The sequence below is a fragment of the Vidua chalybeata genome, chromosome 11 (assembly GCF_026979565.1).
Source record: "Vidua chalybeata isolate OUT-0048 chromosome 11, bVidCha1 merged haplotype, whole genome shotgun sequence".
Taxonomy (NCBI): domain Eukaryota; kingdom Metazoa; phylum Chordata; class Aves; order Passeriformes; family Viduidae; genus Vidua; species Vidua chalybeata.
This window is the reverse complement of record NC_071540.1, coordinates 10,100,200-10,244,378: the sequence shown is the minus strand read 5'-3', so window position 1 is coordinate 10,244,378 and position 144,179 is coordinate 10,100,200. Positions and strand designations below refer to the sequence as shown.

Genomic DNA, 144,179 nt, shown 5'->3' with positions numbered 1-144,179 from the left:
TAGAACAGCTTTATGGAATGTGTGGTGAAAATCTTTATTTGCAGGAAATGCACCTGTCCAGTAAGTGGGGAAGTACTCTGCTGATAATTAAAGATTGTATTTGGGGGTATCATGTTTAAACTCGTGAAAGAAAGAAAAATGTGTAGTTTTTAAGGGAAAAAAAAAGCTTTCTTCAAGCAGTAGTGTATCCATTCATTTTTCTAGTAGTTCAGCTACATCATTGTAAAGAATTTTTCTATTAGATTGAAAAACCTGAAGGATGCAGAGAAAACTATTAGCTGAAAAACTGTCAAATGTGCATATTTTTCCCTGCTGAATTTTTTATCTCTATAAAGACTTTTCCCTGCTATAATTGGGAAAATTCCTTTAGTTCTTACAGTTTGTAGCATGAGTAATGACTGCATAAGGTTTATTAGCCTGATGAATGTGAGTATTAGGTTACTTATTTCTGATAAATGAAAATCAATCCAATAGATGAAAGAAAAAAATACAACACCAAGAATTAATACTACAGCTTGCTTTATACTTCTTCCAAAAAAATCTAGTTAGGAATTCTGCCTATGTCTGCATATAAAAAAATGACAAATTTGATAAATAGTATATTTCACATTATAGTTAGTTAATTTTTTTCCCTACTTGCTGCAAGGTATGCTGGCAGGAAAAAAAGTTGGAATTGAAAATCTCAGTCTGCAAATACTTCCAATTTTCAGTTATTAAAGATCTTTTTACTTAAATTCTTACTTCAGAATTTTGTTAAATTTATCCTCTTTTGATAAAGCCTTTGCACCTCTGTATCTTACACCTACTTAACAGGTTGATCTAAAATCATACAGCTCTTTCTTCTACTCTGCTTCCCCTCTCTTTGACACAGTTTAATGAATGCAGTTGTTCTGCTCTAGACATTTTGGTGCATTTCATCTACAGAATAATTTGCAGTATTATTTTATAATTTAAATAATGTTCCCTTGTTCAGAAACCCACTACTCTAATCATTTATTGATTGACTAGTATTGAAATACTATAGATCTCTGGCACAATGTAAATTAGTATTTTATATCTGATGCCACATTGCAAAATATTAGCATTCAGATTAAAAACAACTGCACTCTGCCAAGAAAAGATAGATTTAGGGCCAAAGCAATTGGATTTTGAAATACATTTATGCTTATTTTTTAAAGCATTTCAATTTTTGGAAAATGAAATTGAGGGTAAGCTTTTTGCCTGGTACAGTGTGCGTTAGGGGTTTACCCAAGGGGATAAATCCAAGCCATGAAGTTAATTTAGCTCCAGTACTAGACAAAAATCTCTTGGCTCACACAGGCAATGCTAAAGGTTGAGAACAGCTGCAGATCTCTTAAAATCATGCTTTTTCTGCAAAATCAGTTTTTGTATTTCTATGTGCACCATCTATAAATATTTCTATGGCTATGTAGCTTCCTCTTTATAAATGGGTTATTTTAATACACGCTTGATCCACATCAAATTTATTCAGATTATTTCAAGGTCAGGATGAAATTTAAAAAGAAAAATGTCTACAGAGAGCTTTTTTTTCTTAGATGTTATTTCAAAAGGTGATCTTTCATAGGAAATGTTTTAAAATATTATCTGTACATAAAATGTTGAAAATACTTTTTTATTAAGCTGTTTAGGTTTTGCTTTGAAAGGAAAGTTGTATTAATTTCTTATTTACTTTTTTCTTTACTAGTTTTTTATATGAAAAAAGCAAAGAGTAGATAAAAGCAAAACTATTTCTTCAGTGTGCAGTTTTGCGAACACTGCTAAGGAAAACTATCTTTTGTTTTATAGAATTAAAATAATGTTGTTAAAGGCAGAAAAATAAGTATAGGGAACAAAAATGTTGCAATCTGTTTAGCCTGGTATTTTTCCTTTACTCAAAATGAACAAAATAGATGTTAGTTGTATAGAAAGAAACTTTCAAACAGAGATAATTGTCCTTGCTGAGTCGAAGTTTGAAACACGTATAGGAAGCTTCTGCCAGTATTTGAAAATTCTGTTGTGTATGAATTTTCCAGAAACTATATTTTTGTCTAAGGCTTGTAATTTAACACTACACATGGTATTTGCTTATACATGCTATACTGATTTAATTATCACCAGAAGCTTTTGTAGTAACTAAGAAATGCCTATTTCTCAAAAATGTCTTATCTAGACATAATTTGGTGCATGAGCTCATGCTGGTTTTTCTTTTCAATACAAAGCTCCTTTATACATTCTGGCCTATACCTCAAATATGTTTTGGGCTAACAAAATTTGAATATAAAATTCCGTATACCACCTTGATGTCACATTGCAGGAGGAAATTGGTCTTCTGAAATTTTCCAAGTGTTATTTATGCGGAATCCTGGCAGCTTCATGCAAGCTGTGATTGCTGTGAAAATGAAAGAGCAATATGTTCTGATCTGTTGACCCTCATAGAGTTTTTTTTGGGGTAGACTTTTACTTTTGCTATCCTAAATGGCTTTTTTTTTTTTCTTTTTTTGTCAGTTGAGTTAGCTCAGACAGAGCCTGCTAGTTTGGGGTTCAAGTTTACATTCACCCTGGTGGTTGATACCAGTAGTTACCCTGCAGGATTGAGGAGTGTGTGGTAGCAGCCCAGCACAAATGTTTCCAAGCACTCAGTCCTACAAACAAATACTATTAATACAGAAATGTTAATAGCTACAGCTTCCCTGGTGTGGTTGGAGAAATAAATGGCTTATTCTCTGTAAAAACATCAGATGATCAGTTGCTCCTAGATTTAGCTGAACAATTGTAACAGAACTTGTGTTCTTCATGCCTGTGGTATATTTTTAGCCCTTCCTGTCCTTGGGCATAGTGTCAGTGTGAATGACACCAAGGCTCTTCCTCGTCAATTTCTATTAGAATGCTATTAGTATTAATAAATTAGTAAATCAGATATAGTGCCAACTATAGTGGAGGCTTGAAACTCCAATTCTAAGACATCATTCCTGAGAGAAAGTGTCACACAGCTCCAGATATCACAGTATTCCACACTACAGGCTGGGTGATAGTAAGGCTTGGCATTATCACCTGCTTGGCTTCTTTTATGTGTAGAGATATCCTGGCACCTATCTTTTCACAGCTGCATGATTTGCTTCCCATCAATGTCACGATAATACATTTCCCCTGCTCGTGCATATAATTATCTTTCCTAGTATTTGAAGTTGTCTAGTGTAAAACATCAAGTAGAAACACTCATATTGTGTTATCAACAATCTAGAAAAAATGTTTCTGGCAACTCTTGTTTAATTTTTAAGATGATTTTTGCTGATCATTTACAGCCATCGACATGATTCTTTGATCCCTCCCCTTTACACAGACACACAATGCATACACCCACACGTTTTTCCCTCTTAGTTGATGGAGGGCATAATTTTGACTCTGAAAATCCATTTAGATATAAACTACAGAGCTCTGTTCTATTAAGAGCCGTGCTGGTAACAGTGAGTGAATTAAAAATTCATTCAAACATTCATTTTAAAAGGGTGCTTAATTAGCTGATCTTACATTATTATTTATCAAAACAGATAGAGTATGAGTATTCATTCATAGCTACAGAATTATTGTATTTTGCCTTCTCTTTGGCAGTTAATTTTGAGATAACAGGTCAATGTAGGGATAAACAAGGGAACATATTATTTAAGGGATTGGTTTTTAGAATTGTAAACATTTATTTTTCTGAAAATGTTACATGATACTTAGTTCAAAATCACAGATGTTTTTTGTCCTCAGACACTCTAGTTTTCTACCCCAGCATTTCAATTGTCTCAGTTTAACTGCCTGGGTAATTCTTAATCTTGCTGTGTTACATTCAAAATCCACAGTGCCCTTGAGAGTCTGTCCAAGTACGTGTTTTTTTTCTAATAATATTGTAGTTTTTTTATTTAATTGGTCTTTCAAGTGACAGATTTTAAATCCAGAACTTCAGGTTTGGCCAGAAAGCCCCTTCTCCCTGCATTCTGTATGATAATCCCAAAGGAAAACTGGCTGGCAGAGTTAATGTCAGCCTGGGCATACCAGTCTGTGAACATGCACCCATGTCATGACTGTCAACAACTCAAGCTTCAACTTTGCTTTATTTATCAATTTATCAGGAGACAAATTCATTCCAGCACAAAGGGCACAGTTACACTGACATGTTTCCTGAATCGTTGGGGAGGTTAAGTGACTCATGGACAATAGGTCAATATTTGTATTGAAAAATACTATTCTTTTTATCCTGATGAGTGATCCTATAATCATCTACAGAATTTTGAAGCCAGAGAAGCAGACAAAAATAGTAGCAGTAAATATAAAGTAAGAACTTTCTTTTAGAAAGTTAATTCTCCTTCATAATTCCACTTCTACAGTGGATGCAGTGAGACAGTTTTAAAATTTTGTGGGAAGGGTTAAGTATTTAAAATATCCTATTAGTACAATGAATGATCCCCAAGAAAAAAAAAAAAATGTAGGGAAGATGTTTTCCAGACCCGGTCCCTTTCTCTTAAATTCCACAAAGAGCACCACTGTTAGATTGGAAAATGAGTATTTACTTTGGAAAATTGCTTGCTTTTTGAATAAGTCATGTTGTTCAGGGTAGAATGGAATAACCTACATCATAAATTAATGCTGTTAAAATGAATACTTGATATGAATCCTGGGAAATGTTCTTTGCCATCAGTGTTTAGAAAAAGTAGGAGCTGTGCAGAAGCCAAAGCAATTTGCATTGCTTGAAAACACATAGGTTTCCCACTACTGATGAATTAACAAACACTTTGGATCAGCTCCATCGTGTAGTGTTGTTAATGTTTACCTAAAAAGCAATAGTGTGAGAAGGTACAGTATGTGATTTGGAAGTAAATCAATACTGAAGTTCAGTGAAGAATTGTAAGTTAGAAGGGCAAAAAGAAATGAAATTCTGTGGACCTAAACACCTGATGTATATCACTGAGCACAGGCCAACAAAGGTTGCCTAATATACAATTTCTGTATAATTGTGAGGAGATGTTTATTTTAGTTTGGAAAGTTCTATATTCCTGCTAGGCCAAACTGTCAGTTATAGCATCTCTCCAGTTTTGGATGTCCTTGCAATTTTTAGCCTATTTTTTTCCTTCTGATTCCATTCCATTTAATTTATTTCCCATACTCTTCTCTTGCCATTGTCCCCATAAGTGGTCACTTCTTCCCAGTAACTGAAATGCTCTGATTCAAACACTTTTGTGTTTTGTGATAAATCATTCCAGCAGCTACTTACTGACTTTCCTGTAATAATTAGTGTTTTCAGAAAAAATTAGTCTTTAAGTTAACCACTGTAAATTGTGTATACAATTTAGTTCTAGATGTTCTAGAATTGGCCAAACAGCATTCCTTAGCACCACTACTGCTGAAAAGAGACATGTCCAGTGACTTTTCTGGGCACTGTGACAGCTTTTAGGAAGGAAATGTAACAGACCTTTGCTCTCTCTGTGCAGGATCACATTTTTCCAGTTTTTAAATAAAGCAATCACTGTATCACTTTCTAGTATGAAAAATACCATATTGGATTGTTCCACAATCAGCATTTAATAATCTGATGACAGGAAAAGTAGCTAATAAAGATGGAGGAGGCAAAAACAATCTCTGCAAGCTCCTTCCATATGGAATCTCTCCTCAGCTGTGGCTGTAAATCTCAAGCAGGTGTAACTGGGAAGCCCCTGAGTTTGCTCCCTGAGTTATCCCCTTCCCTTCAGCTCCCTGACCCCAGACTTGTCTTTATTCCCTGGGCAGTGTAAACTCATACTTTCAGCTTTATAGCCATGAAGAGTAATGTTTGAAACACAAGTACATAGCAATTACTGTACTGAAGGAGAGCTCTAGATTTGCTGTCCAGCATTCTGACTAATAGGGGTCATCTGTGAAGTGCTCATTATGTTTGTCTTAATATCTAAAACCCAGAGTTTTAAACCACTTCAAATAATTCTTTGTCAGCATTAAGTAAAATTCTTTGTTCAACCCCAGTGTATCTCAAGAATTTATCTACGTGAAATCTATTCCTTCTGTGGATCTTGTTTAATTTATGGCCTTAGCAAAATGCCATGGTAAGGAGTCCCAAAATCTAATTATGTGTTGTGTGAGAAAAATTATTTTCCTTTTATCAGTTCCTAATTTGCCCCACTTCAATTTAATAACTAACTCATTTTGTTGTATTATAGAAGAGAAGAAGAAGAGCTCCCAGTTGACCTTCTTTATAGCTTTCATTACTTCTTAATACACTTTTTGTCATGCCTATCCCTATTTGTCTTCTTTTCAAGAAAATAAACAAAATAAGTTTAAAAGGTAATTTATCCTTATCTAAGAGGTTTTTTTTTTTCTTCCATCATACATGTCCACTTCTGTGAACCCCATTTCTCCAATATCCCTCATGAGATGCAGAAAATCTCCAGGTGTTTTAGTTCACATTATTTAATTCTTTTCCTCATATAATAAAACTTTCTTTTCTTTGTATGAGTTTCCATTCCTGCTGCAGGCATGCTTCAGGTCGTCACAATATTGGTTAGATGCCTTTCCTGGCTTATATCAGCTCAGAACTTGCTAAGATGAATGATTAATTCCCATGGCTTTCCCAATGTACATTAATTTTCATTTATCAATATTGAATTTTTTTGCAGAGGCTTTGACCTACATTATTAAGCCATTTAAAAGACACCAATAGCTCTACCAAACACCAGATTTTGTCATCCTTTAGCAATAGTAATATTTTGACAAAATAAAAAGAAACAGATTTGAAGCCTGAGACAATGATGAAAAATTCCTAATTCTTTTGTAACTTTTTAACTGAGACACAGAATGAATATCTTTTGTGGGATTTGGACACCTGCATTCTGGGACTAAGAAAAAGGGTTCGCTCTGGCCTTATAGTGATGAGATCCAATGTGGACTTTCCAGTCCAGTTTGGTTCGCTTAGAGGGGACCCCAGGTTTCTAAACCATCTACTGCCATGATCTCAGGTTTTCACTGGAATGGCCAGACTGGACTTTATCTCTGAACTGTATGTCATGTAAATGAGCCATTGGAAGGTAGTGATTTACTGCATATTCCACCACATTTCTGTATTTCTTACCCCCAGCGCAGTGGCTGACAAATTTTATTCAAAAGCCCTGGGAAGCAGAACTGGGAATTTAGTGTTGAGCTTTGAGTGTGTCCTGATTAAAGGCCCTTCCAGAGTTTGACATCCTCTGCCATTGTTCCTGTGTTCTGCAGTTGGAGTGCCAGGGAAAGGGTGCCTGGGTATCTTCAGCACTATGGTAGAAATTTGCTACAGCTCAGCAAGAAGGTGCTGAACTGCTCACAAGTAGTCCAAGAGCCCCTTCCTTGTTCATATTTTATGTGACACATAGATTACCTTCTTGACTACTTATATTTCCTAGCTCTAAATGCAGTGCTATTTGATGTGCATCTTAGTCAGGATTCAGCATAATTCTTATGAATTGATTTAACAATCTTTGTCATGTGGTTATTGAACTTAAGAGGTTTAAATCTATCTGTCACTGAGCTGCACTGTTCCTTATCACTTAGCACTCTTTTTCTTCACCTTCCTCGACTCTCTAGTGTCACTGGTGCATTTTTGGCACTAAATCTGGCCCTGCTGCTCTCTCGACAGCCTCATTAACTTTACCCTGAGGTGTGGATTTTTGTTAGTAGCCTTTTCTGATCTCATCAGTAGATCAATTGTGCTCTGAAATGGTGCTTGTTGTGATTATTAAAGATGGAGTATTTATCCATTTGGTTTTAGGGACTTGGGTGCAAGTAGAACTTGTTCCTCCTGCTTTACAACCTCCTGACATAAGCAGTTATTTTTAGGTGTGTAACTTAGGTTGTGAGCATCTGATGTATAAGAACTGCTTACAGAGCAGGAGTGTGTCGTTACAGAGTGTGTACCTGCAGTATATGAGTGCTCCCATGAATTCCTCATTTTATTCTTCACTGACACTGTATCTGCTTAGTTTCAAGGGCATTGCAGAGTGGCAGTGGGGGTGGGATGTAGAAGGCAGCTTGCTGCTGACAATTCTGGCATAAACATTCTTTGTAACAGACATAATTTGGATACCAGGCTGAATTTTCAGCGGTAATTAACAGGTTGAGTAACCTCAGCAGTTGTTTATAAAGTACCTGCAGAAGTTGCTCTCTAGAGGGTGGGCATTTTAGTATTGAGCAATTTATACTCTGGCAGATACACTCTGTGAACAGCACTTTACCTGATCCAAATTCACATTGAATTAAAATTGGGTTAGGTACAAACAAGTTCCCCATAAAAGCATTAGAATTATTATGAAAGAACGCTCTGCGATAAATTTGGAACAAAATGAGAATGCTAAAAATAACAGGTTTTATATTTCATATATGCATTTTTCTATGGCAGAAATATTGGTAAAAAATGTTTTTAATACATACACCTTTTCTCCAGAAGTGAACATACTGCAAAAGAGAAAAGCACAGGAAGCATGTTTTGAATGTATATAAATAGATACTATGAGCTTCAAAATATGCCAAAATTTGGCATGTTGCTAAGGGCATTATGTGAACATTTGTATATCCAAATAATGTAAATCACTACCACAATAATTGTTCACCTTGTTTTTCTGAAACTCTTGAAGCTAGTTTGGTAGAACTAGGGGAAAATAATGTTCTAGTACACAAAATGGTAAAAAAGTTCTTGGTATCTTTAGGCGAGATAGTGAAAGACTGTCCTAGTCAGTTTGTGAAATGTAACATAATTTTAATTTACTTCTCTGACTTCTTTCTGTTTGGACTCTGTTTGTGCAGGTGGAGGGAAAGTCTCCCTGCACTGAAAACCCAGAACCAGAACATAGCAGTGGCTGCACGTGTGCTGTTGACACCTACACCTGGCCTGTCCTGTGGGTTGTTCCAATTTGAAGCTAAAAGAGCTAAAGCAGCTGGGTAATTTTAATGTAAGAGAAGTCAGCGAGGTGCAACTGCATTTTTAAATGCCAATAATTACATTTCATAGATTTCAACTACCAACTGGTATAAGTTAGGTACAGTGCTGCTGCTGCAAAGGAAAGAAGAGCTGGCCAAGTTGCAGCAAATCAGGCACTATGATGTGTTTCAAAAGTTTTTCCATCAAACCATCCAGATGCAAGCAAATTTCACTATTGATTATCACTTACTCTACCGTGAGTACTAAGGAAGATAGCCAAATGCTCCAAGATGTACCAAAAAAGATCATGGATTTTCTCTTTCAAGTTTTTTTGACTGGGAATAAAATGTGCTTTGGTGTGCTTGTATGGAAATGTGTATAAAGGAAAGGAAATGGAGCAGGCTGGATTTGTTCTCAGGAAATAAGGTTGCATGTGAAACCTAATAATGTTTGTTAAAATATATAAAAGTGTAATAAAGAAGGTTTGAAAGCAATCAGAGGTGTTAAAATAAAGAGCTTTCCTATGCATGTATTCAGCAGTACAGAGGTAATAATGTGAGCATAAGTCCTTAAACCCAGTGGTGTTACTAGAGAAAACACTACAGTGTTTTCAAACCCTATAGTTTAGTTGTTTGGTTTGATCTGTTGTGTTGCAATATCCTACAAAGGTGCTACACTGATAAAGAGATGCCCTATATGTACAGGTAACCCAGTATTACTTACATGCTATCTGTATTAAAAGAAAATTATGCTGTGTGAGGTTGCTGGAGTTGTATTGGTATAAAATACTAAGCATTTCGACTTAGAGCAGTTATTCAATTTTTGTTTTTCTTGGGAATCAAAGGGAACATTGCTGTGTCCTACCTTAGGTGTGTCTAGAGGTATAACTGTTAGAAGTATCAAAAATCCCCATGCTGGTATGGAAACAGATTATAGTCACCTCCTTGTTTACCCTTTGGTTCCTAATAGAGAGGGATAAAAAAGGCTACAGTTAAGAGAATATTTAGCAATTAGTTGAGAATATGAATGGATGTTTTAATTTGATGTTATTGGTATGCAGTGGGCTGACAGGAAAGGATGCTGAGAAATACCCATTGTCACATCTTGGGATAACTCATCTCAGTCTATTAGTTTTATATTCTACTACTGTGCTTTAGTCTTTGATGAAGTGCTTGTGCTATGGGGGTCCAAAAAATGTGGTTTCATACTGAAGTGCAACATGGCATTGTTTGATATGATCTGTTTCTTCTTGTCATGCAAGCCCGTTTAAAGAAGATGTGTAATTCTGCCAAGCCTGAATTGACTGGTAACATTCATGAATATTTATCATGTCTCTGATTTGTTTTTTACAATTTTATTCCATAATATTGCTGCTTACCAGATTAGTGGTGGTAATGGTATTGTTGGCAGGAAAAAAAGTAAAATAGAATATGGAATAAAATGGAATAAAATGGAATAAAAGACCAAATTATAGACAAAACCAGATTTTTGACTAGACCTTAGGAACTGTCTGTGTCCATTTTGGGCAATCTGGGAGGCCTGAAATACAAACTGTGAAATACAAACATAACTTAGTACAGGAGGGGCCTATTGTAGAAGTCCATATATTCACAAGCAATCTAGAAGAGAGGAACTAAGAATCAGTTCTTTCTGGCAACATAAGGACTATGTTGCTACCCTGTAACTCTGGTCAAGGGATAAGTTTAGCAGAAGTTAAAGGAAGTGCTCACTAATTTTATGAATAATCCACATGTAGCATTCATTAAGGTGTTGTGGAAACTAAAACCATAAATGGATTCACAATGATGTAACACAAGTTCATGGCATTAAGTCCAGCTGTTATTAAATGTGAGGGTCCACATGAAGTCTTCATCTGAGAAAGCTTTGCTTGGGAGGAATATTTTGGAGAGGATGCTTCCATACAGCCCCTGCTTCCTGGTCTGCAGTCATCTCCTCCTGGTTAATGTCAAGTCCAGAAATAGTATCCTAGTTTGCACCTGTAAAGATACCACTTTGGGGTTTTACATGGCTTCTTTACTTCAGGAGGTTGAAAATTTGATAATCCTTCAGCAGCCACTGAATTCCAGATTCTTGGGTCCCAATCTATTGTTCTGGAGTGCTTTAGCCATGCATGTATTGTAAAGATTCAATGTGTGTGTTATCTCCCTCAAACATAGGTGCAGAAGCTTATAAACTGCCATTCTGATGTTCCTTGCCTGGGAAACTTGCCCTCCACTACACACATTTGGTACTTGTACATTATCTTTTGGCTTCCCATGCACATGCCCATCTGTTCCCATGGCATTGTGCCTGCTCACAAGATGGTGTGCCAGCTTCACTAGACAATGATGCCAATCAAATAAGAGTTGCTGCAAGTGCTTTCTTTTCTAAAAGTAGCCCCTTTCAAGTGAAAGCAGTGCTATAATGGTGCCACTTGTCTCCTTTTTCCTGTTTACACCTGCTGACACTTATCCTCTAAGATAGTGCTGGAATAGTAAAAGAGAGGAAGAGATGCAACATGGGGCAGCTCAGGATTGTCAGGAAATACAGAATCACCAGAGCAAATTCAAAAAGGCATATTAAAAATAGAGCATGCTGATCATGTTGATCAGGGGGCAGATCCAAAAGAAGGCAGAAAACTGTAAAGAAGGGCTTGAGAATAAGTGTACTGCTGGCAAAGAAAACCCCAACCAAGCAAGCTTTTTATATGTGTTACTTGTGTGTCTGTGTACACAGCTTTTCAATGATAACCTGTAAAGCTCAAAGGTGTAAGTACAGGTAGACCTCTTTATTCTGTTGTCTGTTAGTGACAGGTACCTGTTCAACTCACAAGAAACTGGGAACTTGACCTAGGAAAAACTCTGACATAAAATTCAGATTGTTTGACAGCTTGTTATAAGATGTATAACCAGCTAGGACTGGAAAGAACCTTCGTTCTCCCCTTCCATTTGTTATTTAAGTCAAAATTAATTCAGTATTCCACATCTGAACATATAATGCCACTTTCCATGTTTTCTGCTTTCATTTGAAATATCAGCCCTGAGAGAACCAGTTTAGGCACAATGTAGAATATTTTGATATAGTCTGCAATGCTCTGAGAGGTGTCAGTATCCAGAAATTAATCTGAGAACAAAGCAATGATAAAGATTGATCTGAGGTAACAAATATTTTCTTAAATTTTGCCATTTAAAATGTTTATGGACTATAAGTGGGTGTGTGTTAATGTAGTTCTAAAAACTCTGATCAATTCATGACCCTTTTTTAGTATATCATCTAATTTTTTCTTTCAGAATGCTTGCTCAGCTTGGTATTTTCCCCATGCCTAAATAGAGGTAGTAGCACCTTACTTTTAAATCGTGAAGTCAAGAGTTAATTATTGAATTTGCATAGCATATGGTAAGAAACTGTGAAGCAGTTCCTGAGGTGCACAAACCTTGCATTATTAATCCACGGAATTACTTGGGAAAAATTAATTTTAACAGAAATAAAGAATGACTCTCAGTTCTTACTTATGATGATCATCTTGATGCTTGAAAGCCACTTAATAGCCCATTAGCAACCCATTATAGTGATCTTTCTGCTAAGGTGACCATCTCCTGTCATGACAGATGTGATTACACACAATACATCTCCAGGCTTTGGGATTGGTTACCACTGATCCAGGATGCTCACATCCCAATGGCAGACAGACAAGAAACTTGGGTTATTGTTTCCAAGAACAAGCTGGCCAGAAACAAAATAAAAGTTGACTAAAGGACAGCTAACTTTCCCTTACTGATGTAAAGTACAGCCTAGAGAAAAATATATTTTCACATTCTCAAACGTATGAATAAAACACTGAAACAGAAGAGTAGTGATTATTACCAATAAGCAGCAACTGAAGATACCAGTCTGTGCATGGGATTCTTGAAACTTTTGAAATTATTTTCATACATTCTTTTGTTCTGTTTTGTTTCCTAGTGGAATACTGATGCTGCCAAACAAAATAGGAGAGGTATCCATATGGAAAAAGAGAGTGTTTTAGGGTTGACACAGACAGTAATAAAGGTCAAAGATTAAACAGTCACAGAAGATGCAGTGAGCTGCCTAAAGTGTCCAGAAAATTAAATATCAGATCTAGGAAAATAATCTGGTTTCTGAGATACAAACATGTGTCCTATCTGGGTCAAACCATTACCTTTTGAGGCCAATAGCTTGGACAATGTCTAATTAGCTAATATTTTGAAGGGATTGGACATGAATAAGCAGTTATAAGACCTAACACCTGTACAGACATAAAAAGGTAATAGTCCATGATCTTTTACCAGCTCTGCAAAGAGAATTACTAAATTGTACATTCCTAGGGAGAATTTATTTAGAGGGTTCCTGATATTATATAAACACACTGTTCATGGCTAAAGGTATTTCACGATGTGAGAGTCCTCTTTAGTCATAGAAAATGCATATATCTCTATTATACGGAAAAACCTCAAAGCCAGCTTTCAAATTTCCCTCTTTAGAGAACAATAAAAGTCAATCATTGACCCAGAAAAGCTCAAATAAAGCTTTACTTATAATTTACAACCAAAAACTTACATCAAACATTTTCTCAGGGAGAGAGATGTGAGTGACTCATTGGAGAATGTAATCTAGACTAACCCTTGGCCTTTGCTCTCTCACTCAGGCTGCTGCTACCTGCAGCTGTTCATTTAATGCAGCAGCATCTCCATTCTGCAGAAGAGTTGAATCCATTGCATACCAGCATTACTGGGACATGGGATTAACACACTGTAAACAAGATTTGTCTTATCACAATTCATAGCAAGAGACTGCTATGTAGAACTGTAAATTGTCATGAAGCTGTCTCCTTAATCCTTTCTGCATTCATTTTTATTAGATTTCTTACTGCTTCCTTCAATCATGTTTGCAGATTATTAAAAGTAGGAGTTTGGGGAAAAAGCAGTCTTTTGAGCTGTCAACTCTGACACTGCTGCACAGACAGAATGCATATAAATAAAACCCCTCCTAATGTTTGCTTTAGTATATTCTGATGTAGTATCATGTGTAATTGTGCTGTTAGCTGCAAGTTCCCAGGTGAGACTGGAAGTGATTTTGTCTCCTTTATCACGGCTTGATGACTTTTTTAATACTAAAGGAACACTCGTGTATTAGCATGTCAGGCTGGTAAAACTATCAGGTTGATACTGAAATCACTTTGGTTTGTTAAATTCTTGTCTTCATTTCCATTTTAACACTTCAAATTTTCGATGTTTGTCAGCAATAAAGCATCTTCAGCAATGAAAGTAATGGAAAGAACAAGGGAATTGTGTTCAAGGCAGGGGAGGAAGGGGAGGCTGGTTCACACGGAGATAAGGGAGAGATCCCTGGGGTACCACGCTATAGTCAGGGTTCTTCTGTGTGGAGCTTTGGGAAGCCCTGATTTGAGTCAAGAGAGGAAACAGCACACCTGTGTCTCTGGTCAGCAGAGCACAGACACCTCAGGGTGCTGCTGTCTGTTTGCCAGAGCTGTTCATGACCTTGTAGGAACTCTCCAGGCGTTGCCCAGGAAGAACACCCTCCCTCATGCACCACGTGCATTCCTCCTGCCCAGTGTTGCTAGTTTAGCCTTTCCATTAGTTTTTCAGGACAACATGATAGTGCTCTCATTTCAATTTCTCTGCCGCTTTAGAATATTTGCTTTTTTGATCAGATGGCCCAAGTGCCTTCATAGTGCTCATTTCCCACAGCAGCTAGCTAACAAAACTCCTCCTATTCATTATAGTTCTTTTTCTTTCTAGCTCCTGCATAGCTTCTTTAGCAAGTAACAGCATCTGCAGCCCTCCTGAAACCTGAAAAAAGAAGTATTTCTTCTTATTTGCTGGTTTTTTTATGGGTTTCCCATTCCTGATTCACAGCTGTCCTTCCTCTAGGGTAGAAGACCACCACTGTAAGCACCTTTTCCTGCTGTGATTCCTCAGGCTGCATTTCTTCTAAGCCCTATCAAGGGACTTATATAAACCTCCTTATGCTGCAAGTAGTTAGTATATCTTTTATTGTTAGCTGTTAGGAGTACTGTTTCAAAACAAAACCTAATTAATCACAGAAGTGAGTAAAAGTGAATAATTAAATGGAGATGAAAAGTATAATTCACACAAATGCCCAATTATTGTCAGTTTATTACAATTTTCAAAATCTCGTATGCATCTTAATTTACTTGTGAAAGTTGGGAATGCAGCTCCTCCATCACTTAAATAGTTTGGGAAATGTGTACCAGTCCTTATTTCTTCCATTGAATTTATTTTATGCTGAATACTTTATACACAGATGTCTGTCATAGAGCAGACTACCACAGTGTTGGATTATTAAATATCAGCCCAATGTTATTCTGGACTGATTGAAATACTTGTCATTGCCTGAGAAGGGGGAAAAGAGGGTTTCACTGTGCTTTGCAGGTGTATGTTTTATGGTAAATTATATTCACATGATTTACATTAATTTATGGGTGACTGAGTGTGTCTAATGGTGTCAGGATAATTATAGGAAAATGTTTTATGGTTTGCAAGGAGCAGAGCTCTGTTTTCCTTCATGACTGAGGCCTGGGTATGAGAAGATAAATGACTCTGGTACCAGAACACATCTGATTAGAGTCATTATACATGGCTTTACACATCTTTGAATTCTGGCTGACTCTGCAAAATGGAAAGAGCAGCATCATGTCTTGGGGTGCCCTCAAATAAGGAAACCTTTTGAAAGAGGCATCTTTACCTGCCCTGGGGAGATTGAGCAACAAGAGAACCAGAGCTTGCTAGTTTCACTCAAAAGGACATTTCTCCAGTGGTGTGATACCTTCACTTTTCCTTGGGGCTTGAGATAAAAAATTGCCTTACTGCCTGGCTAATTCCAAAGAGGTTAGTACAGACTAAAACAGGCCTGTTCTCCCAGGAAATAGCAAACCTCAGGCAGAATTTTCCCCCAGGATTTGAGGCTGGTGCCATACTGGATGGAAGAGGCCAAGAGATGGGGCAGGAGCTGGAGCAGGGTGTTCTCATGAGCCAGTTATCCCACAGATTTGTGCAACCTCGCAGGGATCTAGGACATAGATCCTGGAGAAAATGAAGAAGAGAACAAGCACAGATTTTTGTCATCCTCTTTCTGCCTGCCCTAGTGCGCTGCCCAGGCTTCAGCCCCAATCACTCTGTGGTCAGATTTAGACAATGTACCACAATGCCTTCTTAGTGAAACCACATGGAACACATTTGAGAAGCTAATCTTATCAGAAGCTGCTTTTTGAAATTCATGTAATAATTGAACCATTTGCAAACTTCCCCACTGGTTTCTGTTTGCTGTTCCACTCAGGCGCACTGGGATGGATGCCCTGTGGGCAGGTTCATCTAGCATTAATTCTGCAGTTGAGCAAAGGGGAATTCAAGTAGTAAGGCAAGGAGACAAGGGACTTAGGCTAAATCAAAAGTAGAAGTGCTGTGTATAGATGTTAGAAAGGGAAAAGCCGTGGTCTTCAGGGTGGAAGTGAAAGGAATGAAAGGACTCAGTGGCAAAAAAAATATCAGTGGGAAAGTCTGACTTCATCTGATAGCCGTAGTGTTAATGCCAGATGTTCCCAAGTCTCAATGCCAGTTAACAAAAAATAAAAATAATAATAATAATAATAAAATCACACTCACTAAATGAAATAATAAGTTCTTGTTTTCCCTCTATTTTCTTTTCATGAGTACAGTACAGGGAATAGTCCTGTCACATTTTTGTCTTTTTTCCCCACAGCAAATGAAGTCTAGAAGTATATTTTCTCATTAAAGTAAGATCAGTATGTGCATCAGGTTCTCATTGTGTTTCTGAATCTGCCATGGCCCTGCAGGGTGATTCAGATTAGCAGTTTTCCTGCACTTACATGCTTTGCAAAGCAGGTTGAGAGCTGAGGGTGTGAGGTACTAGAGACCAATCATGTAATGTGGTGAGCCATATCCAGAGGGCTTTCTTCTGAGCCAAGTCCCTGGTAGGTCCTGTTCTCTCATGTACACCAAGGAACCACAAGAAAAACTGGGTAGTTTTTACTCTCATCTCTCCTAATCCTTGGTGTCATTCCTCAAGCAGTCTGCACAATGCATTGTTTAACATTTACCTCTTTTCTGTTTATATAATCATTATCTTGGCTTTCAGTAGAAGTTTATGCCAGTGCTCAGCTTATTTGGAAACTTTTTTTTTTTCATTTCATTTTTCTTCTAAAATAATTTATTTTGAAAATGAAATCCATATTTTGTATTTCCTGGCTGGTTCTTTTTACTCTGCCCTGGAATATACATGCTCCTTCCCAGTATATTTGTGTTTTACTTTCTGTAATCTGGGAAGAAATTTGGAATAGTATGCATTCCTCCAAGTATTTTCTTTTAAGTTTTTGCTTGGATTTGTTCTTTTCTTATCATGTCTTAAATGTGACAGTAAGCACTTCTCATAAGAATTTCAAAGAACACCACCTATGACTCAATAATATTATTTTCTATTCCTCAGCCTTTTGAAACAGTAGAGCTTAAGTTTCCATGCTGTAACTTAAACTTTTTTAGATTACAATTAAGATATAAAATGTTTTTGAACCTGCTTCTTTAGTTCACTGATACTATTGGTGAGGGAAGGGCTTTGCTTCCAAAAAAGCCCTTGTCTCACTCTAAGTGAAATTGCTCATAGCAAGCTTAAATGTGAACTACAAACTAATAGAGTTTCTCTGTAGCAACTGCTGTCTTTCCAGTGTATGAGCTGCATTCTGAGGTTTGAATATGTAAAATGACTAGGTCAGGCTGTCTTGAGGATATAAAAATTATTGGATGAAGTAAAATTTTGCCTGAAATTAAATTTGCAGAAAATCAAATATCTGTTGTTTAGTTCTAAGCAGATGTTGAAAAGGTTTTCCTGGATGCCATCCTTCTTGATAGTATGTATTTTGATCTGAAGCCAAGTAAAAAATCTGGATGCTAGTCTGGATCTGGAAATTTTCTTTAAATAAGCATATTAGTTAAGTATGTAAATCTGCTTATCATCACTTAAGGAACGTTGCCAGAGTAAGAAACATCTGGAGCTCAATATCAGCTAACTTATTAATTCACATTTTTAGTATGTTGCATCCAGAGTATTGTAGGATTCTGTTATCTCAATTGCTTAAGTCAGCTTTATCTTAAAGGCAATTAGCTGTAAGTTCTGTTGTTTACATTTAGACTCGTACGAAATCCACGGAGTGTAGTTTTATAGACCTACTCACTCAGCTTCCCAGAGCTGCTCAGAAATAGAACAATACACACTGTGGTACAAGTAACTCAGAGCTAAAGTAATCATGGCTTTAAACACCAGTGCTTGCTTCCATGGGAAACAGATTCTGGAAATAATTGTTACTGGTTAGTATTTTGAGCTACATGATCTGCTTTCTTTATCTGAACTCACCACAGTCTAATTCCAAGAAATGATTATTTGACCTGTTCTTGGTAAGAACATAAGTACAGATGTCAATAAAACCATGAACCTTACTCAGTTTTATGACTACATTTCCCCCTAAGCTTAAAAAAGATTCTCAGCTTTTAAATTTACAGCAAACCATTTGTATAATTTTTAGCATTTTCAAAACTGATGGATGCTGAGTGTTTTATAGAGTATTTCTGCTAGCTTAGGTGATAGGTTGTATTAACCCATGAGAGGTACCTTGCAGTTATTGAAGTGGGAATGGCTAATGGCTGTCCCTTTGTATGTGAAAAGTCTAGAAAATAAAGGAAGCATGTTTATTAAAGGAAATATTGTTTATTGGTGGTGAGAAAGTAGTATAAATCTCTACACAAAAAAAACCTAAACAACATTTTGAAACTGAGTCAAAGCCTTAGAACTGCACAAGCAAGATGGAATGTGCAATTCTACATAATTATAGTGGAGTCTGCCTAGTTCACATACTTTGGCTATGCAGTTAAGGTGACTCAAAAAAAGTGCACATAATTGTGAAACTTAGCTAGCAACACTTACTTTAAGGATATAAATGGATATAAATACCCCTTTGTTTCTTTTTTTTTAGTGAAATTTAATGATAATGGTACTATTAAAATAAAACTCTGCAGACCTGATGGAATTCAGAAAATGCACAAGCTCCAATTAATATTCTAAACAGATCCAGCCCTTTCTAGGAACTTGGTAGCAGTCTAAGGTAGTTCAGGTTTGTGTATCTTAAAATTAAAGACTGTCTTAGCTACGTCCTCCTGCAAGAGGATATTTATATTTTGCATTTACTCCACAGGAGTCAGGCCCAAACCAAAGCATTCTGTGAATTAATTTTTCTCAAGTACTGTTCATTGCAGTCACAGTCCCTTAGCTGTGGATCAAAAGTGTTGGTCTTGTGTCCTTGAGCAGATTAGGTAACAATTTATGACTGCATACTGCTTGATGTGGCATCTGCTGATGAATTTAAATGCAGCCTTACAGACAGACTATAATGATCAGTATTACTACTTTTAATAATTTGATTAGATGTAATGGCTTTGGAGCAAGGATTGCTTCTCTGTTGTTTGTACTTGTCATTGTGGAAGGGAATACTGATTCAGAGCTTGATTTCCTTGGTGCTGCCATAAAATGAAAGCTACATAACAATATTCATAGTCATTTGGAAATAAAAGGCAGATGGGACCTTCAGCTTATAAAGATGATTTTCTCTCTTGTTCTTGCTGTTGCTCTCACTACACAAAGTTACATTAGGGGGTAAAGAGTTCACCAGTTTTTGATATATAAAAGGAAAACTAAAGTATCTTACTGTGATTCCGTGAAAGAATTTTAATATTAACTAAGCAAACAAAGCTCGTGTGTATGATCTTCTGTTACTGTTTAAATTCTCATTATGTTTCAGGGTTTTAATAACCACAATGTACCTACTGTGTGAGCTAAGCTGTTCCAAATATTTTTCCTGACTCAAATCAATTAAGAATATTGTGTTTCATTGTGTACTTATAAATACAGCTAGAGTCTCCCTCTAGAGAGTGTATACATTAGAAGAGACAATTTTTGGAGGGCAAGAAATTACTAGCATAGTGTTGAAAAAGTGTTTCCTCCATGAAACATAGAAAATGTATTCATTTTTATTATATACAGTAATTATACATTGCATTACTCAACTTGTTGTGTACCTACTTATTTTATGTCCCTATACTAAGTTATGTTTCTATATAATAGATTCTAATTTTCTACTGGTCAAGATAAGAAAACAACAGGGAGTATAATAATAATATATATAAACTAAAAAGAATATTTTATCATACAACAATGTTTCCATTCACTTATTTTTTAAAGGAATCTCAGTTTTGGGGTGAGAGAAACCTATCTTGTGTCATTTTAAAATCTTTTTCACATGCATTTCAGCACTGGAAAGAGCAGTGGAGTCAAAGTAATCTTCATAGCGACTTGAATATATCCAGGCAGAAGATATTTAACAGGAGCATTACTACTATTTTCTGTTGTGATTTTATTTAATTAATATCAGTTCATCTGTGCACAGATGACATACTGGGTTGGGTTCATAAGAGTCTGTGAATCCATTAACTTCAGGTGAGACACAGCAATAATCACAAGCTGAAACTTGTTCTTTGAATTGGATTACACCCATGTGTAGGCTTATTTCTACCTATGTTACTTTAGGCCCTTTCCTCTGTCTTTTTTGTTCTCTTTCTTAAAAAAAAAAGTGAAAAATCTTACCCAGATTGTAGGGGTAAATAAATAGGGGTAAATGGGCTTCTAAATACAATGTAAATAAACATCTGAAAAGAAAGAAATCTGTGATACAGTTCACAGCTGCTTATCTTTGAGTGAAAGACAAGAATTAAATGGTGCTGTCCTTGCTTTTTTATTCTTCTGGAAGAAGCATAATAGGAGAAGGTGAGTCATGAGTATGTTACAGGAAACATGCAGCTCAGTAGTGCATTCTGTTTGGCTTACTGAAATTATACTGTTAGGAAAATCCCTTTGCATTGGCAGTGAAAGGTCTAACAATACTTTTCCAGCCCCTAAATGATCAACTGTGTGTGTGTAAATGATCACCAGTGTAGCTTTTAGGCTGAAAAGTTGTGACATAGGTGTTCAAATGACTTCCATGAGGCGCTCAAAAGACAAATAATCCTTCTAATGTCATTAGGGGTTACAGATTATTTGCTGAATGAAAATGAAAACACTTTCACTCACAAAGAACACAGAATTTCATCACATTCATATATCTTGAATGAACCATTGAAAAGAAAGATATTTACTGGAATTCAGAAAGAATTTTCTTGAGTTCTTGTGGTGATAATAGGTCCTCTTTCTCTGATGCATCACTCGGCAGGTGTCAGCACTGAAAACATGGGCCTAAAATTTTTCACATGGAGTTTTCTCCATTATATTATTATTTTTTAAGAACAATAAATAATGTTTTTTGTTGAATCCAAAGAAGAAATTTGTTTTGACTGTAGAATGTGATTCTGGGGAGGAACAGCATGTATTATCCAGTGAATCATACTTTTCAAACAAAAAGCAGCATACAAGAAAAGATCAAGGTTTATTATGCCTCACTTACTATCAAAGAAAAATGTAATGGCAGATGCAATGTTAGCAAATTCATGGTGCTCTGTTCACTTTTCCACAGCAGATGAATGACTGTAATTGATGGACTGGTCAGACAGACTAAAACAAAATAACATTTGTCTTTGACAGATCAAGGATTCACCTGCTTTCTTTTTAGAGAAAAACATGAAAGCTGGAATGAAGTTTTATTGGAAGTGATGCACTTTCATTGTCAGTAACAGGCAAATGAGTAGTGGAGTGACAGCAGGTAAGCTCAATGTTCGTATTTAATATTTTATTGCTAAAAGGCATGGATTTTTTCTGAGTAATTCATAATTCTGAGAGCAAGATTGAGCAGGACCCAGAGTTTAGCAACAAGTGAGGAGGCCAAATGGTTTTTTCAAAACTTACTGTGTGGAGCAAAGTCACTTAGCTGCTCAGTATACCTCAGAGTGTGCACTGTGGACTCAGCAATATGGAAAATAATGAGAAAGTCCTCCTTCTACCATATTTTCTCCTTCTTACTGGTTTGTATTTTTCTTTATGATATACCTAATGACTCCTTCTGGTTTTTTGAGGGGTGTTCATCAATATGGTTAAAATATTCTGGAAAGCCAAAGGTTATCTTTGTACCTTAGGGGAGAAGAGCCCATTGACATTGGTAGATAAGATCTTTTGTCCATATGCCTCCTTCCCACCCCCATTTTTTGTCCCTTAAAACTATGTGAAACAAGCAGAATATATGGCTAGTGGTTTTATAAATATAATTTTATACAAAACTTTCAAGTTCAAAGAAGGACTTGTGGAAAAAAACCCCACTATTTAAGTCAATACCTATTATTCTCCCCTCCAAAAAATCAGGCATTTCAAAAAAAAAGAAAGGACAAGGTTTTGTTTGCTGCCATGCTATCTAAAGTGCATGGCCTTTGCAATAAAGAAATCCAGTATATAAAACAAATTTTCCAGTGAAAGCTGAATAAACAGTATTGTGTTTAATTTGCAAACTATTAAATTTGTGATAATGCTATTTAAACACTATGGTTCTGTACTGTACTTATCTGACATAATTCTTTCTTTGCATATGACCATGTCCTTTCAATATGCGTTGTCACATCTCTGATAAAATGGAGTTGAGAGTCATGACAAAACCAGGAACATCTGGGAAATGAGAGCAGAAAAGCTGAGTGTCAGATAGCAATCAATGGATCACTTAGGGCAATTATGCTTAGGAAATGAAGGTAGTGCAGATGATGTAATTTGCACATGATCAGGCTGGTGAAGGGAGTCAACACTGCTCCCCTTAGGCTGTTATGGAGATGCCTGTGCAGATGTCTGTCCTGGAAATGCCGCACGGTCAGGAGGAGCTGTCAGCTCCCTGAGGAACCGCCCACTTCAGATGAGGCAGAACAGGGCAAATGCCCCCTGGCAGTGCCATCCATTAGGACAATCTGTGTAAGCCACACTCTAAAGAAATGAGCGAACTGGAACAGGAACAAAGCATGAATTGTAAAGCACAGAGAAGTTCTCCTTCCAGTCAGTTTAAGCTTCCTGGCTCAGTCCAATCTTGACGCCTCTCCAGTGACATGTCACTTACTCTCTTTTGCCAGGTCTGTCCTTTCCTATTTGTCCAAGTGTTTTGGCTTTTTTTGTCATTTCAACTTAGCCCATTTTCCTTCTCTAAATTTTCTAGTGCAATTAGTTGGGTGATTTTGTTGCCTTCCTTTCCACATCATGGCAACTAATCACTTGTCTATATTTCTCTTGCTTCAGCTGGGCACATTTCTCTTATGCAACATTCAGCTTTAAGCTTCCCCTCCTCTTAGTGCTGCCCCCATTATTATTTATTAATGTTTCGCACAAGTCTTCACCACGAACTTTGACTTATCTTAAAGACTTTCAATAATTAAGCCCCACAATAAGCCTATAAAGGATGCAATTATATTATCTATTTACCAGATGGCTAACCAGGAACAGACAGAAGTTAGCTAAATTGCCCTGGGTTAAAAGTTGGGGAAAGACAGCACTGGGAATAGAATCCAGTGTTAGTTGAGTTTCTCTGCCAAAAGCTTGTAGTACTACAAAGTGTGTATACCAGCTGTTGGGGAATCACTGTGCTGGCCCAGAACTGTCCTGCTCTAACTAAGAGCTTAAGATCTATTATTGAATAGGTTTTCAAACTCAGTCTTTGCCCTTTTCTTTCCTAAGGGGACAACAGAAACATCTGAACTTGTAAACTTAAAATGAAACTCTGCTGATGTTTTCCGGTCTGTTCTGTAGTAGTTCTGTAACTGAGTGAGGTCTATGCATAGCTGGATTTTTTTTTAAAGTATGTGTATTATCAAGAAAACACTCTGAAAAAGAGAAAGTCATTGTTTGTCTGTCTATCAATCTATCTGGCTGTCACAGTGTGAGCCAGTCAGACAGGCTGCCCATAGCACCAAAAAGCCATGCTGGATTTGTTATCTGTGTGACCAACCATCTGGACTACATACTGAATTCTCTGTCACCATTAAACAGAGGAATCACACTTTGTAAATAGTGACTTTAGGAATTTTTTTCCAGAGCTACTTATTTGGTGAGGCTGGCAAATTCTAACCAGTCCTTGTAAGTTTTAGGTCTTGATGTCCATGTTCATCCTACTGTCGTGTGTATGATCTTTGATATGTAGATTATTGAACAGAATAAAACTTACGGACTATGCCAGCTGCAGGGTTTGCAGTGTATTTATGAAAGCATTGACATGGTGCTCTAACTATTTTTGTGGAGTATTTTAGGATCATTTTAAGTCTTTGGGATCATTTTAAGTGTTACAGCGGAAACTTATAGTCCTTTCGCAATCCTTTCACTGATCTTGAAATCTCATTTTAAACTAGACATGCCTAATTTTCATGCTGGGAATTAATCTCTGAAGAATAATTCTTATGATGGACAGAAGTGCTGATTCTCTGCTGCAAGAGCTGCAGCCAAAGTGTGATCACTTCTAAAAGGTTGGTCCCGTCCCGCATGGAGGGAGAGCTGTTGTGCAAAATATTGTCATTAAGTTGAAAACATGAAGAAATACCTTTTGGTCATTTTGCCTTGAACTACCTATGGATTCCTGGAAGCTTTCCAGTGTGAATGGTAAGGGCAGCAATCTCCAGTTACTCTCAGTACATTTCCAGATCTTCAGGCACGTATGCATTCCAGTGCCCAAGGTGATGCCTTCCAGCTGGACTAGTTACAGTGTCTTGCATAAACTCACTGGAGTTGCAGATCTTTAAGGGCCATTTGAGATTTTGTCATGAGGAAGATTAAATGCTGAAATCTAGATGGCCTTTCTACTTTGGGGAGGAAAAAAAGCCCATCCATACAAAATTGTGCTCATTACTGAGGAAAATAAATTCTTGTCTGTCAAGTAAATGGCCAGGCTTTAGAAATGGTTAGACTTGCACATCAATTACTAGGGAAAAACAACACCTGTGTACACTAATTACTTTTTTAATGGAAGGATTTCAGATATAGGGTCAAATTTTCCACTTGCATCAGTTGTATGCCACAGAAATGTCATTTTTGTCAATGGAAAAACCCACTGATTTACACTGGTAGGTGTTAGAGTAAATCAGGTGAATGGGGTGTTATGGTACACAATAGGAATGTCATTTTAATAAGCAACATCTTTAACTTTTAAATGTATGCTTTATATATCCTTATATGATCAATGTCCCTTTAAGTACTGTTTGAGTTAATTTGAGTGCAGATTTGTTTAGTCTTTGTCTCATGTTTGTTGACTTTTTACTCTCCTTGTTATGTCAAAAACATTTTGATGCTATAAATAAGAGCATGGATTAAATACATTCTTTGTGACAAGCAATGTGCAGTGCATTCACTTCTTTCTTCTAGAAGATAGATTATCTTTTTCATTATTTTGAATCTGCACTCTTCCAGTATTCTGAAGATCAGTAGAAGTACATTTATACTCAGTTATGGAAAAACTATGGTATATATATATATATATATATATATATATATATAATTTTCTGCTTGTGAGAGATGTATGCTTGCACCTGAAAATATCCACACTCATACAAACTACAATTTTAAGAAGTTGCAGAATCCATGGCTGTGGTTTTAATTACTACAGGAGTTGTGTATGATGCTGTGGTACAAGAGCTTATGTTATAATGAGATTGCATATGATTCATATGTTAAATCAATTAGATTTAAAGTATTCCCTCTGGCTAAAGAGGTGGGTGTACAAAGGATCAGACTGGGGAGGTCATCATGCATCAGTTGTAGCTCCCTATGTCCTGGCACTTGAGGAGTTGTGTCCTAATTCCCACCCCCACCAAGCATTCTGAAACATGCCTGATGTCCTGGCAGGTATCTTTATGGTTATATAGATATGGCCAAACCTCTTACAGGTGTAAGTTGGCTTGATTGAAACTGTGTGTTTGCATTAAGGGAAAATTTCATGGATGGTGTGCACTGCACCCACAGCAAAGGGGGACTGATGGAGTACAGTACCAGTTCACTTAAATAAAAGCAAGAATCAGACAGGAGGAAACATCAAGGGCAATTGGCCATACAGTCTAGGTGCACACAGAAGACATCATTGTATATTTTCAAGTGGTATTTTTTCACCAAATATCACATTTTGCCAGTGATCTGCAGGAAGGAGTAAGACAGGGAAGAGTCTTTCCTTGTGTAACTGTCCTAGGGCTCAAAAAGTCCAGTGACTGAAGTCTAGTCTCATCTCAGGCAATTCTATTTTATATTTGTCTTCATTATTGAGCACGCTTCATATTCTCTTCCTCGGCTCACTGCATCTTCATTGCTTCATTTTATGTATCAGGAAGCCGGACAAAGCTCAACTGGCAGCAGGATTTAGACTTTTATTAAGTCAGATAGAAATCATCTCACTCAGTAATCTGGAAAGATGGTGAGAAGTCGTGAGTTTGGCAGGATGGTCTTTTTTAATTACTGCAGATTTCTGATCTACATTTCCCTGCAGTTTAGCATATTGTTGTGAACTTGCAATGTGAGTGTCAAACTCCCCTCTAGTGGTTGGTACACAGAGAATAAACATTGATTTAGCTTGATGACACGTATTTAACTCTGGACAGAAAAAGATGACAATTCATATGAGATTCTGATGGTTGTACATAGTGAAATTTATTTATTTGTCTTTCTTCCTATTTTAATGATTTAGTTACTTCACATGTTGCAATACTGTAATTAAAACATGATTCATTGTCAAAGCAAACAAACAAACAAAAACAAACAAAAAAAATGATGGCATTGTACTCTGCAAAATGCGAATGTGCCACCTATTGGTGATGCCTCTGCACTTCTTGATTGCTCTCCAGCAGGTCAGTGGCAATGTCACCACGAACAATGCCAGTTGTCCCATACCACACAAGAGGGCTACACACAGCTCTGTGCCTGCTTGTATTAATGCAGTACTAGTGCTGCAATAATATAAAAGCAAGAATTGAGCAGTAAGTGTGAAATAAAGAACTGAGTGTTAAAAATGTGCAAAGAATAGAGTGACTCATTAAGTGTCATTATGATTAAAGAGTTCCATTTCTTGCTAACAGAGTTCTCAGCAGCAGATTGTGAAACCAGAAATACACTCTGCAAGGCAGAAGTTTTTTGCTATGTGTGAAGAGGAAAGATATGGTGAACTTGTATGTTTCTCAGCCATCTGAGCTGTAAATTTGCACCTCTACAATCCTCTCAGAGAATCTGTTAATAACTTTTTGGAAGCTATTCTGCTTGAATCCTATAAGGCAGTAAGATTGGATCCTGCCTGCACAGGGTCCGTGCATGGAAAGGAAGAAGCCTTGGGACATCTGACACTGAAAACTCTGTTGTGAAAGTTTTGTTTCCCAGTTTTCAAAAGCAGCCTTCATTCATCCTTTATGCATATTCAGAATTGTATTTCTGTTAAATAAATATTTCCTACAGGTACCTCTGTTCTTCAGTAAGAGCCAGTGATTAAACCCATCTATGCAGAAGTGGAAACTGTATTTTAAATATGTGGTCCTTCTAATTTGATTTTTCTTATAGTTTATATAGCAGTTACCAATTGTCCCACTCTCCAAGATAGTATTCAATCACTGCTTATGTTACAGTAGCACCTCTGCTTCATTTCATTTAGTAGAAAAAAAAAATCAATGTTATTAGTTTCCTCAGTCTAAAACTAGCAAAACTGCTAATTAGTAAAAATTTTTGAAATGTATTTTTGCTCATAATTTTGCTACTTCTTTATGGCATAGTTTTGGTGATGGTTTCGTGTAGTTTTTGTGCTTTGTTTTTTTTTTTCCTCCTTTTTTTTTTGTTAGTGGCACAGCTTAGTGAAAGGACTGGCTGCAATAAGCTAAGCACTGGTGTGTGACATTAAATGTACACACTAGAATGTAAGACGTCATTGAAAACAAAACCAGTTCTGGAGAGATAAGGTAATAGTGAGAGCTACCATACAGCAAGCACAATTAAAGTACACCACAGTGTAATAGTTGACAAATCATCTAAAAATATTGGTTTTCTTTAAACTTGAGATTTGTCAGAATCACAAAACAATCCAGCAGCCTAGATAAAAGTCAGAATGAAGAATCAAAAAAATACATTTGAAAATATGGGGTATGTTGTTATACCCATAAAGATTGTAAAGCAATAGCTGTGTCAGGTCCTCTAAAAAATAATATGCTTTCATCTTATGTCTTAATGTAAGAGCTTCTTTTGGAGCAGATGTTCTGGGAGTGCTCCCTCCCTCCTGCAATGACAGAAGCATAGCAGTGCTCCTAGAGAGGTTTACCTTTCAGAGCTGACAAGTGTTAAAAGAAAATGGGGGGTGCGAACAGGTTTATAATCTACATCACAGATATGTGGGAAAGGGTTTTAAAATACACTGTGTAAGAAAGAGGAGAAAAATCAGACACATTAAATAAAATCTATATAAATAGTAACAGTGAAGTCATACAATGATCTTTAGCAAAATAAGCCCCACTAAAGCAGGCCATGAGCAGTGAGAGCTGCTATTTCTTATGGGATGCAGTGATAAAGAAATTACATACTTATTTGAGAGGAACATAAATAAAGATTAATAGGTTAATGAGTTATTTTCCTTTCATTACTATACTATTGTACTTTATTATAATTGCTTTGCACTCATTTAATTAAATTTGAACTAGGGCCAACACAAGATAATTTGTTTTCCCTGTACTAAACAATGAGTATGCAGATTGGAAGTACTGAAGCAGTAATCAGCCCTCTGTTTGCAACACTTTTCTACTCTGAGTAGACATTATAATTGATAATTTGATTGTTGCAGCACTCTGTGCAATATATTTTAAAGCAACATTAACATAATGGAAATTATGTTGTGTGCCTAATCCAAGCTTTTCACTGTGTAAGTATATGAAACCCATTCTGTAATGAATTAGGGCACTATCCACCAAACATGCATACAACCTTTGCACGCCGCATTTTCGAACAGAGCTATCTCCTTCTAGTCTCCAGTCAATGTCTTTCCTATCAAGATATATCACTGAAGTAGTACACAAAAAGAACTAAAATAGCTAAGCTAAGCATTTCAATAAAGCTTGATTTGTTCTGAAGTAAATCTTTCATTAAAACTAAGTAGGTTTTTTATAGTCCCTATATAATTTTTGCATTATTTCCAAGGAAGGTGTTTATCCTGTCCGTTAGATTTTATCTTTCCCTTGTCTCTTTCCACCTTCTGAGAACCCCACTAGCAAAACAATGATGTGACTGAGAAGCTGAGGTCGGACTTTTCAATGTCTGTAATATAAACAAAAGCTACCTCATTACATTTTTATATATATTGAACTTAGGAAACAAAGCTTTTATTTTTTTTTTCATGTTCTGCAAGAATGAGAGGAAAGGCTGAGGTTCTGTTTGATCTTTTCTTTATCCCAGTCACATGCCCACCATGCAGTTTTAATGCATTGCTTCCTGTTGCCCACAGTCCCTGCAGAGGAGTTGGTGTCTGCATGTCCTGACCTGATGAAGTCCTGAGGGTGGTGGACAGTCCTGAGTACTTGTGTGCCACCTCAGCAGTCACCAAGGTTACCTTGCCTTTCAAGTTTGGGCCATGAAAAAGAAGTAGAAAAACAAAGTGAGGTGTGATGGCTTATAAAACTCTGCCAACTTTAACTTTATTTGTTTTCTGACAAAATAAGAGTGGTTTTGCTTGCGTAAATATTTGAGTCACCTCATTTAATATTTGCCTGAAGTGTCCCTATACTAGAAAGGTGAGTTGTGGGTTTGTAAAATAAGTTCAACTTGTTTGAGAAAAATGTAGAGGAGAGTATTTCACTTACTGTCTTTTAGATCTGAGCTTGCAAAGTCTCCTATGGTCTTCCTTATGCAGGGAATCCTACTGGAAATAATCTTGATTAGTATTTTAGAGAAGTCATGATAAGCTTAACTGTGCTGCTCACTGGAGAGCAGTGCTAATGAGTGTGGAGTGGCCCAGGTTGCCTGCACGGACTTCTTTTGTTCTTCACCATGTTTCCAAAGGTAGTTTTTGAAGGAGATAGGAAGCCTGACTGGCAGGATTGACTTCCCTTTTTTCTCTTCTGGTGTGTAATTTCATTTCCTTTTGCTGACAATTCTTTAACATCATTATAAAGCCTAATATATTAGGAGAGATGCCACTATAATACTTTTGGAGCTGAGAGAAAATTAGAAGTACAGGAGAAATTAATGGTCTTACAGATATTTAAAAAGGTGTCAGAGACTGCTCCCTGCATCACCACCCAGCTCTAAAACCACTGATCCTCTGAGAGGTTCTCTCTGTCTGTCACTATGGTCTGACACTACTTGCTTCCACTTTCATTGTTTTGGGATTTCTGCGGCTTTCCAGCCATGTAACAGCACCTTGGGGAATCTGGCCCCAAATAGTTTCTCTCTTACATCTGAGTTTTCACTAAATAGGTCCCCAAGATCTGTTTGGGGTCCAGAACTAATGAGGTGGACTTTGTGTGCATGGAAGGAGATGGAGCTGGCTGCCCATGGTGAGGCACCTCGTGTTGGGAAGGAGCTGGGACTGCAGATCCCTGCTGGAAAAAGGGTGTAGGGCAGTTCCTCTCAGCTTCATTCAGAGCCTGTAGGAGGTTTCTTTCCTGCACTTAGTAGCACAAAGACAGAAGCCTTTTGTAACTTGTCTACTGTGAGGCCTAACCAAAGTCCCCTGAGTCTTAATAAAGGTTGCAGTCATCCTCAGTGTGTTCAGTTTTGCAATAAAGGTTGGTGCATTTCAATAACTTTTGAGTTTTCCAGAGACAGGCTTTGCCTGAGCAAAGAGACACGGGATCCATGACAGACAGGGCATCATTTAGTGTTCATATCAAGGAGTGGTGGGATTTTTCCACACCACCTTAGAATCTGTTACGGTGGATTATGCCTTCAGAAAAACTAATTTATAATGTCTCAAGTAGAAAGTGGATCATAAGTGCTCTGTCTTTTTATACAAAGCCACTGCTGTCAGCCCATAAGGCAAATCCAGGGAGGCTTCTGTTTTCCATTTACTGTACTTTTCAATTGATTGGTCAGTGGTGTGTATCCTTTTTCAGTTTCTTTATTCCCTCTCTTTCAGACTTGGGATATCATTGCCTGAAATCCTGAGGGTAACATTATAGATTTCTTTTTATTTCACACAGAGACCTTTAAACATACAACATGCCTGAATTGCCCCTCCATCTAGCTTTAAATCAGTCTGGGTGTGTAACTCAAATCACAGATTGAATTCTATAATATTGCTTCTTTGCACAATTTAAAAGCTTGGACTAAAAAAGGGAACAACCCTTTTCATAGGTGTGCATAATAAATTTAGCATGACTAGAGATGTAAGAATGGGAGAATATTTTGATATGAGGTGTTTTAACTGAGCTAGGTTTATAGTGAAATAGAAAAGTGCAAGAAGAAAGAAAAGCTCTGAAAAGCATGAGGGGATCATGGAAGGGTATGGATGGAAAATAAAATAGGAGATTTTCAAAGCTGAAGTTTTGTAACTAGAGAATTCTACCTGCCATCCAGTGTGGATATTTATTTGGGATAAATAAAATAGCAGTTGAGACTGTTGAAATGCATATATCAATCATCTGTAAGATAAAGCAGGTGGGGAAGATTGAAAGATTACAGAACAAAGGGGAAAGTGTAAGTAAAAGGTAGAAAATAAAAGAAGTCTGTGTGAAGGCTAAGATAAATAAGGGATTTTCTGAATACAGAAGAAATGAGGTCACTGGAGAATGCAGCTGAGTTTGAGACATTGCAAAGGTAACCTACCTTTGGCTGAGAAAAATATATTTTTCAGATGTTAAAGTCTTTGAGTCAGTTTTCTCAATGAAGATAAAGATAATACGAATGAGAGACACTGAAACAGAAAAAGGAGTTAATATGGACTCTGAATATTGACAAAAATTAGCACTTTAAAAATCAACCCAGAATTCTGGGAGAAACTGAAACATTCAGGAGAAGACATGAACATGCTGACCATATTATCAGAAATAGTGCCTGGCTGGAAATGCCTGAAGACTTGAAGTATAGTCCTGGATGGTGAGTTCTTAGTCATGATGTACAGTTTGGATAGTCTGTGGTTACAAGAAAATAGTTCTGTACACAGCAGTTTCTATTATCCTTGTGTTTTGTGGACTTTTTTCAAGTTTGCAGTATGGAGAAGGGCACTAAAATGAGACCAAGGTGAGGCTGATGTGGAGGAGCAGTGGTGAGAGGCCACATCCTCACTCTATTTGAGAAAGGCTATTTAAACACAGTGAACTATACTTAGGACAGTAGGAAAGACCATGAAGTAGATAGGAGAATGGGAGAATAGGAAAAACTTGCAATCAGATAAAGAATGTATAACATGCTTTCAAAGATAGCCCAGACCAATGGAGAACAGTAAGACTAAAGAATTCTCAGCAGCAAAACAAAACAAAACAAAAAAAAACAAAAAAAAAAAAAAAAAAAAAAAAAAAAAAACAAACAAAAAAAAAACCAGCAAAAAGAATCAGTTCATCAAGGTATGAAATACAAATACAGAGGCTTCATGTAGCCTGATACTGGTGAGGCATGACGGTAACATCATAATGCTCAAAAGACCAGTTTTAATTATCTTTTAAAGACGCTTTTGTACAATTAGAAAAGGTTCAAAACCAATGCTAGTATGGTACAAGGGCAGAGAGACCTTAGTTATTTGTTAAAGTTAGAGAAAGCAGGTCTATAGAACAGAGGAAATTAGGAGGTCATCTCATTGAGTCAGAGATAATTCTGAAGGGAATAGGCAGGATAAATGCTACCAGGTTAGTTGAACTCTTTTGAGATGCAAGAACAAAGGAGATGAACTAAGAGAAATCAATGGCCACTGTATTTATTTGGAATTCCTTACACAAATTGAGAGCAATTGCATATATAGACTATTTCACTAATGGCAGCAAGAGGAAGAAAGAATTGAAACAATAATTTAAAGGGTTAGTGTATCTAAGGTTTTAAAAACATAGACATTTAACATTAGCATTTACAATGAGCTCTTTTCTTTGCAAATAATTATACATAATCTTTTTGCAAGGCAGCTCTATTGCAATAAATAATAAAAGAAAGCCTAAAACCTTCAAAATAGAAATTTTAATTTAGAGATGGTTATAACTCTGGTTATTGGAAATTTTCCTGCAGTGATTCCCCAACAGCACAAGTAAATTGTGTGTTAAAAGAGGGAGTAAACACTACTTTACTGTATATACTTCTGTGTCTACCATTTATCCTGTTTGAAAACAAATAGGGATTATGTCATCAGAGGAGTTACTTGAGTTTTGGGTTTGGTTGTGTTAGTATTTGTGTTTTTTTTTTTAATTAATTTAAATTTACATCTGTGCAGAAGAGTACACAAATGCACACACCACACACAAACACACATATATTTTTGCATATATATATATATCATAACCCAGAAATTTTCATTCTGTTGTTCTGAAGTAAAATTGTGAGGGCCCTTCAGGGATTGATGCTTCCCAAGAGCCTCCCTGTTTAACCAGGAGCTCCCCTCTTCTGTGACACAACACTTCATGGAAAAGTGCTAACTGAAATGCGAGGTAGAAAGGACACAGGATTTTTTTTTTATTTTTTTTTTTTTTTTTGCCAGAGACAGATAAACTCCTGTTCAAATGTAAAAATGCAGAATTCTGTCTGTACATGGACTAACAAGTGCTATATTTTGTTATATTAGGAGTCTATCAAAGGCTGAGATGAAGCTGTAACATCCTGCCTGGAAATGAGAGCCTTTCCACCAGAGTGATGATGGATCATCAGACTCACTCTATCAAATGGAAAACTTAATCTGAGATAACTGAGGCTCAGGTACGAAGCAGACCACGTCTATTCACCAGCGATGACCGCCTCTATAGAAGCTGTCAGCAGAGGTCCCTATGGTCTGCTGAAACCTGGAGCTTCCCTTTTTTTCGAGGATATGAACATGGACATAAATATAAGTTAAAAGATGAAGCACATTGAAAGGTGGAGAGCGGTGTATGGCTGTGAAGGTGAATGAATATTGAATTGCTGTACATTGAAGCAGTTAGGAACATTAATTACTCTGGATTTTAAGTATTAGAAGGGGAACATGCGCTATATATGTACTTCCAGGATGTGTGCCTGAGAAATTAACATACATCTGCATAACCCTAAAAAGCCCCTATAGATTCAGAACCATTCCTGCAACTTGCCTAGTTTGTGTTTTGCTTCGCTAGGCACATAGAAAAGATGGGATTTTCCCTTCTCCTTCTCAGGCAGAGTGGGTTCCAAAGTGGTTCAAATCCTGGTAATCCAGCCTGAAGAATGAAATATTCCTGAAAAGAGAGGGTATGCTGTCTGAAGAACAGATCTCTGCCAGGGCTGCTGCTCTTACAGGCACATCCAGGCTGGCTGTAAATGAGGTTGTTCAGGCAGTAATGTAGCCACAGCAGCTCAGAGCTGCACAGGGCACACTGTTTACCCAGTTTTTCAGCCGTAGAACAACATTCACATCAGTGAATGCAGTGGAGACATACCCAGAATAAGAATGTGATTTATTCTTTCAATGTGAGAAGCAGCTATATGTTCAACAAAGGCTTTCCTTAGACTAATGGCCAAAGTAGGCCTCAGTGCAGCTCCTCTATAGACTGAGAAGAAAGGATTGTTTGTTGAGGCCCAACTGTCCCCAAAAAACCAGTCTGCTGAGTGGATTCCGTCATGTATGAGTTCTCTGCACGCTTCATTGTCACGGGTGTTTCCTCAAGCCTGCCATGCACAGCATAACTGGGGAATTTACTGCAGCAGTTGCTGATAGTGCAAATAATTCAAAGTCCTGTCACAGCTTGGAAAGAACAGATGACTACTAGACAACAGTTTAATATATATAAGATATTGTTTACCAGTGGAATACAGGATAATGTGATTTTTCTATAGACCCTCTCATTCTCAAGGAATGGCAAAGCATTTAATGAAAGAATGAGAGTTGTGGTTGCTCAGTCCAGAGCAATGGCTGGTTTAGCCTTTCAGTGCAAAATCATTATGTGCTCAGCAGTAGCTCACAGAGCCATGGCCACGAAGGGCTCTTGTACTGAGACAGGGACACTGCCCCTGACAGTCTCTTTGTCCCCTCAAGCTGTCTGTGGTAGTGCTTGCTCTCTCCTCAGATGCGTACCAGAGGAAGAAAGAAGGAAACTTTTGTTAATTCTGAGGTTTTCTCCAGTGCCAGTGCCAATAATTTTGACCATGTGGCGCCTTTAATTGTGAATTGCAAGAGCTGCAGTTCGGTGAGCCCTGGTTTTTGTGTAGCAACTCTTTTCTTCACAACTATTTTCTTGGTCAGCATGTATCTCCTGTGTTCTTGGGAAAAAATATATGCTCTCCTGCTCTAGTGTGGGTAGCTACCCTTCCTGAATTGGTGAAACAGCCAAGGAGTACAACTACACCATTTTCTTTCCAGGGAGACTTGACTTCAGCTGAATTTCAAAGCCAGTTACGCATGTGGTTCATGTAAACTAATGCTCCTGAAAATTGCTGCTTTTTAAACCCAATTTACAATATCACTCATTTTGGATGCTGCTCATTTCAAGCCTTTTGAAGTGCTGTTTTTATTTGCATATCTCTAGCATTGATTTTTGGATGTAACACTGCTGTGTTCTTTGTCTTTCTTAGTATTTGGTTGAGGTTGTCACTGCAGAAAAGACCACTCCTCCCAGCAGTGAGGTCTGTCTCACCCAGGTATTGCAAGGACGTTCAAGGACATGGTGCAGAGGAAATGGTTGTGCTTGCACAACCAGCTTGCATGCTAGAACTGCACATTAGCATGGTTTTGGTGCTTGCACAGTTTGCAGTAAAAATAAAGGTGATCAGCTGAAGAAGGCAGTGTAAGTCTGTGCGTAAGTCATGCTCAAAGCATGAGCCCTGTTAATGGATCCCCAGCTCTGCTCTCCCTTTTCCAAGCCTTGCACACCATACAGAGGTGGATCAGCACAGATCCACAGCCCCTCTCCAGCCTGGGTATCTGTTGGACCATGTGGAACCCCAGAGCAGGACAGAGGTTGTGACTTCATGCTCCACAAATGCAGAATTTCTGCTGGTCGGGCTCAGCTCTCAGAACCTGTTTCTCATGCAGGTTTTCTCAGATGGGGCCTGTCATACAGGGCCTCACAGCTCAGTGTTTAGACACGTGAGTGCTCTGGTTTAATCTATGTGGACAAATGCAGATTGATTGAGAAGACAGTACCCCAAAGGTCTCTGATTCACTCAAACACTTCCACACATCCCTATCTTCAGCCATGTGGAGTATTCAGTTTTTAATGATGCACACATTTGGACTAAAGAACAAGCTGCTCATGAGACTATATGAGTAGAAGGAGAGGCTGTGTTGATCAGCTCTTTTTCTGCTGGAAATGATTCATTCAGGTCACCCTTTTACTGTAAAAGTTTGGGAGCAGGAGTGAGGCATGCCAAGAGCTTAAAGGGCTGGAGTGGCTCCATTGGATGCAGAATTATGGAAGAAGGGTGAGAGGGTGGGGAGGAGAAGGGTCACTGCCCCCTCATGCTCCTGATCCTGGTCGTGGTCCTGCATGAGGTGACTTTTGCTGCTCTGGCTGCTGCTCTCCTGTGTGTGAGACTGATTGCTCAGTGCCTCTCTGTGACTGCCATGCCTCCTGTGGCCCTGCACTGCTGGCTGTCTGTGTCCCTGGGCTGTGGCTGTGGCTGGCTGAGTCCCTGGGCTGTGCCCATCACCCTGGGCACTGCAGGGAGAGCTGCCCCATCCCCACTGCCCTCAATGCACTCTGGGCAAAAGAGGAACTTGGAGAGTTGAGGCTGTGATTGCTGGGAAGGGTGTTGCTGTACCTCAGCAGCTGGATGGATGTCACTGAAAGTGAGAGAAGGGGAAGAAAACCCACAAAACAAGTTTTGGAAAAATCTTTATCAAACAATACCTGTTATGGGAACTGCTTTCAGTGAGATGCAAACACATTTTCCTTTCATTTCTGCAACTGTTCTGAGCTGCTTCATTAATAACAGACTTGTTTGGGAGACTGACAAGATGGGAACCAGCACTGTAATTACGCACTGCTCTTTTTGTGAGGACTGCCATGAAAACAATGCTGTGTTCTCATTTTCTCCAAAGACAGGCAAGGAAACAAATTTCTAGCACCTTGCCTTCTGTTGCAGCTGGACACAGTTCCAGACTGACATGAATCAATTAAAAGTGAAAATGTAACCCATAGAAACATTATTCAGTGAGCTTCATATAAAAGAAAGCATTTCTACTTGCCTAATTAAGGGATGAGAAAAAAAAGTATATATTTTTGGCAGTAGTTGTGGAAGTACTTCGCTTTTTTTCAAAAGTCAGACCATCATAGCACAAACAATTAACAAAAGAAAAATGTTTCCTTTTCCTGGAGTTGGCTAATTAAAAACTTTCTCCCTCATCAATTCACTGAACACCGAAGGAGACATTTTGTGGCTTTTTAGCACCTGGAATGCCATATTTATTTTTCAACTGAAAAACTGTATTATAGTGAACTGCCATACACACAGCTTACCTGGATTCGCTAAATAAAGGAGTGATCATCTTTATCATTGCTCTCTTGACTTTGTTTCGACATTCTTTTTAATGCAAATTTCCTAATCTAACTTGTAAAACATTTAATATTTAGAATATACTTCTTTAAGATCCATCAAAAGAGGCAAAGCTGCACAACAATGCCTGGTGCTGGAGCATTGTGAGCCTGCTACAAAGGAATGAGGTGATTCTTTCTTTCAGGTCAGAAGGTCAGGCTTCACTGCATTAATTTTGCTGAGTCTCTTTGTTATTTATAACAAACAAGGTCATTTATTTTCATTTCCTTGTTTCTAATTGCATGCATCTCCTCTGGAGTATGAACTCGGTAAACAGGTGGCTGAAATGCTGGGGAAAATACTTGAAGCTGTTCCAGAAAAAGGGCATGTCCCACACTGGTAAAGCAATTTGATGAGTTAGAGATTTAGTCATAGCAGGATGTGCACCTGCTTGAAAGCAAACACACTTCTCTTTGGCACACACAGATACATGCAAATTAAAAGAGATTATTTCACTCTGAATGGTGGGTTGATATTTGATCAAATTTAACACTGTATATTTTAAATAAAGCCTTGGTGTATATTAGTGAAATACAATCTCTTTTCAGCTGCTTTTGATTTTTTTTTTCAACTTCTCTTTGAGTATTACAAATGAATGATATTTCTTCACTAGCTGAGCCTACAAAAAGAGTATGTCTCTGGAGGAGAACTTTATCAGGGGATCTTTATGATGAGAACTACCTACATGCACTGAAAAAAAAATGGGATAATGAAAAGCTAGGATGTTTGACTGACAAGGAATAAACCAGATCTTAAATTTTTTATTCTAAAATGAATTCTCACAAATTAAAGGACATTCATTGGAGTGATAGTAGTGTGTCTTTTTAATCCTGTAAACCCCACGTTTCCAGGCAGCCCAAATGGAACTCCTAAATATATTCATGGGCAGCTTTTGCATAGGTAGTTATTGAATTTGCATTTCAAAATACTGGCACTGCAGGGCTAAATCTGTGGCTGCTTTGTCCTGAAAGATGAGATACACTGTGGACTACCTTGATTTTAGGGGTATTTGAGAATATAGCAGGAAGCAGTAATTGTCTGGCATGACTGAGCTTCTGTTGGTGGTTGAGAACAGGTCCAGGGCTGAATCCATAAGGGAAACAGAAGGAGATTTCTCAGCAAGGTCTTCCAGTTCCAGTTCCCCAGAGAATGGGAGGCACCATGCCCCATGTCCACAGGCTCTGCACTGAGCTCTGGAGCTTAAGAAATGTCTCTGAGCAAGGGGAAAGCGTGGGAGGAAAGCTGGAGAGATGGATGTATTGTGCCAAGAGCCAACCGTTTTGTCTCTTTTCAAAGATTGGGCATGGAGGGGTTGTTTGGAGGAGGCTCTGCAAGGGGCATGTATCCTCCTGCTTAAATTGCCCTTTTCTGCAGATTATTTCCGAAGATTGGGGCAGGGAGGGCAATTTGGTTGTAAGGACTGTGCTAGAGCTTTCATTGTTTAGGATCCATACTGTAGCTTTTCTATGAGAAGATTACTGTCCTGGGCTTTTCTTTCCATGCATATAAAAACATACTTTGTAATTTCAGGGAGACAATGTCATTAAATGGTATGTTGGAAGAAAGAAAATATTTTTTATCTCTAAAATCAATAAAAATCCAAATCCTTTCTTTAGCAAAATATTTGTTTCTTGAATGTAATTATAAATGTCATTGTACATTCTTCCTGACTTCAGTGCTTATCTTGAGGAGTTCAGTGAAAATAAATTGTTTTCATGAAAGCAGAGAAGCCATTTGATAAACACACTGTCTCAGAAAATTGTTCCTGAAGCAGAGGTCGTTCTCTCACTTTAAAAGAAAGAAAATATGTTTTAGAAAACAAGCAAGGCAGCAGAAAAAAAGCATTTTTTGTTTCAGACAATTCATTTTAAAAAGCAATGTGTAAATCACATGGAAAATTCTGCATTGATTATTTTGACTGCTGTAGAACCCTGGAATAAATGAAGTTGAAATAGACTTATATCAAAGAACATTGCATTTAGTAGCAAGTCGGAGTGTTATTTTACTACTGATTTTTTTTTTTAGATTTGGTTTTGTGATCAGATGTTTTATTAAATATTAGCTATTCATGGTAATGTGGACTGATTCTTTAAGACCAGCTTGGCACATACTGTTCATGAACTTCAGGAAATGGTCCTGAGAACTGGAATCTGTCCTTTCAACACTGAAAACGTGGCCACTGAGGCATACAAAAAAAAACCCAAACAAAACCCCATAAACAACAACAAAAAAAACCAAAAAAAAAACCCTTCAACTCAATAACTGAACATAAATCCCAAATGAAAGTATAGCAGTTCATTTAGAGATGTTATTGCAGTCCCTAATTACACCTTCAGAAATCTGTTCCCTAATTTTCAGTCTGATGAATTTATGTATGTGTCTATTACTAAGTCCCAAGCTCTATTGTACAAGTACTTATAAAATAATGCTTCATTTTTTTAATTCTCAGCTAGAATTATGCTGCTATTAATATCAGAGTTATTAATGTGCTCTCAGAAGACTACATCATTAATTAGAAGACCTAAAGGATAACTAATGGGTCCTTTGGAAGACTACTCCCAGTTATTGTATGGATCTGATCTATCCAAATAAAGCAGTATGTCTACAGCCCTATTAATTTTATTTTTAATATATCTTCACATTCCCTAGCATTGGTCACTAATTATTTAATGTTATAACCTGTGCTGGTAGATGGTGTGACACTAATATCATGGTAAGTCACTGTAACATTTGAAAGGGACATGATGACAGCAGCATTTTAAAATAATTACTTTTGTTTTTAAGGCATGACTATGAAACTACACTGCTTTTACCTTATACCTTGGCTGTGTCTCATCAAGTCCTTCATTGGCTTCCAAGAGATGACCAAAAGCCCATCCCTTCTACAGCCACCAACAAAGGATGTGCATTGTGGTCATTGAGGGTGGACAGAGCCACCTCCCCAGCTCTGGGGACAGCCACTGCTGCTTACCTTCCCCACAGGGTACCACACAGCTCTCAAGGGTGAGTATGCCCTTGAGTTGGGGATTGTTGAATTAAGCTCACAAAATCTCAGAAAGACATGTCATTGATTGTTCCAGAAACATCCCCACATCCTTCTTTAGGTGCTTTATATTGCATGTATATAATATATAAAGTATGCACCTGAAATATATCAGAGGTCATTTGTGTGTATTTCGAACCATTGCCTAAAAGAACATTGGATGAAATTAAAACTGAGAAACATGCATGAGTGAATTTGTTGCGGATACAAGGATTAAATGTAATCTTTCTCACCTGGAAAAACTCTTCAGTATATCTCACTAAGACTTTTCATTAATTCTTTCAGTAGATTTGGTTCTACTGTAAAATGAAAGTTTCTGCCTATCACATTCCTCTAGACTAACAGAGAAATTTAGAGAAGAATTTGGATTGCTCATAGTGAGCATATTTTTCTTTCTGTAGACATTGTCCTTGTAAATTCCCTGTAAAATGTAGATGCCAGTGGCTTTTTCCCCCCCCCTCATAATAGTTCCAGAAGTTTATATTCAACAAATGTATGAATGTGGAGAGAGCTGGAGGAGAAAACCAGAAACATACCACACAGCTTTATATCAACAGATGATCTAAATTATATATATATCTATGTATATATATATAAAACCATATACAGCACCATCTCTAACCAAGTTTTCATGTCTTGCTTTAAAATGGCATCCCTGAAAGAAAGGAATACACTGCATTAATTTCTTCTTTTCAGTTAAAACTTTTATTCTTTCATGCTAATCTAGACGTGACACTGTTCCAGTCATTGTTCTCCTAAAGAAGTGAATTTTCATATTACTGGACAGTTCCTTTACTGTTTTCAGTGCTGCAATCAGTTTGTTTTTCAACGTGGTCTTTATCCCACAATAACTGTGTACTAGTATGTGAGGATACTGTGACACTGCAGTCAATAGCAACAGGATATTCCCGCTGCCAAAAAGTAATCCTATATTGTCCATTACACACAGGTTTATTTTGGAAGGTTATGGAATACTTTCTTTAAAGCAGCAGAAACCTTTTTGCTGTAACATAGTTCAACAGTAGTGATGATTGTCTCTGCTCTCTAAACAACTCAAATATCTGCTTTTCTGGCAGAATATTATTTGAAATATTGTATGTGATTTGAGGTGGTAAAATACTTCAGGTAAACTAACAGACTTCAGAAACATCAAAGAGGCACATGTAAATCTTTGAAAAGTTTAATAATTTTATTTTAGTCCCAGTTTCACAAAGTAATGTATTTCCTAATTTGGGCCTGAAAGAATTTTCACAAACCAAAATCTTGCAGTTATGATTTTTTCCCCTTTGCAGCAATCCATACTTGTATTTTGAAATAATGATTTGTATTTTAAATGAATGATTATAGTTTTTAAATAATTATTTGATCTGCAGTTCTCTAGATGTGGCAACTGAGACAATGAGAAGGTAAATGATCATCTGGCAGGCAAGCACTAAACTCCAGCTCCCCCAGTTTGGCTTCTCCGATCTGTTGGCTGAAATTCCTTCCTTTACTGCAGGAAACATAGTCAGTGACTAATAAGTGTTTATTGATCTCTGCTTGAGATACTTGCTAAGAGATGTAGATATCAATGAATATTTGATCTGACTTAATGTTAAGAACAAAAGTCTTTTCTTTATTGCCTCACTTATATGGGATATTCATGCATGTGTGATCACTTCTAAACACCATCTGACTCTACCACCTGATGAGAAGGGGACTTCAGTGAGATAAATTCTAATGAATGAATATGCTATTAATTGTACTTTTTCTTAGCCAGAAGTTAGTAGTGTAGTTGTTTTGAAGGGTTAGTCAAAATATTATTGATTCTCAGCAGCTGTACTTGGTAAGTAGAATATGGGTCTAATTCAGAACTCATTGCAGCCAATTAAAGGGACTTTCTATTGATTTCAGGAGGATTTAGACTCTTTTCTAAGCCAGACCTGCTTGGTGCTCTTTCTTTTCTCCTTCTGTATTCCATCCTTTTTATTTTGTGCCCTTCCATCCTCCACATGTGCTCTGGGGGGAAGGGGCTAAGACAGTCTTAACAGGTGGCAGTAGAGATGTCCTATTCCTCCCTTTCCTCTTGTTCCTCCCAGTACTTACAGAAGCCAAAAGACAATGTAGGAGACTGAAGGAATAGTGGATCCTAGGATGCTGAATATTTACCTTTCTCTCTCCCTTTTCTTTCTCTTTCTCCCTCTTTCTTCTACCTTCCTCTTCTTAAAGCTGAACCAAAATTTTCCAGTAAGTACCTTGTGGTGTCTGGATAGTTTGCAAAGTGCTGTACTTCACCTGGATATTTTAAAATTTGCCAAGCACCTTTTTCTACTTAAGAGTTCTAAAGTTTGTGGGTAAAAGTTATTGAACCTCCTGAGAATTTGTGTGTTTCTTCCATGCACTGCCCAGAGTAAATCTAACTACCTTCCCCTAGGCCTGTGGAGAGGGCTGGGGCAATAGATGTGCACCCTGCGCTGTGCAAGCAAATGCCAGCTCTTTGTAGTGTTGGCTCTGCACTGTAAAACTGGAGCAGAGGGTTTCAGTCCATCCTTGGCTCGTTCCATCCCTTCTCCTTCATTTTCCTGCCCCTCCCATGCTTGCTGTCTTTGCCAGTGGGTGGGAACTGTGTGGTCAGAGACAGGGTGGGTTGCTGAGGTGTAATGCTTGTGGAGGACTTGGCTGCCTACCTGAGAATTTGGGTATTAAGAGATCTGGTCTGTTTGCTCTTACCTCTGAGGTTCCTTCCTGACCCTGTGGTTTGCTGGAGTAAATCTTCCAGTGCCTTTGTTGTTACTGAGCCTCAGATACTATTTCCATGTTACTGAACTGACACAGGGTTTGCAAATGCTCTAAGGATACAAAATTTGGCCTGGTATGGGGGAGAAAAAAAAAGAAAAAAGGTTGTAAGGCTTGTGTGGGAATCAGCCAGGCTTGGAACATTCATATTTACCTGTGCAAGTTGAAATGTTTCTGGGCAGCAGTGAGAATTTGTGCAGGCATACTTTCAAGTCTGTATGTGACTGATTCACTCAATACAATTTCTGTTCTTACATCAGAAAAGCAGTTTGAGTGTTCTTAATGGCTTTTAAAATTGAATTGTGATGATGAGTCAGAAGAAAGTATAGCTGAAGATGGAACAGAGTCACCATTTGTGTGTTGCTTCCTGAATCATAATTGTTGGCATCAGTAGGCATACATTCAAACCTTTATGAAACAAGGCGTTTTGAAGAGTTTCTTTGAAACTCAGGCTACCCAGGACCAGGGAAATTACTGGAGTACTCCACTTACTATAGATAGATACTTGCTTTTATTAAAAATACTTACTCAAAATTGCAAATACTTTATACTTCCGTCTACTCTGAAAGAAAAAAAAAATATGTTAGTAAATTTCAAAACCATAGTTTTACCGAAAGACCTTTAAGAGAATGGCTTGAGAGAAGAATTTGTTGGACTCTTTTCAAGCATCATGTATAAGAGGTTATAAATACTTTGGCTCATTTTCCACCTTTAAGGTACTCCTGAGATAAATGCACTTAAATGAATTGTAATAAGAAACACATAATGACATCATGTATATGGATTTAAAGTGTAGCAGAGATTGCTCAAGTTTACTTATTTAATATACTACATTGAAGAGGTGTTGAGAAAGAAAAACACATACCTATTTCTTTAGTTTGTACAATTCTCTCTGGTACAGTATCACATAAACAATAATATTTTATTTAAAAAGAAAAATAAATTAGCATATATATGCCAGCTTCTCTTCTCTTTTCTTTAGATAATTTTAGATCACTTATTTATTTCACTGCAGTCATACTAGTTCTTCTAAAGACTTTGGGCACTAGGTAGAGGTGACAAAGGTAGATTGTAGCCAGGAATTGTAATTCTTTTATTGTTGAAAATATTGAAGTTCTGCTTTAGTTTCATGATAGTATAAACAAAGAGTATTTCAAAGCTTTTCACCGAATCATATTTTGGGGGTATTTTGCCTAACCTGAATGTAATTCCTTTTTTTTTTTTTTAATGCTGACTGAGTCTGTTCCAATTTACATTAACTTTCTGAGCCAGTGATGTCAAAACGGAGTATTTTGGGGTATTACTGTTGTGGGTATTACTTTCAGAATGAACTCTGTTGGAAACAGCAGAATACTTAAAATCATCACTATTTACACCACCATTATTTGCTCATCTCCTGACCCCAAGTCTTCTAACCAGTGGCAGTAGGTGCCAGTCCCCCGGAGCACCCGCTGTGCCTCCTGCTGCAGGTGCTCCCATTGCTGGCCCCGCAGCAGAGGCTGCTGCTCGAGCAGGGGACAGGAGAGGTGAGCTGCCCTTGCACTGCCCATGGATCACACAGGTCTGCAGCCTTGCAGTGCCTGCTTGCAGTGCAGCAACAGGACCAAAGCCAGACTTGGAATAATTTGCTGTTCATTCCTCACTCATGTAGTCTTCCTCTGAATTCAGTGGAAGTATGCTTTCAGATTTCATTAGAAGAGTTGTGACCCAGAGCTAGGCAGTGGGAAATAGCTGTGTTCATAGAGCAGAGCAGCCCAGAACTTGAGGGCAACGATCTGTTCCTATACCTGAGAATCTGCTTAATGTAACGTGTGCACTTGGGTAGAATTCTACTTTTACTTTCAGCCTCAGTTGAAAGATGTTTGCTGTGCCTGTACACTACCACTTTTCCATCACTGTGTTGGAGAAATGCTCTAATGCGATGTTGCATTTTGAAACAGTTTCATTTCTTTTTCTGAAAAATTTGTTTCTCTCAGGAGCATAAGTAATTTTTTGCCACAGATATGGGGTGTGCCTGTGCGAATATTCTGCGCTATATGTGCCTTAACCACTCCTCTCCTAGTAACAGAGTACATTTTGCAGTCTTTTCCCTTTGGTTAAAAACAGTTGCCATAATGAATATGAAATTGGATTAGGTATTTGATAGTGTATGCCTGTTATCTTTGCTATCGAGGCATTTACCCATTCATACACAGTTTTCCAGAGAGTTCAATTCTGAATACTCTATGGAAATACAAAAATGTATCTGTACTATGTTTAATTCTGCTCTTAGTGCAAAATACCATACTAGAGATGTTTGCTTCAAAGTGTGATACATCAGAATCAATAACCTGAGTAAGGGTGATCTGGCATGTCCTATGCAACCAGGAGCTACCTGTACCACTTGTGCCACAAATATTGAACATAAGATTTCTAGGAATAGAATTGGGAAGATGTTCCTTTTTACATGATGTAGCTATGGACTGTTTTACAGTTTGCTCCCGTTTGCACTGTTTTTAAACAGTGAAGAATCATGCCTAGAGATGAAGTAAGGGGCACTAAGCTCCTGAGGCAGGCATCGGAAGTGGGACTGAGCATGGGCCCAAGGATGTCGGTCCTTCAGAGAAGGTCTTGCTGCTGTTGTGCAGTTAGGCCTTGTATACTTATATATACCTTGTATACCATTGCTATTTTGCAGCCAAATGGAGGAAACTCCATCTGGGGTGTACTTTCAGCTGCATGAGAACTGCCCAGGAATCCAGCCTAGACCCAAAAGGCAATCCTCTCCCTGTCACAGAAACCTTGACTCCGGGGCGTGTTTCCATCCTTCTTCCTTGCACCTTGCCTGCAGGGCTCAAGTTGTAAGGTTAAATGGCCTTGTGCTGCTTTAGTGTTTTCTCCAAAAGTTCTGGAGCAGGTTTTCAGGTCAGCAAAGCAACATGCAAGGGACCAGATACGGCTGGGCTGGGCTGGGCTGTGCCTACGACTGACAAAACAAATTTGGGTTATTAGCAGGTTGCTTTGACTCATCACCCGGAGACTTTGAGAGTGTGAGGAGGTTTCTGTGAGGCAGGCTACTGTGCTTTAAAGTTTTGCTCTTGACAGCAGGTTAAAAAAACTTGTTTCTTCTGCTACCTACCTGACGCAGCAAGGCAGCGGTGTGAATCGATAAAGTGCATTATCCAAAAAAAAAAAAAAAAAAAGCGGAAAACTGGTGGAAGCTGTGAAAGTTACTCACCTGGAACCTTCCGGGAGCGACGACAGCCATGGGCAGGGCCGCTGCCGGCCCCGCTCCGGCCCGGGCGGGCGAGCGGCGGCGCGGGCGCGCACCGGGCGGGGGGGGCTGCGGGCGGCGGGAGGGGCGCGGCGGGGCGGGGAGGGGCGCGGGCCCGGCCGCTCCGCCCGGGAGCGCTGCCAGCGCGGCGCCGCTCGCTCGGCACTTCGCCCCGCAGCGCGCAGCCCTGTTGCACCGAGTCCGGGGTAGCCGCCCCCTCCCCGGCAGCGCGGGGCGGCCGCGGCCCCGCCGTGCCCCGCTCCTCCGGCGGTGACGGTCCCCCCGCCTTTGTCGGGCGGACAGCAGCGGCCGGTCCGTCCGTCAGTCCGTCCGCGCCGGGCGCGTGGCTCCTTTGTGTACAGCAGCTGCTCCTGAATGCGGAGGCAAAGCCTGTGGCTTGGCACTGAGCTTTTAAAAAACAACAGCCCTCCCTCCCTCCTTCCCTCTCCCCTGCCCTCCCTCCTTCCCTCCCCTCCCCTCCTTCCGCCGAGGTGGACGGGCATCCACCTGGGGTCCGCTGCCCACCTCTCCTCTCATCCTCCTCTCTTCTCCTCCTTGTTTACCTGCACTTTTCCGCCTCTTCTTCCCCGCTGTCTCCGCCGCCCCCCGGCCCTCGCTCGTCCCCGCTCTCGGGCAGGCTCGGCGCCCCGCAGCTCCGCTCCGACGGCGGTTTGCCCGTGCCCCTACCCCGGGGAAGGCACTTGAAGGTGGATCTATTAAACCTCCCGGCGGTCTCTCCAAGTGGACCAAATCTCCAGCATGGATGTAAGATTTTATCCGGCTGCGGCGGGCAGCGCGCTCCCCGGAGACCCCGCCAACCTGGACTTTGCCCAGTGCTTGGGTTACTACAACTACAACAAGGTGATTATTCCCGCGGGTGTTAATTCCTTGTGCTGCTGCCCGGGCCGGTTGCCCGCGGACCGGAGTTGGGGCTCCGTCAGGGCGGGGAGGCTCGGGGCTGGGGGATGCCCGGGGCGGGTGCGCCCGCCTCTCTCCGCGGGGCCGAGGGATGCCCGGCCCCGGAAAGTTGTGGTCGGCGGCCGCCGCGGGGCTCGCCCCGGGGAACCTGCCCTCGGGCCGGTGCTCGGGCGGTTCAGAAGGGTGCGAGCGGCAGACAGCTGGGAAGAGCTCGGGCAGGCGATCCTGCTCCCTGTGGCCGGCGAACAAAGGCGCGTCCCGAGCGCGCAGCGCTCGCGGTGGGCTCGGGACTTGCCGAACTTTCCCCGGGCGGGAGCCGCGGCGGCTCCCGGCGCGTCGGGCTCGGATGGCCCTGTGAGGAGAGGACAGAGCCTCCCTCTGCTCTCTTCTCTCGGCTCAGCGCGGCTCTGTTATGGCCAGTTCCTAACTAGAGGATTATCCAAACGGGAGGATTATCTAAAAGTGCATCAGCTGCTGGTACAGGAGGGTAACTAACGCTCCGTTTTGGCGAGGGCTGTCACAGAAGTTGCAGTACCACTTCTGTCTATTCACACCTCTGCGGCATGTGCAGTGTTTGGAGTAAACGTTACAGTCAGAAGCAATAGTAATTTCTCAGTGTCTTACCTTCATTTACAGAAATATGTGTTAATAATACGGGGATGATTTACCACAAATTACCCAAATCTGAGAAAGGCAAAGTTGAGAATGACACTGTGACTCATGCTATTTTGAAAAAGACTTAGCTGTTTGCACTGTGATGTGTCAATAGCACATTGAGCTATTAGCACTGGGCCCTCACACATGCACATAAAGATCCCTTTCACTCTGTGTTTTTCCTGGTGCTATGTTTGTCCAACCTCTGGGGCCTTTTGTGAGGCACCGTATGAGATGCTGGGGAAAAGAAGGGTGCTGCATGAAGCCTGAACTTACGTTAAATCCTATTTTTTTTTCAATAATCCTTTCCAAACGAAGAGATGAACTTTGCTGGAATACAAAGCTCACTTTCAGAGAGAGAAGTAACGTGCGTTCAAATAGATTCAGTAGCTGGAGAAAACTTTCTCCTAGAGAAATCGCGTCTGGGTAGCTGTCGTGGGTGGACTCCTGTGTGGCTCTGCAGGCCGATGTCCACGGGAGCCGCCGCTGCAGAAGTTTGGCGGGCGGTGCCCGGCCCGTGTCCAGCTGGCCGCGCTGTCCGGCCCGTGTCCAGCTGGCCGCGGAGCGGCGGTGCCGGCGGGGCGCGCACGGCCCGCGCATGCGCCCCCGCGGGGCCGGCGGCGTGCGGCTTTGTTAGCGCGGTGCGGGAACACGCTGGGGCGTGAATTAAAGATGAAATGTCAGCCCCAACTTTGAGTGCTGCTAAGGACTCCGGGAGCTCTAAAATGCCTCGTAAATGTCCGCTGTTGGCTGATAAGCCGGCTAATTTTGGAAACTTGCAGCGCTTACTGGCAGCCGGCGTGTTTACTGTAAATTTCACTTGTGCTGTGACTTTCCCGTGTTGTGCACGGCGGGCTTAATTCAAGCTCTGGTACAGGTTACTCTGTAGGCTCTTTCTAATTTTTTTTTTTTTTTGTACGTCCAAAATTTTTAATATCTTCTGAATACCGGTAGTTTCTTGTGTACATTAACTTGCTGCTAGTGCACAGTTATCGATAACCTTTTAACTGTATTTCCCATCGTTGTACAATGAGAACAGAGTGTGCATTCAGAAAAAGTCAAAAGTAACTTACTTTTGGCCTATTCAGAAACACATTTCAGTTGCTGTGTTCCTGAACATAATTTTGGCAAGTACCTTGTAGGCCAGGCTTTCAGTCTGCAGCAGAAAATATTTTAATTAACAGACTACAGCTCGTGATGCTTGTGTCTTATAATAGATATCTTTGTATGCAAAAAGCCTGATCCGGAGCAGGCTGACACACGCGGAATTGTGTTGCTGTTGCTGTGAGCTCTTCATTGGCTCAGCTGGGAAGACAGCAACGTGGTGTACAGGTGTTTCAAGGACAGAAGAAGAATTTGTGAATGAGTTCCTCGAAAGGATAGTCCTAACTATGTTAATCTAATCTCATTTTCTGCATTGTTTATAATCTGTAATAGGAGTCACTGTAAGTTTGTGGGATTTTTTAATTATTCTGATAAAGAGAGTGCATCTGTTTTGATATCTTGCCTCCCTGCTTTGCTTTCCTTGTCATCTGTCTTTTCCCCTGTGTTTTGAAAGAAAATAAATGATTGTTCTGTTAGGTACAGAGATGACCAGAAGGCATTGAAAAAAAGGGCTGAAATATTTACTCTGCTGAAGTAAATGTGAGAACTGTTATTGATTTCACTAGGGACAGTATTTCACCTCAAGTCTTTCTGAAACTCATTTGAGTGTCCTGCCCACTCACCCATGCCTGCTTCATTGTTAGGAGCTGAATCCATATTCTCCTTGTGACAGTGACATTGCCTGTGACAACTGCCGGGAAGCAGCGTGATGGCAAGAGTAAACAGACTACGTGGTTTTATATATGTGCAAAAGCAGAATTATTTATGTGAAAATATTCTCAAGATCATTAAGACATAGAGTTGATGGCGTATGGCCTGCCTGTGGAAAATTGTATCTTGCATCACAGTGTCTAAAAATAGCAAATATAAAGCCTTTTAGTGCAAATACATTGCACCCTGTGAGACAATGCTACCTTCCACCTGCATGCTTTGCACAGAATTTCCCAGGACTGTAGGGTTTTTGTCCTTCAGTGGATGCAACACTGGCAGAATGTGGCAGACTGACCCATGAACCCCCAGGCAGGATCTCGGGGTGCCCTGTGAGGAGGGGTCAGAGGTGGGGGGGAAGCTGCATCCTGAGTCCTGGGTTTGGAACCAGGCATACTGAGGAGCTGTGCTGGCACTGACCTGCAGGCAGCCTTTGGCTGGATTCCACCCCAACTGCTTTCTAAGTGCAATGCTGTGCTTTTGAAATTGGTGCTCAATACTGGATAAGAAGACCTAAGGGTGAGGGATGCCATCTTGGGGATTTTTAGAGAAGAGTTAGTGTTGAGTACATGACAGGTGTTTGAAATGGACTGATGTACACACACATCCCTGCCACCATTGGGAGTACAGCAGTTTCTAGGAGGTTCATTGGGGTTGCTTTTGGTGAGGTAGTGCAACATGGCATGGACACGTAGAGGGCAAGAGAGGAAACACGGGCACAGAAGTGCAGTGATTTGTCCAAGGTTACACAGTCGGTCACTGACATAATCAGGGCCACAACCAAGGTATTCTGAGATTCAGTCCAGTGGTTTATGCTGAATCTCATTTACTCTAATAGGATTACTTACATGTTTAAAGTAAAGCATGTGCTTAAGTGCTTTGCTGGATCAGGGCCACATTTGATAAGTTTTCAGCCCTGATGTGAGAGTACATTACTTGACCCTGCATGGGTCTGGTGGTGGTTCGGGATAACAGCGATCCACTTCTGCTTCATGGAATTGCACAAGTGAAACCATGGTTTGCCTGCTTCTAGAAGAATCCTGCTGCAGTATACTAAAAAAAAAATCACTGAAAAGGAGCTATAAAAATTACAGAAAGTTGAAAGAGACCAGCTGTTGTAAAACATTCTGCTTCTGTTTTGAGCCCTTTTATGGTTCTGCAGATGGAGAATGATTTTGGACATTCAGTACAGTTGAGTAGCTTTTTCTAAACAAACTTTTTCACTTATTGAGTAAATTATATGTCTTGTACTAAAAATATTTAGGGAACTAGTATTCATCCTGGCATATACTTTTTTTTTTTTTTAAGGAGCTGTAGTTCTTATAATGACATTTGGAAAAAGTGAAAATTCCAAAATCTAAATACATACAGCTCAGTGCTTGAGTTATCATATTAAATTCCAGAATCCTTACTTCATTATTTAGCTGCCTGCATTTTATAACGTTTATCTCTACTACACAGATTGTCCTCAAAGGATACAAGTTTCAAACATACATACCTTAATTTAGGCACTACCATACATATGAGATTGTCAGAGCTTGATGTTTTTGGCTGAAATATTTTTCATTTGACAAAGGAAGCTCGAAGTTTATCTTGTTCTTCCAGAGGTAAAGCAAAGACAGCAATAGTTTAGTAGCAGCTAAACTGGGGCTCTAAGTCATTCCCGTTAGAGGGTGTTGTTAGGAAAAAGTGGATTAGAGTTATGCAAATAATTTAAAACTACTCTTCTTGCAAATGTAGTGTGGCTCTGTATGCATAGGTTTTCCTCTCCTGCAGCAGATGGTGAGAGACAATGGGTGCATGTATGTTGCTAAGATAGAAAGCTCCATGCTCACTCATCAGCTGCCCTGCAAGTATGCTTGTTTACATCTGGGCTCTGCTCTGTTGCAGACGGGGCAGTCTCTGCTGCTCTGTGCTGGGTTCGTGTGTGTGTCCACAGCCTGACCATGACAGAGGTGGCCCCAGCTGATGGGAGAGGGCCACAAAACACCAGGGAGCTCCCAAAAAGTAGAGATGTGTAGCAGAGACACAAACACAGGTCTTGTTGGAGACAGTTTAGGCAGAGGACTGTGAACTTTCTGTTGCAGTATCAACTCGGTAAATTACATTTTATCACCAGTATTTTCCACTGAGCTTCTGGCACATGTGGCAAGTGTGCTCAACTGCTTCTTTCCCAGAACAGCCAGCCCATGCCTTGGATACCTCAAAACCTCAGGACTGTGTAGGCAACTACTGCTAGGGAGCAAAAAACTTCCCAAAATATTTATCTGTCTAGTCTAGCACTAAAATTGTTGGATATATAATTTCTACTCCCTGGAAGAGGAAGTGAAATGTCATATAAGTATGTCCATCAGAATGAAAATTACAATTTGTATCATCACCCCACCTTACATTATGCTGTTTTGGAGGCAGAGTCACCCCTGAGGTTTTCTAAGAGCTGTCTGTGAAACAGGAAACAAACCCCTGTATGCCAAAACTGTGCAAGAACCTGTGGTGCTCAGAATGAACACCTGTAATGGGGATACTGATTGGATTGTGCAGTGTACAATTTTTCTGTTGCTCACATAATGCAGCTCCTATACTGAATGTACCGTTTCTTGGTTGAGAGTTGATTGTATAAAAAATATACTTTGTAGAAGTCAATTTTTTAGAATTTTTTTTTAGATATTTTCATTACAGTGGGTTACAACCATATCAGTAAGATGCTTGCAGTAATGTACAGTAATGCATGAAGAGTTGGAATGCAATGCTTAGGAGATATTTAGAGTACTTAAGGAATGTGAGGAAATCATTAGTGGGTGGAGTTTTTAAAATGATAATATTTTGTAGCAATCACAACTATGGGGTGGTGGGCCATGGACATGGAGCTGCTCTTCACACCTCCGGCTCTGGAGTGAGGAAACATTGACCAAATCCACTGGGATGACGAGAACCTCATTCCCATAGTACCACCCATAGCACACCACGTTGTACTTCACAGACAGGTACCCAGTCCAGCCTTATAATGGATTATCACAAATTTATAATAAAATCTAAAATAGAAGCACAGGAAATAACAGCCTCTATTCTTTGGCAGATACTCAAGAGGAGGCTCTCAGTTGTGTGATTCATTTGTTGCAGTTTTGTGCAGTGTCAGACAAAGTGAGGCCATTCAAACTGTAACCTGTGGTTTGTGCTGCAGCTTTTATTAAATTTACAGTTAATACATCCTTATATACTTGTTGAATTCTGATACTCCTTAAAAACCTAAGTAATGCTATTGGATGATGATGATCAAATTTAAGAGAAGAATTTGTACAGCACTAATCCTACCTTTTTATCTGTAATCACTTTTCTACTGCCATAAAATTGAGTACTGTTATACCGACCTAATGGCAGGGTTGAATTTTCAAATGCTTCACACTCTTATCTGATAGCTGTTCTGTACTGTTACCTGTCTGTGTGATGTATTTACAGAGTGCCAGTCACCATAGTATCTTTGTGATGATTGCTACCAAAATTGAGAACTCTGAGGTGAAAATCTAATCAGGACTTTAGATAACAATGTGACACAAGAGCCTTCTGGTTTTGCCTCTGTGCTCTGTTCAGATGAAGACTTAGATGAGATCATGCTTGCTGCCACGTTATTCATTTTTTATTTTTGTAACAAGATTTCTATTTCACATCTTTTCCACTGATGTTAGCATGTGTCAAAACAATCCAAATCCTGTTTTGAATGTATTGTCTCTGTTTATACCTGAAACAATGTATTCAAAATCACAGGCATTACAGGGCATCTGAAATATTAAAAACAAAAGGAGAGATTCTCATTACACAATGCTTCTGCCATGGGTAACCTTGAATATCCAAACAGATGTTTTCATGAACTTCTTCATTCACTTCATGGTAATGGGCAGATTAGCTGAAAATATTATTTTCATCACATTAAAAATAACTGAGTCTTATGAGCAGAGTACTGGAAGTATGATTGACCAGTGCTGCAAACTGAGTTGTGTTGGAAAAGGTGTGCTACTGCAACTAGACAATGTTAGTTTATAATTGAAAATGAAAACTGTTTTAAGCAAACAGTTCATCTAGTTTTCAGTTTGTTTGTATAGTTCATGTTCCAGCTCTTGGCATTCAGTGTTTGCTGTTTATTCCTGCACAACCAGTTTGCCCAGCAGCCACATTTGGTTGAAAAGCTCCATATCAAGAGGGAAAAGAAAAACAATCCATTCTCAAAAACTGTAAGTTGTAAGTATCCCTTGTATCCCTTGTAGTTTTTACATCCACAGAAGACCCATTCAGTGTGGCCATCTTTCACTTACTTACATGTACATTAGATCAGGGTATTTCATGGAGAAATTTTTATCCATTCAGTGTTTTATTTTCACTGTTTCAAAGTAACAGGCCTTCTTACTGTCTGGGTCACTAGAGCCACATGTTATCCTTCCTGGCCAAAGACTTGTGAGAGCTGAGGCTAACATGGAAAGGAGTGGGTTGTGACATAGGTTAAAAACAAAGGGTGTTTTGGGATGAAATAGCAGGACTTGGACTGGTTACCTCTGAAATAAGGGATCAGAGGTCTCAGCTACTGGCTGGGTGAGAGCTGTAGAGGCAGCAGTGCAGGGATCTCCTCACTTTCCTGATCTGCTTTTACCACGTATGTAAGTGATGGTTAGGTTAAATCATTATGTCAAAGTAGAACATTTTTTCAGGCAGATACATTTGCATCTGGATTTTCCTTCTCTACAGTGAATGTTCTGAAGAGTTTTGATCAACTGGGCAACCTAACTAAAGGTTGGAAATACATACAATTACCAGGATGGTAGGATTTGTGGAAAATGAAGTCTACGTGCAGATGGTTGAGATCACTTGAGGTGAGGTGTCTTCATCTCTCCCTTTGATTTCCTTAAGAAATTTGGTAAGAGAAGCTCTGCTGTGTTTGGCATTCCAAGTGGTTATAGTTAGTATTGTAATTCTCTAAGCAGTTAATATGAGAGAAATTAGATGGGAACCTGAAATCTAAATAGTTTTAGACATCCAAGTTAATGAAGTAGGGGTTTTTTTTGTTTGTTTTGGGATGTCTTATTTGTTTTTGTTGTTGTTGTGGGGTTTTTGTACGTTTTTTTGCAAGGAAACAACATGAGCTTTAAGAATCATCCTTTCTATCCCAATGGGACAATGCCTGTATTCAAAGTCACTGAATTATATAAAGGTTTGTAGGTTCAGGACATATTTAAACACCTCAGTATTGATTAACTGTCTAATTTTGATAAGAAAATGGTCTTAAAACCATGCAAAAATCAATTGCTGAATGTTGGAGTAGCTTATTTTCAGAGCAGATCATATTTATCTGCCATTCTTTTTATGCTACTCTCTTTATGGTTGTAAGGCTTACACAAATAGTTGATTTTGTGAATGGTTTGGGATACTGTATTTCAGTAGTTGTTATTAATAAAATTTGTTATTAATAAACTGCTTTTGTTAAACAGTGCTTTTATCAGTGAACTATTTACCTGATGGGGATTAACAGTCCTCTATTTGCATTCTTTAAATAAAGAAGAATTTTATTAGGCAAGGAAAAATAATAATTTTGTTTGCTTTAATAGGTTAATGCTGTTACTTTTGTGGTTTCCTGAAAAGCATGTGGCTGAAATGATGATGATGATGATAATAGGTGGTGACCATGTAAATATGAGGCTATTGTGCTATTGATCTTTTGTAGCAAAAAACTTGGTAATTGTGGTTTCCTACCACAACCCAACATGGTTCTTTTTTCTCCTGTTGTTTTGCTTGATACAGTTTAAAATATGTAGTACATGTTATATTTAAAAAAAGCCGATTCTATACATGCAGTAAAAACCCCAGAATTTTACGATGCATTCCCTGCTGTTTTTCACAGCAGAACATGAAGTAAAAACAAGACTGATCTCAAAACTACACTGGACCATAGATGTAAATACACCGTGAGGTACAAACACAGGAGCTTAGTATAGATTTGCACTACAAAGCAATCATGAGAGTAAATAATATGTTTATGCCTATGTGACTTTCTGTTTGTGGTTTTATGAGAGTGTCCAATCGCTATGTTGCAAATGTGAAGTCATTTGTATCAATTTATTTTGTCCTTCCAAATAATTTGCAATTTCAGGATATTGTTAAATAAGAGTATCTAACAGATGCTTCTGCTGTCCTTTCCTCCTGACGTTTTTAAATCCTACTTAGAGCTATCTTTATGCTCCCGTGGTGGTGCAGCTGAGACCCAAGGAGAGCATGTGGAGTGGTAAATCAGATGTTATGTCACACAGGGCAGCCAGGCTTCCTAAACAGTGGCTTGCATCACTGCTTCCATGATAGAGATCTACCTGCTGTTTATGACAGAGCAGAAGTGCCTTTGTTTCATTCTCATACCTTCATCTAAGCCTCTTTTAACCTAATAGCTCTGTGCTGGGGTCTTGGATGATGCTGGTAAGGTGCTTTGGGTATTTGTTGTATGGCTTCTGTAATTGTTGTTCCAAGGATGTGACAAGGCCTCAGTGTGTGCAGTCTCAGTTCTCAGGGTTGTCTCACCTGGTCTGACTCCAGCACTCTGAGTCAGCTGTCCCTGTGTGTCCGTGGCTGCGGTGCAGCGGTTCAGTGCTCCCTGCTCTCCCTGGCCTGCCTGATGGAGACAATGGCTTGTTCTGCGATTTTCCCTTCCTGGAATCAGCATTGTGGGTGCCTTTGCTGTGAGAGGGCTCTTGGAGTGTGCTTTGCCTCAGCACATTCCTTGGGTGGCTTTCTGATCTCCCCGTGGCTCTGCCGCCTGCTCTGGCTTGGGCTGGCTGGCTGATGGCACGTACCAAAACCCTGTGGGGCCACCACAGCTGGGCCAGAACCTCGGTCTATGTGCAGCTCAGACTGAATTAGGTGAAAGACAGGCAGCTAATCTAGGGCTAAATATGACTCAGAGCGATTAATCATGGATCATATGAAAGAAAAATATGTTTATGAAATACCTACTCAAGCAGGCAAACAAACAGCACTTCAGTGTTGTGCATACACAGGTGTGTGGTATGTCCAGTGTGCAGCTTAGAGATCAATCTTGCTCTTCTACCTGTAATTCTTCACAACAAACAGCTATAGAATGCTAGTGTGAGCTTCTGTGTTTATTTTGCCTCAATCTGCAGCTATAGCTTGCCCAGTTTAAGTAGAAAACTGTTTTTCTAAATTTAGTTGGCAAACAACTTGTGATAGGATAGCAGCCTTTTTCTGTCTTCTCTGCTAGAAAGTGTTTGAGTAGGGATGGTGAAGATTGGCTTTGACTTCTATCAGCACAAATATATTGCTGGTGATAACTTATCATAGGAGTATGCTGCCTATCTCCTGTATTCTTGTCTCTAGTAAATAGCAATTTTTCAAGGGAGGTCTCAGAATTTGCCCTTCTGTTAATAGTCTGGTTGAGAGTTTACATACCAGAAAATAATCCTGATTCTTTGCAAAGGGCTTGTTTTTTTGCTTTTTTTTGTTGTTGTGGTTTTTTTTTGTTTTTTTGGTTTTTTTTTTTTTTGAGGTTTGTGTTGGGTTTTGTAAAGAAAATTGGCAGCTATTGCTTGTAATACATGTAACTAATAAATGTGAAATTGAAAACGTGACTCTTGGACAGTCACACATTTTTAAACTCAGACAATGTGTATTGGTTTGCCCCAGTTCTAACACAGTGCCACTGCTTGGAAAATGTGGGGAGGGGCACTTTGTTCCTGCACAGAATACCTGCATTAGGATACAAACATCTTCTTTGGAGATCATGGGGCTCCTTATGATGGCATGTAGCATTTGGATTGCTAACTAACTGAGTTCCATTATAGTGCACTCTGCATCATATTCTGTGTCATTTGTGTGTTTATGCAGATTTCTAAATAGAAGCTTTTAAGGTTATTCCATCATGAGGCATAAGTGAGAGACAGTGATAAAAAGCTTGATTTATTATGACTAACTGCAGGTGAACACTGTTGTTATGCCTCATTCTGAGTGTTTCTGTGACTCAAAAAGAGCTCCATTAAAATACCATGACGTCAATGGAGTATTTTAAATGCATATGAAAGGATAAAGTCTAGAAATCATAATAGTAAAAGTATCTATCCATATACTTTTAGACTAAATAAAGCATTTGTAGATCTTCTGAGTTTCATTTATTCTCTGTGTGGGTGAGACCTGATATCAAGGATACATTTTCTTTCTGCTCCCCCAGATGTAACCTTTTTTCTTTTAAAATAAATGTGAAAGTAGAAGAAGGAACAATATCCATGGAGGAAAGTGATTTTGTACCTTCAGGCTCATGAAATCAGATTGATACTTTGCAGCTGTAGTGAATACAACCAATGCACCACCAATCTGGCACAGAATTTTAACAGTGAGAAATCTTTGATCTTCTTCTTTTTAATGATTTTTTCCCAATTCTTCTTATTTTGCTCATTCTTAGAGTTTTGCTTCATCTTCCACACTTCTGTGGTAGGAAGCAGTCTTTGCATTATCTGTTGCCAAAGGAAATGGCCATTTGTTGATTTAAAAAGATATGAAAAGGGATGTGAAACACCTTGGGGACAAAGAGGGAATAGTGCCTTGGGAACACTGCTAAATATTTACAATTGGAGGATCAAGTGTTTTCAGTCTCTCTGAGATCTTAAACTTCTTTCTTTTGTTGGCAAGAAGCAGGAGTGGAAGGGGGTGAAAATATATGTTATTCCTATTTAAAACTTTTCCCTTCATTTTAAAGAACTGATCTTTCCTTTTCATTTGATCAAAAGAAAGAGACACGTTCATCTTTGCTTCTCAGTTCAGTTTGTTTATGGCATCCAAGCAAAGGAGCTTGTATCTGCAGCCTTTCCCCCCAAAACTCAAGTATCCAGGGGTCATTGAATGCAGAAGTAAGAAATAAGATTTTAGATGATAAATCTCAGTATGTATGCTAGAGCAAGGCCAGTTGCTTATTGATCCTAGCTACTGAAGTTTTCCCTGTGAAGCTGATTTATGTTTATCTTAAAAAAATAATCAATCAGTGAGACAAACTGGACTTCATGTAAGAACTGATTTAAAACATATTCGGCTTTTTCTTTCTCATCCTTACTTTGCAAGAAAATCTTCTGTGGATTCAAAAGGAGAGGGTGCAATCCTGCTCTTGCGCATAGGAATATGCTCTCGTTAAACAAGAGAGTTGTATCTGCTTTTAAATTGAACTTCATAAATTTGCTGGGAAAAATTCAGCTCACAGGGTGTATTTTGAAATAGTAGTTTTTGGGCACTGAACCACTCATTTCCTAAAAGGATAAAGCCAGTTCTTTGTACCTATTGACAAGACAAAGGAATCAGTGCTGCTGTGAGGACAGGCTGTAGTGTTGGTAAGTGTTAACTCTGGCTGGTGGGAAACACCACTTCTGCTGGGCCTCTCACCCTTACCAGAAACAACACATTGGCTTCACTGGTTTTGTGAAAACATAATGATTATTGTGTTTACTCTGGCTTAGATACCAAACAAAATGAAGGAAAAGACTACATTCAGCTGAGAAGGTGGAGATAATCTTCATGTCTGAAGCATGAAAGAACTGACACACAGGATTGCATGTCTGGCAGAAAAGTTTAGGTTTTTTTTTTTAATAAGTGCCTTATACTGGAGAATTAATTTTTCTTACGAGAAGAAGACATAAGAGCCAGTATCTATGGCCTAACAGTAATAATGGAAAATGGAGGGTGAGAAAGAAAACAGTGTTGTTCCAAGCATGGGTGTATAAACATTGGCCATGAGTTTAGATTGAGAAGGAGAGGAAAGCCTTTCTCTCCAGAGGGCTGAGCTACTGAGGCAGCAGCCTTTGCATAGGGAAGCAGCAGCAGTCACTTTTAAGAGTTGATGTCATGTGGCTGGGTGAAACACAGGCCATGGGGTTGGCTGTACTTTTAGTCTTGTTTAATGTTGTTGTTTTAGGTTTCATCTTTACATTCCTAAGTATGTGATATTGAATTTGTCTTATGCACTCTGTGAGTCTTAGAGAGAGTCTGTGAGACTGGACAAGGCAACCACAGATGTGATAGTTACTTACACACTTAGTAATGACTTCAAAGTATTGCAAAACAGCTAGTAAAGAAAATTCATGTCTGAAGTCTAATTGTATAATGGAAAACAATCAGAAATGAGATCTATAGATGGTAGATAGTTATCTAGTATCTCTTAATGAATGCGGAGAGACTATTCAGTTCTTCCTTCAGAAGTGGTGAGCTTTTCCTTAGTGGTGATGAGGAGGGAGGGAAAGGTGTTTAAGCATCTGAGGTGGTGGAACAATCCACATCTGGAATCTTGACAATCTCTAGAGGTGTGGTATTAAATCATTAGATGGTTTGTCTTGATGTGGAAGTGCACATCAGGTAATCATCTGCTTGCTCACCTCCATGCTCTGCTAACTGTTAGCTGTCTCAGTTTTTTTAGAACACAGCATTCAAAGGAAATAAGCTTTGTACTGGATCCTGTGGTGTTCATTTGTATTATATTTTTAGTTCAGTGTAAAAAAAAAAAAATAACAGCATACTCATCTACTCTTTTAGGGAAATTTCTACTGTCCTCTATTGCCATCATTATTATTAACATCATATCTTTCTAATTGATGTAATGACTTTTTTTTTCCCCTGTATGTCCTTTTCCAGGCCTGTTACATGATAGAAAAATGTGGGCAGTGTGCTTTTTCATTTTAAACAAAGATTATCTGTTGGCTTCTTGAAATGGTCCTCTGGTTGGAGTATATAAAATTGAAACTTCATCCAAGTAATTTTCTTTGAAAAATCACATGAAATAAGAGTAAAGCTGCAGAAGTTGTATGTCAACAAACAGTATATTGAGAATTCTTCAGCTGGAGTGGAATCAGTTCAGTTATTGTTTCCAAGAGAGAGGGCCCAAGTGTGTGGCACAAAGACCTGGTAGATCACAGATCTCTTTGAAAGCCTCTCATTCATAGCACTGGATGTGACACACTGATGTTTTTGGAAGTGATCATTTGGCTGAACTGGTTTTGTGTTTCAGACTCAAAAAACCTGTAGATTAATCTTAGAAGTTCAGAAAAATTTAACAATAGTAAATATGTGCTAGTTGCGAGGTGTTAAAAATTAGATGGCTCCTTCTGAACACTGGTAGCGTCATGTTTAGGTAGCTGATTATTTGCATTTGCAGCATGATTTTGTGGAAATTACTGAGCTCTGAAACATAGTGTGAAGATGTGCTGCTTGGTTATAAGGTAGTTTAATTGCAAAAATCTTATTGTCAAATTTCATTGCTGCTATTTCTTAATATGTCCCAAGGCAATTATATTAATTTTGTGCTATTAAAATGTGATTAAAAACCAGTGTAGATTTTTTTTTTCCATAAGATTCTAACCTTGTCTTTTTTTTGAGGAGTAGGTTGAAATAGTTGAAAGGTAAACTTTAAAGTAGGTGACTGTAGCTGATGTAAAAGTTTTCTTCAAAACCTCAATTGTTGTCCAATGTAATTATTCTTCCTGCTTTGGCTGCTAAGTACTAACAGTGGGATTTTATTTGTTTATGCTTGTGCATCAGCATGGGTAATGAAGTATTTTGTCTGGGTGAAAGAAAGATTATTTTTCTTGTTAAGTGGACTTCAGAAAAGGGAATACATGGGGCTTTTGTAGCATCCCAGACCCCTGAAGCTCGATGACAAAGCATTTATCCTTGGCCTAATGTGTCAAACACTGGTTTTGCTGTACTGGTTTGAGAGATATGGGCTGGGGTCTGACTGGCAGGGAAGCACATCTCTTAGCAAGGACCAGTGGTGGACTGAAACATAAAAACCTACACAGGTGAGAGCCTGCACAGTGGTCAGTACCTGAAACACTTGCCCTGTGTGATCAGGAGCTCAGGGACCAGGGCTTGACTAGCCTGGAGAAGGAAAGACTTCAAGGGACTTGACAGCATCCCCTGTACCTGTGAGGACATGAGGCAGGCTCTGCACAATGGTTCATGGTTGGAGGTTGAGTGGTAACAGACACAAGCTGAAATTAGAGTTTCAGGCAGGATGAAAAGAGAAAAAAAAATCACTTTGAGGATAACAAAGTACTGGAAGAGGTTGCTCAAAGTCCTTGATGGTTCTTAAGACCAGACTGAAGAAAAGCCCCAAGCAAGAAGTTTCTAAATGTGGTGTGGCTGTACTTTGAGCAGAGCAGAGCAGAGGTCAGACTAGAGATCTCCTGATGTTCCTTCCTAGGGCTGTGCAAGGTGAATAGGCAGCAAAGATCAATTTGATCCTCCTTGCACTGCTGTAGGAAAACAGCTCTGGAAGTGTGGCATTGCCTCAGCCTTTGCTTGGCGGGGCCATGCAGTGGGAGAATGAAGCTCTTGTTTCAGATCCAGGATAACCATCTCTGCTCTGCTGGGGAGGAGTTGGCTCAGCTGGTCACTGTGACCTGTCAGACCACGGTGATTTAATACAGCTGCCTGGATCCCCCTGCCTTTGTAGATGCATATTAACTCATGACATCCTAAAACAAACCATTTTTGTTTGGCTCCATGTAACCTTGCTGTAAGGGATTTCTAAGATGGAGCCCATCAGTTTGGTTTGGCAGTTGTTACAGTGTAGGAAAAAAGTGTGTAAAGACTTTATTTGAGACTCCAGTCTGGAATAGGTGTTGCTGGTACCTGTTAGCTTTTCATATATGTGACTTGGCTGTTGCTTCTATAATGAAGTTTTAGAGTTTCTTCTTTCCTTCTTCAGAATTCCATCCACATGATAATTCAGTTTTTATTCTCTATAGTACTCTTTAGAGAAATTCATCTAAAGGAAGGTAGTTCAAACATCAGAATTTCCTAGAAACCCTGTTGCTTTTGATACACAGAAAAACAAATCACAGTAGCAGCACAAATTTAGAGATGTAAAGTAGTTTTCTTAGAAAATAAAACTTTATTGTGCACAACATTCTTGGAAGAGGGTTTTTGGAGGAAGCTTTTAACTTTAGTAGATGTTAATTACTGCATTCTATATTTCTTCTTCCTCCGTAGTTGGTGCCAGGTGCTGCTTGCATGAACTGACGAAAGTGCCCATGTGTGAGAGGAATAGAGAATGTGCTGAACTTTAAAATCATATATTGGATAATTTGGTATTTTTCAAAGTCCTAGTTCCAACCTAAATCTCTGTGGTATGTAGTGGTACCCAAAATGTTCATTGTAGGATGTTTTGGATTTTACATTTAAGACTCTAGAAAAGGATCTGATTTTCAGAGGATGGATTTTATAGTTATGGCAATGAATGAATAAAATGTCACATGCCAAACCCGTCCCCCAGTCACCACCTGTATTGTGGCAAATTAAGCCTTGACTGGTTGGTGCAGCCTGAAAATAGGAAGTGTGAGAACCATCATGGTAGTGATTCAGATCATTACTGCAAGAGAGTGGCCTAATGGAATTGCTTTGTTGGGTAGGAAAGGACGGAACCCAAACACTAAAATGGAAAATAACTCATGGTTGTCTTCCAAAACCCAAAATTTCACTGTCATTAAAACCTGCTCCAAACATTGAAAGGAATAGTAGGTTGAAGAGAAAGTATCACCACCTTTATATCTTAGTACATTTCAAATAAACTTTTTTATTCTTAAGAAAACCTTTTATAATCACATCATTTTATTAATCAGAAGTGATTAGCTTTTGCAGTTTTAGAGACATTAGTCACAGAAATCACATACCCTAGAGAACATGGACCAGGACTGCTTACATATGGCAAAAAGATGGTGCTACCTTTGTGGAAATGGTGCTTTCCCTGTGTTCTTTTGTATTAGTTAATAGAAAACCTCCTTGAAAGAAAAAGGATACTCATCAAAGAATGTTTTATGAAACATAAAAAGAGAACTCATAAACCCTGTTGGATTCCAAGAGTTATTACATTTTACATCATATGCAGTTTATTTTTCCAGATGCCACAGTTAAAAATAATGTATTTTTAATATTACTTGAAGGAGTCTACAGATTCATAATAGCACGTGACATGTTAATATCCTCTGTGACATCCTACTGGTCATATCCAACTGTGATAAACAGTTGTATGTGCTATAAAAGTGACATCTATTATAAAAATAAGGATAATACAAAAAGATACAAACAATCTCTTAAATTTGTAAAGACTGTTGCAAATCTTGAATGTTAATTTGAAGAAAAAAGTACATGCTAATGCTAAGTTTATGCCTTCAGTTAATAGTCCTTTATTCCTTCAGAAAAAAATCAAGCAGCTATACTTTAAATGAATTTAATGAACTGCAAAGTCTGACATTTTCACTATAAAAGTCACACTTCATTTAATGAAGTAGTTAAATATTGATGCTATATTAAAATACAGGCTGAATAAAAATGACAATATGGTTTTCAAAATAAGAATTTGAGCTGTTTTTCTTGTTATATTGAAAATTTCATGAACTGAGAAAAGGGAAATACAACATAATATCTCCACAATAAACACAAGGCCCTTTGTTGAAATAACATTAAAGTTGAAAGACCCAAACCTGTAAAAGTAAGGAAATCAAGTCACCGTACTCTTAACTCAGCATCTTTGTACTTAAACACTGAATGTTTAAATGAGTGGAACCAACAGTATTTTCTAAAATTTTCAAAAATTCTTGGAAACAAAGACCTGTGCTACAGGTGGTACCTAGAAGGCCTAGACATGTGTTTACCCAGGATCAATAGTTGAATTGAGATCAAACAGGATCACAATATAAAGTAATTGTGCCTTAAGTGCTATGATTTTGATCTTGATTTCCTGTGTTGTGGCTTCCACACATTTCAGTTGGAATAGTTTGAATTTTTAACCTAATTTTTATACCTGCACTTTCACCGTAACATTGACTAAAGGAATATTGCTGATAAACGTGGCTGGGGTCTTTCCCAGCTCCAACACTTACATGACAGTAAGGGGAAAAGAAAACAAGAAGGAATCTTAGCATAGATGTGAATGGGACCAATGATTGAGTGATGGTATGATTGTCTTCACTTTGGTGGATTGAGTTATGTTGTAATGTACTTCATAAAGCTATACCAAGTCTGACATCAGGCTTCTGTGTATAGTAAAACACTGAGAATGACATCTTTGGCTCATTGAAGTCAATGGCAAAACTCACATTAATTTCAGCCGTCTGTAATTTCATTCTCAGTAGCTGACTTATAAAACAATGGCAAATTGATTTAGTACATTTTTTTTCCTCTTGGGAAAGAGCTCTGCTCTATGTAAAATGATTTGTCTTTTGACTTTCATGCTCTTATTCTGAAAATATGAATTTTAATTCAGGATAAATACAATCTGATTTTTTCCCATGGCTGTGAGCATGTAAACATCAAAGGTGATAAGAGAAAGTGGAGCTATTTTGAAAGTGGTAGGTTGTATGAATAGTTATATACACAACTGCTAATTGAAACTGATGATGAGGAAGGCAGGTTTCCAGTGGAAGACTGTTGAATTCTTTCTGTGACTAGCAGCTATCAGGTGTGGTCTCTACACATGCTAGTGGAAATTTGGTTTAGGTGTTTGGGTTTTTTTTTTTCTCCTTACATGCAAACAGTTTTTTCCTTAAAGCAAAAACAAAGAAAACACTGGAATCTGAAGTTATATAAATGTATTTGTATTTGGAATACATGTTGTATTTGTGTTTATGATAGTGATCTTCAAAATTCTTCGTAAGCTGCTACATCAGCATGCAATAGCATACTTACGGGTCCTGGTATTTTGGCACAGCAGGTTCTGAAACATGAGCTACTTAATAGAACATAAAATTTTGTAGGCTATTACATAATATCAGTGAAATTTACCTAGAATTAATAGAGCATTGAGAATTTCTTCCTTCTCAAGACATCCTTCCAGAAAATGGATGTCAAATACATGTTTATGTTCTTCATTGTCTTAAAGTAGTTCAGGTTCTGCAATAGCTGTGGGTTTTGGTGGCTGATCTGCTTCCTGCCTAAGGCAGTGCTCCCAAGGAATAGAAAAGGGTGAAGCACAGCCCCAGAGAGGAACCTTTGGTGGCACGTTTAGGAATCTATGTCCTTATGTAGGTAAATCTTCAATGGAAGAATTGTAAAAGTACTTGAGAAGGTACTCTCAATTTTCTATACTGCAGAAATTCAATAGTTATGTATTAGAACCATAATGCTAAAACTGTGGCAGTGCTGCTGTCTTTAACAGTTGTATGGAGAAAATGTTTTATTAAACACTAATTTCACTAGTTATTTAAGAAGTAGCTGGCTTTGCACACATTAATCTCTTTTTCTTTTTAATTCAAGGTTGATGGTCTAGGTCTTACACATTGTATTTATGAATAGGGCACTCAATAACTATGCAAAATATCTATTTCTCTCATGGGAATCTGTGCTTTGATATGTTCTGATCCTTATTAAATTTAAACAGGATCAAATTTATACAGCTTTGGCAGAGATTTATTAAAATACACTGAGTGGACAGCTTGTGGGAGTGCAGTGTGCTGTAATAACATATGCCTCTTACCAGAGAATAGTAATTATTGAGAATCAAATAAATCTGTAGGAGGTTAAGTATATATGGAAAAGATATCAATTGTGGTTTTCTACAACCAGACACCAGTACTGTCTGAAGATTTGTTGCTGTATAAAGAAGTCAACCACCTTTATAAAACCCTAAATATTCAAAATGCCATTTACCAACAAAGCTAATGTTCATCCAGTCTTCAAAAAGTGTTAATGACATTTGCTTAGTAGCATTAAATTCATTATTTAATGCTCTTCATCTGCATAAGAAGCTATTCACATTTATACCAAAGATTTATTAAAGGTAATTGAAAACTGTTTGTTACAAAGTTCTGTAAATTTCTTTTCTTAATCAGAGTCATCATGTCCTTGGAAAGGAAAATATAGAATAATAGTTGCAGATTAAATAAAGAAAAAAATAAAGTTAAAATATATTATATCATGCCTACCATTCATCCAGAGTTCGACGTTGGTTTGTTTAAGATTAGATTTAAATTATTGTATGGGATAATTTCACTAGGCTGATAATTGAAAAGTTTATAGGTGTACCAGGAAAAGGAGTAACTTCTGGCATAGCTTTGGGTTTGATGAAGCTCCTGTTATTTTGTGGTACAATTCTTTGGAATTTCAAAGCTGGAGACATGTAAAAATGGTGATTTTTCTCACTAAACATTGAAAAAAGACTAACCAACCATCGGGTGTGAGGGCAAAACCAAATATTCTATCCATCTGCACTGCTACTTGGAGAAGATTTCTGATTATGGTTAAAGAGGAGAATTTGGTGGAATGTGTTCTAGTGTGGGTCATGGGGAGGTTGTGCTCAAAAACACAGCAGGCAGAGGGCTTGAGTCTTTCATGGTTTGGTTCTTCCAAACAATTTTCCTTTGGAAGACCACAAAAGAGGTGTCTTTGATGCCCCCCTGGTTCCTTCAGTTACATGTAGAATTTGCTATCTTGTTGCTACCTGTACTGATTAATTCAATGAAAATAGATTTGCTTTTGAAACAGCAGTTGAAAATCTGTAGTTTCTGTGCTGTAGTAATTAGTAATAAGCCATTATCCTGATTTTATGGGTTAGGGGTGTTTGAAAGGCAGCAGTATCCAAACAGACAGTTCTGGATGTGCATGGGTGTGAGGCAGCACTAAAGTGACCTTCGGGCTCTGGGCTTTGCTAGCCATGGTTTGAGCGAATAGAACTTCATTTGGACTGTTCTACTTCCATTTCACCCTGTGGCATAAAAGATGTGGAGTAATTTCAGCAGGAAATGTATTTCTGAGGGTTTATTGTGTGAAGAGAGGGACTTTTTAAATGAAAATGCATTTAAATAGAGATTATATTTGACTTAAAACTACTACCATCAGAATTCCTTTGCATTTTATTATGAACATCTAGTGAAAGCCATCTAGTTTATTGGTAGGAAATTTAAAATATATTAATTTTGGTAAAACTTTTTGTAAGTCTTCATGTTTGAACAATTGTATCTTTTTTAAAAAATTCACTTACATTGATGTGGATATGATATAAATCTAGCTCACTCCTTATCAAATTCATGGTGGTTCTTTTATTAGTCTTTTGTCCTGTTCTTCTTTCATCCTACTTTTCCAAATGGAGTTTAAGATTTTTCTAAGTAAACTTATTAAAGCTGATTACTTCAAGCTAGGAAGTGTATTCTCTTAAAATAATACATGTTCTGTTTCTGTCCTTTACAGAAGTGAAGAAACACTGTGTATTTGTTAAAATAAAAGGGCATTTGGGTTCCCATTAAGATCCCATGGCTGTGTGACCTTGGGCACTGTTTGTGGTGCCTGTCCCTCACTGACTTGTTCTGTGAAAGTAGAGATGATGATGATGATGATGATGATGATGTATAGGGACCTCCTGGTAGTGCTCTGAATCTCAGTTCCTGGCTGTTATGTTGGGCTCTGCAGGCATTTCTACACTTTCATGCATGTTATAACTGTGCATAATATATTTTGGCATAGATGAGGTATATATGGTGTGTTATATCAGCAGGTTTCACCACAATCCTGTATAATTACAGTTCACCAATGAGGCATCTTTTGACACTACTGAAATTTTTGTTTCTATTTGTGATTATAGTAGAATAAAGATTTAAGGAGTAGGAGCAAATTCTTTTTCTTAAATCCACGGGTGTTTTGACTCAGGATGTTTATTTCTATGGAAAATTTTCATGTTTAAGTCTGTGTGGAGTCAAGTGATTGTGGAAGAAAACTGGGAATCAGATGAGCTGTAGCCCTAAGAAAATGTTCATCTTGTCTGTTAAATATTTATAGGTCATGCTCTTCATTGTCTAAGTGAATTCAAGAAAACACAATGTTTTGCAACTGATTCCTGTTGTGTTTTCTTTGAAATATACTTATTTCCTTTGGTGCAATATAGATGAAGATTTATTTCCTTGTAAACAGACATAAGACAGTTTCTAGCTTAAGCACAGGAAATTTATTGTTATAAAAGATAGCTTTATTTGTTAATAGAGAGCAGCTGCATTACACTGGTTTGTATTTACTTTTATTAAATGTGATATGTGATACAAAATAATTTAAATATTCCAGAGTTTAAACTCTTTTATAAGGATGCTCACCTCTTGAAATTATTTCCTCTTTTAAGGTCTCAAATCAAACATATAGAGAGAAACTACTGGGCTATGAATTTATTCATTCATCACAGTAAATCAGGTTGGCACGGTGGCTTATAAAAGATCTTCATCTATATTGATATCTTCAGGGTCAAATAGTCATATTGCTTCTTACTTTGAATTGTTGCTACTGGCTATATGCTCTTCTGCAGGCCCTGACAGAGGGGAAGATTCGTGATTGTATTGAGGGGATTATTAAGGATTTAAAAAATGTACTTTTGCATTTTTAACTAAGATTTATCTTTACTGCAATATCTAGATGTTTTTTATAATGCAGCAATAAAATTTGTTTGGAGATGTAAAACAATTTAAGTAATTTATGTATGCCATGGGTTTGTGTATGTTCTACGAAGACAGTGTAAGCTAAAGGCAATAGCCTTGTGCTGTTGGAAGACAGCTAAATAATTGTTCTGAAATGTCAGTGGCTGTGACATTCCAAAAACACTGACATTTTCTTGAGTGATGTCTATTTCATCTCAGATTCACAATGATTAATTAATAATGCTGAGCAAGTGAAAGTTTTAATTTGAAGATAACATATGAGGTACAAGATATTAATTGCTCCAAAGATAACATGCTAATTAAAAGGTTTATGCACAGTCATCTAAGGTTAACTGTGCATTGAAATACTTGGAATAGAAACCTAATTATAATCTCCTATCTGAATGGTGCATTTTTTGCTAAGGTAGCATCTTTTGTGCTTTCTGATTTGCTTTTCCTGGGGAAGAATTCTTTGTGCAATGTTCCTTTTGCAGTGAAGGTAGTTCAGAAAGGAAACATGCATTGTAAGCCAAGGTTTTAGAGCAGTATAAATAGTTCTGTGTTGAGTATTAGTTCCAAATGCAGTTGGGAAGATTTTCTCCAAACAAATAAAGTCAGTTTTGAAGAGAAAACACCAACTTCTCACATCTTAAAACAAGGGACTTGTTTTTACTTGTTAGAGTCTTCACATTTAGATAAAGGAGTCTGTCTGGACTCCTGTCTCTTGGGCCAAGCTCTGTCTCATTCTCTTAGCAAAAAAGGGAAGGAGAAAAATGCAACTCCTGTGGCTCTCCTATGATTTATTCTGCTGCAGTGCAATTTTCCAGCACAGCAGTTTCTACTGTTCCTTCCTCTATCCTCAGCAACCTTTTGGAAGTTTCAGCATCACCTTATCCACCTGACAGGAGTGAAGGGAAAGCTCCTGGCCTTGGCAAGCTTTGGCTTTCATCTGCAGGAACGTGGCATGTTGGAGCTGGTCCTGGCCTGAGGAGAGCCACTATACCAGCAGCCATGTAAATAGATAACACATGTCATGCAAGTGCCATGGCTTTAGATACAAACATTATCTCACACTGAACGTGCACGACTTCTTCTGTGTTCTCCTTGCAGGGCTGTGCAGTGCAAATAGACCTTTTTGTTCTTCCTGGGTTAAAATAATGCCAGCAGCTTCACACCAGAATAAAATTAAGTGGTAGTGAAGTGAGCTTGGAATTCTTGCCTGCATGAAGTAATGGCTGTGGACATTGACTGTGATCTCACACCAGTGTTAACATTCATTCTTTGTTGGCTTGAAGGGAGCAGCCATTCTTAAGCCCTATAAACTATTTATTACATTCACTAACTCAAAGTGCATAGGTAATATCACTTTTATTTTAAATCACCAAGTTGAATAATGGAAAAAAGTCTCTGTTCAACAGAATTAAGCAAATATTTAAAGAACATAAATCTTCATTCTTGGCTTTCTCCAGTGTTACCGTAGGCAGCAGCAGCAGTTGCTGCTCAGTGCATATATATATATATATATATAGGGAGATATTGATTAGCATGTGAATACTGCATGTATAGCTAAGTAGCTTCATACTCCCTAATATCCTGCATTGCACAATCATCATTGTACTAAGGCAAAAGAAGTTTTAACTTAATTGAGGCAGATAGATCAGTTACTACAATAAAATCCATCAGTTGCTTCTTATGATGCTGATTCTGTAGGGCAAGAACTAATTAACCAAAAAACTTTTCTGCCATCTAGAAGCCTAAATGTTTTAAAAGTTTATGTCCTAGTGTGTTGGACTGAGGTCTAGAGAGAAATTGTCTAAATCCAGAAGTGCAGGCTTTTAAATTCTCTGCTTCAGTTTTCTTTTCCCTTCACTCCATTAGAACCTGTAATTTTTCTCAAAAGTCTTTATACTTAGAAAAAGTTCCTGTGTTCTACAGGTAGCCAGCAATGCCACCATTTATCCTTATCCTTAAGAGATTTTGTTGCTTTTGGCTTATTCCCCTTGCCTTTGGAGCAACAGTCCTTTAAGTTTTCCTACTTACATTTTACGTAAAATCTATACCCTGTGATGTTAGAAATGTTACTGTTTTCATTAATTGCTCAGGGCCAAGAGTCACAGAGAACTTAAGTAACTTGATCAAGGTCGTGCAGACTCAGGTGGCAGAACCAGGAACTGTACATGTATTTCCTTAGCTGTAATTCCATCCTTCCTCTCCTAGTGAGTGTTTCTTAGCAAGATGTAGAAATCTGCAGGTAACTCCACTGAGATTGTTAAATGTGTATCAGTGGCTTCCAGAGAAGAAATTAAAAAGCTGCCTTGGACTGTAATCAGTAAAAGTCCCCAGGCTGGTTACAGTTCCCTGGGCTCAGGAGATTGCACTGTAGTGTTACAACTATTTTCCCCTGTCCCTTGGCGCAGGTTGGGGTTTTGCTGGGTTACCCCATTTGTGGCTCTGAAGCCTCTCTAACTCTTCAGGGAATCATGTTGAAGAAATAAATATAATAATCTGTCTTCCAAGAGTAGTGATTCCAAATCAGTCCTCACAGATGTGAGAGTACTTCTTGTGCCAGAAAAATTAAAAATGCACAGGAATATGTTCCTTTTGGTTATTGCTCAGGGATAGAAATACTGTCAGATATTATTTTAACTTAAATGTCACTTACCATTGTTTAAAGAAAAAAAAGCTCAAAATGAGCATACACAGGCATAGAGATTGAAATTATCAACATTATGTAGGGTTTCTCATTGGGCATTTATACTTTTAGTAAAGTGCATTTACTTGGACTGGACATAGTTTAGGTGTTGTTAATATTCTTTTTTCCTTCTGTTTTCAAGAACAGATCTTAGCATCTAATTAGCATCTAAGTTGCAAATTAATTTCCTCCAAAATAAAAAGAGAGCTGAACTACCAGATTTTTTGTTGAAGCAGTAGAAGACAAATATGTTACCCTTTGAAAATCAAATTGTTAATTTTTGAGGGTTTTTTTCTTATGTAGACTTCAAAATACAGTAAGCCCTATTAGAAAAGGTTATGTTCATGTATGTTTTCTTGAAAAAATACTGAAGTGTGTGTTCTGCTTCACATTGCATTAAATTAATCTCTTGGCATTCAAAATGCCACTTTTTTTCAAAGCAGCTTATTTGTAGCATCTGGATTTTTAAAAATAATCCATATTTCATACTCAATGGCATCTTGGGCCTTTTCAGCCTGGAAATAGCTGAATAATAAAAGTTTTATGTGTTTGGTGCTTCAGTTCGCCAAATGCCTTAATTTTCCATCACTCACATTGATTTTTATTTTTTTTTTAACAGAGTTGTTCCAAGTAAGATAGATGCTCTTCTGTAGACAGTACTTACCATCTTTGCTACAGAAATGAGTGTAATGACTTTTGAACAGAATGCTGAAAGTGCTTATTTGAGTGGAATGGGTTGAATTGTCCTATCCCATTGAGCAAGTGATGGTGAACACATTGTCACCAATTGTGCTGTGACAAATTCCAGGCTTTGAAAATAGAGTCTTTAGGGGCAGTTGACTCGACTGTGGTAACAGCAGAAGTTGAGACAGTTACTTAATGGCTCAGTCTTTCAGTATTTCACAGAGGTTATTATTTTGGAGTTATTATCCCAGAGATCATTATTTAATTGTAGCAGAGGTTCACATTGCAAAGTCTGGGAGATGATGCTTCAAGGTTACTGTCTTGGCAAGTCATAAACAGGTGTTTTGGTTCAAAGCTGGCAGTTGTGCTGCATAAAGACACCAGTCCAATTCCCTGCTAACAAAATATGCAAGGGACGAAGGACCTTTTCTAGCAGTTTTTGATCAGCTCCATCTAAAGTGCTTTATGAGAGTTACTGAAAACAGTGTCAGTGACAGCCCTGGAAATGATCACCAGCAACTCCTAGCACAGCATGTCATGTCAAAAGTATTCTACAGCCAGTGTAGAAAGTGTTAGGTAGGAAAAAAATCTGAGAACAGTTTAAACAAGCTGTAACAAGAGCTAAGACAGATTAAGCTACTACAATAAATGAAGAAGAGATGCTCAATAAAATTGTATCCTGAGGACAACTTGGTTCAGATGCTAATATATTACTGCCTCTAAAGGGAAGCAGTGTCTTGTTTGTTTGGTTTCTTTTTTTTTTAATTTTGTTTAAGTGTAATAAACATTTGGCTTAACTAACTGGTTTGGCGATTCAGGGCTGATTACTGGGGAGGAAAAAAAGGAACCTGAATTTTTAAGTGTCATTGTTACAACTCAGTTGTGGAGACAGAAGGTGTGCACGTGGAACACAACATCATTGCTCCTCTTGGGGAGTGCAGCAACGCCTGCCTGCAAGCAGTTGAAATAGTGGACAAACAGTTGTTAAAATCTGGGCTTCTCTAAGCCATATCTGTGAATGAGACTGATGCAGACAGGCTGAATTCACTCTTCCTTGTAGCCCAGGTTGTTCCAAGCATGCTGAACATAACTTGGAAAGAATTCTTTCCTTTGGAGGAACTGGAAACATGCTAGGTATAGCTCTCATGAAAGTCAATGACTTTCTAGGCACAATGCTATGAAAGTGCTTAAATTTTGAATGTGTCCATTGAAGTCTTTCCTTGCAGCTTTTTTTATTGATGCACATTTCATAACTGATTGGGTTCAGTGTCATAATGCAGTATCACAGTATTTTCTAAAAGAGTTGATGTGTGAAAGGCCAATTTTGAGGAAGGAAAGGCTGTTGCTGTGCATACATAATGGTTTGAAAGTCCAAGACTGCAGTTTGTTCTGACAGAAGTTAGTATTCACTAGGTGATTAGTTTGCCTTCTCCCTTCAATGTGCTACTTTTTCTTTCTAATGTTATAGTTACTATTAAATGCTCTCCTAATGACCACTTCTGATGCCCTGCTAGCATGGCAAGCAGCTCTATAGTCCACTTTAGGTATAAATGAGCTTTCTGTGTTTTTTCTCCTTGATGTCAGCTCGTGTATTGTAATGATAAAAAGGAAGAGAAAAGCCATGACAGCTTAAGTTTTCTACTACCTCCTACTGAATAGTGCTTGAAACATTTTACAGAAGGGACAGGAAAACTTATTCCTTTATTTGTACTTGAATTTTCTGTTGGAATATCTGTGTTGGAAGGGGACTTCAAGGGTCTTAATTTTAATGTCTTCTCCAACAGTAAGAATGCATCTCTTTGAATTTTGTGGAATTATTGTAATAACGTCACTCCTTGTCTAAAATTTCAGATTTTTGCCATTGTTATAACCTCTGCTAATAAAAATGTCCATTAAAGTGTCAGAAATATTTTAAATGCATGTTCATGCTGTGCTTGAAATCCTGCACATCATTTTCTTAACTAAGCCATTAACCTTGATATATACTGCAAATCTTCACTTCAGCAATTTGTACATGTCAAGTTTAACCACTGCACAATACCTAGGAGTAAGAAAACCATCTGAGTTTAGCACTGTCTGTACACACAGCTCTCAGTGTCCCTTTTGACACTTGATAGCAATCGTGCTGCTAGATATGTTTTTCACTGTATAATGCAGAACACAGGTCACCTATTCTAATCATGGCTTCTCAGAACACAAATCCATTAACCTGTAGTGATAACCCTGCTGCAAAGACTCGACACAAACAATGCTGCACTGTGAATGATAGAGTTCATGAGTGAACTGCATTGGAAGGGGCATTCTGAATAAAGTTAAGAAAGTAGCTTAGAAAAAAGTTCATGAAATTTAAGATGAGTTGCCTGTGGTCAAGGCACAACTGCTCACTGAAGTTTCTACTCAAAGAAAGACTAATTCCAACTAGAATATGGTGCTAACGTGTGCATAGCCTAACACAATGTAGAATACTTTTACTTCATTTTCTGAAGGTCTTTAGCAAATACTTTTACAGGTTGCTTCAGTGTCACTCAGTCTTGAAGAATTGAAGAGCCTCTTCATCACCAAGAGCCAGGGAATAATTCTGGCATGACAGTTGATGGTGTTTGTAAAGCTGACATTATCGTAGCACATCGTCATCACTTTGGATAAGACATTCCCCAGCACACACCAGCTACAGATGAAACTATGTTTCACTTCTTTGACTCTCCTTGGAATATCTGTTGTTTCCTTGTTTGCTTGGCTTTTTTTTCCTCTCAACTCCAACAGATAGGAATTTTCTATCTATCTATCATCTATCTATCTATCTATCTATCTATCTATCTATCTATCTATCTATCTACCTATCTATCTGTCTATCTATCATCTCTATCTATATGTCTACTTGGTAACAGATTAATTGATTGCTTTTTTTCTTAAGTCTTCAGAGACCTAAAGATAGTTTCCCTGGCATACCTTAGACTTTCATGTACATTGTATCTCTTGATACACATAGGATCATCTTTAAAGCTGTGTTGAGATCTCTTTCACTATTTTGTTAGCATGTTCTTTGAAAACATGCTAACATGTTTAGCAAGTTCTTTGAAAACTGCCTCAGTCCTCTCTTTTTCCTTGTATTGTGTTTTGACTTTTATAGCTCCCAACTTTGGCAAAACATTTTTTTTTTTTCAATCTTGTCACTATCAGGCACCCTTCAGGAACTGATTACAGTAAAATATTGAAAAGTCATTGTCATCCTGTAAACAGAAACTCCATTTAGAGCAGCTTGTTTCATTATTAACTTGATATTAATCTTTTGGAGGAAGTCACTCAGACAAAGAGAATTGGCAGATAATGGACTTGTGGGTGATTTTGAAGACCATTGGATTTACAAGCTCATCTTTCCAAGTTGCTTTGTGCTGAGAATCAGCTCTTTGCAGCAGTTATAGACTGACCCACTTGTGAAAACCCCCTGTGAAGATCTCTGTCATCACAGAGACATCTGTTGATTCTTGAGAATAATGTGTTCATTCAGAGAAAATGACCAAGGCCATGTCATCAGTGAAGGAAATGAGACAAACCTTGAGCTTGGAATTGATGCAGTACAACTGAAATCTTCAGCGTCTCAGACAAGCGAGACAAGAGCCCATCCCATTATTTTCTTTCCAAAGAGACGCTCAGTGTGTGTTGATAAAGGCATTTACAGTCACAGATGATAAGGCAGGTAATACCAGTACGATGTAATACTGGCTCAGGTGAAACCTCATGCCGCTGATGGCTTTCTTGTGAATTGTCTGTGTCTCAGAAAAGCCTGGGGAAAGTCTTGCCTGGGATTGTTGTGCAATTGCTCTAATGCTGATGTAGGAACATGTAATAGTGATTAAAAAGAAGCTGAGATCAGCATTCCAGCTTAGACTCAAGCATTCCTTGTATGGTGCATGGAAGCACAACACCTTGTCAGCAATTACTTATTACCTGTAATGTCTTTTGTGGTCAGGAAGTCAAATGTACCTACCACAAATACACCTGTGTGAGGCCTCGATTATAAATGGCACATCTCTCAGTAGTTTTTCTTGTCCATACTTTTGGCAATATTTTCAGGTTGCCAGCAACATTTCTGATACTTGTAGAACCCATTGAAATTATGACAGAGGATAAGATATTTGATTGCTTTTAAAAAGAAAAGTAAAAATTGTAGTGGTATAAATCCAGCTTAGCATGACTGAAGTACCTGTCCATGAATGCACACTATTTGGTTTGTATGAAAGTCATTTCTGTTCATGTTTTGGTGATCACAGTGAAATCCATCTCAACCCTGTATCAGGAGTACCTATCTTGTGTTTGATTCTGCAGTCTTTACTTGAACTCAGCAATGTGTTCCTGGATGAGTAAGTCCCTGGTGTGCTTAGCAGCTGCATGGAACCACTCATGTAAGACCTGATCAACATGAAAAAGGGTTGAAGAACTTACTGCCTAAAAGAAATCTATGTGGGTATATTTTAATTGCTACATTACCATGACAGTCTACAATATTTATAATTCTAAAGACTTCTTTGAAACCAGAAAGATAAGCTGCTTGTATGCAATAGAAAAGAGTCAATACATCAGATGCTTGTCAGATAAACATTGCAGAGCTACCCTAATGAAGGTATTGCAACTGCATGAATGTCTGAGATAGTTTTAATGTCAAAAGCTTAATGCCTTTTGGTGCTTCTAGCCTTTCTGATTTCCCTAAGTGATCATAAAGTTATGAAGTTTTTTGAGGAAGTTGCTAAAAATCCTGTTAGGAGCTTTTTATTACACTGTCAAATTCATGTTGAATTGGTATTCATTTTCACTGTTACAGAGTAATCAAATTTGTGCTGTTACAGTTGAAAAAGGAAATAATGAGGATGTAATGTAACACTGCTAATGTGATGTAGCTTTCTTACTCTGCTGGGTAAAGGATGCTCTGGCTGCCTGTTCCAACTTTCTTCAAGCAGTGATTGAGGGAGGGCGTGGAGGGCATTCCATTTGTGGCATAAGATTGCACACATTCTGATTTCAACATGTAATTGTGTTTTGATGGCTGAAAGGGTGATGGTTTGCCCACTTGTGCCTCCTGCCAGGCTGTGGTTTGGTTCTGGGCTATAAGGACACAACAGCCAATGTGTTCCTGCCATCTCCTACTTTACTTGTGACAAGCAGCTCATGGTTCTCTCTCCAGAAGAAATGGCTCATATATTCTTTTATGTTCATCTGAGGGTTTTTTCCCAAAAGGGAGTAAAGCTTTTAGAGTGCATTGTTAAAAACTCCAAGCAGCCTCCTAAAGGTTCAAATCTGACAGGGATGTTAGGAGGCAGGTCAAGTGACTGCCTAATGAAGATGAATGGAGAAAATTGCTGGTACAAGAATCACGTGGTGGGCGCTTAGCCCAGGTTGCTGAAAGTGTGATGGAATCTCACAGCTTCATTTATCAGTGTCATATTTGGGCTAAAAGTGAGCAGTATTGTTCTCATTTCTTCCAGATGGATAGGTCAACTTTAATATTTATTGCTCTTGTAGAACATTTGTTTGATGTACTTCGATTAGCTAGGCAATAATAGAAAAGCAGTGGAGAGAAACATAAAACAGCTTCCTTCCTCTTCAGCTGAAATATGGCATACCCTAATGTGTAAATATTTCTGTGACTGCCACAAATTTTTAATTTTTTTTATTTATTGGATGACATGATCATATATATTGAGGAATTAAAAAAATAATAGAAAAAACACATTGAGGAAATACAAAATATTTGACTTTTGGTTGTGATTGTTAATCTTTTAACTTTCTGTGAGCTTATAGAGCCTTTCACGAGAGGCTTTTGCTTAAGAATGTCAGCGAGGGGGAGAGAGAAGGCACAATAACACTGTGTTGGAAGGACTGTTATAAGTCTGGAAGTAGTCTAGCAAAATCAACTTAAAATATTTGATTTCTAAAAGGGAATATAAAGATGTTTATTTCTGTCATCTTTTTTTTTTTTTCTGTAATTTCTGTTGTTAATTACTTTCTCTATGATGGGAAAAGACTGCCTAGTCTGGGTTGGTGTAGAATTTAAAATAAATAAGGGATTTAACCATTACAAAATGGTGGCTTATAGCTGATAGTGCTACCCTGTAGTTACTGCTAATTTTTTTTTTTTTTTCCATTTATAGGATTTGGGTTCAAGGTGTTTGACATATATTATTTTATACTGTGGAAGAAAACTTAGCTGTTTGTGAAGCAGGTGTTGTGTTAAGTGCAGTGCAAACATCCTAGCCATATGTTTCTATAATTTAAATTAATTTGGTACAGTCATACTGTTAATCTTTAGTGACTTGTTGATTGGCATTTTGCAGACATATTTCTGGAAGGCACCCAATACCATTTTCTGTAGCCTTTCTGGCAGTAGCAGAGAGTAACATTTCCACAAATTGGAATCTTGTACAGCTCTGGGAAAGGAGCCAAGATTTAAATTAGACAATAACCTCTGCTCTGTATATAGCTTCTATTCTTCAGCTGTAGGGAAAGTGATTTGTTTAATACAGTCAGCTCTGTAGCATATAATAGACTGATATATGAGTCACTCCTTGGCAATGTGTGTTTCTTAAATTTATATAGATTGAACAACTAGTTGGTAATGTACTTAGTTACAGTTGTGCAAACAATAACTATTAGCAGAGCTGAAGAGACCTAGAAAAAATTGTGTTTTCTTGGTGTTTGCTGAGGATTCTGCAGAACTGTTGGATTTTAGAACAATCCTTCTCTTCAGATGCAGATGATAGAATTTCATAATCATGAGTATTCTTTGCACTTTGGAAAATCAATATTAAAGCTAATAATAAAGCTTTTATATCAGAGTTTAATATTTTTAATGTTTTGTATATGGACATGTGTTCCTTAAAAATGAAACTTGGCATCAGTCAAGCCACATAATTACATTGCATTTTGGTTTTACCCTTGTATATTTTTTTCTCTCTTCATGTAAAAATCTGTTGCTGTCAATTGATACCTGTGAATGCAAAGAATTCTTTTCTTTCCAAACTGCAAGAATCTTTTCTCAAAAGGAGAGCTCTTTACACCATTCAGTTCATGTTTATTTAAAAGCTTAAAATCTTTAGAGCAAATCTCACTTTTTGTCCAACAGAAAATTGATTTTGCTAACAAAAGTGGTGTGGGCCTGTAAGAGAATATTCAGAAATATGCAAATAAGTACAGATAGAAATCTGTGTGAGCAGCTGAACAAAGCAATCAAATTTTCCTCATTGAAAGTTTGTTTAGCTCTGCTGTGAACGTTTTTGAACAGAATTATGAACTACTGTTAGTGAAATACTTCTTTTTGTAGGAAAAAAAGGGGCATTCTTTTTAATCAGAACTATTTTTAATACTCTACAATTTTTCTGCCAGGTCTTATATTTACAAAATAAAACACATTGTAAATATTGAACAATAGACAGATATATTTCCTAGCAGTTTATAATATGCTGCATTTTCTGGGTGGGTTCCAAGCAGTAGTTAGTATAAATGATATGCCAATCAAAATTATTTTTGCAACTCTAACCTGTTATAATGCAGTCTCTTATCTGAAACCTCAACTTGATATAAACCAGATCTCTTTTCTTAAGCTTTAACTGTTACATGAATAATTTCCCTTGTCCTGAACTAATCCTGTTTCTGTCCTGTAAGCTTCTTGCTAGTGCGTGACAGCAAAGTATAATTTATCTAGAGGTTATATAAATCTTAATAATAACTACTTCCATTTGGTCATGTGTGTTTCTTCTTCCTTATTCAGGGCTCAGTTGTACACAGAATTTTTGATGTACTTCAGTAAGTCAGGTTTGTACGTCCAGCATGTCCCTTCCAGGCCATCTCTCTAACGATTCAGCTTCTTTTCTAATGATTCAGCTTGTAAAAGCTGACTTTTTAAAAATGTCCCCTGATGGCAGTGAGATGAATATTTAAAATATTACCATTTCTATTGGTGAATAAATTCGTGGTTTCACACAGTGTGCCATGTTTGTCACTGCTGTTAATTCAACACACTCCTTCATCTACTCTTCATTTCTGCCCCAGGTGAAAAAGAATCTTTAATTGCATTTACCTCCCCATATTCTGTGTTTCAGTTTTTGCAGTGGGACCTGAAATAAGTTGTATCAGGATAAGCAAAGGTGTACTGAGTTATAGAGCAAGTAACTAAATAAGCAAGTGGGTGGAGGTTTGAAGCATGATGCATGCTGAGATATTCTCTGGCACTTGAGGTCACTTAGCATCATTTCTGCTGGTGGCAGTGCTGACATCAGGAGTCTGAGTCACTGGAATCTCTTTTAGTTTGGTTCCCACTGCTGCTGATACAACCATTTTATTGTTACATGGCATATTAACCTTTTTTTGGAACCAGAAAATGCTGTGAATATCCTTCTTTGTTGATGGTGGCCATTCTAAATGTTGATGATTCTGTTCATATGACCCAGGAACTTCTGGTGTGGGGAGTGTGTGAAATTGTCACCTTAAGATTTTGATAATAAAAAAAATCTATTAATGAAGTTGAAGGGCTGTGATATTCTCAAGCTGAACACAATTCCATGTCTTTGAAACAAACAGGAATTACTGAGCTACTAGCATGGGCTGTGCTTCTGAGGGGAGGAACTGACTGGAAACAGGCCTGAATTTCCCTAAATTTTGTTTATGAAGGAAAACACAGGAAGAGTGAAGACTATACAAAGAGAATCTACCATTGAGAACGGTGAAGGGTTTATTCCCCTTAGCCCCTTTTCACACATGCATGGTGTAGCAATATGCAAAAACTTTTTCCTTGTCTCAGAAGATGATATATTTATATGTTGACATGAAAATTGATAGCCCTTTTATTTTCTTATAGTACTTATTTTAGCTACAGCTGATACTCCCTTTAGTGGAATATGGCACAAAACCAGCACCACCATCTGAATCAAATGGGACAGCCTGATGTATGCTGGCAAATAACCCTTCAGTGTTTTTTTCCCTGGTAAATACCACAGCAGGTTTCTGTTTTTTCCTAGATAATTCTTTTACAAATTATTGTTTGAATTTTGATTTGATGAGAGGTGTGAGGGTTTGGGGGTTTGGTATGTAAACAGAAGCAGAAGGGTTTCTTACAATCAGTGCTTTGTAAGGTTGGAATGAAGGTGAGGTTACAGCACTGAAGAGTTTCCTGTGTCCCTTGGAATCTGTCCTTGGTGGTTTGGGTGGTGCTAAAGAAGGTCCCATGTGGAAATGTGTGAAAGGTCATCACAGCATGTTACCCAGAATTTCCCATGGCTGTATGTGAATTTAGACATGGACAGCTTCCATGTGCTGGAGAAGGAAAAACTGTAAGATTGTGTGGAGGACAAAGGAAAGAGACCTCTTTGCTCTAGACCTCTTCACTGGTGGTCTGGAATTATGAGATTAATTTAAATTTCATATTTGCTGTTACAAGCTCTCAATTTTTTCAAAATATGAAAAGAATGTCATTTATATGAAAGAGTGTGTAAAAATGTGTCCTTTGAATTGTTACTAGATGCTCTCAAAATCATGCTTTACAAGGTATTACAAAATACTATATTTTCTATTTAATTTTGAAAATACTTCCTTTCTGTGTTAAACTTTCTTCAAGTTATTTTTATCTCATTTTAATCTCTTATGTGTTTCAGTTTATCAGCTAATTTTTATTATCCTGCTCTGATAATCATTGTCTTACTATGCTTTTCTATGGGTCTTTATTCTACACTTTATCTGCCTCCTAGTACCCAGCACTTGCACAGCATTTCATACCACTTGTATATCTTTTTATTCCTCTTCAAACCATACTATGTGTATTGTATTTGACAATTCACTTCTTCCATTAAAATACATTTATTGTTCTTCACCAGTTTTGAAAATACAGTTGAGCAACTTTGTTTTGATTACCAAAGGAAATCTCTTTCACTGGAAAACTGCTATTATTCCAAGGCAGATCAGGCAAGCAATTACAGGCAAAACCATTAGTGTGAGGATGGCTTGGTTTTGGGATTTTCTAAATCCAAAATCACTGGACAATTATTATCAGAAACTGTTCTAGATGCTTATACAAATGAAAAGAAAGCAATTATTTATATTACCTTTTATTTTTTAACTGACACACTAGTTATTTTCCCCACCCTTTGTTAGTATTTTCCTCTTTTGGTAGCAAAAAAAAAGCTGCCAGAACATCACATGCTTTTGCCCTGTTCCTGCCTTCTCCATTACATTAACACTGACACTGTGCAGTATTTCCCAATTCAGGTAGAAAAAGTGACTGAGAAACTTTATGGTAGAGCAAAATCACCCCAGCTTGGCAGGTGATGGAGCAATCAACTGAATGGATTTCCTGTGATTTGTTCTCTCTGTGAACAAGCAGAGCAATTTGGATATTTTGTGCTTCCTTGCATGGTTTTGCATTGTTTCATTGGCTCACTAGAACTCGACATGGGATTTGAAATTCTGGACCTTCACACAGCTTTGATATCACAGAAGCAACACAATGTCTGTGTTGTAAAACTTGACTAAAGTTATTGTGTGATCCAAAATATAATATGGTAATGAAACAGCTGTAGCCCTGAGTGTTTGGGAACAAAACCCTGAATATACAGGATTTTGTGAGAGAGCCCTGACTCCAGGACTCACTTCTAGTGCCCAGAGATTTCTGATCTCTGTGGAATTTTCCATTCTGAAAGTGGGATGGAGCAGTAGGGCTCAAGATATAAAATAAAATTGAGAGAACTCCCAGGAGTTTGCAGTTAGTTGTAGCAGGCATCTGCCTGCCAGAAGCATGTGGTTATGGAGCAAAAGTATTACTTGGTTCTGTCAGAGTGGTTTCTGTATCAAAAATACAATCTCAGAGACACTCAAAGAAATGTTTTTGGTAGAGCTCAGGTCATCAGCTGACAAGAAAAAGAGTGCTACATGTGTATAAGCTTGTGACTTTTCAGATTTGACATCCAGTTATCATGGCTTGGAATCAACAGGTATCCCTAGGAATATGTTGCATAGTTTCTAACATTTAGACAAAGAAAGTTCATGAAGAGATTACAGCTTTTATGCATCTACTGATTGTGATTACAATTCATGCATCTACTTTGAATTCATGCTAAAGCTACATCTGATCATTTTAAATTCAACTAAGAAGTGTTCAACTTCTTGCACATCTTTGATATGAATAGCATGAGACTGAATTATCTCAGTCCACTAAAGTAGGAGAATGTATTCAGAGTGTGAGTTGTGAGCTGTGGAACAGCTTGGCAGCAGAAATGCCACTAGGATCTTGTGTCTCTCATACTTCAAGAAAAGAAATGCAAGAATTTGCATGCATCAAAGCTTGTGCTTGCTTACAACAAGACATGAAGAGTAGTACTTGACTGTTCAAGTGAGCTTTTGTTGCCATTTTTAGTTTTATATTTAAAAACTTTGATTTTTCTATGGCATCTGAAAATTATGAGAAGGAATTAGTGGTGTGCTTTTTAATATGCACTTAATTCTAACACTTATTACTCATTAGTATTTTGACACACCAATGCTGAAGATCACCTGAAGACTTGAGAGGCCTGGTTTTGTGATGGTGCCAGGCATTTCCAGTCCTGCATATGTGAGATGCTTTATAGAGAATCTCCATATTTTAACATCTGGAATTTTCCTAATATGAAGGTTTGACTGAAACTTTATTCATTTCATTTGTGATGAATGGAATTTGCTGTGTATCCTTTGTGTGTCCTCAACTGTCAGCTGAACCTCAGGGGGTGCAATCAATATCAGAAGTAATTTCTGTGCCCACTTTCAAGAAGAAACACAGTGACCCAATTAAGTGAAAAAAATGCTACACTGTAGTAATGGATGAAATGCAATTAAAGTAGGTTACTCACCTACAAAATAAAGTTTCTGCTGCCCAAAATGTTGCCTTTAGGTTGGAATGAAACAGTGGGAAGCTAAAGATGGATAAATTAAACCTGATTAGTCTCTGTGGCATAAATTAGGAATACAAACCACCATGAGGGATTATTCCACTCTAAAATTTAATTCTCCTGTACTGTTATTTCAGAGCATTGCATCCAATTCCACCTTGAATGTTTAAATAAAGTCAGATACTGCTGAGGACTCTCCAGAGGCCTCCCTGCTGTGGGACTTGTAATGATGCCCCAACTAAAAATAGTGGAGAAATCCTCCAGGTTTCAGGTTGATGTGAAATAAAGGAACAGGAGGAAGTGGTGTGTTATGTGCCTGTTTACAAAACACATCTGTGTCCTATGTTGTATTAACACATGTAAGTTTTCCAAATTGAAAAATGTCATCACCTGAGGAACATTTGAGGGTGACTGACACCAGTTCTGGTGCTGGGGTTGGGGCATTTCTCAGTGGCTTTCCTCAGTTTCTCCTTGAGGCACGTGTTTAATAAGAGCAGTTACATCCCACAGGCTGTCTTTGCAATAGACTTGCTTTGTACAGCCTTGCTCATGGTGAAGTAGACTTAATGGAGACTTTAAAAAATGCTGTTTATCTATTTGGTTATGATTAGTGCTTCTAAAGTGGAAAGTATTTAATTTCATTAAAAAATGCAGGAACTCATGGTATCAACATGGCCAAAAGTTGAAATATTTAAGATTTTATACATGTACTGATTTTAGCCTGAAAGTATCTTGACTGATCCTCCATTATGATTATTATAAAATGTCTGCATCTGCCTCACCCTTTCTCTATCAATTTTACATTTAAAACTTGATATAATTTGCTAGTGTAGTAGAGCTGATTCACAGTCTAGAATGGAATTTACAATTTTCACTGAAGTGAGTGAAATTTGATAGAAGATTGTAAGAAAAGCTACTTACAGCCCCAATTGCAGTATAATCACATCACTTTAAATTCATGTGCGAAAATGTTACAGTAATCTTGAATATAGTGATGTAAAAGTATTTCTTGGGATCCTAAGTATAAAATGCTGTCATTATGCTAAGAAATGCTTAGATTCAATGCTTAGACAGTTTATATAAAATAAATGGGGGGGGGGAAGTAGACATGATTAACAGCTTGATTGTATGATTTTAATGCCTCAAAGAGGGAAGTGAAACAGAAATGTTAATATGGCAAAACCAGTTCTGTGTTTATGCATTTACCTCCTGCAAACAAAAACCCAACCAAACAAAACTCCCTGTAGGAATAGCCCTTGCAGCTGTTGAACTGCTGGCGGTAAGGGGTGCTCAGAGGTGTGGGAGGGGAGTTGAAGAAGGGCCCTTGCTGCTGTCCTTGGTGCCTTGTGGCTGCTCCCTCAGGACCTCGCTGGCTCTCAGGTCCTGAGGGGGCTGGAGGACTCCTTTCCCTGAGCTGGGCGTGAGGCAGTGGCTGCAGCCACGGCACCAGTGCTCCATGTCACCAGTGCTCCATGTCACCAGTGCTCCACGTCACCAGTGCTCCACATCACCAGGGCTCCACATCACCAGTGCTCCACGTCACCAGTGCTCCACATCACCAGGGCTCCACATCACCAGGGCTCCACGTCACCAGGGCTCCATGTCACCAGTGCTCCATGTCACCAATGCTCCACATCACCAGGGCTCCACATCACCAGGGCTCCATGTCACCAGTGCTCCACGTCACCAGTGCTCCATGTCACCAGGGCTCCATGTCACCAGTGCTCCATGTCACCAGTGCTCCATGTCACCAGGGCTCCACGTCACCAGTGCTCCTGCCACAACCTCTGTGGGACTAGGGGACCAGATAGGAGGGGCAGCCCCAGCATCAGGGCCACAGAATTGGTTTGGGTCCTTTTTTCAAATTATTTTGTGGGTGTGTTGGAGGCCATTGTGAGAAGCTGTTGTCTGCCATTTGGTAAATGCCATGGAGAAAAGAGACATTTCCATCTTCTCACAGGACCATGGAAAAGCTCAGTTGTGCTTTAGCCTTGCATCATTCTTTAGAGCAGCTGTGTAAAAATAGCATATTGTAACTGCCATATGTCCTCAGATGTCATCAGAAATGAAATCTTATGTAAAATTTCAGCTGTTTAAATTAATGTAAAAGGGGTGACGTGAAAACTGCATGTGTGAGAAGTCCTTTACTCATGTGGAATCAAAATTGCCACAAAATTGTAGAAAAATACATACAAACAGGAGCAATATAAGTAAGTTTTTTGCATTTTAGCAATATTTCCCTTCCATGACATTTATGCCTAATCTGGTTTATTGCAGCATCAAGTATTTCCTCATGAGAGAGGCTGGGAAAATAATTTTGTAGTTCATCACTGCAAACACATCTAGGTTAGAAAGCAAAGCAAGAAAACACATTCTTTAAATTCTTTAAATATTAATATATTTTTAAACAAAGACTTAAACTTCAGTGGCCTCTTCTTGGCTTTATAACTGATTATCTTAACATCTGGTATCTTTCTGTGTTTCAAGCTTCAGGCAACAGGGTGTGATAATAGGGAATGTATTTCAGAACTATGGGAAGTAACATCTGTAGATCTTGTAAGGTCTTTTTAATGTGAAACTCAGTGGGTTGGTCTCAGTTTGATATTTGTATTATCCTTGTAGAGAGGAGAAGTAGTCTTAGTGTATGTAGGAAGACACAGAGATATACCCAGAATCTATGTTTGAGTGTCCATTTTGTTATCTTTGAATGCACAGCTGCACAGACTGTGGATAGACATTCTTGTCTACAAAGAGTCAAAATAGTAAATTGAAACTCTTTGAACATGTAACAGCAAAATTGTTGGTATGTTTGTCTTGGAGAACACTATCAAGATTCAGACACCTTTATCTTGTATTAATATTAGGACCAGGACTGTACCTTGAACCACCTTTTAATATGCATGCATTTAAATATGGAATAAGTAGCTTTAAAAGTCTGGCATATACTGAATTGCCTTGACTGTCAGTCAGCAGAATAATACTGTGCATACTCATAGAAAGTTACTTCTTGCATATAAAAACATTTATAGAATGTGTCCTTCTTAAGAGATGTGAAAATGTCTAACATGAGACCATTAAATATTCCTTTCACTACTGTTCCTAAGACTCGTTCAGTATCACACTTTGCAGAATATTATTCAGTTACAGCTTTTGGCTGTGGAATTCACTGAAGGAGTTCATATTAAAGCATTTGGCTGGAATCACAGAGATTAACTCAGTGCTTTTTATTGTTATTGTCAAAGTTTTTTATTTGCTGGCTGAAAGCTTTTAAAGTAACTTCAAATGTTTCCATTCTAATTGCTTTTCAAAAATTTTAAATCTGTACTATCTGCAAACATTGTGTCTGATGGATATTGAGATTATATAAATGAAATATAAATGTCTATTTTTCTTTCAGATCTTACTCAAGTATTTTATCCCACTGAGAATTTCTTTGGCTCTAAGCAGAGTTAGAGAATGTGTATGTGTACATATATACACAGGCATAGCTTCGCTTATATAAGGATATATATATATAATAATTAGTGTGGCAGATGTTTGAGACTCAAAAATTTGAATCTAAATGGTTCCCTGAATTAAAAGCGTTAAGATTTTAAATATCAAAAGATCGTCACATGTATCATTCTACACATATTTATGAGCAGATTCAATAATTAATGAAACACTAATGAGATGATGCATTTGCCTAAAATTCAGGATTGAGAATGTGACTTTAAACTTTTGTGCTCCTGTGTGTTGGCTTGTTGATCATCAGTGATGAGGTTGTAAGCAAATGCAGCTTTCTGGCATGAGATCCCCTATAGGAACTCCTTTGGTTTTCTACAGGGCCTGCAATCCCTCCAGGTCATTGCAGGATCCTGATATGGTGTGATGGAGAATCCTGATGAGGAAGAAATGGTGAAAAATAACTGCTGTACAGCAGGTTCTGGTGGCCAAAGTCACCAAGGCTGACACTTCCTGGGTGGCTTTTCACAAGTCCATGAAGACATGTTCTAGCAGATTTATAGGCAGAACCTAGACGGAAATTTACCCTCTTCCAGAAGACATGAACTACTGAAAATAAGAAAACACTGTCATCTGTCTCAAAAAGCAGATTGATATGGTACTATTCTATAAAAATAACTAATCTTAAATTTGTTCTAAAATTTTGAACAGAAAGTCCCAAGTATAAACTTGGCATATATAGTACCTGTTACTTAGTGGTCCAGTATTTCATGAAAGTGTTCCAAAATGGTATCTCTTGCTGACAGAAGCACTGTCCCTACCCTTGTGTGTTCACACACAGAGCAGTTTGCTCTTAGATGAACTGGGATACCTTATGTGCTCACTGACATGTGGTCAGAGGCTGACCCAAATGTCTTCTGCCTGCATCTGGTCCAACTCTTCCATCTCCTTTATGCTCAGTGACTCAACCCCTAACCTCCTAGAGCTGCCTGTTGTCTGTGGTGAATCGTTGGCATCCTGCCAGAGGAGTGACTCTCAAAATTTCTGTGGGTACTGATGCAGTGTCAAAATCAAGGCTACTATTTTGCATTCATCCTGAGATAAAATGTCTTCTTCATTTGCAAGGTTTAAAACAATGCTTCATTCACTTACAATGATATGAATACCTAACAACATTGCTGGTGTGGCACCTCTCAACATTGTGCCTCATTTTTTCTAGCAGCAAAATCAAAATAGAATACTTGTATTTTATAAAATAATATGGATACTGTCTACTGCTTTTGAAGTATTGAAACTTCCATGACGAACTTGCTCTTCCAGAAAAGAACTCCCTGCTCCTCCTATGAACACATAATAACTTAGGAGTAAAGCCTCCACAGAGATTAGCTGGATATCCATCTAGAACAGAAAGGATTGGAGAGTTCATATATGTTTTTCTATGTTCATTGAGAAAATAATTTGTGTTTTCTGATGAGAACACCTGCAGTATTTAATTTAATACATCTGGTGAGGACACTGCTGTTCGTAGATGGTGATAGTTAATACTATTAAAAAAAAAGAAAAAAAAAAAGAAAAAGTCCCCTGTCCCAGCCCTCCTCCCACTCCTTCTACTTCTGCCAGAATAATTTTAGTGTATATTGTTTTGTTTGGAATAATCAGGCTGAAGTAGCATTAGTCCAGCTTCTCATCTTTTAATTACAGACAGTTTATTGTCTATGCTGTCCCACTTTCTGCATGGTTCCCCACCAGCCAGCTAGACTTAGCAATCTCCATTAATTTAATTTGGCATTTCATTCAATCAGACAGGCTGTGAACATGATGATTTTTTTTTTTAAATAACACAATGCTCATTCTTAATTGATGTCCTTATCAGACATTGTATTTGCCAGAGCTGTAATTATTGGTCAGGCAGCAAAATCAAATCTGCCCAAATGCAGTGAAGATGTTCTCCAGTGAAATTATTAAGATACAGTACTTAGACCTGCAAAGTAATTTAGTTTTGGTCTGTAATTACATCTTTTGGGATTGTTATCTTTCATTTTACTCATGAGGGTAGTGTAACCTCAGAGGAATTAATTTGCCAAATATGAAGATAAAACTGAGATTCTTGCCATAATATATATTTGTGCTAGTTGGTATTTGAAAACCACAAATATGCTCACACCATAAAAGAATGATTTTATTAATGGCTATATTTTAAAAAACATGGGTTTTAATTTTACTGCAGAAATACTGTAAGTGTGATCATTTGAGGGTGCCATTTTCCATAAGCAGTAAATTGGCATCAGAAATAATAGAATTTGGATGTGTAACTATCTAAAATACATACACAGGAGGCTGTGTAGTGCTGTGACAGAAGTGGTTTAGAGCTTGTTCTACAGGCAGTGAGAATTTTGACTACAAATACTATCCTGACAAACTTTAAATGTGTATTTTGACTAGACATTAACTAATAATTATGAAGGGATGGCTGGTGTCATGATAATTAAGTCCGAATTCTGTTTTCCAGGAAGGGCTGGGATAAGGTTTCCTTTAATTAAAAAAAGAAAAAAATGCAGTAGGGAGTGGATTCTGTCATAACTATACATTTTTAAATTTATTCTCAGATATACAATATGTAGCTTTTCTTTGAGTATAGAATTGCAGTCATTCCTTTTAAGCAAAATTTAAGTTGATGGATTAGCTATGAGTAGATGATAAAATGTGTTTCATTCCGGTTTTAGATATATTTTAAGTTTTTCATTTGGGACATTTATTCATGTTTCATGGTTTTGTTATCCTGTGCTGGAATAATAATCTTTCCAATTGTGTTTCTTCCTTGGGGTTGCACTATTAAACAGCAGTCTTGTAAAAAGAATTATTTGGCATATTTAACAAATTTGCCTGCTGAATTAAATTTTCTTTATAAGTGTAAAAATATTATTATTTTAAATGATGACTTTTGTTCTGTTGAGATGCTCAGATAAACGTCTGTGCTCCTTTATGTGTGGTTTTAGGTAGCTTATGTATTTCTGTGTTTGACTTGAGCAAATGAATAGTTGGATGCGAGTTCTAACTTTTTCAGATTAGAATTCTGCCATAAATCAGTCGATTTAAAGACAGATTGTAAAAAATACTAATGACTGAACATTGTAAGTAAAATGATTTCTCCATGAAAATCAGTAGCAAAATTCTGATCAACTTTTATAAGTTCAAAATGTTATTCTTTGTGTCCATAATAGTAACACCTTCAAATGTTATTTGCTTTAATCTTGAAGCTTTTTTTAAACTATTATAGTATCGTGGTGTGAAGTTCTCTTTTGTCTGTTTTATCTCGTGCTATGATGAGTCAATCACAGTTGCCAAAGAGCCCAGAGAGTGGCCACAATTCAACATTTGAGATTTTTTGAAGACTTTTTTAGTTGGAATTCAGACACAGTGGACATTTAATCACTGATTTTTATCCCAAGCTGCCAAGGGTGTTCTGTGGCATTCATCATATCAGAATTCTGCCTTAAAATAAGCTCTGGTAAGTACAAAGGGTAGTTTGAAAATCCAAATAGCATTGTGTTGTGCCAGTTCCAAGTGCCTTATTCCTTGATTTACAAACAAATAGCCTAACTTTTGACCCCAGAGGTTTGGTCTAAGGAAACTTGGTAGAAGTGTGGCAGTGATACAGTTTTTATATTCCCAGTGCTGGTCAGGAGTTGATTTGGTCTTCATTAGGGCATGTGGTGAGGAAGGAGAGGGCGTGAATTTCCCCCTTTCATTACAAATATACAGCCTTGTTAGAGAAGCTGAGTAAGACCAGGTGTTTGGCTTCAGGTCTGGCAAAGAGAAGAGAAGAGCTTCAACCAGCTATTTTAGAATGAATGAGTTTCCTGGACATGCTTTATACAAATCGTTGGTAAACCAAGCATCCAGTCTCATTCCAGTCTTTCTGTCTGTCCAGAGGGATTTCAGCAGTGCAAAGATTCAGGTGCCCTTCCAAAATACAAGAGCAGGGGATTGAACTGTTGTAGTTTTAATGCAGTGATTTGCATGAAGCATGGAAGCTGTGATTCACAGCAAGTCCAGAAGAGGCTTTGTTTGTGTGCAGTTCATTTCCTGAAATGGGCAGATGTGTGTGGTTTCCATGGGTTGGTGGTGGCAGTCAGCTGGGTACTCCCACTTAATGTGTTCATCAAAACTGAAGAGAGAGGTTGAACTGGAACCAAATGAAAAAAATTGTAATGCAATGGTGTGTATTGCCAAAGGAAGCTGGAGACATTTTACTCTTTCCTAGTTACAGATCAAGGGTGCTCTGAGTTCTTTAGATGAAAAGCCCTAACCAAAACCCTGCTAATTGCTCTGGCAAAGTTCTTTGCAAAGCATCCCAACACCATCCTAAAACAGAGACAGCTGGACTAGGTGCTGCATCTTACTCTTCTTCTGTCCCAGGGAAACTCGACAGGTGGGAGCCTCTGGGAGTCTACCTGGGCTGGCCAAATTGCTGGGTCTCCCCTTTAATTTGGATCCCTGCTGGCAACCATACCAATGCTCTGAGCTGTTTATGTTCCTTAAGAAAATAAATGGAGAAAAATATTGTCTGCACCAAGAATCTTTTCACAAAAAATTATTTTACTAAAATAGGCAAGAACCCGTTGTTCTATTTAGAATGATTTATAACTGTTCCCAGCTGATCACAAAGTGTTTCTAAATTAAAAGCCATTAATTATAGCCTTATATAGATACAAAGATATGCAAGAAGTGCTTTGTAATTCCAGCTCTGCACTTCAGGTGAGAGCTTTTTAAATTACTTGGACCATTGGAGCCACCTGCTTGACTAAATGCTGAGGGCCCTGTGTTTCGGTACTCATCAGTGCATTGCAGTGTTAACATTGTTACTGATTTTTCTTATTTCTCCAGGGCAAATACTAATTAATGGATACAATTCACAGCTGATTAGCTGTAGTTTCTTCAGTAATTACATTCGCAGACTAACTGTTCAGAAGAGGATTTCTAACCCAGTTCTTATTTCACTCTAAGCTTAATTTGTTTTTTGAATTGTTTAGGTCCTTAAGATAATAACCATTTTATTTTCTTTTGTTGTTATAGGTACCATTAGATAATATGAAAGTTTAATCTTAGAAATACTCACTGATAATTGTTATGTGCCTTCAGTGGATTTCTAGTTTAGAGACAAAAAATAAATGTGAAAAATATTAGTTGTGATCCATACTAACAAAATCTGTAATATTCCAGTTTCTGACATCATTGCCTGAGTCATACACAATGGGGTATTAAATATTATAGCCTAAGAAGAGAATGACTTGAAGGATATGTACCTGTAACTTTTAGCTTTGACATTTTTTGTTATATCATTTGCTTCCACAGTCTTAATAAAATGGAAAATTAAATTGTCACTCTCCCCATTGTTTTACTTTAATAAAACAAAAAAGAAGAAAACCACCCTAGCAATCAGAAAGCCATAGCTGTGCTGTGAGCAATATATGTCCATCAAAACAATGTAGAATTTTACTCTTCAAGAAAACAATCTGCCACTTTTCTGTTTTGAGGCACTGGAGCCCTTAGGATGCAAAGGTCATTAAAATAGGGTAGGGTTTGTCCTCACTTATTTATCCAGTGTTAGAGTAATGCTTGCCTAATGTACCTTTGCCCTTAGGTATCCTTTGAAAACTTAATTTCTTTTTCTTTTTTTTTTTTTTTTTTTTTCTTTTTTTTTTTTTTTTTTTTTTTTTGTTTTTTTTTGTTTTTTTTTTTTGGTTACTGTAGAAAGAACAGCTCTATTCAAATAGAGCCATTTGAGTTTTTCATGTAAGTCATTTTTAGTTTGCCACTAACTGACATGAAAAATTCTATCCTGTCGATCGCACTGTTGAGCTGAAGTAGTGTCTTTGTGCAACAAATCCACACACACATCCCCAAGTGCCAAAACAGTCATTTGAATGTGCAATTTTACTTGCATTTTTTAATCTCCAAACATGGGTGACATCTGGGCTTTTAAAAAATGGATGACATTACTTGAGTATCTGCATAGCTGGGGATAACAGAGTTTTAATAGCTATGAGGCAGCCTACATATTGTGCTAAGGCCTCTGTTGCTTAACATGTGTTACAGGTTGAAAGATTCAGAATGATAAGTACAAAAATGGAATTTGTTACTTCAGAATGAGGGATCTCATCTTGTATTCCTTCCCTCCCCTATGAGTGTCTCCTAATTTGTTGATGTCTTGTTTAGTCAATTTGACAATTCATCAGGTACACAAGACTCCAATTTTTTTTCTTTTTTTCTTTTTTTTTTTTTTTTTTTTTTTTTTTTTTTTTAATCTCCTTTTAACTTTGTCTTATTGCCAGAAGTGAATGTTTGAGTTTTCAGGGCAAGAACCTTTCTTGGAAGGATCACTGGTCCCTCCAGTGAGAAACTGGAGAGTCTGAAACATTTCACTGCTAAAAACAGTCAGGCACAAGTACAGCTGTAGCAAATAGAGCTGAAGCAAAGTGGTTTTCCTTTCAGGACAGGTTCAGCTGCTCTGAAAACACACCAGAGTTTCTTGCTTGGAAAGAACCGTGCAAGTGCATGGTCACACATCCCCACACACTGGTTGCAGAGCTTGTGCTGCTGTTGGGAGTGTTTGCTGTTGTGGGGCTGGGGGGGGGGGGGGCGTTGCAGCTCCACCAAGATCTGGCAAGATAAGATAAAACAAAGCCTTCCTAAAAATATTTGTTTTATTAAACTAAAAAATGGGAGTTAAGGGAGGAATGCTCAGTGTGGCTTCAGCAGCAGTGATGTGGTAGGGACAGCATCGGGGCTTTTCCTTCCCTCTGCCTTGCTCTGTGCTCTGTGCCTGGTAGCAGCAATGTGCACATGGGAAAGCCTTTTTTACTGTAGGTGACTGACATGTCTGGTGTCTGTTCCTTGAAGCAAAGACTTTGGATACCTCCCTCCTCTGGGAACACGTACAGGACTGTTCATATGCCTTTGGAGGTGCTGTTCAAGGGCATAAGGCACAGTATTATGCTGATAATCTCTGTCTTCTCTGTGTTCAGTCTGTAGAAGTAAAAGTACCTATCTTCCTCAACAAATGTTCATACTGGAGAATTTGGAGGAAATGACTGACATCGAAGGAAATCCCTTGTGATCACTGGCATGTGGAATGAGAGTTGCTCCTCAGTGGGAACAAGGGGCACTGGGCACATCTCGGGGTCTCAGTGTCAGACAGTTTCTCTGATTTGCAAAATGTTCTGGTGTTAATGTTCACTGGGAGAGTGGGAGCTCCACTGGAGTTAAAGATAAACAAAGGGAGGTTGTTTGGTTTTTCAATTTTGTGGAAAGAATGGGACTTCAGGAACAGCATTGCAGATTCTCATTCTTCCCCTTACTAGCCTTCAGCTCTTTGGAGCCAGGTCTGCTTGGAGTAGGAATACAGCAGCTACATCAATCCTCCGTGTCAGGATCACTGCCAGAAATATTATAATGTGCATCAAAAAACATGTAGTAGAGTAGAAATGTCTTTCCTGGGGGTCTCTTCCTAACAGATTCTTAATTTCCAAAGTCACCTTTAGGTTTCTGGGGTGGCTTTGCTGCATGGGCAAAAAAAGTTGGAGAGATACACATGAATATCTTCCTTGTAAAGGCTGGGGGATGCAGAGTATATATAACAATAATAATAGTAATAATAATAATAATAATAATGTTGTTGAATCCAATTGAGTTCTGACTTCAAAGAACATCTGCAAATACTTTTTAGCTGTTTCTTGTTTTGGTTTTGTTGTTTTTCTTCCCCCAACCTTTTCTATGCCAGTGATGGGGTAAAGAAAAGTTTATCATGGCATACATTAAATCCAAATATTTATTTTTCTTTCAGTTTGGAAACAATAACAACTACATGAACATGGCAGAGGCAAATAATGCATTTCTTGCTGCAAATGAGGTAGATGTTTTTATTTTTTATTTATGCTCATATTCTGCTGTTTGCGGTGATAATTTAACAGACTTTGAATGGATGAAGAGTGAAGTGCTGAATTTCTGTGTGTTTTATGGAGCACAAAATAAAGACTTTAATGAGAAAGAAAATAACCTGACAGCTCTCCATTACTAGTCAATTTAGCTGTCCATAAGGCTGTTACTTACATAGCATGTCAATAGAAACAAATCTGCTTTATGTATGGAAAAAAAATATGAACAGAAGGAAACAAATAAAAGGCACAGTAGGTGTACACTTTGAAAGCAAGCTTAGTAATAGTCATTACTAGCTAATGTTCTAATTTTTGTTATAGATACAAATGGTTTAATTTAGGTTCTCAATACTCATATGAGATAGAAAACCTAAGCCAGCTCTGTTGCCTGAAGTTTATGTGCTGCATCAAGGAATCCTTTGAATCCAGGGTCCACAACAAAGCCAGAGGCTGGGCTGGTGGAGGCTGGCTGGATTGTGGAGATGATGTATTTTATCACTGCTTTTGAGAATGGGAACTGGAGAAAGTGTGGGAACTCCAGGCTCTATGTATCTGCTAGGTGGGGCCACCTTATAACCAGTTAAAAGACAATGAACACACTAATCCTGACCCCAAGTGCAGAAAGAAACTGCCTTTGCTCATCCTTGAAACCCAAGCTCTTACTCCGTGCACTGTCTGGCGTGTGCACGGCAATATGGAGAACAAGAATTGTTTAGAGGGTGCATATCATAAATGATCTTCCCAACATGAGGAAAGGGCAGAAAACCAGGCAGCCCTGATTTTTGTGTTGTAAGTGGGGATTCAGTCACAGGTATTCCTGTGCACTTCTAAAACAGTGACCTCAGAGAAAATAAGCAGAAAGGTGTAACAATAAATATGAAGGTTAGAATTAAGGGTAGGATTTTATGAATCATTTATACAATGGTCACCATCTCTTTTTACCCAGCAAGACTGCTTAGATAAGGGAATATTATTTGGCACTAGCTCCAGTGTTATTTGTGATAATGAACACAAACCCCATCTGTAATGACAACATGATGTTTCTTTCTGTAGAATTTCTTTCCTACATTTGAATCAAACATTGATGAAAGCTCTGCTGCCAGCAGCTGTTCAGAGACAATTTAATTCCAGCTGTGATAATTCACCGTGTCAGACATTGGCTGTTATATGTTGATACAACAGTTCTCCAGATTTGCATTTTTATCAAAAGGAACAAATGTTTTGAACATTTCAGTACAGATGGCATTTAACCATGCACACAGTTTTTGTTTTTTTTTTTTTTTTTTTTTAATATATGTGTAAGATATAAATATTTGAAAAGTTAATAACTTTAAAAAATGTGATTGGTAAGATAAAACTCACAAATGTTATACCATCTTTTGGTCATAACACCACCTTTCTGCAGTCCCAAATTGCATACTATTCAGGCTCTTTTTACAGACTGAATAGCCCAGTGATTTGGATTTAAGGCTATTTCACCAAGAGGGTTGCTTTCTTCTTAGATTACATCTATTTCATTCTCAATCTTATTTCTATTACATGTATGTTTTTTGGTTTTTTTTTAAAGATATATACATATTTGGATAAACTATACACTTAGAATTAAATTCAGATATGAAATTGTTAAGGCATTCATCAATTTACTCTCCCATTTGCAGCCATAAGTATTAAGATGAATGCTATTTTTCTAAGTAAAATAATGTATTATTATCTAGCTATGTTATATATTTCTGCAGCTGTCCTGGAATTATTCTGTTAGATGGGGAAAAAAGATCCAGTTCTTATAATTACTAATATCTCATAAATATGTCAAGTAAAGAGAGGTTCAAATGTACTATAATAATACTGATTTCACTGAACCCTTTTGCTTGAACAAGGAATAAAAATATGATTAAGTGTTACTGTTCGTATTAAAGCGTGAACCTTACTTTGCAATTACTGCATTACAATGTATTTAATTATAGTGGTTTTGCATTAACATGAATGTAGCTTTCTCGGTATTATTTTGGGCATGAGCACTGCTGAGCTAGAATCCCATTTATTTCTGTAAATAATGCCTTAAGAGTGTAATCTTAGAGCACATTCAGGCTTAGAAGCCACACATTTGCTTTATGTTTTCTGTCTCTATGTCATGATTACTACAACTCATTTTAAAGCACCTTAAATATTTATTGAAATAATATTTCAAGTGTTAATTACAGTGGTAATGAAAACAGCCAAATGCCACATATCAAGAATGAGTGTTTATCCGTATTGTTAATGTGATATGTTAGATTTCATTAAGCAGTAATGGGGTAGCAAATGAGTCACAAATTACAGTTGCATCTGTTACTAGACCACATTAGTGCCAAAATAACTGCAAATGCAGCCATAGGGTTATGTTCATTAGCCAACCACTTCTCCTGGCCAATCCATCCTTTGTGTTTGTGAACCACGGGGTCCATGAGAAGAAAAATTCACACCTTTTGTAATATAGCAGTGGGGAAGTCAAACATCTCCCTAATCCAGGCCCAGCCTTCACATCCAGAATTGAGTTACAGCCTTGCAGTTGGAGCGAGATGGGCACAGTCTCAGCAGACTCTGACAGTGCTGCAGACTGCAGCAATCTGGGACCCCATCATTTCTGGTGTGAGACCAATAATGACAGCTGACAGGTTTTATATGCAAGCAAAGGTTTTTCTTGTGTTTCAGTTTCCATCTTCTCTCAAGCGGTTATTAATTTATATCATCATTAACAGTTTGAAGGATGACAATTTGCAGCAGTTAATGAGATCTTTCACTGAACTTATCATTTTTAAATTAACTTGCATTAAGTCACTCTTTCAAACAATGTAATTAATACATAAAATAATTCTCCCTTCCGCCCCAACCTGAATCCTGAACTAATGCAAACAAACAAATCCCAGAGCAGCCTTGCATGTCCAGAACAAGACAAGAATGCCTATTTTAGGATTGCCAACTGCCCAATTTGATCAAGGCAGTCCTGATTTGGGTACATTTAAAATGGCCTAATTTCAAGCATTGAATTTCTATTATTAAGTAGCAGTGGACCTGAAATAATACATGAAAGTTCATTTAAGTCTCAAAAAATTTGAATAAGCATAGCTCATTTGTTTCCCAAATAAAAGTCAGCAACGTTGAAGCCAGATACAGACTCTGAATAAAGACTATATTTGACAGACACATGCACACGTACAAACATGCACAAACCCTGAAGATAACTGGCAGTAAATGTTTTGCTCAAGGCATCTTAACAGGTGTTTAGTTAATAACAAACCTACTGTTCAAACAAAGCTGGCTTGCTTCAGAAAGCACTGGAAGCTGCTGTAATCACCCTCACGCTTTCATATGCCTCTCCTCCAAATTGCAACCTCTGTTTAAAAGGCTTCACTATATTTTGGGGATGGAAAAGAAATAAAGAATGGTAATATTTCAAGTTTGTTAGTGGATAAAAACAAACAAAAGATGTGAAATGGTCAGTGCTGAATTCTTGTTGTGTGTGTGCTACGAAATTGTCAGTGTTTTATGAAGCGTGAGAGTAATGTAAGCTGTTTGTGCTATTTTACTAACATATCAATAAAGTGGCAGTTTGTTATTCAGCCAAATCCAATGTAGCTGATATTCGGACTAACAACAGACAGATGTTGCTAATTAAGTGCACATTAAAAAACTGTTAATACTGATACTCCATTTAAGCCATATGATAATGAGACTTAAATCTTTAATCAGAATGATCCACAGACCCATTCAGCATATGAAACTTAAAAATTTTGTTGGTTATAATAGAGTTTTCTTTCGAGAAAAAACTAAGATTTGGACTTCAGGTGTGGAGGTGACTATTGAGCTCTGTGTGCCCTAACACTGTTTGCCTTGTCGTGTCCTTTTCCAGCAGACGTTCCATACGCCGAGCCTTGGGGACGAGGAATTTGAAATCCCACCCATTACCCCCCCACCTGAGTCAGATCCCTCACTGGGCATGGCAGACATACTGCTCCCCTTTCAGGGCCTTGGTGACCAGCTGCCTGCACAAGGAAATGAATTTACGCCTCAGTTTCCCCCCCAGAGCTTGGATCTTCCCTCTATTACAATATCCCGGAATCTCGTGGAGCAGGATGGCATCATCCACAGCAATGGATTGCATATGGTAGGTCTGGTTCTTTGTGTGCTCCCATTGCCTAGTGGTGCCTATCACATGTAGATCTGGGCCATCTCTCAGTTTTCATTGACCCCTCAGAAGATCTGTGTCTTTTTTTGGGTGCCTGACCAAGCTTTTGCCAGTGTTCTGTGTCACGTTACAGGCGTGTTCTGGATGAACAATGACACACGTGTTGTTACACAGCAAACAATGATTGGCTGTTACTCAGCTCCCTAAGGCAGTTGCCAAATGGTTAAGGGTTAAATACTGGTGGATTCAGCAAGATAAACATGTTTGTTAATGTACAGTGCCATGCTAGACTGTTTGTGAACAGATCTCTTGTGAAGAACCAGTCAGGCTTTACAAACACAGAATTTTCATTTTGGGAATGGACTTGGAAGCCCATATCCATTGGCATCATGTGCATCCCAAGTGCTCCTAAAGTTCAAAAATGTGTTATACAGTTGGCACTGGCATCAAGAATTGAAAGACCATAGTGTTGGCCAGGGTGAACTACAACATTTAGAATGAATTGCTTGTCTGTATTTGAAGTGTAGGACCCACAGCTGACATCCATCAGGATATTTTGAGAGCTCGGTATTGAGAGTAGTTCAGAAGGAGAGTCAGACACAGTATGGCAGCAGGAAAAAACCAGTGTATTTCCCTCTATCCTGTATATTCCATGGGCTAAATCTTTATAAAAGGGAATTAATTTTTTTTTTTTTTTAACTCATAATAAAAGTGACAGGGATGTATTGCCTTGACAATACTCAGAAATACAGGGCCATCAAAAGGCTTTGTTGTGTCCAGTGCTCTTGCTGGCCACAGAGGCTGGGGCAGGGTGGTCTTCTCTTCCTGGGCTGTGTCTGAGTCCTCAAGAATAGGGAGGCATGATCTGGGTGTGGAAGGGCTGAGTGATGGGGACTGTGAGGCTAATTCCAGAGTTGATTAGAACAATCAAAAGCAGGGATATGTGGAGTTTCCTCCAGAACCTATACACACTGTAGGGCTGCAGTCTCCAAGGGAGGTGCACGGGGCAGTTCCCATGTTATTGCAGTGTTTCCCTTTGGGCTCAGGGGGATCTCCCAGTGTGGGTTTCTGAGAGCTTTGTGCAGTAACATCCACACTGCCAGCCATGAGACACAGCTGTGAGCCAGTTTATCCTACTCAGCATTTTAAACTCAGTGCTTACAATTAGAATTAGTTTCTGTGTTGCATATTGGAGAGCTAGTGACTGTTTAGCTTGAACAGATATTTTACATCAACTGTATTTTTTTCTGATTAGCTCTTTTATATAGGACCTTTTGCTGAACTTGACATAGTGAAAATACATATTTACTGCTGGACTGTAATAAAGGTTGTGTTGTTATGTTGTGATTTCTTTTTTATTATTCTGGCAAGTGAAAATTAATTAAAGATTTACAAACCAACAGGCAGTAAATATTTCTCTGTAACTCTACAGGCTGCTGACTTCATTGCAAATTTTAATATTTCTTTGGAGGTCATAAAGAGTAGCTAGTACTAATGCAGAATGAACCACGAGCTGCTCACTAATTAGGAGATACAGAATTTAGTTATTCTGTGGATCCAAAACAGGCACTGCCTAAAACAGGCCTTGAAGGATGTAGTATTTGTTTTCAATCTCATTTTGCACTGTACATGTTGGGTAACTTCTGAAGGAAGATCAGATTAATAAAACCTGAGAGTTAGGAATGTTGTGCCTGAAAACAAAAGTAATGGAGTGTGTGTGCACAGAATACAGTGAAACTTGGTCAGAAAATATTGTGGTCTGGATTGGTGTTATGTGTCCGAGTATCCCCTCAAAGTTATTGAGTGGTTTGTAACCTGACTCAGTTTTGCCCTTTAGTTTTGCAACCTTTTACTGAATGTGATTCTTCCATGAATAAATGTGGTCACCTTAACACTTCCAACCAGAAGAGGCCTCTAGATTATGTATTCCTTCACTCATCTCTTCTGGTGCTCAATGGGAGGCTTCACATCTCTGCCTTTTCCCTTGACTGTGCAATGTAGAAATTAATGGCACAGTTTACACTGGCTCAAATGGTAAGATTTGTTCCCATACAGGTCAGTGAAAAGATGCAGAGAAGCTCCTGCCTTTTACCCCAGTAGTCCAGTGGCATTTTTAGGGTGATTTCCAGTTCAAAGCTATGGATTGGGAACTTGTGTGCTACACTTTTGCTGCAGAGAATTGACAAGGAATTGTGTGATTGGATATGGAGGAGGCACATAGGGAGGTTTGTGTGTCAGACATTGCCCACAACTGCTTGATTTGTTTCATGCTGTGAGATGGAGTGGCCCCTGCCATTGTATTCTACTCAGTAGACTTTTTCTCTTCTGCTCATAAATGCTAGGTAGCTTTGGGAAGTTTAAAAACATTAGTGGGTCCTTACATAGCTTTCCCCTGAACTCATATAGTTTTCTTTAGTAGTCAAATTTTCCAGCAGTTAATCTGTATTTCAAAAATAAAAAATGAAACCATTATATAATATTTTATGTTGAAAATGTGCATTTTATTAAACTGGTAAATATTTATTAATAATATTAGAATTCATCCTTAAATTAGACATTTCATGAATTACCTTGCCTTGGAGCTATAAAAACTTTATTGCAGCAATAAAAAAATGTAAAGGAGGCATTTTGACTATGAAATTTCATTTCATGGTCAATTGAATTTACTATATCTGAAAGAACTAAAGATGGGGTTGTAAAATAATTATGATGTTCGTATACTCTTACAGAACAATGTTCTTATCCAGCGATACTGGGATAGTCTTATTTAAACGCTGTATTAATGGTGTACTGCTAATCACTAAAGCTCCTTGAGCTGAATACAAACTTAAATAATTTTAATATTAACTGCACTGAGTTTATTGCTTATCTCGTGAAGCATTAGAGAGCTTTACTGTAAGCAATATTTAATTTAGGTAAATGTAGTCCTACCCTGTTGCAAAGCCCGGTACAAGAATTTCACCTTGAGAAATGTCATGAGATTTTAAATCACAAATGTTGAAAAAATAAAATGGGCTTGGACAGAATTATGATTAATACTGTGTGTCTTTGGCTTTTTTCTCTGTACTACCTGACATGTTCACCTATAAACTTGAATGCAGAATTGCCAGAGGCATGGTTAAAAATAGGTTATGTCAAGGTTTTCCTATGTCTCCCTTAGGGTATGGAGTTGGCTAGGTACCACATAATGCTTCTGCAAGGATCTCACATATTACTCACAGGAAGACACACACATGGAAAACAAAAAAGAGAAAGAAAAAAGGTTTAACATATTCTTTATGTACTATTATATTGAAAATAGCATTCATGGTGCAAGAAAGATATCTATATATTTATTCTCAGCATAAATGTGACTTAGCAATTACTAAAGATTGTTATTGGTGAGTTAACCATTGTTCATGCTATCACGGTATACCTACTGTGGAAAGAGTGACAATTTGTCACAATGCTGATTAACTTCATTATTATTGGCAACAAACACAACACATTTATCTTTACAGCATTTTTAAACATTTAAAAACAGGCAACAGCAACAAAAAGAGGAGATAAAACAGAGGCAGTTTGATTAATTTTAATATTTTAATAACATGCAAATAAAATTCTGGTGTTCAAAAAAGAGTCACTGAAAAATGGAGTGTTGATGTACATTTGACTTCAAAGAATGCATGGATTTACATGATGCAAATATTATCCCTATAAATACTTGAATATAAATAAGCAGAAATCAACAGCAATAGCCTCATTAAAAATCAACCCCCAATATTTTATATTAATGCTATGTTTTCTGTTGAGCTGCCCATAAAAAATTATTTTAATCTGCAAACTGTGGCAATTCTATAAAACTACAAGTTTTGCTCCTGAGGGTTCCTTTTTTTAACACCTCTCTCTAATCTGCCCAGCCTGCTGAGTAGCATTGACATCAGTAGTACATCAATTTCAGAAAGTGGATTATTTTTACTAGACAGCTATTGTGACATATTGGGTCAGTCATAAATGAAAGATATTCATGCAAGCATGCAATACTTGTAATGAAGTCTCACTCTGACCTTCTGTATGATTGATTCTGTAATTTAGTTTTCTCAGGCAGTGCCTGAAATGAAATGAAATCATGTTGAACAAGTTTTGAATACCCACAGTGCACCAGGAGAAGAAAAATCTGCAGCCCCAGAGGCTTGAGAGAGAGCAGCTGAACGATTTATCTCCATGCTATTATAGCCTTTGCCAGCATTCAACATTTCTTTTTTTTTTTTTTTTTTTTTTTTCTTATTTGGCTTAAGTACTTAATTCTGCAGGTAGCTGTAAATGGGAAAATAAAATGCTGTTCAGATTTAAAATGACAGGACAGGAGTATGTGCAGGGGACTGATAAAATATCTTGAATAGAACTGACCTTTCATGTAGCTGAAAGTTACTGGGGGATTCATCCTCATAATTACCATATAGATTATTTTTATTTCTTTCCTGCAATGAAACATTTCAGAGAGCAGTAGTGCTGATTGAATGAAAATTGAACTTGTTAACATTCTTTTCAGCTTAGCCTGTTGTACATAACAGAAGGTTAGCTTTGATGAATTTCAAAATTTCCTTTCTGATGTCTAAGAAACAGACAGTAAAATAATTGTCTTTTTTCAGTCTGATTTTTTCTTTTCTTCAAAAACGTACAATTGTTAGAAAAACAGACTGATAGTTTTCTATATATTGCTCTCTACATTACTTATGCTGCCAGAGAAAATGTGTTTCCTATTTGATGAAGATTTGAGCCTGTTTATATTTTATAATTGTTGCAGTGCTGCCAGCGCAGTCAGGATTCTGCACAGATAAGGCTAATTCATAGTGGAATATGCTCATCTTTAATTATATTACTCCTTAGGAGTGGCACTGTGCTCAAATCAAAAGCACAATAGTGACTATTGCTTTTATTTGAAGAAGAGAATTTAAAAATAAACATCTCAAGAATGTGGCTTTAAAAAGATGAGGTGCAAATTTGAGCTTATTAAAGTCTGCATACAATAGAAATATTAATGTTTCAGAACAGTGGTGCCTTTTACTGACAGCTCAAATTTTTTTTTAGTAGTTTAAATTCCCAAATTACTAATGAACTTTAAGTGAATAGATTAACATTAGATTGGAAGACTGAAAGCTAAAAACGTTACTTTGAAATTGGCAAAAGATAGTTATTTCACTGCTCACCTGACTGGGTGCCTCTCATTTATATGTTTCATTTTCCTTTACAAAGAAACTTATTTTTACATCTCTCTTTTAATATCCAGTCAGTAATTTCCTGTCTGGAGAGAATGAAGTAGGTTTTCAATTAATAAAATGTTATAACAACATTGTTTAATGTGTTGCAGATGAAACAGTTATTTCATGGGTCATTAATGTGTTTAACGCCTGGAATGGTTTATTAAAACAAGCCCTTGTTATTGTTATGAATGTGTTTATTGTCATCTGTGATACAAAATGTACAAGAAATTTCACAAGTTTCTGGGTATTAGTTTATGGAAGTAGTAATTACTCTTACTAGAAAAACAGATTCTCTTCTGTTTTTTCTTAGATTTCTGTGTTGAGTTGCTAAGCTTGGGCTTTAAATCAGCAGTGTTAGTCTGGCTTGTATTGGCCTTTCCCAGCAGAAATGGCAGCTGTTACTGCCACTGGTTTGCAGAATTTGTGGTACCAGGAAAAATTAATCTCAAGCAAGCCTGAATTAAAGGATGCTTGGGCGGCTCCGAGCAGTGACATTTGCCCATGTACAGAACAAGAGGGACGCTCTGGAAATTGAGACCTTTAGGACTCAGTCGGCAGCTCTGGTGGCTGCTCCCAGCTGGGCTGGGACACAGCTCAGACCTAGGTGCTGTGTGGATGAACTTCAGAGTCTTTTCAGAGTACTTCCTTTTTGTTTGGCGTAGAATTAAATATTTTATTCTACACCTGATGAGGTAGTTGGGCATTTTGCAGTTACCTTCCAGAGCTGCAGGGCCCTGGGGGCAGGAGGGTGACAGGCTGAGAGCCCTGGAGGCAGCAGTGGCTCTGGCACAGGGCCATGCTGTGGCTTTGGCCTGATGGGAAGGTGGTGCTGGCCTGCTAAACAATAGTGTGAAGATTTTCATATCCTCAGTGACATTGTAATTCTCAGTGCAGATGATATAGATTCATTTTTCTGAGACATACTCACTTCTCATTGCTCATTGGTACAGACCAATAAATGGGCCCCTGTTAATGAGAGAGGGAAATGTCTTCTGGTATTCTTAAAAATAGGCCACTCATAATAACTGCTAGAAAGGACCTATCCATAGGAAACAAAGTGGCAGCAGTTGCCAAAGACACGTGTCTGAATAGCAGGCACTAAACTAAACTAAAAAATAATAAAAATTGAAACAGGTAGGTTATTGCCTATTGATGTTATCTTCATGCTTCCTGCATGAAAGCTCAGTAACAGGTAGAACAGTCCAGGAAAACAGACTATGACTATTTTATAATAATAGCACCTAAATCAAGATCCATCAGCTCCAGAAAATATTGTGAGGTGCCATATGAATCTGGGGGAAAGGATATAGCTCACTGGGAAAGCTGTCAGGAATTGGAGCGGCAGCTGAGTGTCTGATATTCCTAAGAACTGAGCTCAGAAGGAACTCAGATGTATGTGGCTGTGGACACCAACTGTACATTAGGCCTAGGCCATGGCTGTAACCTATTCTGCCTCCTGAGTTTAAACTCTAAAATCAGGTGCTCTTTTCATAAGCCAGCTGAATGAGGCAGATGCTGCAGCTGGTCTGGATGTGCTGTACCTGGCCAAAGGCTTAGTTGGGTTCAGCCGCCCTTGCTCTTGGGTAATTTGAAAACTGAAATTCCTGCTATTCTCTGCTGTTACCACTCATGATTTCCCTTGGGACAGCTAACCCAATATTCAGCTTCCACTTCAAGTTTGCAAGTGTTGAAGAAATGTGAAATCTCTTTAGAGTTTTTAATTACTCTATGTTGCCAGGTAGCTGGAAGAAAAACATACCTGGGTCTGGTAATACAAAACATAATGAGACCTACTTTTCTGATTTACTTCAGAAACCAACAAGTAAATGAACAAACATCACAGAAAAGAAAAATCCCCCAAAACCTAAAGAAAACTTATCCCTGAACATAGCTACCAACACTTGTAGCCATTTTTAAACATAAAAATGCCATGTCACCCCTGAGTCTGTCCCTCTGCAATTCCTTGCACAATTCTTGTTACCTTTGATAATGTTTGTTAGTTGTCATGCTTCCTCACACTCTCTCCCCACGTTCCTTACTGCATAATAAGGACCTTTGAAGTCTGCCTTTGATTTGGGAGCTGAAGCACCTGAGTTGAGGAGGTTGTAACAAAACTGCTAACAGCATTTATCTGACGTTCTGGGACTTAATTTCAACTATCCAGGATTTGTTTGCAATGTGTTGTCACTGTTTGCATACAGCAGACCTAAGCTTGTACTGCTAATTTGGAGAGAAGCTCCCCATGCCAAGAGACTCATCAGATCAGAGCCCAGATCTGTGATCTGAGTCACACATGTATTGTGATCGTGCTGTTGGGTGCCTTGTCCAAGAGGAGTGTGATTCAATATGCTTTAAAGTATGGTAGAAGCCTGGGAGGAATAGAGTGGAGACTCTGGTTTAAATGCCTCTGCAAAATGGTGCAAAAATTAAATTATAAAGAAGTTGTGAATTAGGTGGTGCTCAAACAGCATCAGCAGCCACTGTGGGTGGGTGGAGGGCTGTGACCAGCCTGTCCTTGTCTGCAAGAGCAGAAGGACATGATGGCAAATGAGGCAACCAAGAAGTGTTACTTCTCTGGCCTGCACTGGGGATCATGTGAGGAATTTGCTGGCTCACAGGAAAGTAACTGGGTAAGAACAAAGTTCCCAAAGAGAAAACACTCCAGGACAGGGTCGTAGGGCATCTCCAGTAAGAATTTGAATTTGAATAAAGAATTGTAAGCATTTCAGAGACAAGTCCTTGTCCCTTAGTTTGGTAGTTGTGTGGTTTTGACCTTGCTGTGAGCTTTGTGTATTTTTTCACCACGTGACACAGTGTTTTGTTAGAGATTCACAGCTGAGCATGCTGTGAATGACTGGTTCCAGCAGAGGCCACAGCCCCACATTGCAGAGGTAGTGAGTCCTGGGACCTGGAGTTGTGTTGGTCTGGCAGGTACCTGGGTGGTTGGCCCTGGCACCTCCCTGTTTGGAATCACATCTCTGGGTGGTGCTGCACTGCCTGGTGTCGCTGTGCTCCTACTGCCTGAGCCCTGAGCGTGCTCCCACAGAAGAGATCTTCACTTGTGTTTTGCTGGTCTCACATTGCACCTCCCACCCCTGTCAGTGATGCATTAATGACATTTGCAGTATGTGCCTTAAACAAGTGCTCAGTGGTGAAAACTGTTGCAGGAAACATCCTGGGTGCCTATGCACAAACCACAAAGAGGCAAAATTTTGGGCCTGGGGTAGGCAGGAACAAAAGTGATACTTTGTACTGCCAGGTTCCATTATATGTGCAGTATATATATGCAGTAGGTTATGCAGTATGTTCTACAACAAGTCTGTACAAGTGGTGCCACAAATGAATGACTTGATTTTGAGAATACCTGTCTTGTATGACCCCCACAGCAGCCCCCAATGACCCCCAAAATAAGGTGCTCAGTTTTAAGGAACAAATCAGTGAGCCCTCATGTTCGTTGGGTTTGGGTTTTGGTTTTGTTTTTTTGTTTTTTTCTTTTTTCTTTTTTTTCTTTTCATGTCTCTTCTGTGGTTTATGTGTGAACAGAAGAGAGTAGAGGGACTGGATGGGCACACAGACCAAAAACTGGCATGTTCTTCCTGTTCTTCAGGCAACAGAACATGTGTGAACTTCTTGTCACCAACCCATCTCTTAGATCCAGATGAAGACATAATTTTTTTTTACGAATTGACATGTACTGTTTCTTGTACACTATTATGGGAATCAAATTAGGTAACTTTTCTATAGAGACATGGAGTGGATCATGGGAGTTTTTTCACTGCCAGAGAAAAGAAGCTGCTGCTTGTAGGATCTCCTGATAACTGCAGCTTGACAGCTCTATTAGTGAAGATGGTGTGTATGGAGGGGAGAGGAAGGACACTTCTTCAGTGGTGGCAGAACCAAGTGCAACTGTTTTGTATTCTATTAAGTAAGGATTTAATCTCTGACAGAGAAAAGCATCCTGTTAGTTTGATTTGTTTTGATTGGCAGTGAAGTCCAATCCTGTAAAAATTTAGATTAATGGATTCTTTTATCTATGCTTTACTTGTGGAGAAAAAGAATATTGAGGATTTCTTTTAGAGATATGCTGACTTGACTAAAAGTAAAGGGAGTAATTTACAGTCAGGGACAACTGAGGATTTCACTCTTTACATTGAAGTGCATTTGCTTCAACTTAAATACATCCTTTAAAATATTGCATCAGCTTATGTTACATTGACAGTGATGAATTCCTCAGGCAATAGAATATATAATAGTTTAAGTCAACTTCTGAAACCAGGGCACAGTGAACACAACCATAACTGTTGGATTTTGCTTGGTTATTCCTTAGTTATTTCGGTTGCCAGATTTCTCAATTCCCTTAATATCTCATGCAGTGTGGGGTGAGATCCCAGCCCTACATCCTCCTGTAGGCACTTCCATGGGGCACTTCCATCAGTCCTCACATGACCAGAATCTCACTGGAGGTATTGCATATTTAAATGATGGAAGGCTGTAGACATTGATTTTAATCAAGATTTCAGTATTGCTCAAAAATATTCTAAGTAATTTCCTAGTTATATTTTTAAATGTCTTGTTGAATGTTCCCAGAGATTAAAATTATATCAGGGTAGGAATTCAGGATAGAATTACTGTATGGAAATTATTCTTAAAATGAAGGGTAAGTAAGTGGAAATTAGGACATCTCTCAATGTAATGGCTGGATGCATTTATCTGTCAAAATAAATACTAACTCTATTACAAGCTATACTAAGTACTGGATGCTTAATGAGTTGCTAAGAGAAGAACAAACTATCTTTTATTAATATAATTTTTTCACTTAGGTACTCCATGATACTTCAAAAAACACCTTTTATAAAACTGTATAAATTAAAGCATGGGAGTTTACACATTCCTTTTTTTTTCTTTTTTTTTTTTTTTAAGTTTCTTTAGTCCATTATTTGCTTTCCAGTGTCTCTTGATGCATTGATATGTTATATAGTTTTGAGAACTTGGTCTTTTACAAATCAAAGTAAAATAAGCTATATATTTGTCATAGGCTGTGAGACGTGTCCATTAGCAATAGGACTAAATATGACTTTTATGGCATGAGTGTCTAAAGTGATTAGAATTGTTGAAAGTAGGACAGTTTGATGGACAGATATCTTTATGGTTCCTTTGATAAGGCCTTCTATGAACCAAGTGCTGAAAGTCTTTATAATGTGTGCAACAGGGTTGTGACAGCTGTGTAAGAGACAGTCACCATAAAGTTGTTTTGAGAAGGGGAAAACATTTTGGACTGTATTTTGCTTTTTTAAAATCCAGGTATATAATTAGAATCATAGAAAGGTAAAACTTATTTGGGTTGGAAGCAACCTTAAAGATCATCTCCTTCCCAACCCCCCCTGCCACGGGCAGGAAGCCTTCCACCAGACCAGGTGCTCAGGGCCCCATCCTGCCTGGCCTTGAGCATCTCTGCCTCTGTCTTCATCACCCTCACATTAAAGAATTGCTCCCTTTATCCAAACCCCCTTGCTCTCTGTTTAGAGCCCTTCCCCCTCGCCCTGTCACTGGAGAGCCCAGAGGGGTGGCCAATGTTCCCCTCAATAAATGTCTCTGTACCTGAGGGGTTTGTAGCACTCATGTAGGATGACAACAGATTGATCTGAGTCAAAGCCATTTCAGCCTGCAGAAGAGTTAGACAAGTTATTTCTCTTTTGGTTTTAGTTCCACACATCATGTCCTTGTTTGATTGTCATGCTGAGTAAACCAGTGGTTGAGCTTTGCCTGACTTGTTTTAAGATCACCAGGTTTTGCCTAACTTCAATCTAAGGCTGTAAAACAGATCAGGTTCAATCAAAACTTGATACTGTCTGCTTGAGAAGTTCATGATTTTTTGACAGAAGTAATCTCTTGTTTTTGCTTAATATTACAAAAATCTTGAATGCTTTTAATACTCGTGTATCACATTTAGTTGGGGTAAAGTTTATGTAAAAGAGCTTGTGATATTCTCTAAAATTCTCCTAATACTCTCAGTGGGTTATTTTTAGATATGTGAGCTTTTCAGTTTTCATATTGTAATGTAATTAGGATGTCATGTGGGTGCTTCAGTGCACTTGTATTTCCATGTGTGCTTCTGATATAGGATGATTTTCATTGTTAAACATTTCTTTGATAAACATCTCAAGCATAATGAAATGTTACTGATCCTTTCGGTGTGGTATTGGCCTTTGGTAGTATCAGGAAAAAAATAAGAGTAAAGATAATTGATGGAAATTTGTTTTCTTGATTTTAGCTAGCTCCCTTCTCAGAAGACTTTTGTTTGCTCAGGAGCTATAGGAAAATGCCATGGACTTTAATATTGCTATGAACTAGCCTCCCTGCCTTCTTTCCAAACAACTGTACACACATTAAAAAGGGCTTATACTTCTTTGTTTGAAAGCTCTTGTATAGGTACCATAGGTTGTTCAGGGCCATAGCACTGTACCACAAAGCAAAAAATGAAAACCCTGTTCCTTTCTTTTTTTTTAATATTGATCAGTCATATAAGTTAAACTAAAAGTGCAGAAGATACATTGTTTTTTGTTTTCATATGGACATATAATATGAACAATAAGGGATTGGATATTATATGATACATTTTCTTTCATATAATATGTCTTATCAATTTAGTTCTAAATGGCCAGTTACAAAATATTGTTGTTGCCATTCCTACATTTTACTGAAGCTCTTAAGACTGAAAAAAAAAAAAAAGGCTAAAGAAATCAGGAAAAGATGCAGAAAAGAAAAACTGAAATTAAGTAAGAGGATGCAGAAAACCCACACAAGCATCAGATAGTATCAGAAAAAGGGACAGTTAAGAATTCATGGGCTTGTGTATAAAATTAGATTCTGGGTCAGTGCAAGTCAAGAGAATTTAGTTTCAATAAAATCATAGATGCAACCGAAATGACAAGACCTGGAGTAAATGGTTTGTAACTCTTGTCATCACATTTTGTTGCCTCAGTGCAAAGGCCAGAAAGGCCTGTATTGTGTAGCAATAAAGGGAGAACAAAAGCGAGGCTTTTAGGGGTAGAACACCTCCAAGAAAGTACTGTCTGCACAATAACGAAGAAAGTTAGTTTTTATGAGAGAAGGTTATTCTGATCATCTTCAGCTTTGCTGAAGAAAACCAGCAGAGTTTTTCTTCATGCAATAAAGTAACGTCTGTAAGCCAAAATGATTGGAGTAATGGGCAGAGTGATATCGTTTCACAAAAGACTTTGAATGACTTCCAGATGCCACTGCCAATACAAGTCACAATCAAAATGACCCTGTAGTTAACAGCAGTAGATTTTCACAGAAAAGTGCCCTGAAGCAAATGGGTATTTCAGCCAATAAGTCTGATGTTTTGATCTTTCTGTATCAAGTGCTCCACTTTTGGCACACACACTCATCTCTAAGGAACTACAGTCCTTTACTGAAAATATTAAAAGCATTTAAGAAGTAGGAAAAGCAGAGTGGTACAGTATGGATGATGAGACAAGCTGGCAATGGCTGGGGAAGCATGGGGAAAATGAGGGTGAGCCCTGGGGCACAGGATCTGGATCGTGAGCTTGTGAGGTTTACTTGATCTGTATTGGACCCAGCTGCACGTGCATTTTTGCGCTAAAGAAGGATTTGATTTTACTGTAGAGGCTTCAGCAGAAAGAGACACAACTGTCAAATTCAGAATTAATATGATTTACTGCTGTAGGGAAGCAGTGAGCTGCAGTATTTGTGTTTAAAGAGCCTTGAGGCAGGGTGTGCATCTTCTCTTAACACATGTTGCTTCTTTGTATGGCCACCCTTGTCCCAGCCAAGGAAAGGCTTCCAAGAGCCAAGAACCACTGCCTCTGTCGAGGGCAAAGTTATAAAAAGTGAAGGAAAGTAATTTTGGCTAAACTTTTGCCTCCATGCTGACACAAATTTTTGAAAACTGGTTTGTACTTATCCATACTTAATAAGAGAGTACCAGGAAGGTCAGACTCTGCTGTGGAAGTCCAGTGGGCTCTCACAATTGCTGTTTTGTTCTGTGTCATATCATTAAGGATCATTGCACCTGCTACTAATTGCAATGTGGCTTATTAATAATGAAAGAGTTTTCAAAATCTAATTTATTTCTCATGTTTCTGGCTGTTCAAACAATGACTGTAGATTAATCAGGTTGCTGAATCAATTTGTGAGCTATTTATTCTCTTATTAACTTTTAAAAAAATCTTCTTTTCTGTTTACATGTTCCTTCATTGTGTATTGATCTGTGTGTGGTCAAAAAAAAAAGTTTTCATAGGCAGATTGCAGCTGACTTTACCTTCAGGGTCTTGCTTCTTTTTATTTACAAATGTGGTAAATGTTGTGCAGATGTAGGAGACATAGTTTGTGCCCCCAAGAAACAGCTGAAACCAAACCATGCAAGCACTTGTGTTTCTGAGATGTGGAGTACAAGAAAAATAAAGTCAGTGATTTGTACATCGATTGCTACTTCCACACGTTTGATTGTTGGATTAGAGATAAAAATGTGCAGTTTTATGTGGTAGTTGCCAAGAGGGATCTTTAGGAGTGTTTAGGATTACTGGACTGGTTCTCCAGCCTGCTGCAGTGAATGCACTCCAGACAGGCAGGGCAGTGTTCTGTGTTTAAAACAGCTTTAAAATCCCACCCAGAGAGGACTGGTTCATACCTACTGCTGTTACTTGTGATGGCCAAGAATAATTGAAACTCAGTGAAGGAAGATGCTTTTCTCTCTCTGTATATATCCCCTCATGCCACCCCAATTTTGTTTACTTTCTGACTACAGTTTGTGTCTCCTCATTTGCAATGTTTTCCTGAATCCTCAGCCATCCTGTTTCCCTATTGTTTATGTGGGTATTTCTCACTACATCAAGAGAAGAAATGTTTAAAAATAGAGAAATGCAATTCTTAGTCAAAGAACAAAATAAGCAGCCCCAGTCAGGGGAAAAGTGAAGTCTGGGGCAATTATAGTAACTGTTGCTGCACTTAATTTCTTAAAAATATATTTAATTCATTAAAAAGGAAGGAAGCAAGCTGTATGTTGACAGTGTTACTTCTGTAAGCCTGTGAATAATAACTTCACCTGCTACTGCTGTATGGTAACTGCTAATATCTAACCAACATTTCCATCTCTTTTAGGACCAGAGTCACAGCCAAGTTTCCCAGTACCGCCAGGATCACTCTCTGATTATGAGGTCTATTGTCCACATGACTGATGCTGCTCATTCGGGAATTATGCCTCCGTCTCAGCTCACCACCATTAACCAGTCTCAGCTGAGTGCGCAGCTGGGGCTAAATTTAGGAGGCACTAATTTGCCACACACTTCTCCCTCCCCTCCTGCAAGTAAATCAGCCACTCCTTCCCCATCTAGCTCTATCAATGAAGAAGATGCAGATGAATCAAACAGAGTAAGTTATTGCATGTGCTGCCGAGCAAGCCTCACACATCCACACGCTGCATTTTCATGGATGTGGCAGTATCAGCTCAGCTGCAATGTGGTCATTCAAAATACAAATGTCACAGAAAAGTGGAATATGATTAATTTGCTAATTACCTTCTTTACTTAAGAAGTTTCCATACTACCCTCATAATAATGAACCTAAGAATAGACATATATATATATATTTTTTTTTTTTTTTTTTTTATTTTGGTCTAATTTGACTCAGGTTTTCAGATCTGTTGAATCACTTCAGGCATCATTCTTGGACAGTTTTATCGTTTTGGTATTCTCTGGAGTCATGTAAAACATAGATGTGTTTAGAGAGAAGTAAAATAAGCTTTCTTCTAACTGAAAGTTTAGTTAACGTATATCTTCCTTTAAATAACTATCTTATAAAAGGAAAAAAAATTGACCAAATGAAGAACAAATATTGTTATAGCAATATATGTAAAAGCCTAATTTAAGACTGTTCCACTAAAGGTTTTCTCATTAAGTTGATGGAAGTTATACATGTAGAAAGCTCATTGTACAGGATCCTCAAAATATCAAAGTAAATTACTATCATAGAGATATATATCATATTACATATCATATTAAAGCAACTTGATCCCCTTGTTGCAATAATCTGTGCATAGTTCAACAAAATAGGCTCCAGGGCACGAGGCACACACAGGGGGCAGAGCTGCGGGGATCCCCATCCCAGAGGGAAGAGAGGGGCTGTCGGTGCCTGGCCAGAGCACAGAGCTCCCAGTGCTGCCCCACGGGCACCTGCCCTGCCCTGGGGGCCTGAGGGGCACAGCCAGTGCTCCTGCAGGTGGGCACACACTGCTGCTGCTTTTTGCCTGAAGGGTGGGATTTTTAACCCCTGGCCCATGTCTAAGTTGCCAGTCTGAGCCTGGGAATTGGGAAATGCCTCCAAGGTTTTGCCTTTTGAGTCTCAATTGCTAAGATTGTATCTTAATAGAAAAATATAGATGGCCTCTTCAAAATAGGCTATGAACTAAATCTTAATATTTTTAAATACAAATTAGCATTAGGGTGTCCTTTTTTAGGTCAAGCTTGCAAGATGTGACTCTCAGAGCCATGCTTAAAATGAGTAGTAACTACTCATGCATTTAGTTCCAGTAGATCCAATGAGATTATGCTGAGACTAAGTAGAGAGAAGGGGCTGCACAACAGGACTCTCCCAAGTGTTGCCTACATAATAGTTTTATCCATATAATTTTACAGCTGACTGTAAATAATTTTTTGCAATTTATCTGACTTATTTCATGCATTTATTTACTGTTTCTTAGGCTACTGGAGAAAAAAGAGCTGCCCCAGATTCTGGCAAGAAGCCCAAGACCCCAAAGAAGAAGAAAAAGAAAGACCCCAATGAGCCACAAAAGCCAGTGTCAGCATATGCCCTTTTCTTCAGGGACACACAAGCTGCCATTAAAGGACAGAACCCGAATGCTACATTTGGAGATGTTTCAAAAATAGTGGCATCTATGTGGGACAGTTTAGGAGAAGAACAAAAACAGGTAAATTGATGCAGGGTTGTCTCACAAGAGTATAGTAATCCTTGTAAAAAAATCCTCCTACCTCTGCTCTGAGTGGACTATGCTAATTGCTGATGTAGAACTCTACCTCTGTAGAGCTAAACTGAGTTTTGAACTTGCTGAAGACCTGGCATATAAAAGTTATTTTTTGGTAAGAGCCAACAGGTAGTGTTAAATGACTGTATTTGTCTTTAAATTTTAAAGGGCAGTTTGTAAAGGAGCTCAGGTTATAGTGTCCTAGAGTCCTCTTAAAACTATCTTTTGATGATTTCTATTTCAAAGCCCTTGTTTCCTATTAATAAGTTAGAAAAGAGGAAGGTACAGCATATTTACCATTTCCTTTGATCTGCCTTATGAATTTGTTACAAAGCGTGTTGATTTCTAACCTTTGAAGCCAATCCTCTGAGTCTCATTACAATGTTGTGTGGGAAATGCTATCTCCAACTCCAACTGGGTACAGAGTGATGAGTTTTGTACTTCCTTGAGGGTTATTCTTCTTCTATACACATGGAGGTGCTGCACATGGATTGAAGGGGGTTAAAAAATACCCTTTGTTTCTCTGTTCCCAGTAACAGTTAATAGAAGCTTATATGGGAGGACAGATTCCCACCTTTTGGCAAGAGATGAATGGTACTTGTTACTGAAATACATTTAGAAGCTTTTAGTCTGATCTAACAGATGATAATGAACATGATTTAAAGGTGAACTTTAAATTTACTCATGATTAAAAATACAGATTTAGTCATTTTTTCCTAGCTGTTCTTGTTTAACTCAATCGGATTCTCACATACTGGCTTTGGGGCAAGTCCAAGCTCTTTGATCCACCTTTTTTAAAGGTGTACAGATTTTTTTTTATATGTAGTTCAAATATTTGTTTTGAAAAAAAAAATGCCCAGGTGTATTTTCCTATTCTATACTACTGCTGATACATTTTGGCATTTGTAATACCCAATCTTTTAATATCCCTGCTACTTGGAGTCGATAAAACACTGTTTTCTGGGGAAGAAAAGAGTGCATAGGTAGTCTTGTCAGTCAATTGGCTGCTCAGACAGATGTCAAACAGCAGCCTTTCGTTATTCCTGATAATCAACATAAACAGTACTGCAAGTCCAGCAAGTAGGCCTGAAAGCCTGTTACCACCTGCAAGAATATTTGGAACTTTCAAGGAAGAAAAAGCACATCTAACAGTACAGTGTTTTCAGGGATTTTGGTCTATGTTTTTTGTTTCTGTGCAAGTGATATTGAGAGCTTTCCGACAAAAAACATCCTTATGGTTGAAGTTGGTGAAATTGTGGTCTCTTTTAATAGGTATATAAAAGAAAAACTGAAGCTGCCAAAAAAGAATACCTAAAGGCACTTGCTGCCTACAGAGCAAGCCTTGTTTCTAAGGTAAGCCTAATATTGCCTTCGATGTAATGCAAGTGAGCTTTTACCAATGATATTGAAATATCTGGGGCAAGGGGGAGATGTTATGCACAATAGAAGTAGAATCCTAGGATTTCTGTAATACAGCTCTACAAGATGTTGTGCTGCTGCTTGAACCCTGCTTAGTCTCTGCAAAAATAATTTCATCTCTCTACTGGCATACTAATGATTACCAGAAAACATCTTTGTAATTGTACATCTTCCTTGAGCTGCAGAGGCAAAGTAATGCACTTCACCACAAAAATAAAATTCAGTCATGAAAAATATACTGACCTTTTGACATTAATATTTGCAAGCTGTTTGCAGAGGTTTGTTTTTCCTCAAGTGCTGCTTCTCAAAGGACAGGCTTGCTTTGCGTGGAGTTGGAGAGCAGTTGTTGTGTGACAAAGCTTAAGTATTCTTGCAGGTGAGGGGAAAGAAATGCGTGGTGGCTCTGAATTTGGAGAGTACTAAAAAACAAACCAGCTGGCATTGAGCCACAAGAAGTATTTTAGTGGATCCTGAGTTAAAATAAAACCTGTGAAGAAAACAAAGCTCTGCTGTCTTAGTTGAGAATTTACCTTTCTAGACAGCAGCACTATGCAGGTTGTAGTTCTGTTGCATCTGAATATCATAAATGGAAATGTACTTCTAGACATCTAAAATATGGGTTATACATTACCAGGGTGGTTATTTATCTAATAATATTTTATAAAGATCAATTACAAATATATATTCAATCACAAGAAAACAAGAGAGGGTGATGATGTCATAACTCCTGAGAATATTTATTTGAATGTACAACTGCAGAACATTAGTAAATCATATGGAACATTGCTGTGTATTTTAATTAATGACTAAAAATACAACATCAGAAATTATACACCTTTTTGAAAGCTGGAAGATTTCTTCTTGTGTTAAGAAGCTGTGTTTTTCTATTGCCTCTGGGACTTAGGTAATATTCTGAAAGCCTTCAGTATCACAATGCTAAGTGCAAGATCAGCAGGATTTCTAAATACCTTTGAGGGATATTATTTTGTGAATCTTAAGTTCCTTTCTCAAAACCATTAACAATTATATTTTTTTCCTGAAATCCATGGGACCAGGACTGCCATGTAACTTCTGCGTAGATTGCAGGTGGAAATGACACTCAAAGTCATTGTATCTCATCTCCTCTAAATTAAGACATCCTTGCTGTAGCTTTTTCACATGAGATGGTTGCTCAGGGTAGGGATGGGATAGAGACTTGTGCAGCACCATTTATTATATTCTCAGGTAATGTCTAAAGAGTGTCAGTTAACTGCTCGTTGGTTGATAACTCGTGGGGTGGGGAGTGTGTGTGCTGCTGACTCCCAAAGAGCAGGGTTTTTCAAAAAACATGTGAATGTGTTGGGCCTGTTCTAGCTCTTTCAGCGACAAATGTATGTGACATCTGTGACTTTCTGGTGTTGATCAAGGGCACAAGTTAGATTTTGTCCAAGTAAGACCTGGAGGTACCATATAGGGAGGCAGATGAACAGGTGATGCAATGTATTGCTGATCAGTGATTGTTTTCCGACTGCAGATTGATCTTTTCTGATGGAAAACAAAAGATGGCAAAGGTCTCTGAGTAGCTGTTACTTTTATTACAGTGTAAACAGTAACAATGTTTTTTCTGTTGGAAAGACAATTAATTTCTCTTCCAAACACAGGCTGCTGCAGAATCTGCTGAGGCCCAGACAATTCGTTCTGTTCAGCAAACACTGGCATCCACAAATTTGTCTTCCTCCCTCATTCTGAATAGTTCTCTTTCTCAACACGCGGCGGTATCGGCATCTCCCCCAGCTCTTCAACAGCCCCTTTCCAGAGCAATTGCTCCAAAGCCCTTGACCATGAGACTGCCAATGAATCAGATTGTAGCTTCTGTTACCATTGCCCCAAACATGCCGACAAACATTGCAGCTCCATTGATAAGCTCTATGGGCACAAACATGGTGGCAACACCGTCTTCGTCTCAAGTCAGCCCCTCCATGCAAAGCCAGCAGCACCAGATGCAGCAGCTCCAGCAGCAACAGATGCAGCAGATGCAACAGCAGCAACTACATCAGCATCAAATGCATCAGCAAATACAACAGCAAATGCAGCAGCAGCATTTTCAGCACCACATGCAGCAACATTTGCAGCAGCAGCAGCAGCAGCATCTCCAGCAGCAGATCAATCAACAGCAGATGCAACAGCAACTGCAGCACATACAGCTTCAGCAAATGCAGCAGCAGCAAATGCAGCATATGCAACACCAGTCCCAGCCTTCTCCTCAGCAGCATTCCCCGGGAGCCCCGCAGATCACTTCTCCCATCCCTGCCATTGGGAGCCCTCAGCCAGCACCTCAGCAGCACCAGTCACAAATACAATCTCAGACACAGACTCAAGTATTATCGCAGGTCAGTATTTTCTGAAGATAAACGATCTTGCAACATGGCTTTGTGTTGATGGAGGGGGTAGGGGTAAACCATATTTGGCTGAAAACTGTAAATTGTTGATGGTAGTTATGCAGGGATGCATAACAGATCAAATGATCCTCTAAAGTGTCTATTAGATAGGCAATAAAGAACTACAATGTAGCTGTGTATCATCTTTTAGCTGACTATAAATCATTTTGTTTAAAAGAAAAAATGCTGTTCTCTTTTTCATGTGATGCCTTTTTAATTTATTTAAGCTTTACCTACAATATGTGAATCAACTGGCCTAATAAATACCTGGACCTTATGACTGCAAAATGGCCTTTCAGAGTTATATGCTATAGCCCTTCTTTCTCTAAAAGTGAGTAATGCACTTCAAGGCAGTATGAACTCATGAAGCCCTTAAAGCACAGTTGTAACTACCTGTAAAATTATGACTGGATTTCATACAATCATACTTGTATGACATGAGTTAGTTGATGGCATTTTTTGTCATGAAAAAAATAGAGTAAATCACAGATTTTTGCCAAAGCTCTTATTTTTTTTCTTTTTCTCTATTAAATATCTTCAGAAAAACAAATGCAAGTAACTGGACGTAAATGTTTGACCTAACTTTTCACTTCATTTCTCCAAATAAACCTTCCATAGTTTGTAAGAAAATATATATTGACATTTACCCTCTTACGTTAATTCCAATTACAGAACAAATGTGAATATTATATTCTGTGTCGCAGTGATGAGTTTCAGATTTAATACACTGTATTTTTAAAAGGGAAATGCACTTAAATAAAACTGTTATTACAGAAAGCTAAGATGAGAAATGCAAGTTATTAATACGCTATAAAACCAGTAGAATATTTAAATGAAACTCCACAACTGAATAATCAATGTAAATATTTTCTTTAAAAGTTGTAAGTTTTCATATCATGTGTTGTAAAGTTTTCATAAATGAGGCTTTAATGTAAACACTGGTAACATGAATTATTAATTGCTACATTGCTTATTGTGTTTTTATGCTGTTTTATACTTTTTTATGAGTTATGATAGCAGCAATTAAGTTGTTTGTATTTTGCTTATCTAAAATAAATGCTTTTATCTTGCTATAGAATAAACACATTTCAGTAAAACTGATGAGCTGTAAGTCTTTGACAGAGAAACCAGAAATATTTCCTTCTGCAAATGCTTTCTTGGACTTTTTAAAACTCCTTTGGATTTTTATCAAACATTCTGGGTGAACAGGTACCAGTGGGCACAGAGCGAGCACTTGGCTCTTGTACCCTCCAAGATGCTCTGCTGAAGAGTTGTGGGCAACTTCTCTGAGGTGTCTGTGACTTCAGAGGGAGAAAGCAAGTGCTGGAGTCACAGAACAGTCATGGTGCCCTGTGCTGGTGATCTGCAGGAGCAGGGAAGTGAACCTGTCTCTCAGCTGTAATGTTCAAAAATGGAAATCAGCACAAATTGTTTCTTTGTATCTGAGACAGCTACTGCTGTGGGCTTCCCCCTGTAAGCCTCCAGCTCTTGCCTTGGGCTGGTCCTGAGCTGGCTGATTTTTATTTTCTCATTAAGGTAGAACGTGATGGAGTGGGGAGGATGGAGGGGGCAGGTCTTTCCTATGAAGGCTTTGGAAACATTAACATCCAGTGTGTTGTCAGGTTATTAGTGCTGTTCATATATTTTTGCTCTGAACAGAAAGGAGAGAGCTTCTATTTTCTTGTTTCCCTTCTTCTCCTGCAGTATCTGTGCTGCGAGTGCAGTCTGACCACTATCCCCAGTTGTCTGGCATGATTAATTACAGCATCTGTCCTGTCAGAAGCTATAATGAAGAGGTCTTGATAAAAATTGCAAATTACCACTGGCAACAATCTTAAACTGCTTATGATAAAATGAAAATTAAAAACAGCAAGTGTCAAGCCTGAGCAGAATCCTAATCCTGTTTGAGGCATGGCTACCATGCTCAGAGTACAACCCAAAAATAATGGAATACAGATCCCCAAAAAGTTGCAGCCAGACTTGAGGGAAGAGGTATTACACCATGTGAGTTTCTTCATAATGAATTCAGCTTTCAGTATTTCATCATCCTCAGGTACTCTGCTTATTATGTACAAATATTGAACAGCAAGAGATTCTAATTATAAATTTATAGATTTCTTGGAGCAGAAAAAATCATATATAAATTGAAGCTTTTCATAATAGTTGTTAGTTGACAGCTACCCATGCTCCTAATAGCCTTAGCATGATATCTAATAATGCCTGGGATGGAGGGTGTTTATCCCAAGTGCAAGGAAGCCTGTCTGCATTAGAAATGGCATGACAGAGGCTGGTTGGGAGAGATTTTGTGTGTGTCAGTTTTAACCAATGTTACGTAACAAAGGAAACCATTTTATAGTCGTTTTTGAAACCTTTAGACAAATGTCTTCAGAAATAATTGCTAAACTGCATGTGACAGTAATTGTGTATTAGTTCTATAATTGTCATTTTGAAGACCTATGAAGTATCGTTGGAAAAATGTCACAAGTGATAAGAGTTAATTACAACTGAAGTCTGTTTTCAACTATTTGCAGCGAGAAGCAGGTGTTATTACACTCATTAAATGGTTTCATAAATCCTGGGTTTTATCACATTTGATTAAGAGCTGCTGAACTACTGATGTTCAATTCCAGGAAAAATAGTTTTAATTACTGCAGCTCAAAAAAAAAAAAAAAAAAAAAAAAGGAAATTAATCATCAAGCAGGACTGTACATTTTAAATATCAAAATTTGAATCTCTTGAAAAACTGGAACATCCCCCTGCTTGCCACAAAATTATATTTTGCATTACCCACAATAGCATATTGCAGAACATCTTGTGTTTCAAACTGTGCAAGTTTGTGTTCATGTTCCCTAAATCTAAGTGAATAACTGTGCTATCATAGGTCATAAATAAAACTGTTAGTTTAAATCGCTTGATATGCAATTTATACAAGAAAAATGCAATATTCTGTATGGCTTCAGTGTTGTGCATGGTTTTTAAGAATGTTTTTCTTCATAGCATTTACAAGCACTTAACTGCTCCCTTCTTTTCCCAAGGTTTCAGATGCTTTATCACCTCAGTTAACCACATTCTACTTTCACATTAACCCAGGCTGACACATGATGAAAGAACATAAGGAGGTTTAATTTTTAGCTGACACAGGGTCATTAGTTTCTAACTTGGAGAACAAAGCCTTTAAATACCTCTGTGCAACATAATCTCAATTTTATATTATCACCTGACCATTGTGGTTTGCAGGACAGATGGATTAAATATCTCAAGTTTAACCACAAGTCTTGCACTGACTGTTTTCAATGGGGATTCCTATTTGAATGGCTCCTTTTTCATTTCTCACTTCATGGAGTATTTTGCAGCACTGGACTGCATTCTAACCTTTCCCTCCCCCCTTTGTTTGGCTTTTGTTTTGCAACAGCTGTTATTATCGTTTTTGGTCAGCTGTGATTGCTGGAGGCAAAATAGGACCAGATGGTGTTTTGCTATGCATGAATGGCGAGTTAGAGGAGTTTAGGTTGAATAGGCCAAGTTTGAATGGTGTCTATGCACCACCTGCCCTCTTCAGCAGCAGCACACACATCATAGGAGCATGATCTGTCTCAGACCTACTAGAATTGGATGGGAATGGAGAGCGCCTCGTTGGATTTTCTCCATATTTATTGATCTTCCATGCACTAACAGCATAATGCAGTACACAGTCAATTTGAGTTAATTGGATATGACACAGCATGTACATGTAATCTATCACCGGAGTCTCCTGGTACACTTTAGGGTTTGCTGCCACAAGAACATGCAGTATTAGCCTGCATTAATAGGCTAAGTGGATGGAAGTAAACCAGGATCATTGTAGGGTTTGATTTGACAAAATATACTGAAGTTTTACAATTGTACCCTTGAAACTGCCAGAAATGCAGTTATCTATGAACATTTCTGATTTGATAGAGACGGGGGCTGAGTATTTTGTCACAGAAAAAAATATATGTCATTCCCAAACATTTCTGTGAGGTTTGCCAATGAAATTTAAACAAATGTAGGGAGCAGCGTCCATAGGGATGGGCCAGTGCCATTCAGAATAATACCAAAGGGCTGCTTTGGTAACCTAAAACTGGTAAGAGAGGTGGAATTTAAATGTTACATAAATATAAGAACTATTGTGTGCTCTGTTAAGGCTAAATGAAAGACATGGGGTATGAAAGACTTGTGCCTGGACATTACAAAAGAAAATACATATGTTATGAGTAATGAAAAAATATATAACAGTAATATATAATACATAAATTACTTGCATTGTTACAGCAATTGGATGTTTCAAAGCCTACTTAATATGTGACTGAGGGTTGTGATCATGCTCTAAGTTGGCAGGAGCTGCTCACTCGGCGTCTTTGTCTGTGGTGTCAGGTAGCCAAGTGAGTTACTTTATTATGAAAATTGCATCCAACTGAAAAAATGCTAAATATTTTCAAGTGCCTGTGGGAAAAGCTAGGTTTGTATTAAAGGATTTGGTTCTTAAAGTCACCAAGAAGTTAATGCTTCTCAGGTGCATCGGAGGGAGAGAATTTTCGATTATAATACGAAAATCTTTGAGAAGTGAATGTATTGCTTTGAACGAGCTGCTGTGACACTTCAATAGCCTGCATTGGAGATTTAGAATGCATTCTGTTTACCTCAGTTAAAAACCAGAAGTGGTATTTTAAATAGTGGGTTTTGTCCAAGTTCTTGGAGCATTAACACATTCAGTCCCTAAACAAGTCAAAGCAATGGAGAGTTTTCTTAGAAGGTTTGAAATTAAATTTATTTTAATCTTCTAGGTAAAAAAAAAGTTGAACAGACAATTATACTTGTCTTGCAGTTATATGGATGCTTCTTCCAGGTATCATTTATTCTCCTTCCTCTCCAGGAGTATCTTTATGGTGCAGTTATGTTTGATCTGTTATTTTTCTCCAAACTGGAGTTGCTACATCATTGTAACTCTGCTGCTCTAATTGTAAAAGAGAGGCTTTGATCCAGAAAATAATTTTAAATGAGCTGATAATTCATGTATAAAGGTAGTAATTTCATTGAAGTGACTACTCATATGCTCTGTTACGCTGTTGCTCAAGTGCTTTCACAGGTCAGGGGTCTAATTGCAAACATTGTATTTATTTTCCAAACAGATCCAAGTATTTATAATAATAATCAGAACCTAAAAGTAATCTTACATTTTCTGCATTTTCTTTTATTAAATTCTATTCAAAACAAGTCACAAGTCACATTTTCAAGTACAGGTATCTAACCTTAGTGCTGGTTCAATGACTGAATCATCATAAATGTGTAAAGAATTACCCACTTGATGATGAATTGTATCTGCAGTCATTTAGAAGGTATTCTACTGTGCACGGATCTGAAAACTTCTACCTGCATCAGCAGTCACAAGTCTTGACTGAGCAGATGCCTTAACCAAATATTTGTATTTACAAAACAGAGACGTAAATGCAGGCAAACAAAGTGCCAGGGTACCTGCTGGCAATATTTGTGAAACCCAAAGGGTGTATTTACTGCAGGCTGGTTTATTTTAGTGCTATAGCCCATACTGTACTGATAACAAACATATACATTGCATTAGCACATACATAATAAACAGTAAGCTAAATACATACATAATAAACCCCTTGTGTTACAATTTTCTTGCTGGTAGTTAAAGGTACTTAATCTTGGAATTTGTTTTGATATTCCAGGAATCATAAGAATTGACCATTAAATTAAAAAAAAAATAGTAAGTAGCTGTACCATTTCTTACTTTCCTCTTCCTAATATTGGAAGTGAAGAATATTCAGTGTCTGGAAATCAGAACTCACTTTGGAAAATTCTGCTGTATTGACTGTTGATCAGGGGATTATCACTGCTGCCCTGATATGCATGTTTACATATATATATATATATATATATATATATATATATATATATATATATATAAAATAAATAAATTCTTGCACCCTGCTCCTATCTGCTCACCACCTGTGGAAAGCTTGTCCTGAAGAACTTCTCCTCTTTCAGCCCCACTTCGTGTTCCTCCTGTTCCTGTGGGTCACAAGGAGATTAATAGATTGTGCACATACACAATACATAAGATTGTGCACATACACAATACATATTTGTTTTACTAAAGAGATGTCCAGATGGGTGCACTTAATTGTATGTGGCAAATGTCTAAAATATACATAAATCTTGGCATGCATTTGGGGATTTTGGGGTTAACATGTTAGCTGCTTTGCTGCACGGACTGTCAAAGGATTTGGTTACTGCTTAGCATGCCTTGGCATTGACAGAATATAGATGAAGCTAGTGATAATTATCATCCTTGTGTAAACAGACTTTCTCTCTTATAGAATGGTGGCAGATAAATCTATAAGAGTTTTGGTCAATTACAGCAGACAAGTACATTACAGCAAATCTTGAGCCTGTGGTGAAATACATGTAATTCTGAGTGTCAGCTTAGATACTTGTGTTTCTGTAAAAGCTGGGCAATCTCTTTTTTTTCCTTTAACCCAAGGCAAATGAAGTTATCTTTCACTTCAGAAAATGACCAGAATTTGCTAGCAGGCTAGACAAATTAAACATCCTTGACCAAAAATCATGATACTTTCACATTCATTTCTGTTGATGTTTCCTGTAGCTGTACTTGGCTTTAAACTGAAGATGGAGTTTGTTCTAATTATTTCTTTCCATTTTTGAAGCTGCTGACCAGCAAAAAAAAAGAATTGCACAGGGATGCACAATTCTCCATCCCTGCCCATTCAGCTGCACGACAGGGAATGGGCGCCGGTCCCAGTGCCGCCAGCACAGCAGGGTGTGGGTGCAGCATGGGCTCCATGTTCATCTCATTTCATGTCACTTTGGTGGTAGAAGTCAAAGTATAGCTGATAATTTCAAAGGGAGCAGAGCAGCCCATCGTGGGCCACTGCATCCCATTGTCCCCGTGGCCATCGGGTGTGCAGCTGCAGCCCCTGGTGGGGCAGGAGCTCTCCCGGTGCCGCTGGGGCCCGTTGGCAGCAGCACCACTGAGCACTGCACTATGGACAATTAACACGAGCTTCGTGGTGTACTCAGGGCTAAATAAGAGCCCGTGAAGCCTGTAAAAATAACCCCAGTGATTTCAGGATTCTTTGGACCAGGGCTTAGCTGAAAATGGACAGAGAAATGCAGCCATTATGAGCATGCTTGTAATTTTTTCCAATGACGTAGGAATATTTCTTGGAGAAAGAGAATTTGAAGGAGAGGGAGGAACAGCAATTTTCCTTCTGAATTGAGAAAATGAAAACTGTTGTGTGTGTGTTGCTATCAAAGCAAAGTGTTTCTATCCAGGCTCAGTGTTTCAGCATGTAAACAACTTCCACTGAAATCTGCAAAGTGCCTGTGCAGAGCATCTGGAAAAATATTTGTGCTTTAAATGCATTAAGCAAAATGATAATGTTATTTGACTTTGGTTAATCAATAACAGAGGAGAAATATAATGCTTTAATAACCTTCTGCCATACAATACAAAGTCAATGAAATAAAAAAATACTTTTTTTTTTTTTTTTTAATTATAGTGGGGTTTCATTTTAGGGAGTGTGGGTTTTTTCCCCCTATTGTTATCTGTATATTTTATCTGCGGTTTGTTGCTTTAGAACAAGATATTTGTCCACTGTAGACAAAATATGCACTTTGTTCAATTCCTTACTTGAGGTCAAATTCTCTTGAGGAGAACAAGTGTGGGTTGTGTAGCTGTCAAAAGAGGGTTTAGTGCTTGACCCTAAGAAGCATTCAAAGCCCAGATCTTTCTTTTTTTATTGCTTTTCATTTTCATTGTTTGTACTTTATACTTAAGAAGGGGCCTCTGCACAGGGGAAAGCCCCTGCTTTCGTATTCACAACCAGCAGCCTTCTACTGAAACACCTCAAAAGCTTTTCACAGCAAGAATTTGGAAACCACTGCTCTGTGTCAACTGCTGGTGCATAATCAGGCTGCACATGGAGGGGCTGGGGCAGGATGTGAGGTGCACGTGCCGGATGGAGCCCAGGGAGGATGGGATGGAGGTGCTGTAGGGATTTGGGGCATATGCATAAATGTTCTGGCAATAAACAGAAAGAACAGAAGGTCTGTAAGCTTGGATGCAATAAAGCAGGAGTGTGAGTCCAAAAGGTAAGTTGCTGAATCAATGTCGTTTAGAAGGTACAGACAATAGTTGTTTAACTGGACGCTCACTGCAAAGTTCATGATTCACTTTTATACATCTGTGCTCTAACAGAAGTTGTCTTACATTCTCTACAGATGGTGTTTATATAGTGTGCACAAGCTCAGGGTTAGAAATAGCCATAAAAAAGGCCAGAGATTTTTTTAAATTATTCACAATTACTGTTGTGTAATTGGAAAGTGTAAATTTTGCATTACACTTTATTTTATACAACTACAGTGCAATTGTACTTGTAAAAGCTATTGCCAGTATGAGGTACCTTATTTGTAAAAAATGCAAAATGCTTGTAAGTGTTCCTAACCGAACAGGAGTTTTGGTTAACATACAAAAGTGGTAAAGGTGATTTCAAATCCTTTCCATCCACATTGGTAAGACTGTTGGCCGTATCTTTTTTTTATCTTGGGTGGTAACTCAGTTCTCCAGGGCCATTCCAAGGGAGCCAGGAGCACAAGAGGACCAAACAAACAGATGGACTGAGAAGCAGAAACCTGAGCAGCGGAGGAAGGTCACCTCTTTGGAAAGTTACACAATCCTTGTGGGAGCCTGGCTCTCAAGTAGGGTGATTTCAGGTGCTTCCAGGTGGGAGGTGGCCACTGCACAAACCCTGCCCTCTGCTGCTAAAGGCATGAAACAGATTAAAAGGAAAGGAGATGGCAAGAGAATTGGTCATCTACATAAACTGAGACAAACTACATATACTATGTGTTCTGGGACAATTTGCACCCTTAAGAAACCCTAACAAGGAGCAGTGCTGACCTACTCAGAACAGAGACTCCAAATAGGCATTCATGTGGGGAGGTATGGTTTAATTACACAGATCTCCAGTCGGTATCTGGGAGCCAAGGAAATGCAAAGGTACATAAGCACTCTGTATCAGCATAATCTGGTTCAGCCAACAAGAAGCATTTCATAGGCAGCACAGGAAAATAAAAGTTGAATAAGTCAAAAAACCTTACAATAAATAAATAAAATAGCATTCAGGTTGAGAGTATCAGGAAAAAAAAAACAGAACAAAACAAAACAACAAAACAAAACAAAAAACACCTCCAAAAAAACCAAAAAAACAAAATCCCCACAAAAACAAAACACAAAACCACAAAAACCCCAAGACAACACTTTCAAAATTACAAATTGTATGAGCTTTCATGTGTAGCAAAAAATTCCTCCAGAATTGTATTTGTTGCTCATAACAGGCAACTGGGAATAACATGACAGGTTTGCAGAGTCCCTGCAGGGCGCAGTGCACATACAGGCACTGTCCAAGCCTTGTTCTTGAGGGCAAATGTTGCTTTTTACTTGTTGCCACTGGTTCAGGACTGTCATTTTTATGCAGACTTGAGGCCATGTCATTAGTCTCTGCTGCTTGTTCTCAACAGCCAGCCAGTCCCAGCCCGCCAATGCAAACAGTAAAGTGACTTTCAGGATCCTCACAGAAAATCCCTGAGAAGGGAGGGAACCTTCCCTGTGATATGGGGCTCTGTGGGCTCCTGCAGGTGCTGCTGAGGATCAAGGGCACTTTGCTGGCTGCACCAGGCATGAGGAAATCAGAATTATGGATCCTCCATCCTTGGGAGTGTTTCAAGGCCAGGTCAGATGGGGCTTTGACCATTGTGGTCTTTGTGGAAGGTGTCCCTGCCTGTGGCAGTAAGACTGGAGCTAGATGAGATGATCTTTAAGGTCTCTTCTAACCCATACCAATCTATGATTCTATGATGCTGTGATTCTTTTGCCTTCAAACACCTTCACTGGACAATCCTGAGCTACAGTCAAAACTAATTTTGGGAAAGAATTATTTTTATGCGCATGCAAAAAATCCTGTGTAAGATTATAAGCCTGGGGAGAAGGAAAGGGCAGGAGAGATGATTTCCAGCCTGTGATTCTGCATGCTTGATTGTTTAATGTTTTTCTGTTTCTGACACGAGGCTGTTTAAATTGCAGCATCTTGGGGTCAAGGATAGAGTTACAAAATCCCCACTGTTCTTGGGATGGTAGCTATTGTAACATGGCACTGATCTGTTTCTGACCTCTGGACACCACTGACAAATGACTGGAATCAAAGCACTGAGGAGAAAGGTGGACCTGGTGTAATGGATTGGAAATGCCCACAAAAAGACAGCAGTTCCAGGAGTTCCCTGCCATCCTCCCTGTCGGGGTAGTTTGGTGGGTGAGAAGTGCAGCATCCCCACAGAGACGTTCACCTGGCTGATCTTGTGGTGGATGCTGGGATTGGGACTGGGTGTGGGCACAAATCCCTGTGGGCTGACCTGATTGCATTCCAGCCCTCCCTGTGCACTGCAAAAATATGTCTTCAGGCCCACTGACAGTCGGACCGTACTGATTCAGCACACGTTCATATGTAAAAATCTGCTTAAATTTCATGCATTTTAATTACAGAAAAATTAAACAACAGAAAAATAAACACAAAAAAGCCCAGGTAAATCAAACCATTCTAAATGTCCCACAATTGTAAATGGACTCTCTCAGCCTGGAGATAAGCTAATGATACCTGTGGCCTGCCAAGAGACCATTTCTGGTTACCAGCATTCTTACACTTTGCCTTCTTCTCCTTGGATTCAATGGCTCTTAAGATCATGCATAAAGTTAAGCTCCTTATGAAATATGTTGCAGAGTATAAAACATAATTAAGATTTAGGAACAGTAGAAGAGCCTGTAACTGCTCATAATCCATCTCTTCTTTCTCCAGACTTTGAAAATAGAAATAATGAGGCTTCCCAAAGTTTTGATGTTTTAATATTATTTTGTGTTTTGGTTCTGTTAAGGATTTCACTCTATAAAAGTGGAAGTAAGAAGAAAAGTTTGTTACACAGGTTTTTGTTAAAACTGAAGGAGCAGAATAAATAGGTGGCTTCATGAAAAGCTGAGTCACTATTCTTGGTGATTAATTAAGATCTGAGATGTTTAAATGTTGATAACTGCACCTGTTTCTTTAAAACATCCTCCAGGGTTTTCTGTATGGAAAAGCAGAGGGTGAGAGGCTGATCATCTGCAGCTCAAGACAAATACTGCTGTGACTAAGATTTGCTGGTCAGGTGCTTCAAGAAACTGAGTCCTTGGAACAAAGTAGATAAATGATCCCTTTGTGAATTTAATGGCACTTGAATAATAAGTAATTAGCCCCTTACAGTATCATATGTAGAATTTCCATCTCATACTTTTTGTTTAGTATCACTGGGATTTTAGCCATCACCTCTTGAAATCCATTGTAAAGCTCCTGGTGGCTTTGGAGCTACCGGACCAAATCTTGACAGAGCAGCTTCAGTACTTTTATAATGTAAAAGAATTAACTCAGAGCTGTGCTTATCTTCCTGCTGGCAGCAAGGTGAAGGCTGTTGGACTCAGAGCCCAACACAGTCCTGTTCACCTTTGCAGCCCTGTATGAATGATTGTGAGCATTACTGACGTTGGGCAAAATTTGGGGCTTCAGTTGGTGGTGAAAGAGTTGATACTGTTTCTCCTTATAGAGAGAGTGAAGTGCCTTGCTTTCCACACTTAGGCATTTAAGCAGCTAGTAATTTGAAAAAAAGGTGGTGCCTCCACTGTCCCAATATTTGTTCACAAAGCAACACCAGTATTTTCTATCTTTACATAGAGGTGGGATTAGATTTTCTACCCTACTCCTTTCCTACTTTTAGTACATATACAACTCTTTTAAGCAATACAGATTTGATTTAAAAAAGCCAACCCAGCAGCATAAACCAAAATCAACTGTGTTCATTGAAGCGTTTTGTACATCATAGCTGCTACTTACCATTCTTATTCATCTGGCGTTTACAGAGAAAGCCTGTCTTGATATCTTGAAGGCACTTTTAATGAGTACACATCATGAATTTTCCAACTGCTTTTAGATTGAAAATGATTTCCTTTCTATTTGTCAGAGAATCATGTTATTTTACATTTTAAAAGGTTCTTGCACACCTCCCCAGCACCTGGATTGTAAGTGATTATTGGCTATTGTAGTTTGAAAATTAAAGTTGGTAGAACTTACTTCAAGCCTGTTAAACTAAATAAAAAAGTTAACTTCTGCTTTAAAAAAAAAAAGGAATAAAACTGCCACATAGCTACTGTACTCTCAGCTAAATAGCTGCTTTGATATATTCATGCAAAAGGTTAAATCCTGCACTCCTTCTCTTACAGCACCTGTACCAGCCATCCCATCCCCTCTTGCAGAATATTCAACCTGTCAGACTCTTCCTGTCAGGATGCTAAAAGTTTATGAGGGTTTAAAGCATGGACTGTGTAGGCACACAGTTTGTGGTGATTGGGATGGGGCTGGGCCCAGCCTCATCCCCAGTGGGCACAGCTGTGAGAAGCAGGTGAGCAGCACTGACAGCAAAGAGCCAGGGAGTGCCCAGGGGCACTGACCAACCACAAAGGGAGCAGAGGGCACACAGGGGCAATGCATGGACATGAGGGTATAAAAGGTGGGGCTAAAGAACAAGAAGGGAAGCTGCTTGCAGCCTTCTGGGGAGGTGTGGTGTTGCTCTGTATGGGTTGAAGCTTTCTGGTATTGTATGCTGATGCTCTGTGTGTTGTGGCCATCTCAACTGCAACTTATGCTGTAACAGGACTGGTTAAAATTATCAAGGAAAATCATTCAGGTTTCTTCAACACAGACATTATTTCTGGTTTGGGAAGCCCTCTGATAAAATTGGTTGGAGACTGGAAGGCAATCTGGGAAAACAGCCTGTTGTGTGCATCTTGTGCTCACCCTTGTCCTGGAGCAGCTCATTTTGGACACTGGGGACCAGGCTGGGTAAACTTTTGCAACCTCTATTTTTAAGTCTTATGTTAAATGGACTGTTAAAATGGAGTTTTAAAACTACTGCAAATGTTATTGTGGCTTTGGAAAGTTTCAGAATGGGGAAGGTAAAGCTTACTTTCATGAACAAACTCTATAGGCAACATTCACAAGAGTGGGAAGGCAAGTAAGTGGGAAAATTTACTATATTGGGTTAAATCAGTCTTTTCCAAGCCCTAAGCCTAACTGCCAAACACTGAGCAGTAACTGATAATTTTCTTTCTTTCTCAAACTGTAGATGCATTAGAAGTATTTCCTTATTTTATTGTTCGAATACTGCTAAAGACGAGTACACTCAGCATTGACCTACTCTGCCCACACTGGCCAAGGAATTCTCAGAGGGAACAGATGGAGGCTCCTGCCTGTAAGTCCATGGCTGCTGTTTGATCACCACTAATTGGGTGACTTTACTGACTGGGCAGTTTGGTGTAAGAAAATATTTTAGTCATAACCTTGTGAAACTTCACTTTGCATTTGAAAAGGTTTTGTAAGAGAAATAATGACCTATCTCTATCCACATTAAATAGATAATTGAGAATATGAATATTAAGAAGCCCATTTTAAAGAGTTACTGATTGATTTGCTGCAAGTTACTGTGAATTAGTCTGCAAGGAAGAAAACATGATTACAATTTAAAGATTGTAATTCAATGGCTTAGAATTTGTACCACTTCCCATTCTCATTACATTTGCAGGAATCAAGCACTTCTGTCACAAAAATTAGCATTAACTAGGATAAAAGAGATTTGTTGTTTTTGTTGTTATTTTGACGATCTTACAGTCAAAGGCAGAGAGAAGCCAAAACCTTAATTATTTTTCATGTTGGTTGGTAACATGCAAACACGGGCAGGGAGTGGAAAGGCCCATAGCCCATGGATGGTCTGAAATGAAAATCTTGCTTTGATGGTCTAGCAGAGCAAAGCCGTAACTGTGCTGGCGAGCAGCCCGCTTCCCAGCGTGACCCCTGCAGAGGGAACATCCCTCTGGCGTTGCAGGGGCGGCAGAGTTAAAGGCTGCTGGTTCTCTGTGGTGTGGTTGCCCACACTTGGAGTACTTTTCAAGTGTTCCCACTCCAAATGCAGTGGTTGGGTTTGTGGTCAGACTATTAATAGTGGCCTTTGAGTGGATTCCTTGAAACGGGAGGCTCGGCAGAATCCTGGCAGTTCTCTGGGCTTAAGCAATTTAATGCTCATGCCTGGGATTTAGCATACAGTCTGTTCAGTGCTCATATTTAAGGACAAATTTGCAGACAGGGAGCAGAAAAATGACTTGATTTCTAGCTAGCTATCACATATGGCTGTTCAGTTTTTGTGTGAGATCTTTACAGAGAGATCTAAGACTTGTTTTCCAAAACTACCAGCAGAGAATATGATGGCAGTTTTTATGCAGAAACAAACAAGTTCTATTTATGCAGGAAAGCTGTTTGTCTGTTCATGATCTTATGCAGGTAATAGCTAGTAGTCTAGTGATGGTAATTCGTTGCTTGGAACACATTTACCCAAAATACTTGTATTTATTTTTGGGTAAGATGACATATACTGACTTCTTCAGTGCAGATACAAAGAAATGTCTGTTGTGTTTTACAGACAACTGCCTTTATTCTCTTTTCCTTTGTCCCTTGAGTTTTATAGTATGACTATTTAATTAAAAAGTTTGAATGAGAGACCAAGTTTAATTTTTTTCTAAACAATAAACTCCAACATACTCAGCAATGTCTCATGCCTTCCTGGCATTTTGACGTACGCCTGCAGCAGAGTCTATTGAATTTGGTATGTGACTAAAATCTAACAAAGAACACTGTCTACTGAACTTTAAATCTGCTTGGTTAAATCATTCAATGTGCTGTACAAGTTGTACAGCTGAAATTGAAAATAAGCAGAGCTCTTACAAAACTTGGCCAAGAAGCAGCTTAGCTAAAATTCTCAAGACATGACTTAGGAGCTCTGGGGTAATTTTTACAGTAAAAAACTCACTGAAATGATTGCTTTATATGAATCCATCTTAATTTTTGCTCTTGTTATTTATTCATACTCCATTACTACTTAAATTAAAACTGTGAGAAATGTACTTGGCTGGATCCTTGCAACCAGTTGCCACAATGCTTGTTATTTGGGTAAATATATTACTGCAGTAAGAGCCCTGTCTGACTGGGCTGCAGAATTGGCTCAGCATTGACATCCATACAGTTAGACAATAAATCCTTCTTTTGCAGGATGTAAAAATGAACAAACAAAAAAAAGCACTGTACTGGAGAAATAGAAGTGTTCTTTTGCATCTCCAGTACATCTGTTTGTCAGACAGCACTCTTCAAGGGGAGACACTTCCATCTATTGATATATTGTAAATAATAAATAAAAATAACAATAAGGCAATACATTGTCACATTTAAATAACAAATAAGCAAAATACAAGGCAACACCCACCGACCTTTGAAAGATCTACAGAGACCACATTTCATGCTGGATAGGTCCTAGAGAAATGGGCAAAAGGACAGTAGAAGACTCTTAGAAATCTGATGAAGTACTGTTTGTTATAAATCCTGGGCTAAGGATTCAGCTTTGGTCAAACTCTGTTGAAAGTAATGATTGGAAATAAAAAGTGAGCATATTTATGAGCTGTTTAATACAATAATCTGAAGCCATGTTAAACTTAAATGACCTGTTCCACATGGAGATTGCACCCTGAATTATATCAGGGCAGTTATAATGAAAATAGCAGGTGTCCTATTGCTTTTTGGTCAATTACCACAGTTAATGAATGAAACAAATTTTTTATTACGATTTAATTACCCAAGATTGTTCAGCTCAGTTGCAGCATCTGTTTTTTTTAGCAAGAGCCTGCGTGTTGAACCTAATTTTTTAAAAATTAGGTCATCTAGAGCATAAAGAGCTTAATCCAGCACTGTGCATGTGAACTTCACTACCCAGAAGGATGGGAGATGAGCCCCAGTGTCAGGGACTGCATCCAGACTGCATTTCAGAGTAGAACTATTGCATCCACCTTGGTGCTGGTATTCCTACCTTCTCACTTTTTGCTGGAGCTGTGTCTCAGTACTGCATTCCTCATCACTGATGACTATGAGCAGTAGCAGCAGAACAGTGGCATTTATATAACTACAGTCTCTGGTTTCAGGCTGTGACTTCTGCACATGTGGGAAGTCAGTTGCCTTAACTGTTGAGGAAAGAATTCCTCTTACAGACTTTCCCTGCATGTCTGTCCTGGTGCTCCTTCTGATGCTGTACCCCAGCCAAAATGCTCAAGTACTATTAGCCTGGACACTCCCAGCCTGGTGGGCTCTAGCCCAAACAGAAGGGACTCAGCTCTTACAAATGGGGTGTCTGGATGCCACAAGAGCACTTCACTGCACTGTGCAGCCCTGGCATATTCACTGCAAAATATCCTCAAGGCTCACTGGGCAGGAAGTACCTGTGGTACTGAGATGCTCTCCTGATACCAGAAGATATCAACTCAACAAAATGAATTATTGAGTAAAACTCTATGGTCAGACTAAGTAATAACAGGGATCCATTCTGCCCCTAAAATCTATTATCTTAATTCTCTTTTACCCTAAGGCCATTTTACACCCCTCTAGCATTGTAAATGGACCTTAAGGATTGAATATTTATATCCCCTTGGAGGTATTTTTATGTTGCCAGAGTGATGCCTCAGAAACCTTTGTGTAAATGAGGATGAGGAGCCCTGAGTCCCTCAATTGCCATACTGGAAGTTGGCTCAGGGGCTGGGGTTTTGCTTGATTCTGTGGTTTTCCATATCTGATCAATCCATGCAGACTGTTTGGGAGTCCTTGTTTTAGTATGTCATTAATATTGATTCATGTAATTTTGTTTATGCCTTTTGTGCTGGGGATTGGCTACTTAATGACATAACCAATTAACCACCTGCCTTTGGCATAGTGCTAAAATCAAGGTGTATATTTTTCCAACATGTGCTGTGAAAACATACCAACCTGCAGAGATATGAAAAGAAACCAGAGTAAATCTAAAATGGTCTGGGCAATAATCTTGGAAACAAGTCCTAATGGCTCTCAGCCAGACATCAAATGTTTCCGGGGTGTTGGTGAATCTCTGCTGGTGAGAATCTGAGTGGCACCAGGAGCTGAGTTTGAAAGTAGAACTATTTGACCTAGGGTTGCCTAGATACTGTGGTTATGTGTCCAAAATGGGAGTTTCTCCATTATAAACTGCAGTTGGATGTCCCTGATATGCATTATACATGCACACTTTAGGAGCAGCTTTATCTTTCTTGTGGCCTAAATGTAATCCAATAATAAACAAAAATTCCTGGTGGGTTCTTGGATTAGATGAACATCTGCTCACTAATCTGTTTTTAAACTGCATAGTGACTCTTTCCTGTAAGATTTTCACTTGGATGAAAAGATAGTAATAAATAAATAGAAAAATAAAAGACTCAAAAACCAGAAGAGAAATTCAGGTGCTCCAGATTCCTGCTAGATAAACACTGGCATTCAGCACTTCCTGGAGCACAGCACTGGTCCCTGCACAGAGCTCTTAACTCTGTTACCAGCAGCCCAAATGCCTCCTACAGTGAGAAATCTTTGTTTCGCTGGGCACTGGATGCAGCGATACAAGCCATGACACATGGCAGGAGAAAGGCAGACACCCGAGGACAGATTCCTCTGCTGCATGATTCCACAGCTGAGAAATGTGCCAGGGAATGCAGAATTATGACCAAGACTTTTTCAGTTTTCCTTCTCATTGTCTTCATGGCACGGTAGAGAACTGTGACAGCAGGAAATGAGGGAAAAAATGGAGCTTTATTGCTTACCAGAGTCAGATGGCCTTCAGTAATTATTGTAAGAAGTGAGAAGTGCTTCTTTTTAATGGATCTGTTGCAAATCTGTGGACCTGGGCTGTACTGTAGGGATGGCTTTTTAGTGCCAAAGTGCTCCTGAGCACTGGCAAATGTCTCCAAGATGTTCCCTCTTGCAAATGCAGAAGTGCAGCTGGTATTACAAGTGCCCAAGCCATTGTTATGCCTTCTCTGGGTAAGGAATAGCAAAGTTGGACAAGCTAAGCTTAAAACTGAAAACAGACCCCAAAGTGGAAACTGCTCCAAGAAAACAGCAGGGAACAACTTTTGCTGCTGTTGGTTCTGGGTTAGTTTTTTTTTGGTTTTAATTTTAATTTTGAAATACAGGACCTGTCAGCAGGACATGTCCCCACGTACTCTGGTGGCCCATGGCTGTTGGGGGCACGTGGTGGCAGCATGGTCTGGCCACTCCAGTTTAGAGAGAGGTGTGGGGCCAAAGTGAGGGGAGGACTCAGCAGACCAGGAATGTTGATCACAGCACAACCAGCCTTGTTGCACAAGTGCTTTAATGAGGCAGCAGGCTCCTCAGAGCTTACTGCTTTGGATTACACCATGCCACCTTCTGTCACACTGCGTGAAGCCCTAAGCGAGGCCGACGTGGTGGAACCCAGGGGATCCTGATGTGGAATGTTATTATGTGCTGCAGTGTGTGAGAAAATCAAAGTTTGCCTCTCCTGGCATCAGGTGCTCGCTCCCCACTTCTGCAGTGGCCCTGCAGTCCAGCTTCCAGCAGGTGGTCAGCAGGGTAGGTGTTTGGAAGAACTGGGATATTTTCATTAAGCAATTTCAAATCTCATTAGCAAATTTTCATAAAGTGATAATGCAGTGGCAATATTAGCTGTATTAATCCAATATGAAAGTCACTCTCATGCTAGAGAAAAGTGCTAATAAAAGCCTTTCATTTTATACAGTCTAGCAGCACGTGCATCAGTGTGCTCTTAATAAAACCTTGCAGAATTTTAATCTCCCAGAATCTGTTCAAAGCTTTGGAATACACTGAATTAATACCAATTGAAGGTTTTAAAGTTCATCTTTACCTTCACAACAACTGCCAGCTCTTAGTAAAACCAAAATTTTTTTACTTAAAAACCCCACAGAAAACTGAACAAAACCCCAAAAATTTTCATTTAAACCTGACAGACAGAAGGGATTTGTGGTGTTGTACAGCACCAGATAAAAGCAGCATCTAGAGCTGTGTTTCAGTTGCCAGGACGACAAACCACTGCCACACACTCAGCCGTGTGGACTGTGAGGGAGATCAAACCCTCTGTGATGGATCAGCTCAACCACCAGCCCCAGGGACAGACAGCAGGGCTGTGGTGATTTCTGGGTGATGCTCCTACTTGGCCAATACTTGATCTGAGGGAAAAAATATAGGGCCAAACCTATTTCTAATTTAATCTTTAGGTGTTAAAGCTTCTTGTAAGAAGATTAATTACAAGGTGCATCCAAATGTTTTTACAATTTGCAAGCCACTGGCTTTCCTCGTGCTCAGCCACTCTGCTCGTGCTATGAAATCTGTTTTGTAGACTAAACCATCTAAAGCCCATCTGAATTCAGAAGCTATGTTGTGCTGAGGAACTGGTTGCAGGGCAGCGCTTGCCCTTCTCCCATCCCCCAGCTGGTCCCAGCCTGGTGGGTCACAGAGCGACAGACCAGTCTTATCAGCAAGTGGGTGAACCCCCTCTGCCACAGTGTTCTTGTTCATGCTGTCCCCAGTGCAGATGTCAGGCCATAAACTCAGGCTCCAATACAAGCAGACCCTCTGGGGAAGGTATAAAAACTGTGTTTAATTCCAGGCTCAGCCCTGTGTCCTCTCCATGCAGGGAACATCAGCTGGTGCTGAGGCACAGTGCTGGGTCCGAGGTGGGGTCACTAATTAATTCCAGCAGTGGATGCTGCTACAGATCAGACTACTTTATGCACAACGAATTTAATTAGGTTCTGGTTTCTCTTTACTGTTTCATCAATTAGTGTGAGCATAAAGTGGTTTGTAAAAGGATCAATAGGGTGGGGTTTTAATTACTTCGAGAACATTGTTTACATTATTTATCCCATGGTCAGTCAGGTGGTTTTTGTTTATAAAAGGGAGTTGGAAGCTAAAGGGCTGCTGCAGCAGCTCTGCTGAGGCTGGTTAACCTCTCATTGTGTAAGGAATGCTGCTCACGTGAGTAAGTGCTCTGTAGTTTTGTCAAGAGATGTAGATAAATGCTGCCTAGAAGTAATCAGTTTCTTTAGTTTCGTTCTGCATAAAGAGTTTCTAACTTTAAAGACTCTTTTCATGAATGGGAAAATATGAAATCAATTCCATTTATCTGAATGAATCTTTCAGTGAGCTCAGGGTTTAGTGTGGGGGCACTGCAGGCAAAATGTAACAAATGCAGCAGTATAAAAATGATTAAAGCATGATGAGCAAGGTTATAGAGATAAAAATGAGTAAAAGAATTGGAAAAGTGCAAACAAGAAATCTGTGTGATACTAAGGGGTTTGTCTATTTTTCATGTTTACTTCTAGAGTGTTCATAATTTTTTGGTCCATCATCAATCACTGTCAATTTGAAAAAGTGCTATACTTAAGGTCATTTATTCAGGGCTATTGGAGGCTAAAATTATGCAGTTTCAGTCAAATATACGTGAATAAAGACTGTCATTTCTGATTAATGACATGTGACTTCAGTGTCTTACAGAATCATCTTGCCATCCAAGCTTTACAAAAAGGTTATTATGTAAAGCTTCTTCCACAATGTATCTACTTTTCCTCTTAGAACACTGCAGAAGCCATTTTGCTCACATTAATATCAGTGCAGATATCCCTTATACCAGTGGTAATTACTCCACAGTTTTGGAGTTTGCCAGAACAAGTAAATTTTTGTGGAACTCAAAATTGCATTACTGAGAATGATTATAAAGCTTGTGGGTTTTACTGCTGTTTCAGAGTTTGCTTTTTATTTAGCTTTAAGAGAAAGCCTAGTCTTTTATTGGAAAAAAAAATATCTATAGAAAACACTAATCTTATGCAATGTATTTTAAAACAGCACCACATATGGCATTTCAGGATTAATTAATGTTTTTCATGATTCACCATTTCCTTTATTTCCCAGTGCATAATGCAGCCCTTGTGTGTGTTCCTCTGAGTTAGGAGAATGGGTGAGTTTAGAAACTTCAGGGAAATGTCAGGAAAGGAGAGAGGAGGGAAAGGAGAGGCACCCATGCCAGGGGCTGCAAGAACTTTCCCCAGCCAGCCTGTGCTCGTCAGTGCTCCAAGGAAGATCTCCCGGCTGCCTGCGCAGCAGCGTGGGGAAGCACAGAGCACACTGTGCCATATGTGCTGCTACTGCTACTTCTCACTCCTGCAATGGACTCATATAGCAACCATGGCACAGGCTGGCTCCTCTCAGAGCTGGTTTCTCACTCCAGGACAGACCATCCCTCTTGCAGTAAAGCTTTGTTCTGAGGGAAAAGAGAGGGAGTGTCTTTCTCTGCTGTTTTGCCTCCTGTTGCCTGTGGCAGGGGCAGAGTTTAAGGTCATGCCAGGAGCCTTGGTGTCTCTAGGCACCCAGAGAAGGTGCTGCAGGAAAACCCTGTGTCTTGCTGTTAGGGCCCTTCTCTTCAGTGCTTTGTGGTATCAAGAGAAACATTAACAGTTTCAAACCTCCAAATTTCCATTTCTACAGCAGATGTGATAGTGGTAAGGCTGCAGCTGTATTTATTAGCCATCAGAAACTTTTATCCTGGTGGTGTTGCTGGTAAAAGTCACTGCTCCATCAAAATATTTAAGGGCTTTGTCTGAAGTCTGGTTCTTGCATAGAAACCTGGAATTGTTTTTCTCTTTCTTGAAGGGCATTAGAAAGGCACACTTCCTCACTTGAGTAGCCTAAAATGAGGAAAGTGTGACAAAGATGGGACAATCAGACGAACTGGATGCTGAGAGCCCAGTTGCCCATAGAGCAGAGCAGGCAGTAATGCAACTCCCACCCTGGGTCATCTTTTAAAATCATCTTTTACTTCCTCTGGTTAGAAAAAAATGTGCAGTGAGCAAGTATTCCTGCCAAACACCCTTCCCTGGCCTTTCTTTTCTCTGTGTGCCTGCATGTATGGCTCAGTACCAGCTAATTAGATGATCTCGGGTGCTATATGGGCTTGCATTTTCTAGGAGGAGAAATTTCTGGTCTTGCCATAAGCCTTCAGAAGCAATCCCCAGCTCTGCTGGGAGGGGGCAGGTTGTGCAGGAGGCTCCCAGTGCTGCTGCTGCTGGTGCAGTGCTCACAAGCCTGGGACTCCACACTGCTGCTACTGTTTGCTAACTGTGGTGAGCCCTGTGTGTCTGTGCACACAGTAATAAAAACTGACTTGGGATAATCCAGTAGAAAGGCCTAACAGCCCAATGAATCGATATTTATCATATCATGTCAGAACAGAGCTATTGGTCCACACTCTCCCCTTGAAACCTCCTAGTTTTACTGCTTATTGCATTTTACTATGGTTTAAAAGACTTACAATCTGTAATTAGTATGCATTCCATACTATGAATGGAGGAATGACAATATTAAGTACAAAAACTAAGATAAGGAAAATTATTATTTTTTTAAAAGTAATTATTTCTCTAAGACATAAATTTTTATATTTCTCAAAAAGATTAAGGTAAAATTTTGTGTTGCTGGGTAAATGCACAACACATTGCACCTCTACCTTTTTATTTTGTTTGTTCCGGTTACTTTAGCTTTGTTTGGAATGTCCTTTGACTTAAATGGAAACAGATTTTTCAGAGTAATTGTTGAGACAGAATGCTCCTTGGGAACTGTATTTCCAGTCCCATGAGGTGCCAGTGCTGGTGAATGTGCTCTGAGCTGAGTACTTGGGATGTGACTGATTCCTGGTCCAGGACAAACAGCTTTTGGGTGGGACGAGTTTGAAGTGCCCAGCATCTCCAGGAGGCTCTGTAAGCCAATCTCATCTCTCTTTTGTTTCTAAATGCTTATTTTGTAAAAGTCTTCTTTTGCTTTGCTTGCAGCAATGTTTGAGAAGTTGCTGAGGTGCGGTCCTTTACTTTCCTCTTCCAACCAAATGAAGGTTCAAGTATTATCCTTGCATGCTGCAAATCTTGATCATTATCCAAATGGTAAAGCAGAGTAGGTTCAATAGAAACTTCCCTAAAATGAATGCTACTTGTCTGAAAGAAAAATGCTATTTAGTTCCATTTCTTTTGTATTTATTGTTCATGGTGCTGTTACTAGAGAGACCCACACATTTGGGTAGAAGTGTTATGCAGTATTTAGTGGTTAGTAGCACACAGAAAATGAGCTGATTCGATAAGCTGTCACCTTCTGAGGCAGATAAGATCAAGAGGAAAAATAAAATCACATGCAAAGGGAAAAGATTTTGGGAGATAAATAGACAACAATAGAGGAGTAAGAGCAATGGGAAAAACCTCCTATTTGCATTGTATAGTATGATATTGCCCTATTTTATGCTGTTTTTTCTCTGCAAATCAAATGCTATCCAGAATCATGCATGATATAGTTGAATCAACTCTCATCAATTTTGTTTAAGGACTACAACACAAGACATCTGTAATATAGGACTGTTCATATTTCTTGTGGTTCTGATACTATTAAAGCTACTTAAGTGTCATGACATGTTTATTTATGAGATCATCAAAGCCACTTAATAACTTTCTCTTGGTAACTTGTTTACATCTGTGTAATACAGAGCCAGATTGTGCAGCCCACAGCCACATCGGTGAGCACTTTCTCATGCAAGTTGTGCCACTGACATAAGGGTTTCACAATCTGGTCCATAATGTATCAAAATACACAAGGCCAAGATCTTATCGCTTACAATCATGTAAATCTGGCTTTAATCCATTTAAGCTCCAAGTTAGGTACCTAGACATAAATCAGTGAAATTTCGTTGG

The 144,179-nt window shown here is 38.5% G+C and overlaps 1 protein-coding gene and 1 long non-coding RNA gene across 3 annotated transcripts; one reads left to right on the top strand and one right to left on the bottom strand.

Moving 5' to 3' along the window:
- The first annotated feature begins 47,202 nt into the window (after positions 1-47,202).
- TOX3 (TOX high mobility group box family member 3) lies at positions 47,203-121,399 on the top strand. 2 transcript variants are annotated; one of them, XM_053953257.1, is made up of 7 exons: positions 47,203-47,532; positions 96,034-96,099; positions 100,017-100,268; positions 114,677-114,946; positions 116,274-116,501; positions 117,828-117,908; positions 119,615-121,399. In XM_053953257.1, exons 1-7 carry the CDS (start codon positions 47,431-47,433, stop codon positions 120,356-120,358), a joined length of 1,743 nt encoding a protein of 580 aa, XP_053809232.1. In that variant the 5' UTR covers positions 47,203-47,430; the 3' UTR covers positions 120,359-121,399. The 2 variants fall into 2 exon arrangements, with proteins under 2 accessions (XP_053809232.1, XP_053809231.1); XM_053953256.1 differs by having other exon boundaries at positions 100,014-100,268.
- Positions 84,537-86,273, bottom strand: LOC128793842 (uncharacterized). The gene is made up of 3 exons (XR_008432905.1): positions 85,950-86,273; positions 84,705-84,767; positions 84,537-84,615 (listed from the first exon to the last, which is right to left on the bottom strand). It is a non-coding gene; the product is annotated as an uncharacterized LOC128793842 (long non-coding RNA).
- Positions 121,400-144,179: the final 22,780 nt, after the last annotated feature.

Coding starts and splice junctions, on each gene's coding strand:
- TOX3 (XM_053953256.1), top strand. CDS start 47,431: ATGGATGTAAGATTTTATCCGGCTGCGGCGGGCAGCGCGCTCCCCGGA. Junction 47,533..96,033: donor GTTACTACAACTACAACAAG/GTGATTATTCCC, acceptor TTTTTCTTTCAG/TTTGGAAACAATAACAACTA. Junction 100,269..114,676: donor ACAGCAATGGATTGCATATG/GTAGGTCTGGTT, acceptor CATCTCTTTTAG/GACCAGAGTCACAGCCAAGT.